The following is a 144,179-nucleotide window of genomic DNA, read 5'->3' as shown; positions in this document are numbered from 1 at the left end:
GTCATTTACAACTAAAGAAGGCATATGGTTCTTGTTGGCACTGTAGAAAAATAGTCATTAAAATGTTCATAAGTGTACAGCACAAAACCTGGGAAAATATATGCTGGTTGAGCAGGTGAAGCATTTGCAACATCTTTGCAATAGCTTCAAAATCTCATTACTCTGAATGAGAAACTTTCTGTATGAAATCCAAGCATTTAAATTAGCATATGCTGTAAGTAGTCTTGGCCACATTGCTGATTAAAGCTCAACATCTCTTTCTTCTGGGTTCTAAATCCAAAATCTATTAAAAAAACCAGCCATGGGCTACCACACATCACATGAGTCTTCAAGCAGCATTGACCTTAGAAGTTCTGGGACCTCAGAAAAATCTCTTCCATACTTTCTTCCCCTCTCTCACTCTCACACACGCTATTGTATATCCTTTTCTATTACATTTTACAGAAGTCTTTTTTTCTAGTTAGAGATACATATTGCCTTTATGCTATGGAGAGGAAATCTCTTCAGTGACAGGAGGTGTTGCTAGGATTTTTTTCCAGTGGTTCCTAAGATGCTGACCTGAATGTTTAAACCTTGAAGGGGCCACTAAAGTGTGCATTTTCAATACGTAAAATAAATTAAATAATTCATTGATACTAACAGATTGTTCTATAATGCTCAGCAGTGAAAGCAGTTTTGTAGCAAGACCCCAGCAGTTCTCCAAGGTGATGGTCTGATTTTCTGCTCTGGTAGCCTAGAAGTTCATAGAGCTCAGGGACAGAATCCAGATATTCAGAATTCAGTTGTCAAATCACAAATCTTTGCTGTAGCACCAAAGAAGATTTTCTGTTACCTGTCCGTGGAGAGCCTTGTTCTCCATGCTGGAGAAGCTTTGTTCTCCATGTAGAGAGGTTAACCAAAAAGCTCTTTACTGTTTATGTCTGTATCACAGCCTGAGGCCCATATTCGAGATGAGTTTGTCTAAGGACTAATTAAGGGCTAAGCTGAGAAAACACTAAAATAACAGAAGGAGAATGAAGCAAGAATGCTAAATAGGAGCCCCAAATTTTCATCCACCTTGTTCCAGCCCAGCAAAAGGATCTGTTCTGTTGGCCACAGCTGCTCTCCTAGTTTTCAACTTTATTGTCACTAATTGACTCTTCAGAGTTACTTTAGGCACAGATGAAATTTTAAAACCAGAAGGTGTAAAATATTCCTTTAACTGTTACTTAGAAAATCAAAACTGAAAGAAGTTTTTGTATCTTGCTTGTTTTATTTTAGAAAATTAAAATAGCTTAACTCCTCAAAATCTATGTACTTAAAAAAAAATCCAATGCATGAGTTGCAAACCCTGCAGGGATTGTTTGTCTTCTTTAACACACTTCTTCCATTTGGAATAAAAAAAAAAAAAATCATTGAAACATTCTGTTAGATTTTGTGATATTAAGTCTTACAAAACCCATAATCCCATAATATTTGTACTTTATTGCAGGAACGTAAATGTGCTGGAAACATTTATAAGAAAAGCTCCTGAGCTTGAAGGCATGTGGAGAGTAATACTACCTGAAATAACAAGTGCTGCATGCTAATGAAAAGTAACAAACAGATACACTATTACACTGCAGAGCTCAAAGCTATTATATCAGACAGGTCCTGCTAGAAAATGCGTAGTTTTAGAAGGAACAGTGAGCTGGATCATTTTTCCATTACTCCAATCTTTTCTTTACGTAAAATTCTGCACAGAGACATCTATGGAGCAGGCCTATGTGAAAGATTCCACAGAAAGATGTTTTTGCCTAGAGGTCCTTGAGTATCATCTCTTTCCAGGTCCCTTTTCAGTCATATCATTTATGATTACAATAACATAACTCTGCATCATGAAGTTCTAAGGCTAGGACTGGGAGAGAGATTTGGGAAGAAGGAATAGGTACAGTCAGGTTGTCCAAGTTTAATTAAGCTAAATTGACAGCACAGGAGAGCCTTAAAAGTGCAGTTCTTCAAACTCTTACTCAAATAGCCTTTAGGATCAGTTCCCTGAGAGAATTGGCTATTCTGCCAGGATTACAAGAAGAGATTGGGAGGGGTAAGCAATACTAAGGGACTTAAACACCAACTGGTACTTCAAGCAAAGGACTTTAAATCTGAGTTAACTCATCCTTAGGGCTGCAGGTAGAGTATTTTTGTAGATTTAAAATACTAGTTTTGAAGAGAAAAAGATGGGAAGGGCTCCTAGTTTAGGTTTTTTTTATTATAAAAACAGGATTTCAAAATTAGGTAGCCTTGGGGGAAGAAACATAAAGTTTTTTTAAGAATTTGGTTCCTAAATGAAAAAGCAGCTGAGATCTTGTGTGTTCCCGGTCCCGCTATTTGTACTCCTGGTCCATTTATTGTCATGTTTCTGAATTGTTCTCTGACTTGAAGTGTAGTCCAGAGAGGTACATAAACTGAAGCTTGAGCTATCTGAACAGTCATACTGACTGCTGTGGGACATGCATAGCTCACCTCAGGTCAGCACTGTTTAGAAGACAGTTGATTCAGTGCCTGGAAAATTTCTAAACTTGGAGCCATAAATATACAATGTTTGTATATCACTCTAAGTATTGGCTAATTTTCCTTTCCTGCTGTCCCCACAATCTTTTTGTTACTAACAAGTAATCCGTCTTGGTGGCACTCTCCTCCATTCAGACTGGTAATGTGACTCAAACTCTTATCTACTGTAAGGCTGACTTTTGGGAAGAACTGTTAAGTGTGACAAAATCATGTCCATATTTATATCTAGTAAATCCTGTACCTTTCTGATTAAGTTTTCCATTCAGCTGAGGGGCTGTTTATATGGGAAAGAACAGACAATAATGTAAGGTCCAGACCCCTTTTATGAATTAATTGGTTTACCATGTGTATCTTTACTTAGCCATAGGTGTCCAGGCTACAGGAAACCTAGCACACACTTCAGGAAAATTGAGTGCTTCAGGTTTAGAAACTGTAAATATATTACAGTTTTCTCCTCCAAATAGACTTAAAAAATAATAAAAAGCAGTTCCTCTCAAACTTGATTAATGCAAAATCAACAATACTTGGAAGGGGCATCTATTCTACTCTATTGTGTTATAAGAGAATTTCAATCTACTTGAACTGTCCAATACTGCACCCAAGGTAAGAGAGCATTGCCAGCTTTCTAACATGAAAGAAACCAAAGCATAATGCTTTGGTGTCTTTTTGGCCTTCAGTGATCATTTTGAGCACCATCTAGGACAATTCTGACCTTTCATAACCACTCTGTGTATTGCCAATGTCTTGGTTTTGCATTTGAGAATTACTGTAAGTAGCGTGCTTTGGCCAGGACAAAGGACTTAGTTGCTGTAAGTGCCACTGCACTGCTAGTGAAACCATCACAGGCTGGTACCCAATGATTAAAAGTGAGAAAGTAGTTGGATGTATCAACAGTTTCTCATTGCAGTACATCCCGAAGATGCATCTTGGCTCTATTTTGACCCTTGCCTGAATACTCAAACAACAAATGGTGGTGGATTTCCAGCTACACCACATGTTTCAAAATCACTTTCCTCCTGTCTCCTCTCCTCATCACATACTCTTTCATGGCCATCAAATTCTGCTGATCTGAACTGAAATCCGAAAGAAACCTGGAGCCTAAAATATAGGTCAGATTCAACTTTGAGTTGGAGCAAGTTTTGTTTGCTATGTGTAGAGAACTGCTAATGCAAAACAACAAATGTCTCAAACAGCCTGGGTGCTAAAACCACAATGCAGAGCAACGGTCACTAGGACCCAGGACTGGACAGTACCTGGAGTGAGGGTGAGAGTCCTGTGGAGACACAGCAGCCTTGCCTCAGCCCCATTCCCCGTGATCTGCAAAGCATCTTATTTCCCTCCCACACCTACTGCCTGGGGGGCAGTCCTGGTATCACTCCTCTATGGTTTGACTGGTTGCTGATGTAATGTTCTAATTAGCAAAACTACTAACCACTTGTGCCTTGGGAAAGGAATTTGGGAGGGAGCTTGTGGGAATAAATGAGATAGTGTTTTACTTTGACGAGATGCAGCTGTGCCCTTGAGGCTTGTTACAAACAGGTTCGCAGGAATGCAGCTGTGGCCTTGAGGCTTGTTACAAACAAGTTTGTGAAACTTAGAGGCAGCAAAATAAGGATGAGATTGGATACATCCCTGAAAGAGGAATTTGCGTGCACCAGCTTGAAGAACCAATAAGTAACGCTGAAGAGACGCGTGGACGCAAGACAGTAACCAATGAAATAAGTTTTGCTTGCTCGTGAACACTAGATCATATTATAAAAGGGATAGATTGTAAAAATAAAGTGTCTTCTTCGCTTGTCTTCACTTGTCTTCGCTTGTCTTTGCCTAAACTCATATGCGGAGTCCGTGTTTAATTGCCACGGGAGCTAAAAGATAACAAACTGTGGAAAACTAACAGCTCTAACCTTGAAGAAGAGCTAACAAGCCGATAAAAGTGAACATCTTGGCACCAAAGACTGGACGGTGGCCAGAGAAGATAAAACTGCAGAAAGTAGGTGAAAGGTAAATGTGGCGAGGGGAGATCGCGACCACCGACTCAATTCAGGACCGAAAAGACTTGCCCCCCCCCACCTGAGAGGAGCATGCGTGCTAATTTACATAGCAAGCGAGGCTAATTTAAATACAGTAAACCAATAGTGTATGAAATGTTAATCACTAACCAATAAGTGTAACTTTAGGTGGGTTTATACTAATCATGTAGCCTGATAAATGTGCTGCAGTTTGTATGATGGTGTGCTTGTGCGTGTGTGATTCGTGGAATTATTATCACCGAGCACCCTGCGCAGAATCAACATCTCTATAAGAACCTTCACTTCGCCTCACTCTTCTCCTTTTTTCCTCACCGAATACCCCTGTTGGCAGGACCAACGCTGGATCCAGGACTGGTGATTCTCTTTTCCTTCTCTCTCTCTTTCACTTTTCCTAAGGTGATTAAGTTGTTAAAGTTGTTAAATTGAAGTCAAGTACTGCATGGCCTACCTTGACTTTCCATAAAACTGCATAGCTGGGGTGGATATAACCGTGAGAGGGTTGGCAGGTATCGAATATTTGTACTCAATATTTGTCTCTATAGAAGCTTTCTATTAAAGCTGTTGTTTGTGTACGGACCTTGAGTGTTGGCCCACCTTAATCCACACCGAGAGGATTTGCGAATCTTAGTCACTCCTCCCCCCGTGGGACGGGACACTGTGCTGGGCTTAGCCTTTCAGTGACAGATGCATTCTCCAGACATTGCACTGCAGACTACTTGCAAGCCTTGCTTGAACATGGGATTAGTGTGTGCAAGCTTTGTGCAAATCTGCTGTAGCCTAGGTAGAGTCTGAGTGTCACGTGTCCCCTCTAGAAGCTGAATGCGCCTGTGCTGCCCCCACAAATGACTGGAATATATGGTATGCACATATTACAACTAATGGCTAAGCAGACCTTCCTGATGGATGTGAATTCAGCTTGCGCAAAAGACAGTTTCAGATCACAGAGTGCAACACACTAAACATAACACAGCAACATGCAAAACACCCACCTCTCAGTGTAACTGAGAGCCCAGTAGGCTCTGGTTTGAGTAGAATTAGCTTCTCTCAGTGACAGGAAAATAAGTGTCATATGAAAACAGTGCTTTAACAAGATAAGTAGAAAAGTAAACATTGGGGAGCAGATCAAGTGGCTGCAGATGTGGATTTCTGTTCCTAAATCTTTGATTCATGGTGTGACCTTGGCTAAATCAGATCCTACACCTTCATTTTCTCAGATGTTTTCCCACCTTTTGGAAAATGCTTTCCATAGATGGAAGATAGCATCTAAAAGCAAAGCATCATCACTGCTGCAATTCTATTGCCTTATGAGCTATTTCTGTTCTGATTCTCTCTGATGAGCATACTTCCACTGCACAAAGCTTGCAGTCATTTTCATTATGTCTGTCTGTCTTTTCATTGACAAGCCATTTTCTAGAAACTCCTGTCTGTCTGTACAAAATAAGCACTTACTATATCTGATGTTTATAAAATGTAGCTGATTTTACCAGGATTTGGGAACCCTGCAAACCTGTGAATGAAATGTGCCTTCCATCCTTGTTGATAACAAACTATTCCCATATCTTATATTGTTCATTTTATGCTGCATCCCCGCAAGTTAGGGTTTCTTAAGTTTCAGAGAAGGATTGCAGCTGGGTCTTTGGTCTCTCTTAATTATATTAGTATAAATGTTGCCATACTGAAACCAGGGAGAGTTTAATTTCTGTAATAGTTTTCATATGTGGGAAAGTAGTCAGTCCCTTTTGGATCTAAACACTCTCAAACTTTGAGGAACTCTAAGTGGAGCTTTTGTTCATAAGCTGGTATCCTTGTGGTTTCAATGCAAGAAGCCTAGAACTTCCTACTGTCATGGGTCTTGAGGTAAAGGTCTTCCCTTCCTCATTTGACTTGGATGATCTTAAATGGACGTCAAGACTGTCTAGATACTTGTTCTGCATAAAATCCTATTTTCTGGATTATGGTAATTCTGTCTTTCTTACAAGCATCCTCTTACAAGCATGCCTCCAAATGGCATTTCTTTGTAACTCAAGTCTGAGTTTTATTTAAAACCTAAAGTGGAAAGTCAATTACTCTGCAAGAAAATGACATGAAATCAAGAGTCCAGTCTCAATTTTGTAAAAATAAACATCATCTCCCAAATTCTCTACTCTTTTTTAGCTGTCAATTTCCCTGTAGTTCTTCCCCCCCCCCCTCCCATTCTGATCAGTAATTTGATCAGTTACATATCAGCTTCCTTAGGTTTAACTGAATAGTCAGCTCTATAATAAACAGTTTCAAGCTTATTCTGCAAGGCAGTATTTGGATATACACAATCTGAAGAGATTCTGTATGTAAGTTTCTTGCCAGTGGTAGTAAAGGCATCACTTGCTGTTATACCTGATTGTTGCAGATCAACAGATGTTCAAAATTAACTGAGGTTTGCCCTTAGTTACAGTTAGTTAAACACCTTTCTCTGCCTGAAAAATGTATTGAAAAATAATAGTTCTTTCTCCTTCTAGATCCCCAGCATTCCACACCACCTCAGAGTACAAATTCAGTGAGTTGGAACAACAGGAATTGTTACTGATGCTCTGTCTTTTTTTGTCGTATTCTCCAGAATGCCTTCTTTCATGTATTCTGGTCACTCCTTGGTATTTTTTCTTTGGTATATTGATGTGTAATCTAGTTTCTTGTTTTCTATGAAAATTAGAATGATAAAAATGTTGAATAAATGAGATAATATATTTTTAGTTTTGTAAAAGGGTTTTTAATATGCAAGAGAGTTTAATTTAGAGCCCACTGTTTCTTCATAATGTACCTTGTAAAAACCCTTAATATATTGCCCTCTGGTTGTATGAATTGGTAGTTTAAAATAGTTTTTATATCGTGAGGAAAACATTGCCTTGAGGAATTAAATAAAGAAAATTCAGTTAATGCAGCAATGATATTACAGTTCAATATCAATGTGAAATTAAACAAAAATTGCTGCTCTGGTTGAATACACCATGATTCAACTGATAGAAATGAGTTTGGTTGGAACAATTGCAAAAATAAGTTTGAAATAAGCTGTAGTCAGTTTCCTGTCCTAGAAACTTCCAATATGATCCTTTGTCCAAAAAGTCTTCCAACATGATGCATTACAAGAGACAATTTCATTTTAAAGACCAAGATAATAAGAATATTCATCCTTTCTGATGAGCACAAACAACATGCTTACAATAAAACATGACTAGATAAAATGAGGTTTCTGCTATTTGTATAAAGGGCTTGAAGCTGTAGTAATCTATCTCTTGCAGACAGATTTCCGTTCTCATGAAGAACTCACTATAGATTATGATTACAAGGTCAGTATTTTAAGTTGCTTTATTTTACCCAGAACCCTTTTTGCCCATGTGTACCTTTCTAGAATGCATAAACAGAAAGAAATAATGAGCAACTAACAATAATGTACCACATTCCTCACCAAATCACAGTTTCTTATTATGCTGTGAAACTCCCCAAATACACTAGGTTCTGCACAAATGTCTAGGAACATGCATCCCTGCCTTAAGCAGATTACTTACATTACTTTCTCTGAGAAAACAAAGTGGAATTTTCTGCTAAAATCTGAAATTATTCAATCAATCATCTGTAAAATTTTATCTCGTAGTTGTCTTCGAATCACTTGGCATGAGTTTACTCTCAGTGGTACTAGTTCTGTCTCTGCATCAGTACACTGCTTTTAGTTAGTTGCCTACTTTATTAAAAAAAAAAAGAAAAAAAATCATTTGTGCCATTTTCTTCTCTGGCATAGCATGCCCACAACCAGTAGCTGAAATAAAAACCTCTGCTGCTCTCTTTCTCTCTCTCCCTAGAAGCAGAGATTTCGTGGCATACAGACAAAGCGTCCAGTGTGGGCCATGCTTTCTCATCATGTTGGGGAAAAGGGTTTTTGCCCAGGAGCTAGCAGGGCTGATTGATAGAGCTTTAAACTAGATTGGAAGAGGGAAAGGGACAATACCAGGCTACTCAGCGATGAGCAACGGGATGGCACGCCAAAGTTCGAGGAGCTGCATGCTAGTGAAATTCCTCAGACTGCTCCATGAGACAACAGGCACAATGAACTGCAACTGAAGTGTTTTTACACAAATGCATGCAGCCTGAGGAACAAGCAAGAGGAGCTAGATGCCTTGGCCCAATCCCAGAGATATGACATCATAGGCATAAGCGAAACCTGGTGGGATGAGTCCTGTGACTGGTGTGCCATGATGGATGGGTACAGGCTCTTCAGGAGGGATAGGCAGGGCAGGCGAGGCAGCGGGGTGGCATTGTATGTAGTGGAGGGGCTGGAATGCATGGAGCTAGCAGTTGGCGATGGCACGGTTGAGAGCCTCTGGGTAAGGATTAAGGGACAGACAAATAAAGCGGATGTCGTTGTGGGAGTCTACTATAGGCCACCCAGCCAGGATGACGACACGGATGAGTTATTCTTTAAGGAACTAAGGGATGCTTCCAAGTCATCTGCCCTTGTCCTTATGGGGGACTTCAACTTGCCAGATGTCAACTGGGAATACCACACAGCTAGTACAAGCAGGTCCAGAAGATTCTTAAAGCATCTGGGTGATAACTTCTTGGTACAAGTACTAAGAGAACCGACCAGGAAAGGTGCCTTCCTCGATTTGCTGCTTTACTGACAGAGAGGGTCTCGTGGGTGAAGTGGCGATTGGTGGCTGCCTTGGCCACAGCGACCACGAAGCAGTCAAGTTTAAAATCTATGGTAACAGGAGGAAAACTGCCAGCAAGACCTCAACTCTGGATATGAGGAGAGCTGACTTGAGGCTGCTCAGGGAACTACTTCGTAAGGTCCCCTGGGAAAAAGCTTTTGAAGGTGCCGGGGTCCATCAGTGCTGGTCACTTTTTAAGTACTGCCTCCTAGGAGCACAGGAGCAGGCAATTCCAAAATGTCAGAAGTCAAGCAGGCGAGGTAGAAGGCCGGCTTGACCGAGTAGGGATCTTATGCTAGAACTAAGGTGAAAAAAGAAAATGTATGGCCAGTGGAAGCAAGGTCAGGCGACATGGGAGGACTGCAGAGATGCTGTTTGCCACTGTAGGGAGGAAATATGCATGGCCAAAGCTCAATTAGAGCTGAAGCTGGCCAGTACTGTGAAGGACAATAAAAAGGGCTTTTTAAAATATGTAAATAGCAAAAGGCAGGCCAGAAATAACATTGTCCCATTACTTGACAAGCATGGTCACCTCACAAACAGGGACATAGACAAAGCAGAGATGTTTAATGCTTTCTTCGCCTTGGTCTTCAACACCGATGATGGGCTCTGGGACCCCCAGAGACCCTGGGCTAGAGAACCACGACTATCAGAATGACAAACTCCCAATGAACCCTGAACTTGTGCGGGATTTGCTGCTCCAGCTGGATCTCTATAAGTCAATGGGGCCCCATGGGATTCATCCGAGGGTACTTAAAGAGCTGGCTAATGTCATAGCCAGACCTCTCTCAATGATTTTTCAATGCTCTTGGAAATCTGGGGAGGTCCCAGTTGACTGGAAGATGGCAAATGTTGTCCCAATCTTCAAGAAGGGCAACAGGGATGACCCTGGTAACTACAGGCCTGTCAGTCTCACCTCTGTGCCTGGCAAAATCATGGAGAAGATTACTCTGGGAGTTATTGAAAAACACCTGAAAGACAACGCAGTCATTGACCCCAGCCAGCACGGATTCACGAGGGGAAAGTCCTGCTTAACAAACTTGATTTCCTTCTATGACAAGGTTACCCACCTAGTTGACCAAGGGAAGCCAGTCGATGTAATCTTTTTGGACTTCAGTAAAGCCTTCGATACTGTCTCTCACAGTATCCTCCTGGACAAAATGTCCAGCATACAGCTGGATAAACACATAATGCAATGGGTGAACAATTGGCTGATGGGTCAGGCGGGTCAGACGGGTCAGGTAAATGGGGTTACATCGGGCTGGTGACCAGTCACTAGCGGGGTTCCGCAGGGATCCATCTTGGGGCCAGTGCTCTTCCATATCTTCATAAATGACTTGGATGCAGGACTTGAAGGTTTGTTATCAAAGTTTGCCGATGACACAAAATTGGGAGGAGCCGTTGACACTCTTGAGGGCAGAGAGGCCCTGCAGAGAGATCTGGACAAATTAGAGAGCTGGGCAATCACCAACCATATGAAGTTTAACAAGGGCAAGTGCCAGATTTTGCACCTGGGACATGTCAACCCTGGATGTACATACAGACTGGGGAACAAGAGGCTGGAGAGCAGCCCTGCGGAGAGGGATCTGGGGGTTCTGGTCGATGGCAAGTTGAACATGAGCCAACAGTGTGCCCTGGCAGCCAAGAGGGCCAAACGTGTCCCGGGGTGCATCAAGCACTGTATTGCTAGCCGGTCGAGGGAGGTGATTGTCCCGCTCTACTCTGCACTGGTGAGGCCTCATCTTGAGTACTGTGTGCAGTTTTGCGCACCGCAGTACAAAAAGGATATAAAGCTACTAGAGAGTGTCCAGAGGAGAGCCACAAAGATGGTGAAGGGTTTAGAGGGGAAGCCGTACGAGGAGCGGCTGAAGTCACTTGGTCTGTTCAGCCTGGAGAAGAGGAGACTGAGGGGAGACCTCATCGCGGTCTACAGCTTCCTTACAAGGGAAGGAGGAGGGGCAGGCGCTGATCTCTTCTCCCTGATGACCAATGATAGGACCTGAAGGAACAGCAGGAAGATATGCCAGGGGAGGTTTAGGTTGGACATTAGGAAAAGGTTCTTCACGCAGAGGGTGGTGGAGCACTGGAACAGGCTCCCCCGGGAGGTAGTCATGGCGCCAAGCCTGACAATATTCAAGAAGCATTTGGACAACGCCCTCAGACATATGTTGTGAATTTTGGGGTTGTCCTATGCAGGGACAGGAGTTGGACTCGATGATCCTTGTGGGTCCCTTCCAACTCAGGACATTCTATGTTTCTATGATTCTATGTGTTAGGGTAACTGCTGCACAGCCTTTCTCCCCCGACCCCACTCCCACACTCAGCCCCCGCATGCAGATCATGTGTGACTGGGGTTCATCTATAATATCTACTTAATCTTTTTTTTTTATGGGTACAGATGCTTAGCAGTAATGAGCCATATTTTGACGCACATTTTTTCTTTCTTGCTTATGCTATGAAAAGAGAAAGTCAGCATTGGCCATTGTGCAGAGATTCTCCCAGGAGAGGCAGATGAGACTGTCAAGCTCCTGCTTTGGATGTAGAGATGCAATTCAGTGGCTCCCACCTCTTCTTCTCCTGCTGTGTTACCTGCCTCTCGCACAGTTGCAGTGCTGCACTGCTCTTCCCTCCCCTCCTGCTTCTGGCAGGGCTATGAGCTGTGGATCTGCTGTGCCTAACACAAGGGTCCTTCACAGGGGACAGGCAGTGTGCAAGATAGTGCTCTTGCTTCCCCCTTTTCCACCACACCCCTTTGCCTGATTCAGATCAGGCAAAGTTGCATCCATCACATGACATCCTGTGACCTGGTTTGTGAGCTTGGGATGCCAGCATAGTGTTTTACAAGATCTCCACGTGTTCTTGCTACAAGCAATGTATGACCATTAGAGAAGGAATGTCACTTGACCACTGGCTATACCTGCTAGGTAAAAGTGGACTTTAGAAGTCAAGTCATAGACAGAAATAACTAAAACTAGCCTTAAGATTATTCTTGGCATGGAACCTTCGGACACGGGGAACTGAAAGTTTGCATATATGCCAATTAAGTCACATCCTCAACTGATGTTGTTTTTTAGAAATGTATTATATTAAACCATCAAGCAATATGTTGCCAGTATTTTTTATTGCTCTTGGCATTTCTAGAGCATTTTAAGATATTAATTTGCTCCAGGCAGTGGTTTAATCTTTTTCTCTGGAAAGAACTGCAAATGGTGGGGTTTAAACATATCTGAGTGTGGGACAGTTTCAAAACATCTAGCTCCTAAAATCATTCCAAAAAAGTCCACCTGGGAATGAAAGTGAAACCATCAAAGCAGCCAAACAAGGCTGACTGATCTTAGCTCTGATCAAAAAGATGCCACTACTGTTCTGTACATACTTCAGATATTGTGTACAGAATTCAGCAAGCTAGTTTGTTTTTCCTAAATATGAAATGAAAGTGTCATCTAGCAGAAATCTCACTGGATTATTTCTCATTTCTCTTAAAAATGGTCAAGTGTGCTGTAACACAAAGCATTGTTTTTGAGGCTTTTTTAGTGATTTTTTTTCTTTCATTGGCATTTATGAAAAGATATTTTCATTTTGACTTTTAAATTAGAGAAAACAGGGTGGAGCTCACAGGATGCTTGCTCCTGTGATCAGATTGGGAGGATGGAGAAGAGTGGATTTAAGTGATTTTTTTGGTTTTTGCCCTCCTCTTGGGTCACTTTAGCCACCAGTTCAGTCACCAAAAATCTTTGCAGTGGGGTTGGTGTCAGGGGAGCCTCATGGCGGGTGGAGGAACCAAATGCTTCCAAGCACTGGCAGAGGACATGAGCACCAGTGCAGGGCTTCTGGCTGGCTCACAGCTCCCCTTTGCAGTGAGCAGCCTCAGGGACTGTAACATGCAGTCAGTAGAGGTCATTGTGCTTTCTAGAGTACTTCCAGTGACGTCTTTAAAGGTCGAAACTCTGAAGATAATGGAAATATAGCCATAAAGTTTCCATACTTTTTTGGGAGAGAGAAAGGCACATCTGTTTGCATTCCTTGTAATTGCTTCAGTCTTGCAAAGTAATTTCTTTCTACCTGTTTCTGTTACATTGATAGATGTAGTTCCAGAGTATATCTGAGGTAGGCAGAGGAACCCAGCAGTGTTGCATCAGATGTAACTGGAAAAAAAATTATCCTGGTATTTGCCATAAAGCTAAGCTTTTTGGAAGACTATCTTAAGATTGTTGGATTAATTTGGACCAAATCTGAAGATCTGTCTTTGACCCTCCAGCACCTTATAAGCAGGAAGCATTTAAAATCTTATTGGAAAAAGCCCAACAACTGAGTAACATCATTACACAAAAAGCGCAAATAAAGATGATTTATTTGAAGTAATAAGTGCAACAAGTAGACCAAAATAAACAATTGTCTCAGTGGCAGCCATTCCTTTTTCTTACCATTTGTCTTTTCCTACCTCTGTCCCCTGTTTCCTCTCCTGAACACTAGGACCATGGCTGCCATTGGGCTTAAAGCCAGCAGGAAATTTCCATTGTACTGTAATCGGCTATGTTCTTCTCACTTGCCCTCTCATCTTTCCCCTCTCCTCCCCCCACTTTTCCTTATTTTTAATGAGCTTTGCTTGGCCTGCTGAATGCTCAAAGCTTCACTAACTGCAGAGCTGACCCAGCTCTAGCCTGAAAGACAGCAGTTCCTAAAAAGCTCCTAATGCCAGCTGACCTCCTTCTAACCCCTGTATCATGAATATATTACCCTGTATCTTGTTTCAACCCAAGTGTCCCAGGATTTACCACAGCATGAGATTAGTCTTGCCTGTGTGCAGAGGGACTGTAGTTATAGTGATCTGTGATAAGTGGCAGGACCTTTTGACTGGAAAGACCAATAAAGCAAGTAGATCTGCATTGCTGATTTTCCTGTACTCTTTTTTTTTGTGGGGCACTTGCATTGGATTTGGGTAAGGAGAGCTTTATCTACTGACATTCAGTCCAACTACCATGGAAGTGTATTTATTTTCTTCAGCAGATGCGCAAGGAAAGAACCATTTAGGCTTTTCCACAAAAGACATCACTGATGCAGTGAATTGCACACACTGGAAGTAATGCTTGCCCATTTCTCCTCCTTACTGTGTATGAACCATGCATGCTCAGTGCTCTGAGCTTCCTCCCGGAAATAAAGAGGACCCCAACCTCAGTGGACCATCTCCTACACAATGCAAGACATACTGGGAAAAGGATCAGCAAAAAGCAGCCTTTACTCTGTGGGGCTAAGGTTCCTGGAGTTGAGTTAGAACAGAATGATACAACAGCAGAAGGAATGAGACATGATATGTATGAATCCTTTTTGTCTGATCTAAAGCACACATGTAGGCTCAATCTGATCGAGTAGTACAAATGGTTATAGCCGAGAACTTGGCTTTTTGATTGTACTGTAACTTGTACACACATCTTTTTTTTCTGGGTATTTTGCATGGCCATTATTTATCCCTAGTGGAGAAGCTAAAACTCCCAGTTATTAATCTGGAACACATTGTGTTAGACAACATTGTGCTCAAACATTTCACAAATATCTGTCCCTGCCCATTGGGAACCAGCCTCTCTGTAGCATTCCTCCTACTTCCACAGACTTGTCTTTGGTGTATTTTTCCTGGGAAGGATATGAGGAGCTGGAAAGAAAGAGCACTTTGTACATCTAAGGGGTTTTACATGCTTTTTTTAGACTGCCAAGCAAAAGTGCTTTTTGTAGTGTCTATTGTTGTGAAATCAATAATGCAGTTCTTGAACCCCTAAAAAGGCTTTGTTTTGGAAGAAACAGTGTACAGTGACCCATACAGAGAGGCTGGAGTTATTCTGGAGTTTGCCAATTTCTATAAAATAAGTTTCAACTTTGCCATTTCTAACTGCTGCCAAACACCTTATTCTCTGCTATATTGAATCAGGATTGCAAGAAGCAGCATCTTCTCTTAGTCACTTCAAGGAGCCGCTACTCTGTTGTGTAATGTGATGAGAGACCAGTTTTTTAAAAACGCTCCTTGGCTTTATGGGTATGTCTTTGTAGTAGCAGGGGTTTAGCAGTCCTCTTTTATGCTAGTTAAGATTGTGTTATTTGTGAACCTCATAAACCTTGCTTTTCCAATATATGAACTTTATAACACCTGTATAAGCTCAGCCTGCAGTGAAAGAAAGTTAGTCTAAGTCATATTGCCTTACAATTGCTGCTCACCCAGAGCACTCAGACAGTCATTTCCTGCAGCTCACCCGGTGTGCAAAAACTTTGTCCACAGGAATGATGTTACTGTGTCCTGATTTTGGCTGGGATAGAGTTAATTTTCTTCCTAGTAGCTGGTATAGTGCTGTGTTTTGGGTTTAGGATGAGAATAATGTTGATAACACATTGATGTTTTAGTTGTTGCTAAGTAGTGCTTACACCAGTCAAGGACTTTTCAGCTTCTCGTGCTCTGCCAGGTGCATAAGAAGCTGGGAGGGAGCACAACCAGGACAGCTGACCCAGACTGGCCAAAGGGCTATTCCATACCATATGGCATCATGCTCAGCATATAAGCTGGGGGGACCCGTTGGCCAGGAAGGGGGGACCGCTGCTCAGGGACGGGCTGGGCATTGGTCGGCAGGTGGTGAGCAATTGCATTGTGCATCACTTGCTTTGTATATTGTTGTTGTTATTATTATTATTACTATTTTACTTTATTTTATTTCAATTATTAAACTGTTCTTATCTCAACCCACGAGTTTTCTCACTTTTACTCTTCCGATTCTCTCCCTCATCCCACCAGGGAGGGAGGAGTGAGCAAGCGGCTGTGTGGTGCTTAGTTGCTGGCTGGGGTTAAACCATGACATACTGTAACATTGATCTAGATGCAAAATATGAACTCCGTTTTCCTGCACAAAGTCTAGGGCAAAGATCTTTCTGGGAGGTCAGACATGTAACTGAAAAGCTAGGCATAGAGCTGCACAGGAATAACTACAGATTCATACTGGGTCCAGCATGGATTTTAGTTTGGGTGTTCATATTCTCTAATAAGAAAGCCAGACCCCCGAGGTGATCGTCCGTGTAGTTTGCATCCCCAAGATTCTCATCCATTTGAAGCAGTCTACAGGATCAATCCTGTACAGAGGTTGACGAGTAGGGTCAGAACAGTGCTTAAATCATTATTTGAACAAAAGAGCTGATTAAAAATCTCTCAGGGCAGAATATATATATACTGTAATCCCACTAAAATCAATAGAGGCTGGAAATGAGCTAGACTCTAGATGAACTTGGTGCTTTATGTTTGCAATATTCTAATCTCTTAATTAACAGGATGCTCGTAGCTCCACCACCTCACTTTCTGGTGATCTCAGCTGATGGTATGTCTTCGGATTCTGTCTTTGTATTGATAGATCATAAATCAAACTTAGTCCTGATCTACCCTCCTTTTATCCACTCATTTCTCTCCTTGCTCTCTTATGAAATTACATGTTCACATGGTCTCACCCAAACCTCTTTATCTTTGTTCCCAAGCTATTGCTGCTCCCCACATTTCCAGCCATTAACATTGCCACCTTCCTGCTGTCTAACCTTCCACTGAACCACATAGATGGGGGTGACGTGCGGAAACAGACTCCACAACCCGTAAGGTTGTAAAGTAGGTATGTTTATTCAGCGCTGGGCAGCACGGGGGGTCATCCCGACAAAGTCGTGCACGCTCACGTGGTAGCTCGTCCTGGATTTATACGACAAAGTGTTACATATACATAAGGTTTCCCAATACGCCTATACATATGCGTGACCTGTCCCCGCTTTGTATTAAAATTAGCCCCAAGAGGTTGTTTCCATAAATTCCTCCCAACTGCGCTTGCGCAGTGCTTCCTGGTGGTGGCCGCGGGGGTCGTGGGGATGAAGGCTGATGACTCCTCTTCGTCACCGCTAGTAACCCCTTGTTCTTGCGCAGACTCAGTTGCTCCTTGGCTCTTGTCCAAATCGCAGGGTCGGTTTCAGCTGGTTCTTGAGACAAGTTTCTGTTCTTATCAGGAACTGTCCTTTGTTGTGAGACTACCAGGCTCCTCGCTTTAATCACCTTGCACAATAGTTAGATAAGCGTAGTTACACTCTCAAGCCCCTTTGCAGTCCCCCCTTTTCTACAAAGTTAGTAAATTCTTTTACTACACCCTATTCTAATATAATGTTTCTCTATCTAACATCTTCTCCAAATATTTGTTAGATTCATGTTTTTGCCAAAGTTGGTTCTTCTTCCATTCGCTGTAGGAATCCCCCGTACTCTGGAAACACCATAAGGCACACCGGACTGCTATACAAAGGACTTAGTCCCCATTCTGCCTCGGCAGTTTAAGTTTCAAAGGTCCCTGGGCTTCAGAAGTCCAGACTTTTCTTGGTCCTTTCTTTACTCTAGAGTGGTGGATCCAGGCCGTCTGTTCCTTGATCTTGATTGCAGTGAAGGAGGTAAGGAGTACCTGGAAAGGTCCTTCCCACTGTGGCTCCAGGGTTCTTTCTTCTGTTGTGCCTTAATGTGCATAATCGCCACTTTTTCAGGGAGTTGGACTGCCTCCAGCAGTTTCAAGATCTCCTCTGCGTGCTTGATATTTTTGCCCTGAGAATTCAATAGTCCTCTCTCCTTCCAGATTGCTCCATGCGCGTGTACAACCCCGAAGGCGTATTTCGAGTCTGTATGGATATTCACAGTTTTGCCTTGGGCCAATTCCAAAGCGCGGGTCAGAGCAATTATTTCTGCCTTCTGCGCAGAGGTATTCATGGGTAGAGGTCCTGACTCTATTACTTCTTGACTGGTGGTAATGGCATATCCCGCATGTCTCTTCCCACCTAAGATATAGCTACTTCCATCCATGAACCAGTTTTCCCCGTTTTCCATAGGACTGTCTCTCAAGTCCGGACGGCTTGCGTATGTTGCTTCAATGGTCTCCAGACAGTCATGGTGCACTGGTTCTCCTGTGTTTCCACTGAGGAAAGAGGCTGGGTTGACAATGTTAGTAACTATGATCTCCACATCATCTTGTTCTACCAGTATAGCCTGATATCTCAAGAATCTTTGTGGAGAAAGCCAGTGTCCCCCCTTTGCTTCCAATACTGCTGATATTGCATGGGACACCAATACAGTCATTTTCTGGCCCAGGGTGAATTTTCGGGCTTCTTGTATGTTTAGTATTACGGCCGCGACCGCTCGCAAGCATCCAGGCCAACCCTTTGCAGTTGCATCCAATTGTTTGGAAAAATAGGCAACTGCTCGTCGATATGGGCCCAGATCTTGTGCTAATATTCCTAGGGCAATCCCCTGCTTCTCGTGGGAGAAAAGAAGAAACGGCTTACTCACATCTGGGAGTCCTAAGGCTGGGGCCGACATTAAGGCCTTTTTTAACAGTTCAAAGGCCTGTGTGGTCTCTCTGTTCCATTCAGTGGTTGCTAGTGCATATAGTGGTTTAACGAGCAGTCCATAATTACAGATCCACAGTCAGCACCACCCAGTCATCCCCAGAAAGGTCCGTAATTCTTTCACTGTTTGCGGTCTCTGAGTTTGGCATATTGCCTCTTTGCGGGCTTGTCCCAAAGTCCTTTGTCCAGCACTGACTTCATAGCCCAGATAAATCACCTGGCGCTGTATTGCTTGGGCCTTCTTCTCAGATACCCGGTACCCTTGGAGCCCCAAGAAATTTAGTAGACTCACCGTCCAGGCCATACAGTCGTCCTCTGTTTTAGTGGCAATCAGGATATCATCCACACATTGTAACAGTTTTCCTTCCTCAGATGGGGCTTCCCAAGATTCCAAGTCTTTTGCAAGTTGACTGCCAAAAATAGTAGGGCTGTTCTTAAATCCTTGTGGCAACACCGTCCAAGTGAGCCGAGTCTTACGTCCCCTTTTAGGATTTTCCCATTCGAATGCAAATATTTTCTGGCTGGCTTCATGGAGAGGGAGGCAAAAGAAGGCATCCTTCAGGTCTAGAACAGTAAACCAGGTTAGTTCAGGTGTCAATACAGTCAACAAGGTATATGGATTCGCCACTACCGGATAAAGGTCTTCAGTTATCTTATTTATAGCTCATAGATCCTGAACCACCCGGTACGATCTGTCAGGTTTGCGGACAGGCAATATAGGGGTGTTAAAATCAGATTCACATTCTTTTAATAATCCTAATTGTAAAACTTTTTCTATCACTGGCCGGATTCCTTCCCTATCCTCCTTCTTCAGGGGATACTGTTTAATTCTTACCAGTTGTCGGCCCTCTTTAAGTTTAACTTCAACAGGTGAAGCATTCTTCGCCCTTCCGGGTACATTAGTGGCCCATACTCCGGGATATACCTGGTTTAGAATCTCCCTGTTAATTTTTCCTTCTGCGGGAAGACTAGTTAGGTATAGACTCAGTATTTGGATGGACTGTTGGTCTTTTACCTCCAGAGTAATTTCTCCCTTTTCAAATGTAATCTTTGCACCCAATTGTTCCAACAAATCTCTTCCCAAAAGTGCCTTTGGGGAATTGGGTATATACAAAAATTTGTGGATGCCCCATTGTTTTCCTAATTTATATCTCAGAGGCTTACAAAAATATGCCTTTTCACTTTGGCCAGTCGCTCCTTTTACCATGACATAATCATCCCCCAGGGGCATCAAGGCTTGATTCAAAACCGAGTACGTCGCCCCTGTGTCAACCAGAAATTCTACTTCCTGTTGTTGTTCCTTCCCTAGCTTCATTATAACCAGTGGATCCGCTCGGGTGGATTCCCCAGGTCCCCGTCAATTTTCCTTCATATGGGCCACTATTCTTCCTGTCTGGTGGGTTCGTCCCTGCTCCTTGTTCCTTGGACATTCCTTTTTCCAATGACCAAATTTCTTGCACAGCGCACATTTGATCCCTGCCTAATCGGGGCAGTTCTTGCTTAGGTCTCCTTCCTTCCTCTTCCCTAACAACTGCCACCATTCTTCTCCGTTCTTGTCTGTATCTTTCCTCTCTATTACTAAACACTCTCCATGCTTCATCCAGTAACACTTCCAAGTTTCTGCTTTCTGTGGGATGCAACTTCTGGAGTTTGCGCCCAATATCCCCTGTGGACTGGCCCAAAAACAGGGAAACTAGTTGTTGTATCCCTACCTCTGACCCAGGATCCAGCGGTGTGCTGCGGCGCATTACATCCCTCAGTCGATCCAGGAATTCAGATGGGGACTTGGAAGGACCTTGTTTAATTGCATATAATGCTGACCAATTTATGGTTTTGGGGATGGCCCTCTCCATCCCCTTCGAAATCCACTCCTGATACGCCTGCAATCTTTCCATAATGCACAGTTCTATTCACATCCCACTTTGGATCTTGGAGAGGGAAATACTCCTTTACATCCCCTCCTGTAGTCTTATAATGATCTTCAGCCAAATTTCCTGCCGTTTTTAAAATCAATTGTTTCTCTGTCTCGGTCATGAATTCTAATAATTGTATATCATTCCAATCGGGGTTGTGTTGTTTTATAATAAACTGAAAATGTTTAGTTACACTTACCGGGTCATTCCTGTAATCCTTTGCAACCCTTTTCCATGCTTCTAAATTGCTAGTGGAAAAAGGTACCTTAATTAGCATCGTCCTGCCATCAGGCCCTACCGCCTCTTGAAGAGGTGCTTGTAAAGCTGTTAGGGTAGATTTCTTTCTGGTACGGGAGGATACAGGACTATCCGAGGGAGTGGAGGTCCCGTCCAAGTCCGCATTCTGCTCCTGTGATCGAGGGGGAGGCTTAAGCAAAACAGTTAGATCTTGTTCCAGTGCTTGATGGACTTCATTCTTGTACACCTTTGTCCAATACTACACGCCGAGCAACACCATCTCAGTTTACCTTTAAGTTCTTTGTTATTTTCCCACTCAAGGGCGAGTACCATAGGGTCCTGTGGCAACACCATTCCACAGTCCCTTTGCACTCCGGATGGTTTTGGAGGGTGAAAAACATATCTGCATATGATACTTCATCCCACTTTCCTTCTCTCCTTAAAAACAACATTAATTGTAGGAGGGTATTATAATCAATTGACCCACTAAGTGGCCACTTAGCCCCATCTTCCAATTTATAGATCGGCCACCATTGATTGCAATATTTAATGAGAGTTTTCTTGCTCTCTGTACCTCCGGTTCCAACAATGTTCTTCCAATGAGCCAATATACAACCCAGGGGACTCTTCTTTAAAATGCCGCCCTGAGTGTTACCCATTTCTCTAACTTTTCTACCTGTCTTTTATATTACTTCTTGTTAACCCTAGTTCTTTGTTTCCGCTTCCACGCAAGTCTTTTCTTGCAGATCTCTATAGTTTTCTCCCAGTCTCCCTCCCACACGTCCCAAATTTCCGGGATTAGATGTTTCTTTCCACACACAAACTTCACTATTTCAGATTTTTTGATGGGCTCTTTCCCAATCATAAAACCGTGGGGTTTAGGGAAGGCACTTGAGGCACTCTGCCCTCTGCCTGCTAGATAAACAATACCACCTTTTCCCACAAGATTTACATTTTAGCAGTACCCAAGTCGGATGCCAATTGCTATGCAGTCTAGTGGTAAGTCCACACGCAAAGCAAGGAATTACCCCTGCTTGCCCGCCGATGTGGGGATCTGAGAAAGCGTCTGGAATAGGCTGTTCCCAATCCAGAGCCACTTTCTGTCCCGCGGGAGTTAAATATGCCCCCTTCAAGTAAAAGCGTTCCTTTCCCCGTCTTATCCAATCTCCTCCCTCGTTTAAATATTCCCAGGGTTCAAGCCCAAACCACCGAAGGAGTGACTCTCTTCCTTCTGCCACTTTGATGATCAGCCAGTTCCCCGATACTTAGGAGAATGGCTAAGCACCATGGCAGCCCAATTTACACACCAAAAGATTTACAAATTTTATAAACGTTCCAGGCACTTTGTCCGTCTCTGGCCGTGCTCCTCGCGGAGTCACGGAACCGCAAATCAGGACTCCCACTCACTTCACAGCGATGCTGTGTCTCAAACACACATGCATACAATACATACAATACATACAATACAAACATATAATATATGCAATACCCGGGTAAATGAAACAGATAATTATCGCTCCAGTTGATATCCCTTCAGCAGCTGCAAAGATTTAAATAATTCTTGTGAGAGGTCCGCTTACCCTTCTCCTGCTTCTTATACAGTCATTAGCAGGTCCGTCCTGGCTCCCGACACCGGGATGCAGCGGTGACCTCAGATTTGCTCGATCTACCCCCAAGATCGCTAGCGGCTGCTCTATCGGCCAGCAAATCTCTTTGGCCGCTCTATCGGCCAGGGGACCCTCCTCCCCTACGGGGACTATGCTGTGCGCCAGACGTCTCTGTGCGGTTTACCAGCAGCCCCGGCCAAGCGTACGACTTACTGGCCCTTCTTGTTAAACATACCGTTTAATCCGCGGCTTCAGGAGGTTGTTGTCTGCTCCCGCGGTGAGCGGCTGGCAGCGGAGGCTCCTCCGAGGAAGGTGCTCGGGGCGCGCCTAGGAGCGTCCGCTCCGCAGTCGATCCCGCAGTCGAGCAGAGACTCTCCTGGCTGGCTCGCCAAACTGACGTGCGGAAACAGACTCCACAATCCGTAAGGTTGTAAAGTAGGTATGTTTATTCAGCGCTGGGCAGCACGGGGGGTCATCCCGACAAAGTCGTGCGCGCTCACGTGGTAGCTCGTCCTGGATTTATACGACAAAGTGTTACATATACATAAGGTTTCCCAATACGCCTATACATATGCGTGACCTGTCCCCGCTTCGTACTAAAATTAGCCCCAAGAGGTCGTTTTCATAAACTCCTCCCAACTGCGCTTGCGCAGTGCTTCCTGGTGGTGGCCGCGGGGGTCGTGGGGATGAAGGCTGATGACTCCTCTTCGTCACCGCTAGTAACCCCTTGTTCTTGCGCAGACTCAGTTGCTCCTTGGCTCTTGTCCAAATCGCAGGGTCGGTTTCAGCTGGTTCTTGAGACAAGTTTCTGTTCTTATCAGGAACTGTCCTTTGTTGTGAGACTACCAGGCTCCTCGCTTTAATCACCTTGCACAATAGTTAGATAAGCGTAGTTACACTCTCAAGCCCCTTTGCAGTGGCTGCTTTTACTCTGCTTCTGGGACTTGTTGTTTCTGGGCCTGAATGACGACAGCTCCACCCAGCTGATAATGATTCCTAAGGGATAGTTTGGATATCACCGTTACAGCACTTTTTTCCTATGGACATCCCTACCCTTTGCCACCGCAATTACTCTGCTGGCTTCAAGTGGAGGTGGTTGTGTCAGTCCACCATTGTCTTGTATTTCCACTTGCCCTAAAAAAACTCTTACTCTGCATCTTGGTGAATTTTAGAGACACCAGCAGAGTTGTATCAGGCTTTGTGCGCAATTTAGACTATAGGAGATCAATAGGATCTCCCAGCTAGAGATCTGTGGGATGCAAAACAGTTGAGTGCTTGGGGTGAGGCTGATTCCCATGGATGTATCATTTATAGTTTTTTAGCATTTAATTCTGAAGCCAGTAATAGGTTTCCAGTCCCCCTAGTGAAAGGGTTAATGCCAAGATAGACAAAGCCATTGCCTCAAAATGCCTCCTGAAAGAATTAAAGCCTAGGGGCAAGGAGGATATTTTAAATATCTTAGTCACTTAACTAAACAAAAGAAAGGCCTTTGTGATTTAGAGAGTAGTTAGAATGGTTGTAAGATAAGGGGGCTCCGGGATAATCCCATCTCAGACAACTGGGCCTTGGGAGAACAAATGCATGGAAGATAGGAGGTCACAGAAGAATGACAACAGCAGCCCTAAAGGACACCGTTTGCGGGATCCTAGGACTGAGTTTGCACAGAAGCAAAGGTCAATCAGCGAACACAGTGAAGAAGACTACGAGCCTTCATCTGAAGACCCCCAAAGACCACCTGAAGACCACCACGGGAGACGAGTGCGCATGCGGATCGGACATTTGCATATGTTAATCAGTTCCAGGAAATCTCATGTTTACGTAAATGATTTCTCGGAAATCCTGTGAATATGTAGGACTTTACAGTATATAATCTCTGAAAGTCTACCAAATCGGTGGAGCACTTATGGTGGAGAATCCCCAGTGCTGCCCAGCGCTGCCCAGCGCTGCAATAAAGAATACCTGCTTAATAGTAACTTCGTTGCTATTGAGTTTCATTTCAGGGACTCTCTGAATACTCCGTTTCTCCCTTGGGGAGATTCGGACTGTGAGGAGAAGCACCCGTGAATTTTTGTATCACTAGGGTGAGAGGAAGTGCTGCTGGAACCATAGACCTCCCCAGGGCTACAAGGAAGTACACCAAAGTTATGTATGTAGCTGCTCCCTTTGCTCAAAAGACCTCCATATATCCTGCTGGCCCTGAATGGGCCAAGGTAACCCCAGAGGCACTTTCTGTGGTGATGAGGAGGCTTACACTGCAGTAACTCCCTGTTTCTGCCTCATGCTTTGGTTTTGTTGCCCTATTTGCGTTTTGCTTTGCCCATTTTCAGAGGTCACAGAGGAAGGGAGCAGAAAGGCCTGAATTAATCCTTAATGTTCAGAAAGCATTTCAAAGATGCCAATGGATGACTGCTACTGCTATTGTAAAAATGCATCTTCCACCTCTGTCATGCATGTCATAATCAGCACCTGCGTGTTCTGAGGGTGCTCCCACCAGCACTCGCTGTCCCAGGTGGCAGTGCAGAGTGCTGCTGCCCTACTGGGCCTGCTTACTGAGCCATTCCTTTTTACATCTGACTCATGCATTTTTATGCTGGCTGAATAATTACTCTCTGAAATTAAAATTGTTCCAGCCTATGTATGGCAGAGATTTCTTACTTCAAATTAACATTAAATGTTGCATGCATGAATCCTGTATAGACTGGAAAGGGAGGGATGGGGTTGCTTTGCGGCATCCAGTTCCCACATCAGATGATATGAAACTAATAAACAGGTTGGTGCCAGGAACTGGATTTTCACAGACTGGCTAGAGATGCAGTGGAAGATCTTCACTGTGGGGGAACTGTGGCTGCAAATATGACTTGGGCACAATAACCTATGAAGACAGTGAGATATTTACTTGAGTGAGCTTGAAAGGCTCAGACTGAGGCAGATTTGCTGTTTCTGGCAGAAATAGATTCCCCAGGAGAATCTAGTCATTTCAAGAAATCTGCTTGCAGATTCAGACAGGGGATATTCTTAGCCTAGAGAATTTTTCTCCACCTGATCTCTCCTGTTATAAATGCCACTTACTTCAAGCAGAAAAACAAAAGAGCTTTGAAATGAGCAAACAACTTGTTCAAATAGCTAGTTACTTACAGCTCAAGAGGACAATAAACACTTCATTGAAAATCCTAAGATCCATGAAGAAAACTAAGCACACTGTGCTAGCTTAAAAAAGGATGCTGGTTCTTGCCTCTGGCACAGGGGCTGTGTCTGGCCACATTCCTTCCCAGTTCGCAGATGTGCTTAGGTAAATGCCTGACGGTGGGCAGTTGACTAGTTCCGGTGGCTTTTGGAGACTTACAGGTAGATCCTGCAGGAACACCTATAATCCTATGCAGGTCGGAGCACAATATCATATTGTCCACCCAGCACTTTGCAGGAGTTACTCTGTTGCTGAATTAAGATGATTTATTTCCCTTATAAAGTTACTCAAATGTGAACTGAGAAGGTCCTTGATCACGTGAGGGGAATTCAACATAGTCCACTGCTGGCACTAACTCCCTGACAGAAGATAAACAAACATATACCTTGTTCTTTCCCACGCTGGAAAATGTCCTGCAAAATATTATTGCATTCCTTTTCTCACTTTCCCAGCCCCCCTCCCTTTTCTTCCTCTCCCTCTGCCTGATACTCAACCCGGTTTTAATGAAGATGCTGCTGCCAGTAAAACGGTGGCTATATTTGTTTAATGAGCCTGTTCCAATGTGTTGTTTAAGTGCTCTGGATAACAAAGTTATTGGTATTTGACTAATTTTTCATGCTTGAATTAAAATATATCAGTAAATACAATGATGTCAGCTGCAAAGAGGAACTACCAGCAAACTATGGGGATTCAGGGATTTTTTTTTTCTCTCTCCCTGAGCAGTAATTACTGAGGTAAATGAAACTTCTGGGAACTGTTATTTCAAATTGAATTTTAACTGCTTGCTTCCTGGAAGGGAAGACATGAAGCTTACTGTCTGAGTGAAGCATAAACAAGAATAAATATAGAAATACTTAGTGAAGGACTCGCAGGGAAGGCAGATAGTGGGATGTTTATGCTAAATGTTATGCCCCTCATATTTAGGTAACAAAAAATGAAGTAACTCATGAACACTACCAATGTAATGTTTTTATCTGGAACGGGGTCATCTTCTTCCCTAAGGAGACATGCTCACAGGGCATTTCAGGTCCATTTTCTTATTCTCCTTTCCAAAGAGGGAGGGGTTTATAGCATGATCACTGGGAAATCAGAGCACAAGGCTCCAAGACGAAAACATGCTGCAGTCCCAATGGTCAGTGCTGTAAGGGAAAGACTAGATCTAGCTCCTATAGTGCGACTTCCTCCCCCACAGGGCACCTTTCTGACCTGCATCCACCTCTCCAGTTCCTCCCAGGAAGGGAAGGGAAGGGAAGGGAAGGGAAAAGGGGAAGAGAGAGAGGAGAGAGGGGAGGGAAAAAGAAAGTCTGATTAAATTCCACACTGAGCTTTTCATTACACCTGAAATGAGTGGTTGTGTAAGTAGGTAAGGGCAGAGTGTAACCCATAGTGATATCAAACCCAGCAATAGTACTCAGAAAATGAGTGGATAAAAGCAGCTGAAAGCTCTGTTGACTTTTTGCAAGAAGATACTTTCAGGTAGGACTGATTCTGAAATCATCTTAAGTAACAAAGACAGAGTTCCCGTAGCCTTTTAAGCTGCACAAGACAGAAGTTTTCCTTCTGTGTTGCTGTGCAAGCCCAGGCTTCTATAACCCCTTGAGACATCCTGTCACTGATTAGCATAGAGCATCAGAAAACCGGAAACTTGGAAAGCTACCTGGGACTGGAACACATCCTCATTATAAAACCTGTGATTGCTGCAGTACAACATCCTTTCCATCTCATTTCATTTAAGCATGGGGCAGCAGAAGGTGAGATGAGAGCAAGTCACTGAAAGTCCTACTGGCAAAGTCAGCATAGTGAGCAGCAGAGGAGCAGAGGAGGCTAGGGTTGGGGATTGCAGCATTCTCTGAGACAGATAAACAGAGGGGTTCATGTTAAGATGTGGTTAATCAGATACAGCTGCCACTTGGGGACTGTGCTCTTGCATCAGATACTTGGGTGCTTTCATCATGGTTGTTCTGACAAGATGACTGGAATTCAAGCCTGTAAACTGATGCAACAGCACTTACAGAGCTGACAGCAAGGGATTAGTTAATACTAATGTGATGGAAAGGAGTGAAAGAAAAAACTCCTAAACATATCATTTAGGCTCTGAAATAGAATACAAAGGAGGACCTCCAAAATAAATCAGTGCTGCAGAAAAAATGTGTGAGAGAGAGATGAAATTATATCTGCTGTCAAAATGATACATTGATTTTTAAAAAAGGATAAAATCTAGAAAGTGCTAGTACTTTACTAAGGCTTCTACATGGGGAAAGACTTCATGGGAAAAGCCTTAGGAGTCCCTTGCAGCACAAGATGGGAGATCTTGGAACATGGCAAGGCTCAGGTTTCCAAGATAACCCGGCCAAGTATCTGTATTCTAATGATTTAGTATGTCTGCGTTTATATGTTCCATCTCCTGAACATCTCTTTTGATTATCACATATGAAATCATGGGATCAAAATGCCTACCTTGTTTTAAATGGAATTTTGATGAATTTGTGGGCAGTTACATGGCTGTTCATCCACTTCAAAGAGAAAATCTCTAGATTCCAGTTCCTGCTTCAAGTTATGTTCATGTGTTTGTATTAATTGACTGTTTGATATAAATATGTAAGTGTGCGTTAGAGTAGAGGCCAGAACACAGCTGCTTATCTAAATCACCAAACAGCAGAATGATATTTTTTTCTCAGAATCTTAAATTGTTTTCCATGTAGCAATACAATTTTAAGCAAAGGAAGAGACCATAGTGTCCCCATATGCCCCCATCCTGAGAGCTTTTTACAGGGCCAACTCTCTCCTCCAGGTCAGGTGCACCCTCTGCAACTGTGTAATGTAAGGTACTTTCCTTCTGCTTTATCCAAGAATTGGTCAAAGGGAGAGCAGCACCCTTTTTCTGGCAAAATGAGTGTGGCAGAGCAGCAGCCATTTACAAAGATCTGTCTCTTCCAGAGAGAATAGGGTACTTTGTGACCAGACAAGCAGTCACCACTGGATTACCCTGTGATGAGTTCTTGCAGGAAGACCGGGAGTGGAAATTTACACATTGACTAAAATTTCATTTGAATATTATTTGAATAGTTTTGAATACTGTAGAAACTGGTAGAAATTTTGTGCTGTTCATAGATGTAATGAATGTATTCAGCTGTCTTAGGTACTCTTTACAAAATGTAGATTTGTATGTGTTAATAATAATTCTTTTGAAGTAGTCATCAAAAACAGTAGACATGAACTCTGTAGAGAGATTAAAGAAGTGACTTAAGTTTCTAAGTCTGTAGGATCAGGGCTTCAGATATGTAGAGGAGAGGGAAAAAAAATACTTTGAATGGGCAGCAGGTGCATCTATGTGACTGGCTACAGTGGCTTACAGTTACCAGGCTCAGGCAGATCTTGTGTATATTTGTTTGTACAGGCACATACATGCCAGGTACATATTGCACAACAAGCACTCACTGTACTGGTTACCAAGTTTCATTCATGTTTGAAACGGGAATTACAGGTTTGCAGGGAAATTATACTGTAAATTATAATGAATAGGTTAGAACATATAATAGTTTAAATATTATTAAATAAACTGGAGAAAGTCCCAGAGAGAACAAGAAGAAATGTAAAAGATTTGTAAAACATGCTATTAAGAGAGACTGAGGGAATATGTTTCTTTAAACTGCAAGAAAGACGACTGTGAAACAACCACAGTCTATCCATATAGCAAGGTTATTATAAAAAAGGAAGGTGATCAATAGTTTTCTGTTCTGTGTGGGAACAGAACTCTCTCTTTTGTTGCAGAGAGGGCTTGAATCAAACAGTAGGAGATACTTCTAACTGGAGTGTAACACTGGATGTGGTTAACTGAAGATTTTCACAGCCATGTTAGTTTTCGAGAGCAGGTTGGACAAACATCTGTCAAAGATAATGTTGGTTGTACTTGATCTTGCCTCTGCACAGGCACTTAGGCTGTACAGATCTCTCTGAAGCCTCTGCTGTGATACCAGTCTAGCCTGAGCTTAGTAGAATGTAAGGACATGGCAAAAATCAGAAGGAAGTGAGATGTGTGGAGTAAATGAAATGGGATAAAATGCAGCATGGATTCACTAGATGTAGATCAAGCCAAACTTGCTGTATCATTTTCTTTCTAAATATAACTAATTTTCTTGACAAAACCAATTTACTAGATCTCATTTACTTGTTATTCAATCTAGTGTTTGGTATGATGTCTTGAAAAAAATTATTAACTGAATTGAAGAAGATGGGTTTGTATAGAACTGCTCAGGAGTTTGAGGCACTGGTTAAAAGAGAAAGAGAAGAGTAACATTGAAGGGGTGTTTACTAGTAAAGTTCCTCACTTGAGACAAGTCTTAATAATTCTATTAATGACTTTGATATAAAAAGAAGTCAGATACTGATTAAATGCAATGAAATTCATTTGTGCGAAGTCATTGCACTTAAGGACTAATAACAAGAATTTTTGCTATAATTAGTTGAAAATGTTTAAAGGATGACTGCATATAGAGGGAATGAGATGGTAGTAAAGGAGATCTTGGGATGTGTCAGTGAGGTATTTGGTAGCTATTAGGAAGAATTAATGTTTTTGTGCATCCCTAACTTCATCTGAAATACCATTAGCAATTCTGGTCACCTATATGCAAGAAAAGTAAGGGCTCAAGTGCAGAAGAGGACTGCAAAAGATTTACTTTTAGTCCATCAGAAAGAAGGCTGAGAGGGAATACTATAACTGAACATGAGAACTAAGAGCTACTTACATGCTAGAAAGTATCTGGAATAAGGAAAAATGGATATAAAATAGTTTTATAGAAGTAGGAAATTAAAAGGAAATTCCTAAGGATAGGTTAATAAACAGCTTCCCAATTATAGCGATAGAGGTAAAAAGCCAGATCCTAATTGCTTTTAAAATGGAGCTTGGTAAATTCATGACAGGAGATGTATGATGTAGTATCAATGATAACAGGGCATCTGCCTCACAGGCTCTTGCTTTCTTGCCTTCCCCTCCTCCAGTAATAAACATATATGTCTTTTGCTTTCACATGCTGCTGTGGTAACTGGGGCCATGAGAACTGCCATCCTGGATCAGACGTCCAGTTCATTTCATTTGATAATTTGATTTTGGCAACAACAGCAAGCCAAAGCTTCAGAGAAAGTGCAAAACTACTAAAAAAGGTGTGTGATCTAGCATGTCCCAGGTGGATTTTCTTCCTACTCGTCACACAGAGACTGGTGGGTGCCCTGAGGCATGAGAATTTCTGTCCCTTTTAAAAGTTTGTATATGAATTTATCATCTGATGTGAGTTTGGATGTTCTCATTGTTTTTATAAACATGGAAACTCTTCTGGACTCTGCTGAAATCTTCACCTCAATGTAATCTGAAATAGCTAACTGTAGTGTGTGAATTTTCAGCTGCTCATTTCATGGACTGCCACTTTGCTCGTTCATTAGAAGAGAGCATAAATGGCACATCGTCTTTCCACTTAATGGAGATCTTGGCCACTTAATGTCTTCTTTAACAGCACTCCAACTAATCCTACTCCTTCTATGCTCCTTTCATCTGGAAAGTTTTCCATGCCTCTCATATAATTTCTCTTACCTTTCTTGGAATAACCTTTTGCTGTTGCGTAATTTTTTGAAATGATGTGGCCAAATATGAACAGCGAGGAGTTGCTATTCACTCCATTGGAAAAAACACAACTATTTTCTGCTTTTATCCATCCTTTCTGGGTATAGACTTTTCTGATACTGTGTTCGATACCAGTAGTTCTTGGGTCTCTTTTGAAAGTTATAGTTGAAAGAGATAATAAATCCTTAAATCAGAATAATGAAAAGTGAAGAGCAAGGTACATAAAATCCAAGATGACTTTCCACATATCACTTGTACTGAGTGCCACATCTAAAGGTAACATTGTTATTCCGGAAAATCTGTAATTTTACTATTTTTAAAAAATAGGGTGATTGTGTAGCATAGTACAGTTATTTCACTTGTCATGTATAAGAGCTGTTCTTCTTTCACAACATGCATGTATACATGGGAAAAACCCATGGCAAGCTGATTCTTTTGAGTATTGATTGACATCCCTATACTTTTAAAGTTTTTTGCTTCACTTGAAAGGTAAGCAGAATTCAGATCAAAATGCTGATTTAAATAATTTTCAGGGAAAAATACTAGAAAAGGCCACATACCCTCAATCTGAAACAGTAAAGTTTCACATGATGTTCAGGCTTAGTGTGTACTATCCAAACGGGAAGTTTGAGGAAAAAGTCCTGAGTTGCTGAAAATGTTTCTATTTAGGACCACTAGATGTCAGACTGAACGAAGAATTCACACTGCCTGATTTGGGGTGAATTTCATCCTTGTGTAAGGGATTACTGCAAAGCCTGTGAATCCACTTTAGGAAAGGAGGAGGAAACAAGGTCACAGTCCTTGGACTGGCTTTCTCTGGAGGACTGTATGTCACATCTATCGCTCATTCTTTCTTTGCTTTTTCTCTGTATGGCGAGCTCTGCCCTTACGAAGGTTGAAATTAGATATTGTAGGGACAGTGCATCTTCTGGACAAAAGCACTCTGCTGAAAAGGCTTTAAACCTCACCAATTTAGCACAGCTTTTAGATGTAAAATTTCCAATGCGTGGGAGCTAACAAATTCTGTGCTGCTTCTTGTCTCAACCAATTTCATGACATGAGGACAGATGGCCACTGCTCAGTCTATGAGAGGGACTTCAAGGAGCCACCTTGCTTAACAGGAAATGTACATCAATGTACAAAAAAAATGCCAATCCTAGCTCCAGAGAGCAATAGGCAGGAAGGAAAACTGAGTAAAGAAGGAAAGAGATGAAAATGAACAGAGCTGCTATCCTTTACAGTTTGCTATAAATATGTAATTTATTCCGTGATGTCAGCTGAAGGAATGTTTAGCAAAAGTAGCTAATCGGGCCAATGAATGATGACCCCATGATTGGGTTATAACTATTTACAACCCTGACCTGTTAAGGGAAGGAAATCACGAGTCTCGTATTGCCTCACACTCAGCACGCTGGCTAGAATAGAGACATCACATTATGTCTGAAGCACCCAGGATTTTACTACTAATGATATTTGTGGCTATCATGAATTCTCCCAAATAAATGCATTAGAGGGGTTCAGAATCAACTCATAAGTCTGATTTGACATATGGTACAAACCTTTTGCATACTTTTTTTTCAGAACTGCTTTTCAACACAATAAAAACTTATAATGCTCAGTGCCTTGCAGGAGAAAGAGAAAAATTAACAACTTCATAGCATGCCATTTCTAAATACCCTTCTGCTGGGTTTTCTAAGTAACTTGCTTTTAATAAAATGCTTTCATAGATTTGCTGACTGTATTGGGTTTGTGTGGCAAGGTTTTGGTAGTGGGGTAGCTTCTGTGAGAAGCTGCTAGAAGCTTCCCCTACGCCCAATCGAGCCCATGCCAGCCAGCTCCAAGACGGACCTGCTGCTGGCCAAGGCTGAGCCAATCAGTGATGGTGGTAGCGCCTCTGTGATTGATAACATATTTAAGGGGGAAAAAAACTGCTGCACAAGAGCAGCCAGAAGAGAGGAGTGAGAATATGTGAGAGAAACAACTCTGCAGACACCAAGGTCAGTGAAGAAGGAGGGGGAAGAGGTGCTCCAGGCGCTGGAGCAGAGATTCCCCTGCAGCCCGTGGTGAAGACCACGGTGAGGCAGGCTGTCCCCCTGCAGATCATGGAGGTCCACGGCGGAGCAGATATCCACCTGCAGCCCATGGAGGGCCCCATGCTGGAGCAGATAGATGCACCCAAAGGAGGCTGTGACCCCGTGGGAAGCCCATGCTGGAGCAGGACCTGTGGACCCATGGAGAGAGGAGCCCATGCTGGAGCAGGTTTGCTTGCAGGACTTGTGACCCCATGGGGGACCCATGCTGGAGCAGTCTCTTCCTGAAGGACTGCACCCCATGGAAGGGACCCATGCTGGAGCAGTTGGTGAAGAACTGTAGCCTGTAGGAAGGACCCACATTGGAGAAGTTTGTGAAGGACTGTCTCCCATGGGAGGGACCCCACGCTGGAGCAGGGGAAGAGTGTGAGGAGGAAGGAGCGGCAGAGTCAACGTGTGATGAACTGCCCGCGACCCCCATTCCCTGTCCCTGCACCGCTCGGGGGAAGGAGGTAGAGAACATCGGGAGTGAAGTGAAGGGAGGGGTGGGGGGAAGGTGTTTTAAGAATTTGGTTTTATTTCTCATTATCCTACTCTGATTTGATTGGCAATAAATTAAATTAATTTCCCCAAATCAAGTCTGTTTTGCCTGCGATGGTAATTGGTGAGTGATCTCTCCCTGTCCTTATCTTGATCCATGAACCTTTTGTTATATTTTTCTGTCTCCCTGTCCAGCTGAGGAGGGGGAGTGATAGAGTGGCTTTGGTGGGCACCTGGCATCTAACCAAGGTCAACCCACCACACTAACCAAAGATGAAAAACCATAAAACATTTGCACAAGAACATTTTTAATAATAATTTGTTAATGAATTAATTTGCTTTGTCTTAAAAATTTTTAAACTGAGCTCTTCAGTGATTGATACTGACAGCAGTTTCATTAACAGATGATGAATTTCTGTACCAAGTTGCTGTCTGTCTTTATCTATTGTTGCTCTCTCCAATCAAAGGTGTGGGATGAATCTGGAAAGCAAGCTGTTTTCTGGAGTTTTTGTTTTCACATTCCCAATAATTCCCCAAGTTCTTTAAGAGAATATTGCATAAAGTGGCAGAAACATCACAATGACAAAAGCAGTATTTCAGGAAAGTACATGTAGATGAGCTGAAGTCTCTGTGCTTCAGACTTTCTGTGCATGAGTGGATTGGCTGGAAAACAGCAGAGTGCAGCTGTACAGCTTTGTATTGATACTTACCAGGCTGCTCTGAAAAGAAGTTGGATTTGCTGAAATTAATTAAGGAATAGAAAAACAGGAGATGAGAAGATGTGACATTTTGTTCACTCTTTCACCTGGCCTTTCTTGCATTGCCCAAACTGCAAAATGGTACTTACTGGGATAGCTAGGAAGCAGGTCTTGCTGCTCCAGGTCTAGAAGAGAGGTCTGTGTCTAGGGAAGCCATGTCAGCTTTGTAAAAGGTTTAACAAGGGAACTTTGTAACATGCTGCAAAGGAAGATAACATATCATACACATGAGCACACACAGCATTACAAGTGTGAAAGCAGAAAATAGCTCTTCCTGAAAGATGTTAACCATCAGTCTCCAGCTCCAGGGTGACTTCTTTATGCAAGATGCAGGACTTCAAGGCATGAGTCAGTGAAGTGGAAAGCCACAGGAGTTACTGGTGCCATAGGATGCTCATCAACAGATAACCGAATTGGCCATGTTGTGTTGGCCAAATGCCTGCTGTTGTGTGACAGGTGGAAAAAAAGTAAACACTTTAGAAATGTCCTACTAGGTCAGGCCAATGTTCTGTTAAGCCCAGTATTCTCTCACTGCCCTGCAGTGGAGACACTATTTAGTGAAAGCATGTGAACTGGGCACTTTTGTTGGTGACTTCCTTAACTTCCAAAGTTGTTGTAGTAAGGATGCTGGAGGGTTTGTTCTTCCTTGTTCCTTTTGCTATCTGCTTTTAAGCCTGTTCATGAATGTATATAAACCTGTATATGAATCTGTTGATACTGTTGCCTCCACTGTGATACTCTCTGCAGTTTATTGATTAGGGCTCTGAAAATAGAAGAGTTGTTTTGGGTTGGCAGTAAACTACCATGCTCCTACCCATACTCCTGGAATTATTTTCACAATTTTATAACTCTCCTCTATATTTTTAGCAGAAGATGTGCTTTTTGATAGTGATGGAGTTTCAGTTGTTGCTAAACTGTGAAAATCCTAGTGCAGTTTGATGAAGACATTAATTGACAGAAAGGTTAATACTTATCAGAGTAGCTTTTGAGGGATGTTATTTTAGTAGAATTCAGTTTTACAGATCACAAATGTTCAAAATCATGAGTTGGGCTCTTTTAAGACTGACAATAATTTGGAGCTCTCTTTCTTTGCTTTCTGGTCCTTTATGTCACATCAGGTTTTTAGAGAGCTATGAGGGCTGGAAATGTATTTTAAGACAGTGTAACCAAAATTCTCCTGATTCTGACTCTAGGAGTTTGCAATACAATATTTAGTACTATGAGTGTTGGCAGCACTGCTGGTTTGCAAAGGAAAAGCTCAGGCCCTGGCCAGATGCCACATAGTGTTTTTTTCATGCCAGCAGAGAGCAGCTGCATAGCTGGTGGGTGTGGCCCTGGAAGATCTCATCTGAATTCTGATGTAGTTCAGAGATTTTTGAGGCAGATCATCAGCCCACCGGGAGGGAACACATGTAAGAAAGGTGCAGCGCTCATCCTTTGTCTGTACTCTGAGGGGCTCTGTAACTTGTTGGCAGGTTAGAGCAGTTAAGTACAGGAACTGGCCTGGGCCAGACTCTGTCTTAGGAGCAAGGAAACTTAAAAGTTTTATATGTTCTTCTCTTCATCAGGTGCTCTTTGGCCACAGCTGACACCCTGGATGATACTTTTCAGTTAGGTGTTAATCAAGGGTTCCTGTAGAAAGACTAACATTTGGCCTGACTCTCAAGTCCCTTCAAAATGCATTATGTCTATGTACTGTCTATATGCATCCCTATCTATGCATCGATAGGGACAAGGTTCAGCAGGTATAGATTCCAAGTGTGGAAATCTAGCATTTTCATAGCACCTTGGGGGACATCAGATTACCAAGAGAAAGCCCCTTCAAATCAGAACAATGAGAGTGGAAGAAAGATTAATAATTGTGTGAAACTCCACTGTGTTAGCAAATTAGCCCATATACCACCATTTCCCCCAGTATCTAAAAGAGTGTTTCAGGAACTGTGACACATGTTCCCAAAGACACCTTCATCTCGCCTGAGAGATGCTTAAAGCACAGACAAATGAACACACACACACACACACACAAAAGAATCAATATAAGAAGAATGAAGGTGTTCACAGCTGAACCTCTTTAAGGCTGTGCTGAACAAGGACAAGATGAATGAGTATGTATGTTCTTTATGTGAATAAATTGGATTATAATAACAATAACATTCTGCAGCTGAAGCAAACATTAAGTGTTGTGCTAAACTGTTCATCAGAGGATTTAACTTAATTTTTTTAATTGGATGGAAAATGTTACTTGCAAAAAACATTTGCCACACGATGGCAGCATAATCCAATGAGACAAAAATTTTGGCTGTCATTGCTGGGAAACAGTTTGCAGTTTTTAGGAGGCTGATTGTTACAGAGCCACGGTACATCTAAAAATGAAGCATTGGCAGCATCTGAATAACTCTTTTGCACTGTGAAGGCTAAGTGGCACAGTGGGTTAGTACTGTAGTCTTTTTCTTCTGGAGACTCAGCCTTACATCCTGGCTTAGCCTGTAAATGAAAGCAAGTTGGGTGCTCTCATCCCAGTCCCCATTTGTGCATATCACAAAACCACCAGGCAATTTGGCATGGCCAGGAGTTGCTGCCTGGGAGAGAAGCGGGATTTGAATAGGAAGGGTACTGCAGGTCATGAATGAGGTGAACCAGCACATCTGTGAAGGGAGATTTGTGTAGCACCTGCTCAGACCAAATGACAGTCACCATCTGTCATCAGTACTAATTTTATTCTGAATATATTTGCACTGTAGTTTATTCCCTGTGCATGAAATCCAAGTCAGATGTTTATTTTATCCTTCTCCCTATTGCTATTCATAGGAGTTTTGCCAGTGAAAGGAGCCAGCAAGCACCACAGGATTTGGCCTGTTTTTATGTACAATTATGATGAAAAAATTCATTTAAGTTTCATTTTGAAGTGAAGGTAGTATAAATTCTCAAATATGCCTCAAGTATCTAGAGCACAGGAGATAATAGTACAAAGGTCCTATGCACTAGGGGCAAATCCTTAGGGTTTGGATGGTGCATAAGACATGATCCAGGTATGTGTGTCATCTCCATTGTACAGACCCTCCACAATCTTGATTTCTCTGGAAACAACCCTGGTGCTAGGGCAATGCTATTGTCCCCATTTTACTGCTGAGGAACCAAAACACAGAAAGACTGAGAGTCTTGTCTAGGGTTATGAAGGAGACCAAGGGTACTATTGATACCTTAATCTGGGTTTATGAAGACCTGCTGCAGTGGAGTTCTTGGAGGAGAAACTGTAAAAATGAAGGTTAGAGCTAAGAGAGGAAGTGGGATAGATGCAGAGAGGAATATGGTACTACAGAAAATGGGAATCTAGTTGAGGCATTGAAAAAAAAAAAGATGCAAGAAATGAACACAAGTTTAGGAGCAAGAGTAATACTAATAATATTGGAAAAATATCAGGAAAGAGTTGCTTTTTTATCATTTTAAGGAGTTTTAAGAAACTATTAAAAAGCCAATGGTACAATGAAGAAAAAATCTGAGCAATCAAGAAAAGCAGAAAAATGTGCAATGTCTAGAGAAAGGAAGTTGTAAAGAGCAAAGAAAAAGAGTTCATATAAAAATATATTGCTGAAAAATGCAGTGTTGAGGCAAGTACTTGTGAAGCTGTGCCAACTTCTGTAAATACAATTGGCTTTAAAGTGAGGAGATATTATAGAAAAGTTGAAATATTTCATTTTGACATTTTCCTAGCAAAATGGTTCAATGCTTTATTTCAGAGTTACAGTTCATTTTACAGATGAGTTTGTTTTAATTTAAAATAGAGTAAAAGTGATCCAGAAATGAGATAGGATGTTTCAAGAACTGGAGAATGAAACATTTCATTATACCTGAAAGAAAGAAAGAAACTGTTCTTTTTTTTTAAGCAATTAAAAAATGTTTCATGATGCCCTGGAAGAATTATTCTCCTCAGTTTTTCAGTTCTCTCACTGAAGTGAAAAATCAATTATTTGTGCAGCCCTAGTTGTGTAATGAGGCATGCTGAAGAAAAACTTTGGTTAGAGATGCAAGTGCTCCTGTACTAAAGTTTTGGAATTTTAGATACCTCTGGGTATCTTAGAGCCATCTAAGGAGCCAGGTGGGGGAAGAGGGGAAAGGAAAGGGCTCACAGTGCAGGATTATATTATCTGATTACAGTTCTCTTTGTTATCAGAAGGAATCTTGCTGTCTCACTGATGTTGCAAGTCTGGGTTTTCAGTTTGGCATGGAGCTGTAGAAGTCTTTCTCCATCTCCCTCTTTCTTTATTACTCCATACTTCCAGTGTAAGCCGACCTCTTAAAAAGATGACACAGAAATCCAGACAGGGAGTGATCTATCAGTTCATCTCAGTTTTTTTATCCTGTTCTGGGAAATAGTTGATCACACTAGAAGCAAGTTGATTACACATTGTTGATCACAACTAGCACAGCTGATCACACTAGAAGCAAGATATACTCTTCTGCACCATTTCCATTGTAACTTTATTAAACCAAGCACGTGTTACAGTGTCAGTTGAAAAAAAAAGTATGCCCTAAATTTCTCATCAGTTGTGCCTGCATTGGAACACAAATGTCACTTGTGCAAATCCAGTCCTTCAGAAAGGAAGACAGAAGTACTTTCCTGTGCCAGTTGTTGATTTTCCACATGCATGATCACTTTGCTTTATATTGGCCACACACTGTTACAGAGACATAAATTCTTGCCTAAGAATGGTGTGGCTGTTTTGTGCCCCAACTTCCAAATGACAACACTGCTGAAAAATTATGGAATACCAGAGATCTTTATTCTGCATGGGGGCACAGAAGAGTGAGTGAGGCCACTGTGCTAGTAATACCCCCAAGTAATACACTAACTCTCTTTCTTTAGCTCTTCCCATCATGACAGTAATTCTAGACACACAAAGACTGAGTGAATGAATGAGTAGATAACTAGAAAAAAATGGGAAGAATTATGCTCATGCACTTCATAACATCATGTCTTTGAAAATTTTTTTACAAAAATGGTTGAACTTATATATTGTTTTCACTCAAAATACCACAGACAAATTAATAGATGTCATTGTCCAGTGGTTTGTTGGTGCATGTTCAGGAAGGCAGGATTTCTCCCTGCTGCCTCCATCTGCTCCAAACAATACAGCTTTCCAGATGCAGGTGATTCAGCTCATGTCTTTTATACCTTCCCGGTCCTTCTGACAAGACATTCACTTCCACTAGATGATAACTCTGCTAGCTGAAGTTGTTGCTGAATGAACCCCAACACCATCACAAACCACTTCTGTGAGAAAAACAGTGGATTGTCTAGGATGACTGTAATCTTACAACACTAATACCCCAGTCAATGGATGTATTTTGCTTCCCATGGCACAATGACTTTTCTGAGTTTTGGACCTAATTACACATCCATAATGAACTGGCAGCTTTGCAGTAGCTGAATCAATGAAAATATAAATGCTTAATTTTTAAATATTTTGCTGATATCAGTATGAATTTCTATACTTGAATTTGAATAAGCTTAAGTTGGAATAACATTGGTTCTTTTAATTTTTAATGGTCCTCCCTCCCTCCTTCCTTGCCTTCTTTTGTCTGTGCAATTTCACTTATTTATTTATTTTTGATCATGAAACTGTAAACAGGTATTTGAAGTGAGGAAGCCCTGCTATATCAAAGCACTGCTGTATAAAATGGCCTGGAATTCCTGAAATCCCATATTATGAGTCTGTTTGCTCTGAGTTTGAGTGAAGCTTCTGTTACAGAGCCTTTGAAAGAAATCCTAAATGACAGAAAAGCAGTAATGTAAAACTATTATTTTTATTGAAAATACATCTACAAAGTAATGTTTCTCAGTCCACTCTGGGTGCATACCAATGCAAAACCAATGAGGGATGGGGAAGGGAATCTTTCTATAATACCCGATTTCCATAAGAAACAAAGTTAGTATAAAAAAAGATCCCATTCTTTGTGACACAATTCATTTTTCTCAGCTGATGTCATAGAAAGACAGCCATTTACATTGTCTTTGCAATGTATTTCCAAACAAAATCTTAACAAAAATTAAATTGTTATGCCATAAATTCTACAGTTAACATTTATACACACATTCTGACTACAGTATCTATATAAAAATATCTCTAATTACATATCAGAAAATATCTGTCTGTATCCTAGATTTGCATTCTGTTAGCAAAAAAACCCCACCCTGTACTTGTTTTCTTTCAGTCAGAGATTCAGTTAGAGCTTTGTAGGTTTGACTGCTCAATACTCTGTATTAAATCCTGCTCACTTAATTCACTGGAGAGCTCCTGCTCGTATTGTCTGGGTTACTCAACTGGAGAAAATGGGCGGGAGTTTTCAGTCCTAAATAAAACAGTCTTGCCTCATTGCTCTAAACATGGGAAAAGGTTTGCCTTCAACCAGCATGCTGACATTTTCACTACAGTTACTTGTACACCATATTTATGTTCTTTTAGTGACAAGAGCAACATATTGCATATTTTTTTGAGTGGTAACTGGGACATTGCAAGAGAATCCTTCATTTCTATCAGAATTCTTTGGCAGAGGGAGGGAGAAAGAAGAGAAATGAACATTTAAATAAAAAAGATCACTCAACACTATTGTGCCTTTTGATTAATATTTTGCCATTCCCCCAACTGTAACTGCATTATAAATCTTTCCAGTTTAACCTCTATAATAACACAAGGCAAAAAGGAAAAAATACATAATTTATATTTCTAAAAAAGGGCTTCATCAGGGAATAACGTTGAAATGAACAAAAAAAGCCACAGGATTACAAGTGCATTATCTCCCTTTTTTCATTCTTTCCTTATCTATCCCCTGAAAGAAACATACAATATTGCGCTTTAAAATCCTTTCTAATTAAAATTTCAACATTTATTATAATATTTACCATTTTGCAATTTATATATTTTTCCTAGTAAAAAGTAAAAAAGTACCCATTACTTTTAGTTTCTAAAAGGTTATTTTTTCTTTTTGAGATGCTGCTGATTGATAAACACACAAGGATTTCGAAATTTCACACTGAGATAGGAAACCTTCTTCTCCAGATGGAAAAATATAAATCCAGCTAATAGCTTTATAATTTATCAGTGGAATGACCAAGCATTTGGGAGGTTTCCAATCAGAAAACCTCCTGTTGGTCTCAGGGATTCAGATTTAGAATCCAGTCCCTTTAGTATCTGAGCATCTCACCCTTCTGTACTTTCTGCAGAGGGTTGGCACTGCCTTCTATTCTTATTATTGCTTATTTAGATAATTGGCGTACCCAGAGCATGCTATCTTTTTTTTCAGAGACATGAAGACACATTTTCTGTCCCAGAGTCAATACAGCCTAGGGCCTTGCTCCTACAAAAACACACATAGATTGTTCAACTAGGTTGTGATGTTGAAATTAAGGGGGCAAATACAGAGTGGAGGTACATACATACATACGTAAATGTTTGCAAGTCAGTGGGAGCTGACTAGGCTAAGTTTTTGCCAAGATTAGGTGAAGCTAATGCAAAAAACTGTGTCCAGATAAAATCACTTTCTCAGAAATATTTCAACTGAGCTGATAAAAGTGCTCATTGTGGGTATCTTTTCTTTATTTATACATCTTCTCTTTTATCCTTTCAATTAATGTCCTTCTTTTTATTGTCCTGCTGGTATTTGAACAAGGATATAACACTAGAGAAAAAAAATCAGATAAAAAGCAAAAACCCAGTTAATTTACTTAGCTGGACGCAGTTATCAAGTTAGAAGTATTGATTGTATGTTTATAGATGTTAGGAATTTTGCAGCAGGTATTTAAAAAATAAAACCATTTTCAGGCTCTGTTATCTGTTTTTACTTTCCAGTTCATAAAAAAAAAAAAAAAAGAAAGAAAAAGAATAAGATCACATTTACAGGACTGAGTAGCATATACACTGATTTTATTTTTTTTTTATTTAATTGACAATCTCTCTTTATTTATCCTCAGTTAGTACATGTCTAGCAGGACCGATGTTGTTGCCTGTTAATTTTTTTTTTTAAGTAAGTGGGAAGCCAACATATACCTTGATCACTGCAAATTTGGAATATATTTTCATTAATTCTTTCCAGTGCTAGCATAAAGGGAGAAAACAAGGAATAAGTGAAATTGGTGAATTCAAGGTATAAATGGCTGGAAAAAGTGTGTGTTTTCCACACTTGTAGTGTTGGACTCATGTCTTCTTTACCCTACATCTTGGTTTCACTATCTAATGGTTTCTCACTCTCATTTTCTTGTGAGATCAGTTGGTATGGTTTCTTCATTTCATTCTCCTCTATCATGGAATTGCCCATCTCAGCATCCCTGTTTTTCAGCTCATGCCGTGATAAATGTTCAACAATTCCTGCTCCAATGGAGTCTCCCAAGACATTGGTAGTGGTACGGAGACGATCCCTAAGGAGAAATAGTAAGTTAGCCTTGACTTGATCGCTTGTTCAGGGAAGCATGCAGACTAGCTGTTAAAATGGCCTTTAAATAGCTACTAGATGATTCAGCAATTTTATGTATATTCATTTATCTGAACTGTTAATGCCATGATTCCTTCTACAGAAATTAACAAATATATTAGGATTTGGAGCCACAGAATGTGTTAATACTCTTGGCAGCTTCACAGCAAGAAACAGCTGTGTGATGAGGATGACAAAGGGAGCATATGGCAGATGCTTCTTGGAGGCATTTCTATACTCTGGTGGTTTGGGTTTATATCCTCTGAGCATGTAAGCCAATGAGAATCTACCTTGTTAGGGTAATTTCCTTCCTGACCCTAAACTACGGTCAGTAATTTAGGGTGGAATTCTGCTAAAACGATTCAAAGTAAACTACAACAATTCAGCCATCTTAGAGGGTTCTGCCCAGAAGATGTAGGAGGCAACTTGACGAGGAGTGACTGGCACTGTTATTTGATAAGCATCCACCTACGTAAGGTTGTGGGCATGTGGTTAGATAATCATAGGATCATACAATGGTTTGGGTTGGAAGAGACCTTTAAAGGTCATCTAGTCCAACCTCCCCTACAATGAGCAGGGACATCTTCAACTAGATCAGGTTGCTCGGAGCCCCATCCAACCTGACCTTGAATGTTTCCAAGGATGGGGCATCTACCACCTCTCTGGGCAACCTGTTCCAATAATCATTCGAAGACATTACATTCTGATAATGACATGGGCAACTTCTTGCAGGGATCACTTGAGAAGACTGAAAGGTAAAAGCCTCTGGAAACTATAACTAATAGAGGTTAGATGAAATAGAGGTTGGAGGAAATCGTCTGCCTTTGATTTAGTTCCTGGACCTAAGGGATTTCCCCATATACCTACAGGTGTCAGTTAGTCTTTTACAGACAGGAATGGAAAAAACTGAAGGGCAATACATTGTGGTGGCTGGATAAGAGAGTTACACAACTGTTTTTCAATTCTGTGTCCATGGGGTAGACATATGAACCTTTCTTGGATTAGATAGTTAGCAGGGCTGCAATGAACTGGGTTGGGTCTGAACCAGCTCTGAGACTAATTGATGGAAAGGTTGTCATTGACAGCCTATGAAAAATAGAAGACTAAAGCAATTCTTTGCTGATTGAATTACAGTGTGTCTGAAAGTTTTCTTAGTACTCTAAGGATCCAGGTTTCTAAGTAAACCTTTTGCATGCAAGACAAACCATCATTAAGTAACACCTCTCATCATCTGCTCTAAGAAAATACATTAATCGCAAGAAATTGTGATTCTTTCTTTTTAACACTTCTTTCCAACTGCCTTCCACAGCAAAAGAAGTACACCACTGATCACAGTGTTGCCAAAATGTCCCTGGCTATTGCACTTCTAAATATGGTCTAAGCCCTTAGTGACTCCATAAAAATACTTACAAGAACCAGTCCACTGCAATGATAAGAGTGATATCATCTGTAGGCAAACCTACTGATGTAAGCACAATGACCATGGTGACCAGTCCAGCTTGAGGAATCCCTGCAGCCCCAATACTGGCAGCTGTAGCTGTGATGCTGTGCAAAGAGATGGCAAGAGCAATTAATTGACTTCCATATTAAACTCTCCTTATCATCTGGCAAACATTAAAAACAGATATGAAGCAAGAAAGCATTTGCTCAGTAGTAAAGAAAAAGATGAGCCTAGTCCCTAATCTGAACGGTACACAGATGCAGGGGAGTGTGGACCTTAATCCAAAATGTTTACACTAAACCTTTATCCAGAACCCTGGAAATGTGATTTTGTTAGGTGTTAAATCCCTTACTAGATGCTAAGGGCCAGACAAAAACATAGCTACATGCCCCCACCCATTGAACAAACTCACTCCACAAACTCAAACATGTTAAAAGAAAAGCTGAGGAGGTAATTTTGTCCTGGCAGATCTAATGCAAGAACTTTTATTCTCTGTCCATCTCACTATAACTTCATGTTAGGTGAAGTATCTTTCCTCCAGCAGTTGGCATTCAGCCATCAGAAAACAGAAAGCTGCCAGAAACCCATAATCATAGAGTCTAGTAATTTGATAGAAATATGCTTGTTCGCACCTAGTTTAGGAAGAATTTGTTTTGTCAGGTGATTTGGCAGGGAGCAGCTCTAGTACTAATGAATGTGGAGCTATTGCCTCAGAGTGTGAAGACAGAGTTTTGCCTTCTGTTGATGAATATTGCATTAAGCTGGTGTTTTTTATGGAGAGAAGCACTTCTGCTTGAAAATCTTCTACATTCCCAGTTCACCATATCTGAACTTTCAGTGTTTCTGAGTGATAAAATACCTGTCTCTTTGTCCTACAGTGTCCCCCTCTCCCTTTGCTGACATTTCTTTCTTCTGCACATGTACCCATCACCCTTTTCTCTTAAACTGTTTGAGTAACATAATAAATTAATGCAGACCAGTTATCATCGAGTGGTACTTAGCAGGTTGTTTGCTCTTCTATTTCAAACATGAAGGCTTGTGTGCTTGAAAACATACCTATCTTCTCCACCTCTATCAGCTGGTGTAATAAAAGGTATTACTGCTCCTTACACAGCTTGCTCTACTTGTATCCTGAGACCATCATGACTAGGAAAACACTACCTATCCTAGCATTAGCACTGTACCATGCCACTGTGATGCTCTTATGCTACTGCTTTGTACATGCATTAGAAACTATCTGGTACTGATTGTAAGTCTACAGCTCCCAAAAGCTGAACAAGTTCTTAAGAAAGAAAATTTAAAAGTCATTAAAAACTGTTCTTGTTGACTCTACTAAGTCCAGTAATAGGTGTGTCATGCTACAGTTTTTTAAAGGTTTACCTAGTGGAGAATATGTGCTGCGGGCCCTCTTCTGTGCAGATGTAAATCATTACAGTTATTCAGCTACTGTAGCAATTCTCATTTTTAGCTCTAGATGCTTTTGTTTAATCCCACATATAATGACAAGAAGGAGTCATCACAAAGGTGCTTTTATTAGATGTAGGTAATAATGGCTTCTGTACCTGATTGTGATAATCTGTCCAAAGTTCAGATCAAAGTTGTTAACCTGTGCAATGAAAATTGCAGCCAAAGCCTCATATAAAGCAGTTCCATCCATATTAATTGTAGCACCAACTGGGAGTACAAATCTTGTAACTCGTTTGTCCACTCCATTTATTTCTTCTAGACACTTAAATGTAATGGGTAGTGTTGCAGAACTGAAACAAAAAGAAAGAAGGTAATACATGATATAAATTCTACAAAGAGGGAATGAAAAGAATGTCATGCTTTGTGATGACAAGATAGATTGTTCTAATTGTCTTAATTTTTATGTGATCTACCAGAATTTTTTTTTAAAAAATGCCAAGGCTGGATTTAAACACTTCTAATGATGGTGGTTCTCCTGATGCTCTTGGAAGGTTTTTCCAAGGTTATTTACTGTCCAAGGTTAATTACTGTCACTCTCTATGTAGTCCCTAGTCTGAATGTGTCCAACTTCAGTATTTTGTCACCAGATTTTGTTATACTTTAGCATGCTAGGCAGAAGAATCTATTTAAAAATTACCGCTTCCTGTTTTTGATGACATTGAGTTATGACTGAATCACCCCTAAGCACTGTTTTCCTGAATTTATACAAATTGAGCTATTCAACCCTTCAGTAAACAGCATGTTTTTGCATCTTTATTTGCTGGCTCCCCTGGAAAGGGCATTCTGATGGACGATTGCATTATTTTACCACTTGTGGGTTAACCCCAGTAGGCAGCTAAGCAGCACACAACCACTGCCTTCCCCACCCTCCTGAGTTTATTTTCTCTTAAACTATGTTGATTGGCATTAGTTATATTATCTTCCTTTTAAAACCATTATTAATCAAATTCCCTTTTAGGCATTCCACAAATTTGCAAGGATTGACATTAAAATGTCAAATGTGAAATGAGTAATTGTCCCTCTCTACCCATTAATATACTGGCATAATTTTTTAAAATCCTAAAGAGCTTTTTCAGTGAGACAAAACTTAATCAGATTCTACATTAATGGTCCCAATAGTGTCTCATCCAGATCTTCAGAATAATCCCAAACACCAGGGTCTTGAATTTGGTTATATGGAATGGCTGACTGAAAACATCTGTCTTTAGGAGATGCTTTTAAAATCTGTTAAAATGGAAGGTGTTTTATGAAAGGTCATATGGTGTAGAAATATATATTTGATTACAATAATGTTTCTTTTCATCATAGATGCAAACAGGTTTTTTATTCATATGAAGTCCCTATGATTTCATCAACAAAGAGCAAAAATGGCATTTCTATTGCATTTCTGATATCCATCACTGGCTATCAGGATTTTGAGCACAGAATGTCACCTGCCAAGAAGGGCTCTCAAGCTCTCTCAGAATCTCCTCTGAACCTTCCTGTTTGCTGCTCCATTTTGCCATGCACAAATGTAAAACTTCCCTTGCCAGCAGCATCCTTTATCAGCAAGCCATTACAAACTACTTAAAAATCTCAAACACCAAAGCTAATCAAAGTCACAAGGGTTCCAGCCATACAGTCTGTATCACCAAACAGACCTATTTCTTCTCTGTTCAAGGGTTCTCATAGAAAATAGACTTCAAGTCAATATAATGATAATAATCATCTCTGTTGGAGAGCAGCGGAACTGAAATAAAGTGCCCAAGTGAATATTTGAATATGGAGTTAACCAACTACATTAGGCAAAATTGTTTCTCAAACCAGTAATATTATAAAAACAATATGGCCTTAAAATATTGTATTATACCTGGAAGATGTTCCCAAAGCTGTGACTAATGCCTGGATTAGGCCTCCAATAAATACCCAAGGGTTCTTACGAGTGATCAGGAAGTAGAGAAGAGGTAGGACAATGACAGCATGAATTAGCAAACCAATGATAACTGTTACAGTATACATGGCAAGCTGACCACCAATCACACCCATATCTTCCATCTCAACAATTTTTCCAGCAATCAAGAAGAGGATTCCGAGTGGAGCATACCTGCAAATAAGAAATCAAATTAGTATTGCACTGAACAAAGTAGAAATCCACCCCCCTATCCATATCTTTTGTGTTTATATGCATGCATGAACATAGGATTTTGCTGGTAGGATGACTGTAATTATTCAGAAGCAGCCCAAGAGTTTAACTCTTTAACTCTTAACCGTTTAACCTGGATGAAACCACAGCAGTGAATGTTTCTGATAGTCTCTGTTGGATTCAGGATCTGGTAAGGATTTCAAGAAGACGTATAGCATGCCTTTCAGACATGTAGCGAGATGAGCTCCCTTTGGAATTCAAATGTCATTTAAAAGATAGTTTAGCCAAATCTGTTATAATTCTGTCTGTATGAATGGAGGCTCAACCAATATATTTGGAGACTATGTCAAGTGCCCAGTTCTATTATCTCTCCACTGTTGTTTCCCATGCTGTTGGGGAAGGAACCCACACAGAAGGCTAACTTCTTCTGATTTCAAGATGCTTCTGGCCATGCCCCATTTTATCCAGTGGGGCACTGGATAAATACTTTAGCATGAAGACATCTGTATGACAGAGGTTAGCTGCATTGTGGGGCAGCAAAAAAGGTGGTATAATATGCTTTTTCCTATCGGCAAGCACAGCTACAGATGAAGAAGGAGCTAATGCTGAGCATAAATCTCTAACATAATCCTGCTGCAGCTGGACTTTTGATACAACATTATTTCCATAAATGTCCCCTTGTCTTTTTATACTAAGTTACCACAGAACAAAATTTATCCAGCATATCTGTCCTGGTTTTGGCTGGGATAGAGTTAATTTTCTTCAGAGTAGCTGGTATAGTGCTGTGTTTTGGATTTAGGATGAGAATAATGTTGATAACACACTGATGTTTTAGTTGTTGCTAAGTAGTGCTTACACAGTCAAGGCCTTTTCAGCTTCTCATGCTCTACCGACTGAGAAGGCTGGAGATACACAAGAAGCTGGGAGGGGGCACAGCCAGGACAGCTGACCCAAACTGGCCAAAGGAATATTCCATACCATATGATGTCATGCTCAGTATATAAACTAGGGGAAAGCTGGCCGGGGGGACTGCTGCTCAGGGACAGATTGGGCATCTGTCTGTTGGTGGTGAGCAATTGTTTTTCATTTGCATCACTTGTCTTTCTTGGGTTTTATTTATCTCTTTGTTATTTTCCTTTTCATTACAATATTTTTATTATTATTAATATTATTATTATATTTTATTTCAATTATTAATCTGTTCTTATCTCAACCCACACGTGTTCTCACTTTTACCCTTCCAATTCTCTCCCCCATCCCACTGGGGGGGGGGGGGTAGAGTGAGCGAGTGGCTGTGTGGTGCTTAGTTGCTGGCTGGGGTTAAACCATGACAGTCCTTTTTGGCATGCAACATGGGGCTCAAAAGGTTGAGATAGCAACAGATCTGACCAGAGCGTGTTAAAACAAATTTGTGATAAGCATTCATTATATTAGCTTAATAGCCGCTGGTCACAGTGTTGATTCATTTGCTCTCAGAGTTGTGCTTGTTCTCAGAGCTGTGTTATGTAACATCTTACTTGCCGTATGCAAGTTTATTGTTGCTGTTTATCACCTCTGGGAGCTGGATTAAAGTTATCGCTTTGCTGTACTGTGTAACACTGGCTTATGGCATGATAAAATTATCGGTCATGAGATGATTGTACTCAGCACTGCCATCATCCCTGTACTTCGGGAGCCATGTCTCAGAAACTATTAATAATTACACTTTTTACCTCTTCTCCTCGGAGAACCAATATCTATGGGGGAGACAGGGGATGACAACTTCCTCTGCTCCTTCACCTTCCCTTTCTGCTTCAGGCTAGTTACAACAGCTCTTGAGAATTCTGAATATCCTTGGGATGTTCAAACCAGCATGTTCCTATTGCTATGTCTCTTGCATGTGGTTCAGGTCTTGTTTAGGGTTAAACAACTATTTAAGAATACCACCCAGAGATCTGCCCCGAGAGTGGATAGTTATGAATGACAGGGTGCGTGGGATAGTATGGGCAAGTGCCTAGGACAGTGATCACCTCCAATATTTTGGAACTTCACCCCTGAACAAGTGCAAAATCATGAAAAACTAATAAAATATTTGGAAAAATTATGCTGTCACCCTGGCGATTCCAGAGACACACAAATCACTGCAATATGCTGGGGCCTGGCCCATGCCTACTGAGCTCTATTCAACACTATTCAGAACCCACAAGGGGAAAAGGTCTCTGGATCTGACGACAAAACAACAGGCGCTGCGGCTATGCCAGCCCCTGTGACAGGCACTGCAGCTGAACCAGAGAACCAACCTGTGCTGGTATCAGTCGCCCCTATACAGAAGAAGAAATCTTGGAAGCGAAAGTCAGCTCATTTAGTAAGGGATGAAGAAGCTCTTCCTAAGAGGGAGCCAGAGGAAGAAGCATACTGCCCCGCCAGCGAGGTGGCAGACTACTCTAAAAACAGGGCCATCAAGAGAACAGGAGGAGGAAAAGGAAGAACTCCCCACTTCCCCCCGAGGAAGATCTCGGTGGGAGGGTTCCTCCTCTTCCTCAGAGGTAGAGGAAGAACTCATAAACAAGACAGTAACCACCCAATCTCTATCCCTGAGTGATCTGCAAGATATGTGAAAAGATTTCAACTGTCGTCCAGGCGAGCACATCATCACCTGGCTGCTCCGATACTGGGATAACGGGGCCAGTAGCCTGGAATTAGAGGGTAGGGAAGCCAAGCAGCTGGGATCCCTTTCTAGGGAAGGGGGCATTGACAAAGTAATTGGAAAAGGGGCACAAGCCCTCAGCCTCTGGAGGCGACTCCTGTCAGGCGTGAAGGAAAGGTATCCCTTCAAGGAAGATGTTATATGTCACCCAGGCAAGTGGACCACCATGGAGAGAGGTATCCAGTACCTGAGGGAATTAGCCATGCTGGAGGTGATTTATGGTGACCTGGACAACGAGCAGTTATCCAAAGATCCAGATGAAGTCCAGTGCACACGACCCATGTGGCGGAAGTTTGTACGGAGTGCACCATCATTGCATGCCAACTCATTGGCAGTAATGACCTGGAAAGATGGAGAAGGACCAACGGTGGATGAAATGGCTGGCCAACTCCAACAATATGAAGACAGTCTCTCTTCCTGTCTCGGCTGTGGAGAAATTGGTCCAGCAACTCAAAGAGGATATGTCCTACTCCCCACCTGTACAGACCAGTATCTCAGCCATTAGGAGTAAGCATTCCTCTGCTCAAGAGAGAGGACATGGTGGCTACACACCATGGGCCACGCTGTGGTTTTACTTGCATGACCACGGAGAGGACATGAGGAAGTGGGATGGAAAATCTGCCTCAACCCTAGAGGCACGGGTACATGAGTTGCAAGGAAAAAAATTACAAAAGGGGGTTCTTCCAGGAAAATTGCTGCTCCAGTTTCCAGCGGGCAGTTCCCCAGACAGGGTAGAAGGGCTGATCTTACTCCTGATTGTAATGAAGGAACTCCTGACTCACATTTACAAGAAGTGAGTAATGGATACTATGACCAGGACTAGAGGGGCCCTGCCTCCAGCCAGGTGGAGGAAAGGGACAACCAGGTGTACTGGACTGTGTGGATTCGATGGCCTGGCACATCAGCCCCACAGGAGTATAAGGCTCTAGTGGACACCGGTGCACAGTGTACCCTAAAGCCATCAAGCTATAAAGGGGCAGAACCCATCTGGATTTCTGGAGTGACAGGGGGATCCCAACAGCTGACTGTACTGGAGGCCAAAGTGAGCCTAACTGTGAATGAGTGGCAGAAGCACCCCATTGTGACTGGCCCAGAGGCCCCGTGCATCCTTGGCATGGACTACCTCAGGAAAGGGTATTTCAAGGACCCAAAAGGGGACCAGTGGGCTTTTGGCATAGCTGCCTTGGAGACGGAGTGAATTAAACAGCTGTCTACCCTGCCCGGTCTCTCAAAGGACCCTTCTATTGTGGGGTTGCTGAGGGTCGAAGAACAACAGGTGCCAATCGCTACCACAAAGGTGCACCGGCGGCAATATCGCACCAACCAACCAAGATTCCCTGATTCCCATCCATAAGCTGATTCGTCAACTGAAGAGCCAAGGCGTGATCAGCAAGACTCACTCACCCTTTAACAGTCCCATATGGCCAGTGCAAAAGTCTAATGGAGAGTGGAGACTAACAGTAGACTATCGGGGACTGAATGAAGTCACGCTGCTGCTGAGTGCTGCCATGCTGGACATGATAGACCTTCAACATGAACTGGAGTCAAAGGCAGCCAAGTGGTATGCCACAATAGATATCGCTAATGCGTGTCTCTCAATCCCTTTGGCAGCAGAGTGCAGGCCACAGTTTGCTTTTACTTGGAGGGGCGTCCAGTACACCTGGAATCGTCTGCCCCAGGGGTGGAAACACAGCCCCACCATTTGCCATGGACTGATCCAGACTGCATTGGAACAGGGTGGGGCTCCAGAACACCTGCAATACATTGATGACATCATCATGTGGGGCAACACAGCAGAAGAGGTTTTTGAGAAAGGGAAGAAAATAGTCCAAATTCTTCTGGAGGCTGGCTTTGCCATAAAACAAAGTAAGGTCAAGGGACCTGCACAGGAGATCCAGATTTTAGGAATAAAATGGCAAGATGGACATCGTCAGATCCCAATGGATGTGATCAACAACATAACAGCCATGTCTCCACCAACCAGCAAAAAGGAAACACAAGCTTTCTTGGGCGTTGTGGGTTTTTGGAGAATACATATTCCAAATTACAGTCTGATTGTAAGCCCTCTCTATCAAGTGACCCGGAAGAAGAATGATTTCAAATGGGGCCCTGAGCAACGACAAGCCTTTGAACAAATTAAGCAGGAGATAGTTCATGCAGTAGCCCTTGGGCCAGTCCGGGCAGGGCAAGATGTAAAAAAATGTGCTCTACACTGCAGCCGGGGAGAACGGCCCTACCTGGAGCCTCTGGCAGAAAGCACCAGGGGAGACTCGAGGTCGACCCCTAGGGTTTTGGAGTTGGGGATACAGAGGATCTGAGGCTGGCTATACTCCAACTGAAAAAGAGATATAGGCAGCATATGAAGGGGTTCGAGCTGCTTCAGAAGTGGTTGGTACTGAAGCACAGCACCTCCTGGCACCCCGACTGCCAGTGCTGGGCTGGATGTTCAAAGGGAGGGTCCCCTGTACACATCATGCAACTGATGCTACGTGGAGTAAGTGAGTCTCACTGATCACACAACAGGCTTGAATAGGAAACCCAAGTCGACCAGGAATCTTGGAAGTGATCACGGACTGGCCAGAAGGCAAAGATTTCAGAATATCACCAGAGGAGGAGGTGACGCGTGCTGAAGAGGCCCCACCGTATAATAAACTGCCAGAAAATGAGAAGCAATATGCCCTGTTCACTGATGGGTCCTGTCGCCTTGTGGGAAAGCATTGGAGGTGGAAGGCTGCTGTATGGAGTCCTGTATGACAAGTCGCAGAAACTGCTGAAGGAGAAGGTGAATCGAGCCAATTTGCAGAAGTGAAGGCCATCCAGCTGGCTTTAGACATTGCTGAACGAGAAAAGTGGCCAGTGCTCTATCTCTATACTGACTCATGGATGGTGGCAAATGCCCTGTGGGGGTGGTTGCAGCAATGGAAGCAGAGCAACTGGCAGTGCAGAGGCAAACCCATCTGGGCTGCTGCATTGTGGCAAGATATTGCTGCCTGGATAGAGAACCTGGTTGTAAAAGTACGTCACGTAGATGCTCACATACCCAAGAGTCAGGCCACTGAAGAACATCAGAACAACCAGCAGGTGGATCAGGCTGCTAAGATTGAAGTGGCTCAGGTGGATCTGGACTGGCAACATGAGGGTGAATTATTTCTAGCTCAGTGGGCCCATGACACCTCAGGCCATCAAGGAAGAGATGCAACATAGAGATGGGCTGGTGATCGAGGGGTGGACTTGACCATGGACACTATTGCACAGGTTATCCATGAACGCGAGACATGCGCTGCCAAGTGGTTCAAGCCTCTCTGGCATGGAGGACGATGGCTGAAATATCAATATGGGGAGGCCTGGCAGATTGATTATATCACACTCCCACAAACCCATCAAGGCAAGCGCCATGTGCTTACAGTGGTGGAAGCAACCACCGGATGGCTGGAAACATGTCCTGTGCCCCATGCCACCACCCGGAACACTCTCCTGGGCCTTGAAAAGCAAGTCCTATGGCGACATGGCACCCCAGAAAGAATTGAGTCAGACAATGGGACTCATTTCCGAAACAGCCTCATAGACACCTGGGCCAAAGAGCATGACATTGAGTGGGTATATCACATCCCCTATCATGTACCAGCCTCCAGGACAATCGAACGATACAGTGGACTGTTAAAGACTACACTGAGAGCAATGGGTGGTGGGACATTCAAACATTGGGATACACATTTAGCAAAGGCCGCCTGGTTAGTCAACACTAGGGGATCTGCCAATCGAGCTGGCCCTGCCCAGTCAAAACTTATACGTACTGTAGAAGGGGATAAAGTCCCTGTAGTGCACATAAAAAATATGACGGGGAAGACAGTCTGGGTTACTCCTGCCTCAGGCGAAGGCAAACTCATTCTTGGGATTGCTTTTGCTTAAGGACCTGGATGCACTTGGTGAGTGATGCAGGAGGATGGGGAAGTCCGATGTGTACCTCAAGGGGATTTGATTTTGGGTGTGAGAATAGCCAATGAATTGAATTGTATGATGTTAATTGCTATATAATACTGTATGTCATCACTTCTATGGTTGCTATATGCCATATCAACAGTATTATAGTAAAAATCACCCAGATTAATGAAGAATAAATTTTGATGAAAACCGAGCAAAGTGCAGCGATGATGGAACTGGACAAGTGCAGAGGCGATGGAACCAGAACTGGCTTCAGCATGCAACAATCCAACACCACACACCATCTCTCCCACCCTGAAAGACTACTATGACAGATGGAGCCCAAAGTCATGGACTAAATTAACTCGACAGACATTTTAGAGTGATGGTCCATAGACTTAGGGAATGATATATGTGTATATATTAAAAGACAGGAAAGGTGGTGGTGATTAATTGGGATGTATTGGAAAGTGTAAGACCTGGGCGTGACGTAGATGGTATAGAATAAGGGGTGGATACTGTCCTGGTTTTGGCTGGGATAGAGTTAATTTTCTTCCTAGTAGCTGGTGTAGTGCTGTGTTTTGGATTGAGGATGAGAATAATGTTGATAACACACTGATGTTTTAGTTGTTGCTAAGTAGTGCTTACACTAGTCAAGGACTTTTCAGCTTCCCATGCTCTGCCAGGTGCACGAGAAGCTGGGAGGGGGCACAGCCAGGACAGCTGACCCAAACTGGCCAAAGGAATATTCCATACCATATGATGTCATGCTCAGTATATAAACTAGGGGAAAGCTGGCCGGGGGGGCCGCTGCTCGGGGACAGACTGGGCATTGGTCAGTTGGTGGTGAGCAATTGTTCTTCATTTGCATCAGTTGTCTTTCTTGGGTTTTATTTCTCTCTCTTTTTGTTATTTTCCTTTTCATTACAATTATTATTATTATTTTTATTATTATTATTACTTCTACTACTACTATTACTACTATTCTATTTTATTTTACTTCAGTTATTAAACTGTTCTTATCTCAGCCCATGAGTTTTCTCACTTTTACCCTTCCATTTCTCTCCCCCGTCCCACTGGGGCAGGGGGGAGTGAGCGAGCAGCTGTGTGGTGCTTAGTTGCTGGCTGGGGTTAAACCACGACAATATCTCAATTGCATTTTCAGCCATCAAATCCATGTAGAAATGTCTCAGAAGTAATAATTCTCATGCACTGCTTTATCATCTTAAGTGAGCTCATAAAGAAGGAGAAAAGATTTTTGCTTTTTATAGATGTTTCCTGGCAGAATAGAATTTTACTTACTGGAAAATTATACTTAGTTTTAGTTTTGTATCTAGTACTACAACATACACCTTCGGCTGGGGCTGCACGGCTAGAAGGTGTGTCCCCTGGGTGGTGGATAGGGGATCCCTCTCTGGAGGGTGCACCGGATAAAATTGAAGAAGGTGCCGCGAACCAACGCAGCCTAAGGGAAGGCCACCCTGACAGAAAAACCACTGGCCCTCCAAGTCATGGGGGTTGGGCAGGAGGCCAACTACCTCCTCCTGGAAAAAAAAAAAAAAAAAAAAAAGTTGCAGAAACGACGAGCATCAACTTTCAAAAAAACCCCGAAATGGCGGAGATGGAGAAAATCAGTAATGAAGTGAGGAGGAGGAGATGGAACTGGATCGGTCATGTCTTGAGGAAAAAACCAACAGAAGACTGCGCTGTGGCCCTTGGGACTCCAGAGCACGCAGCTGCAGACCAATCGAAGTGGAAGAACGATGTTCGCGCCTTGTGTGCCTCCTGGCACTGAGAGAATTCAGATTCAGACTACAACATATGTATGTGTGCTCTTGGGTAGTTTTTTACACTTTTGGATTTGATTTGTTTGTTTGTTTGTTTGTTTGTTTTCTGTAGTAAAGAAGGCAACAAGACATAATTAATTTTCATAATTAACCTTCTACCTGACAAATAATGAATCGTCATTGTTGAAAAGACTTCATACCTAATGTTTGAAGGAAAAGGTATTGTTTTTATTTACCTGTTGAACACAATAAAGTGGCAAAATTACGTGTGTCTGTAAGCAGTGCAGCTACAATGCAAGGACATACATATACACTACACAACTGCAGGAACCAGGTGTGTTGGAAACTAATGATAACAAGGCCTTGCTATGTAGAAATAAGATTACGGGAGAGGTTTGTTGTTTTCCTTTAGTGAAGTCAGAGTAGGTTATAAGGAAACTTTTATAGCATACTGTTGTGATTGCTGTCTTTATGAAGACATAGAATGGCTCTGTATAAGCTTGGCAAATTCTGCCATATACCCTGATTTTTTTGTGTCAAAAGCTAAACACACTGAATGAATAGGTATGTTTGGGCAAATTATTGATATACAGAATTACAGTTCTTGAGTTCATTTATGAAAAAAGCTACAAGGTAGTTAAGATCTTATCATCTGACTTCCTGCCACACAGACTCTTTCTATCCAGTGCATGACTGTGATGAAAAAATATTGTTAGTAACTTAATATGGATTTTATCAAAGAGGCACTTACCACATTATTAGGGCTACCAATCTCATTATAGCCTCATTTAGGCTATCAAAGAAGTCTTTTAATGCCTGACCTTGCTCCTTCATGCTTCCAATTACCAGGCCAAAGCTTATTGAGAAAACCACCAAGCCAAGGGCATTCACTCCATTTACAGAACCTGGAACAGGAACTATTTCCTCTTTCATTCGCGTGAGGGTTTCCATTGCTTCTGACACATTACTTAATATGGAAGCCACTGTGGATGTGTCATTGGATGAAATATCTACTTTAAACATTCTCTTTTCATAGTTAGTTTTGAACTGGTAAGACAAAAAGAAAAGAAATATAGGAATTCTGTGAATTATAGCAAACAGGTAAAAATCACACATTAAATTATTAATTACTATTGTAGGACATTTGAATTCTTTGTGTAATATTTGTTGGTAGAATGTACTGTTATGAAAACCTAGCTTTCCTGAAAGCAACAAAAATCCTTATTAACTTCAAGAGCTAAAGTTTCACCTTTAGCTTCCAGAACTTGCATTCTCATAAATATGTCAAAATCAAAGATGCAGATTTGTCATGCTCATGAGTTTTGTGACAAAACTATTGATTCTTAGTTTGCATTTTTATAAATTGTTATTTTTCCCAACAACTTTTTTCCAGCTGTTAAATAAATAGGCCTTTTTTGGCTAGTTGAAATATTTTCATGTGCTTTGGAGTTTCCTTACTTTTTCATCTTTTTGAATTAGAAAAAGTTAGAGTGAAAGTAGCTGAAATATAACATACCTCTTTTTTCCTTTGCTATGGAAAAGCCATTAGTTTTGTCTGCTTTGCAGTAACAAATCACCACTTTTCTTAATTAAGAACCTTAAATAGTTCCATTATGGAATGGGCAAATCAATTTTGAAATCTCAATATGCTCCTAAATGTCTACTTTGAAAACCAGTCTTTCACCACCTAATACTTTACCAAAGAGAAATATGTATCCTGAATATTTCTCTCTGGGCCCAAAAAGCCCTGCAGTCATGTCCTGATTAAATTCTTTTGAGCAAAGAATACTAAATATCACTAGTAAAATGTTTCTAATGTATCTCAGGATGCTAAATTCCATATTAAAGCAATGGGATGCTGGTGTCAAGGTTATTCACCAATTTTGGATTTTTATTCCTTTGAGCCTGCCAACAAAAAAACCCCAAATATTAAGTCCAGGAGCTGTAGTATTATTAGTAATATTTGGAAACTGTTGCACACTCTTAAAGTATTTGAGCGAAATGGAGTACTTATGACTAAGATGGGAAACCTGAATATCAGCATCTAGCAACACTGACCTAGTTGTCTGTTATTTTCCACACCTGAATAGTTTTGATGCATTCCACATAGTTGCTGTATCCCCTGAAGGCTTCAAGCCTTTCAGAACTTCAAGTAAAACTTGCTTAGAGGAGATTTATGGAAAATGTCTGAATAAGATGTAGCAGAACAAATCTCCATGGAGGTTAGATATTCTTGAGTTTTAAATGAAATTTGCTAAAAAGTTTTAAGACTTGGGCTGTGGTTAGAGTAGACAGCTGAGCTGTTCCAACAGTTGGCTGACATGAAAAAGCACAGTTCCACTTCCTCACCCCCTCCCATCCAACCTGTGATAATTTCTCCTCTGTGTCAGTTCTAGTTTGATCTCTCCGTGAGTCAATCCTACTCTTTAAATTTGCAGAAAACTTGTCAAGCAAAAAAGTAGCCATTTTTTGGTAAAGGCTATGGAGGTGAATCAGCTCATTCAGGAATCAGATGAATGCCAGAGAGGGCAAAACACTGAGACAGGGACTATACAGCCAGGGAAGGAGGGATGGGATTGCCCCTTTAAGTGACAGAGAGGTATTAGAGTGGAAATTATCTAGAAGTTACCACTGAAGGAATTTTATTTCAGTCATGACAGGAGTGTTAAAATACTGCCTAACACTGTACATCAAACAGTTTTTTTTAAAAAAAATGTGTGTGGGTATGATAATTGTGTTATATGTATATTTTTATTACTGTTTTAAAGTAGGAAAAAAAGTTGGGTAAAAAATCCTTAATGCAAATATCTGAAGGGTGTAATTATGCTGGACTTGTGGGCATGCAGATTAGACAAACATAAAAAAGCAAGCTGCTTAATGAGGACTGGAATTAAAGCCTAATTTTCTACCACATTTCCTATTCATTTCCTACTTTCCCTAGACACATCATAACTGTCTTTGTCCTGATTCTTCTCCATTACCCTCAGGTCCTACCTATTTGACTAGGTCAAAAGCAACACGATACAGCTATTAGACAGTGTTAGATGTGTGCTGCCTGGCTGAATGTCTGCTGCCTGTTGGAACAGGTTAAGAGCTAAGTCATAAATTGCTTTTCTTTCAGTGGTAGCACAATTTTGATTTCTCTGAGACTTGTCCTCCCCCTCCCTCCTCTGTCAAATTAGGTTGGAATTGGCCACTGGGCTCAAAAATTACAAGAAGGGACTGAGAAAAAGTTGGGCAGCTACAGGGGAGAAAGCACAATCACAAGAAGTTTCTTACCTTTAAAAACCCAGTTAGAAATCATTTTAGGTTATAATAAGCATATTCATTCTTTTTTGTGCTGATTCTGGAATTCTGTCCCAGCAGGAGGATGCCTTTAATCCTTTATTAGTTAAGTCTCTTTTGGGATATAATATGGATTTTAGGACCTCACTTAGCAAAGTCTGGTTTTGTTTCAGCTACTAGACTGGTACACAGAGATGTAGATCTTATCTGTTGACTCATCCTTTTGGTCAGACTTAAGTATTCAGAAATGTTAGCTTTAGCCTAAGGAGACTAGTCTTTGTAGAACCCTTTCCAGAAACGGTTTATTTAGAGTGAGATTCAAAATGGCAATCTGAGCAACAGGAATCAGAGCAACTTTATTTGCTCTGAGACAGTAATTTGAGCTAGTCTTTCTTTCATTATTGCTAAATGAGGTTAAGGATAACTTTGTGGATGTGTCTCTCTTCTTATGCTCAAAGTTGTCTATCAAAAGTCATGAGAAGGTTCCTGGTGAAGCAAAAGAAATTAGGGAAAACCAAATATGGGAAATGCAAAGGAGATATCTACCAAAGAAAAAGTGTAGGTTGAGGTTTATTCTTGTTAGTGCTTATTCAGGTGACACTTAAGGCAAAATACAAGATTGCTTGACCACCACAAAACAAATGTTCTGTGTGTGGAATGGTAAAAAAGCCAACTGTTTATAGGAAGTGACAGGATGAAAGAGCACCTTCAAGAGGACAGGAAATGTCAAAGGTTTTGAAATAGATGAGGTAATAGCAGAGTTGACTATTACTGCCTGACCAACCTAGTGGCCTTCTATGATGGAGTGGATGAGGGAAGAGCTATGGATGTCATCTATCTGGACTTCTGTAAGGCCTTTGACATGGTCCCCCACAATATCCTTCTCTCTAAATTGGAAGGATATGGATTGGATGGGTGGACTGTTCGGTGGATAGCAAACTGGCTGGATGGTCGCATCCAGAGGGTAGTAGTCAATGGCTCAATGTCCAGATGGAGAACAGTGACGAGTGGTGTCCCTCAGGGGTCTGTTCTGGGGCCAGTGCTGTTCAATATCTTCATCAATGACATAGTGGGATCGAGTGCACCCTCAGCAAGTTTGCAGATGACACCAAGCTGAGTGGTGCAGTTGACACGCCTGAGGGACGGGATGCCATCCAGAGGGACCTGGACAAGCTGGAGAAATGGGCCTGTGTGAACCTCATGAGGTTCAACAAGGCCAAGTGCAAGGTCCTGCACCTGGGTCGGGGCAATCCCCAGTATCAATACAGGCTGGGGGATGAAGGGATTGAGAGCAGCCCTGAGGAGAAGGACTTGGGGGTACTGGTGGAGGAAAAACTGGACATGAGCTGGCAACATGCGCTCGCAGCCCAGAAAGCCAACCGTATCCTGGGCTGCATCAAAAGAAGCGTGGCCAGCAGGTCGAGGGAGGCGATTCTGCCCCTCTCCTCTGCTCTGGTGAGACCCCACCTAGAGTACTGCATCCAGCTCTGGAGGGTCCAGAGGAGGGCCACAAAAACGATGAGAGGGATGGAACACCTCTGCTATGGGGAAAGGCTGAAAGAGCTGGGGTTGTTCAGCCTGGAGAAGAGAAGGCTGCGGGGAGACCTTATTGCAGCCTTTCAATACTTAAAGGGGGCTTATAAGAAAGATGGGGACAGTCTTTTTAGCAGGGCCAATAGCGACAGGACAAGGGGTAATGGTTTTAAACTAAAAGAGGGTAGATTCAGACTAGATATAAGGAAGACATTTTTTACAGTGAGTGTGGTGAAACACTGGAACAGGTTGCCCAGAGAGGTGGTAGATGCCCCATCCCTGGAAACATTCAAGGCCAGGCTGGATGGGGCTCTGAGCAAGCTGATCTAGTTGTGGATGTCCCTGCCAATTGCAGGGGGGTTGGACTAGATGACCTTTAAAGGTCCCTTCCATCCCAAAGCATTCTATGATTCTATGATTCTACTACTTTGCAGAGAAACTGGTGATAGAGATAATTTTGTGAGCTTTTATGAGACCCCTACTTTCAGGCAGATCCCTGCTGTATCTTGGTGGGAATCAGAGCTACCAGCTGTTCATTTAGCTCAAACTGACATTCTAATATCACACTGTGATTCTGCAGATTCTTGTTCTTTTGCAACATTCACTAATGGAAGAAATTAGACAAAGAAAAACTGCTCATATAACACATTGTAGGCTTAGGGGTCTCAGAAGAGCTGGTTATGTTTTACTAGAAGTCCACACACCGACACTGATATTCTGTGATGGGCTAGACAACCTCACTGAAGTCCTGTCATTTCTGAGGATGTTTGGTGCGTTTTGTCTCCAGGCAGAGGTATTTTTGCCTGGTAAGATTTTAGATGCAAAATACTCATAAAGTTTTCCTTAAGTTCATGTATAGAAAAGAAATTAGGAACAGGGTAAATATTATTTGATATATATTAATACTAATAGCTTTCTATTAACAACCTTATCTGCAAGTAAAATATAAAAATAATGGCATTTCTGAACTTTGTTACAAGACAGTGCTAATGAACAACTTCAAAAGGAATTTTAATTATCTCATTATGAAATAGACAATATATTTACTTTCTTGCATAATATAATGAATTAGTTGTTTACACTTTTATTATTCTTTTGTTTTCATTAGTAGTACAACATACCCACAGCCATTTGACTTGAATATATTGCATGATTTTTTAAGAAGCAGAATTATACCATGGCAGTAGCACATTCCAGTTGTTAACTTGCAGAGAAGGTTATTGAATGGGTAACTGCTCTGAAAACTCATGATTTACTGTCAGTACTCTGAGATAGTATAATTAGCAATGTCTGTGCTAAGTCACTATGGTGATATTGGTTTTAGTGAATGATGATTTTAAAAGCAACATGTTTGCTTAAATGCAAGCCTAAAAAAATGAAAATAAATTAAAATAAGGCAGTGATATCCCATCTTCCTGATTAATTTTTTCTTTCCTTTCCATATGGACATGTGTGAAAGCATTCTAAATTGTCTGCAGAACAGCTGATGACACAGGTTAAAATATATCTTGACTAGCCAAAACTATCACAAGGAATAGACAGCATATATTGGTTAGTATTCATGTCTGGATGTGTGATTAACACTTCCATTCCCCTTGATAAGAATGAGTTCAGGAAAGAATATTAATTAAAAATAGCTCAGAAGAAATGCAGTTATCAGATGCACCTTTCTAGTTCTTTAAGCTTCGGCTGGCATCAAATTCCACCTGTTCACAACAGAATGACCCTTCCCAAATTGTTAGACTGATTCTGCTTCTCTTGATGTCCCAAGTTCTTTTGTGTTTCTTTTGGCTTTTGATATATCCCCAGAGCACAGCAGAAAGAACAAGCAGTATCTGCCTAACAAGCAGGCTGCTTACAACTGCTTAGCTGCATGATAGATAGCATCTTTGAATTTAGCAAAGAAAGAGAAATGAAGAAATAATGGTTAGAGTTGAAAGATAAATCCAAGGATTTATTTAGATATCCCCAAATTGTGGGTCAATATAGGAGTATAGAGAAGATTTTGAACAAAGTAATCTAGTTTTAGGTAAGTGTGGAATATTTATCAGCAGTCAGTTACTGATAAAAATCACAAAAGCCCCCAAACGATCAGTGCATAGTGAAGGTAGCAACATATGTCATATGGAAATAACCAGCACCAGAAAGTATGCTGTTTGAATTAACAATCTGCTATTTCCAGTGATCCCTATCTGCCACTAATTTAATTGGAGGAGGTCCTGATAGAGACAGGGTGCCAACAGGACTTTGGTCTTTCACAGGGAGAGAGAGAGTAACTAGTGGAGAACAGAGTGAAGCTAAAGCTCAACATTTTCCAGATTATTCTTTTTAATTTGATCTGCTAGGCAGAGGCGGCTCTTAGTCCCCCTAGACTTTCCTGGGGCATGGGGCTGAATGCCACCAGCTAGACCTGAAATGTTTTTTCTGATTCACAGCTGAAAGGTTTGCATGTAAGGATTTCCTTAGCTTTCCCATGGTAGCAGAGGAGCTACAGGGGTGGCTTCTGTGAGAAGATGCCAGAAGCTTCCCCCATGTCCGATAGAGACAGTGCCAGCTGGCTCCAAGATGGACTCACCGCTGGCCAAGGCTGAGCCAATCAGTGATGGTGGTAGCACCTCTGTGATAACATATTTAAGAAGGGGGAAAAAAACCCGCTGCACAAGAGCAACCAGAAGAGAGGAGTGAGAATATGTGAGAGAAACAACTCTGCAGACACCAAGGTCAGTGAAGAAGGAGGGGGAGGAAGTGCTCCAGGTGCCGGAGCAGAGATTCCCCTGCAGCCCGTGGTGAAGATCATGGTGAAGCAGGTTGTCCCCCTGCAGCCCATGGAGGTCCACGGTGGAGCAGATGTCCACCCTGCAGCCCATGGAGGACCCCACACTTGAGCAGGTGGATGTGCCCTGAAGGAAGCTGTGACCCCATGGAGACCCCACGCTGGAGCAGGCTTTCTGGCAGGACCTGTGGCTCCGCAGGGGACCCACGCTGGAGCAGTCTGTTCCTGAAGGACTGCACCCCACGGAAAGGACCCATGCTGGAGCAGTTCGTGAAGAACTGCAGCCCGTGGGAAGGGCCCACATTGGAGAAGTTTGTGAAGGATTATCTCCCATGGGTGGGACCCCACGCCGCAGAAGGGGAAGAGCATGAGGAGGAAGGAGCAGCAGAGACAACGCATAATGAACTGACCGCAACCCCCATTCCCCATCCCCCTGCGCTGCTCGGGAGGGGAGGAGGTAGAGAATTCAGGAGTGAAGTTGAGCCCAGGAAGAAGGGAGGGGTGGGGGGAAGGTGGTTTTAGTTTTGTTCTTATTTCTCATTATCCTACGTTGTTAATTGGCAATAAATTAAACTAATTTCCCCAAGTTGAGTCTGTTTTGCCTGCGATGGTAATTGCTGAGTGATCTCTCTGTCCTTATCTCGACTCATGAGTCTTTCGGCATATTTTCTCTCCCCCTGTCTAGTTGAGGAGGGGAAGTGATAGAGCAGCTTGGTGGGCACCTGGCAGCTAGCCAAGGTCAACCCAATACACTTTCTCTCCTACAGGGGCTCCTCCTGGCTTCTGGGATCTACAATGAGGGGGGCTTTTTTGGAGGGGAAAGGGCATTTTGTTCCACCATTCTTCCTGTTTCTGGGGAAGAAAATGTGCAAAGAAGAGGAAGAAGAAGCAAGAAGAGGCAGCTTTGTTTGCCTCACAGACTTGCTGGGAAAAAAGAACAGGAAAGGCAATCTAAAGGACCAGAAGACTAAATGAGAAGCAGCAGAAAATTTAGGAAGATCCTTCCTAAATGTGTCCTAAGGTCCCAGTCTTCCTTCCTGACTCTTCTTCTCCCAGCAGTAATCTTATAAAAGGTTTCCTAACACCATCTAGAAGCCCTCCCCACCTTGGTTACCCCTCTCCACACAGCACTTCCATTTCATTTTGCAGGAGAGCAATTCCATGTCCAGAAAACTAATTTTGCTTCACTAAAATGAATTACGCAAAGGAAAGTACAATTTTCCACATGTTAGTGTTACAAATTTGAGTAACAGTTGATCTTTTGAGGTTAAAAAGCTTTGAAATGATAGTTGGTCCTGTGTGTTAGTGGAGCTGCTTTGGGAGGTGCTTGCTACTGATGGAGAAATAACAGGTTCAGAATTTGCTGTGATTTGAATGTGGAGTGTATATGCCAGTGATGGTTTCCAGGTATGCAAATCTGTGGATCAGTATTACGCCTTTGAGTGTGGACTACTATGAGTAGTAGTGTGTTTTGTGTTTGGGTCAGCAAACATGGTGTTACAGAACCAGATTAGTGCCAGATGGATCATCCTTCTTCATAAATCTTCTGAGAAACATATGAGAAACTTGATGTAAACTTTTGAAAAGAAAGTTATGGAGTCAGATGTACAAAGTCATCTGGATACCTATGAATCTTACACATACTTGTTTCTCCTGTAAAATGTTTTTAGTGTAACAAATCTGGTTCAACAAAATAACTTATGCCTAAAAATCTAGGGTTTTGTACCTGATTCAAAAGGTAATAGTATCAGTATGACAGATTTAAAATCCTGGTGTTTCAGTAAGCATATCTGCTGATGAAAGTCAGAAAAAACTTTCATTAAACATTTCCTGGTTTTTGAACCATTTTTAGGAGATCCCTTTAAGCTGTAAAGCACATGAGAAATACAATATACTTAATGTAAACAGAATCTGCAGGACATCTTTAATTAAGAACATAGATTTAGGACTGCTAGTCACTGAGTTGAGTTTCCTGTAGTTGTAGGATACTTTATTGAATGATTTTTTCAAGTCGTATCTCAAAACTGATGAGGTAGTTTGTTCCCACAACTCCTAAATGAAGATTTTTCCGGGACCTCACCTTTTAAGTAATGAAGGTTAAAAACCTTACTAATTCCCACTTTAAATTCAGTCATAGTGTTTTCCATTTCTTCTTGTATAAACATTTTTTGTTATCTTATACAGCTCTGTTCCCACTTTGTTTTTTGTATCTGAATAGTTTCTAAAGCAAGCTTCTTTTTGCTTTATACACTGTGTTCTTTTGAACAGCAACTCCTCTCTCCATTGTGCTTATTTTACATTAATCTTCCTTGAATGTAATGATCAGAATATACCCAGTATTCCAGACAGTCACATTCCTCTTGTTTTATTTCCTCTCTTGGAGTTATGTCACCTAATATATCCTAGAGCTGAATTAGAGGGGTTTTAATTTTTTTTTTCTTTCTGATGATGACTTCCCATCTAAAAGCAGAAATTACAGTTAATTTCTAAATGTTTATTTCACATGTGATGAAAAGCTACCAGGAGATAACTGAACATGCAAGAGCCAATTCACTTTGTTCTTGTGACTTTATAGTGTTACAGTGTGCCAGGGACATACTACCTTCTTTGGTGTTTGTTAGATATCTCGATACAAAGTGCTTTGACTTTCTTGTCATCTGTAAATTTCATTGTGTGCATCCTGTGGCAAAGTCATTCATTAAAATATCAATTGAGATATGCCCAGTCCTTCAGCAACTTCCATTGCTATCTCCACAAATTTTACAATTCTCACAATAATCTTATCCCCTGCTCAACTATTTCATTTCCCTTGTATTAAAAACTCTGTTTTACAGAAGTCTAAAGAGATTAGAGCCATTGCACTTCTGTGGCACCAAAAAAAAAAAAAAAAGAAAAGAAGAAAATGAGCAATCTTGTGGAAGAAAGATGGAAGATTATTTTGGTACAATCTGTTTCAGAAACCCAAGCTGTTCTTTACCTTTTTTTTCATATATTTTTCATTTATTACTAAGTCTTTACTCTTTACTTCAAGGTACTTGTATTCTTCAGTACAACCAAGATCAGACTAATGGGTTATTAACTGCTTAAATCAATTCCCAAATCTTTTTGAAATTGCAATTTGAAAGGCGTTATGTTTGCTTTCACCAGTTATAGATAATAACTTCCCAACTTGACAGATTTATTAAAAATACTTGCTGCTAGAACTGTAACTTTATGCCCTAATTCTTTTATAATTTTGAAATAAAAATGATGTCATTCTCTGACTTTATTACATTAAATTCTTTTAATTTTGTTTCTAGTTTAGATATATAGTTTATAGTTTAGATACTTTTGTATTTCTGTACTGCTCTTCTGCATCACTGTCCTTACTGAAAACAGAGGCATAGCATTTGTTGGTTTTGCACCTGGGACTAGTTTATCTTTAATCTTGACCAAATCTTTAATCTAGAAAGTCACTGCTTTTTGTTGGTCTCTGTTTATGTAACTAAAGAAAATGTTACTGTTTCTTTTCAATTCTTCTGCAAGATGTAACTCAGCTGGAAAGTTTCTACTTTATCCTCTTGCTTCTTGACCTCCATATTCCAGCTTTTTTTAATTGCTACAGCAATAACTGGTAAATAATATCAGTTCAAGATTGTCTGTGGGGTCAATATGAAGCAATTAGATTATGGCAATATACATTATAGGTTTCACTGAAACTATAATGTTCTCTTCTTAAAGGAGGAATGTAACTAGTTACTATTATTTTCTCTGTAGAACAGTTAAGGTTAAGACCAGGCTAATGATAGAGGAAATTGGGAAGCAACATAGAAAGAACATTCCTGTGCACTCCTACCATAGGTGACAGGAAGTCCCCTAGTTTGTTTTTGTTATTGATGTCCGCAAAATTGTTGCCTCAGTTTCTAACCTATGCACATTTCCCACATGACATTCTTGAACATCTTCCAGTCTTTGTACAGATGGTACATATCACAGTATCTCCCAATTTAACATAACACTATTTTTGAAAAGTAAATTCTGTATTGACTTTATTGAAGCTTGCTGTAGACTTTTCAATTTTCAAAATTTGACATTTTGAAAAAACTTATTTTTTGATTTGCTGTGCCAGGTGTGTTTTCTTCACTTCCCATAGCAAATACTGAGACGATATGACTGAAAACAAAGCACAGATTTGGTTGGGGTTTTTTTGGTGACAGCTGGTAGGATACATAAGATTTGTTTCTGCTGTAAGTACAAGTACATGAAATTTCTAAAGAAAATACTATTACATTTCAATCTCTTACTTTATTCTGTGTTTTAGTTGGAAATAAATAATCATTTTTACCTGTTTAAAGCAAGCTTCCACCAGATTTGGAGGGAACATATTTCTGTGAAAAAGAAAGAAAATAACATCAGAAGTAATAAGACTCTAGTAATACTTTAAGTAGTGGCACAGCTAATAAAAGAACAGCTAATTTTCAAAGGAATCCTAACACAAATATGTAATCGTGTATACAGTGAGTAGAGCTTTGCATATAGCATTGGCCTGGTTAGCTTTATCAGCATGAAATGTAGTAGGGTTGGATAGGTCCTGTGAATTGCAATCTCTATATCCAATATTGTATAGCAGGTCTGGTTATGGAGCAGAATATTAGCTAAATTACCAAATGAACAAAGCTCTGTGGGTCAGTGATGACTTTTAATTTTGTATTTATTAATGCTGTCTGAATCCAGATGAATAAAAAGTTATTAATATTTAATGCATTTCTACTTCTCAAACAATTTTTGCACTCATGTAGTTTAGTACATCATGACATTTATCACTTGATTTAGAGTCTTGTCGTGATTAAGAAATAAATATTTCTGAAGTTTAAGTATTCTTTAATAATAACACATACACATATAATTATATATGTGTGTGTATACTTGTTACATATGGGGATTTGCTTGTTTGCTTTCCAGAATGGTGACATTTCTGAGGGAATTAGAAGCACCCTAACTGAATAAATCTTGAGGAATCTGAGCGCAAACCTCTTCATGGGTCTTTCTGAAGTCCCCCTTCCTGGCAGCATGACTCTTGGAGGCCTTTCTCCATGTCTCTGGCTTCTCCAAATGGGTTAGTGGAACACAAAATTTTGGTGGCTTACCTGTGGAAAAGCTCCCGAGTTCAAAACCTCAGTTTCCCTACACCCTGGAATACATCTGTGACATATTAGCTCTATAAAAGAATCATAGAATCATAAAATAATTTAGGCTGGAAAAGACCTTTAAGATCATTGAGTCCAACCGTTAACCTAGCACTGCCAAGTCCACCACTAAACCATGTCCCTAAGCATCTCATCTACCTGTCTTTTAAATACCTCCAGGGATGAGGACTCAACTACTTCCCTGGGCAGCCTGTTCCAATGCCTGACTACCCTTTCGGTGAAGAAGTTTTTCCTAATATCCAACCTAAACCTCCCCTGGTGCAACTTGAGGCCATTTCCTCTCGTCCTATCGCTTGTCACTTGGGAGAAGAGACCAACACCCACTTTGCTACAACCTCCTTTCAGGTAGTTGCAGAGGCACTGCAGAGTCTCTGAGCAAGGAGAAAACAAGCTTTTATATTTGTGCCCCTCTATTTCAAGCATTTTACTTGCCTGTTCCTGGAATTTATTTCCCATCCATACAATTTAACAAGGTTGAGTAGATGCACCCAGACTGGCGGCTGCAATTTAAAATTAAGATTAATAACTAAATCAGGGATTCAAGTGAAGTGATAAAACTGTCAAAAGTTGGAAGTAAGGGAAAACAGAGGAATTTGGTAATAAAGATTGTGCTATGGAAGGAGGGGGAAAGACCCATGCAGATAGCAGAACAGAAGTCTTTCTTCTGTGCGTGAAAGAAATAATCTTTCTTTCTTTGAATACTAAAAGCAGTTTCTTCCCTTGCAACAGCCTGATTTGAAAATAAATCCATGTATTCTTTTGTAGCATTGTAGGGGTTAGTGATATTGGTAAGAAATTTGGCTAATTTAAGCAGTCACTGTCTAAAATTCTCTACTTTCCTTCTCATGTGAATCTAAATATTAGTGTCATCGTTATTGGTACAGAAAATGTGCAATATCATAGCCATACCTGATTAAATCAAGAAAGGCATCTGCTGCTGTCACTTGAACAATTTTGCCTTCTCTGTGCATGTTTTCTTTAGTACCTTTCCCAGGGTGGATGATGACCACAATGATTATACCAATCAATACAGCAATGATCGTAGTACTCATGTAGTAGACTACTGCTCGGACTCCCATCTTCCCTGATGCTTTACTATCCAGGGCAGAAATTCCTAGTAAATTTAAGCACAAGGACATTCACCTCATACAGTTGTGAGTAAAGACTATAAACTCAGCATGATGAAAATGGCTTTCTGGGAAGAGTTTTGATGACCAGTATATTTAAAGCTACCCAAGGTAAGTTGGCCCTCTTTTGCAGCTTGTACTGCCACTGTCTTCCCATCCCACCCCTAATGCTTGTTATGACATAATTTTCTATTACAAGAGTCGCAGCTTTCTGTGCTTTGTTAGCACTTGTTAAAAGCAAAGATTATTGGTCTAATGCAGTGTGGCACTCCCTATATTCCAGTGAGCCAATTCATGGTTTTTGATTAGCATAGTTACCATAGTCTGAAAAATGTACCTTAGAAATGTGCTGCACTGAATTTGTAATGCTAAGAAAGAAAACAGAGTACTCTCAAGTAATGTTGATAATGTTTGCTACAATTAATGTGTATGAAGAGTTTTCTTCAATCCCTAATGGAACAACCTAAGTTTACCTCTGTCCTAAGCCATGGGAGTTTAAAATAGATTAAATGCTGTTAGCTTGTTTCAGAAAATCCTTACTATTGTATGAATAAGCATTTAGAGTCTTTTATAAGCTTTGCAAAACTTGTGACATTACTCCTAATTCTTGGCTTTTCTTAATGCATCTGATCTAATATGAATACTAGGGTGCTCGGTATTGCATCTGCTAAAGTTCACGAGATTGCACCAACAGGGCTGCACTGTGTTTTTTAAATGAAGGTGAAGTTCTGCCAGGAAGAGAGTTCTGAATTTCTGAGAAGGAGTGTCTCATGAGGACCGTCGGAAATGCTCTTTCTCTTTCCAAACAGGTGCAGTTAGTGTTCCTCTCCTTAAAATGCCCCTTTGCTCCCTCTCCTTAAAATTTCAAGTAGTTAATAACTTTCCCATACTTCATCTGGAGGGCTACACCATCTGTCTCAAAACAGTGCTGGTGTTTCTTGTTGGAATCATGCTTTCAAAGTGCAGAATGAAGAAAGAGGTCAGGAAAAGATCTCTTTGCTTTATCTCCTCCTATGTACCTCTATATGGCACTGTCTAATCCAAACTTTTGCGGACTGCCCAGATATTTATCTAGATGCCATCTTTGAATATATAGAAGATAATGAAAGTTGCCTACTGTCAGCTCTGGATACTTATCTCAGAGGAGAAAGTATTTAAAATAAGGCAAAAGGACTGTGTGAATATAAATAGTATGGAAACATAAAACTAGAATCATGGCCTGGCAAAACTAAATATTTTCTCAAAATGCTTATCATTGTAGATATATCATACTTCTGTCTATCTTCTAAAGGAGGAAATATGTGCTACTGGAGTTACAGTGAAACTACTCTAGATAGACACTGATGTAACTGAGATCAAGGCTGTGTTCCAGGCTCTGATCAAATCTTCAAAGTATAAAACCAATTACATGCTTCATACTTACCCTTTCATTTCAGCTAGGGCTTGCCTGTCCTTTCGGCAGAAGCAATTAGAGCCAGTAAGATCTGCACCCACAAAATGAATTGCAAAGGGTGATTACTAGATTTGCACCCTGAATTGCTTGATTTATATGTGCCATTGTAGTGGAAGAACAAAGTGTTACAGGCACAGGAAGAAACTGAAAATGGAAAACCAACATTTGAAGCATTTGATCCTTCATTTCTTTGCTCAGCTTTTCCATCAGTAAAACTGGATGATAATGCTTGTGGTAAGTTTACATTTATGTTTTGAAATTCTGTATGGGAAATGGTAAATGCTACCAAGTAATAAACAGTTATTTTTACAAACAGGAAGTAAATCCTATAGCCAATCTTGTCAGTGGATGGAGTTTTGGTTTTTTAGAGTCCTCAAAATAATGCAAATGCAAAATAATGCAGATATAATTAACCAATGCATAAAAATAAAGTTAAGAATTGTTGGAGTCTTTCAGAGCTGCTACTGAGTTGTACAATGTTTATATCAGACAACATTTGTTGTAAATTTTATTTTTAAAGTATCAGTATATAACTTAAAAGAAAGGGTAATTTAAAAAGTGAAAAACGAATGCATGCATACTAGTCCTGTCAACTTTGTCTTTATATATTTTAATTGCTGTTTTATGTTCTTACTTGCTATTTCTAAAGTAGTAGCAATGGGCTGTGTAGTTTTTTCATTTTAGCTAAGATCAACTTTAAACTTGGTTTACATCCTGAGCATGAAAAGGTAAATTTAACCTATATAGTTTGGTGAGATTTGGAAATGCACAGATGTTAAATCAGTCAGTTCCCAGTATCCTGCCCTTATCAGGTAATAGATTCAGGACCAGATGCTGAGCACTGTCAGTCTAGAGGGTTTGTAGGCATATGTGCTTACTGCTTTAACCAAGCCTAATTTTCTTTGTACTCCACACTTGATACTGGGTTGAGTCTCTTACACTCCAAAAATCACTAGGAGTCAGTGTAGGGCATGTCTTACCACTAAAGATTGCTGTATTGAAGGATTAGAGCTTGTGATCCTATTTCTTTCTTGGACTGATTTTGGGATTGAGTGGTGAACTGTGTGCAAGTGGTATGTCAGGGAGCAAGAGTCGTGCTCTTTTCTTTATAAGCTGCTTTCCAGCTTGGTTTCCTATTATGCACTCCGGCTGTGACTACACAACCCCTTATTTTAGGTTGCTCAGTCTCATTTCTGCTCTTGCTTATCATATAAATTACTTCTCAGCCTGAAAATAGGGGACAGCAATTCCTCTCTTCTTGAGCTCTAACCGCTCATGGCATGTATAGCAGTAAGCATTCAAAGCAGAGGGATGACAGGCATAAGTAAAAACAAAAGCTATATGAGGAAGAAGCAAGTTCTCACCTCAGAGAGCCCTTACTGGGGAGCTGCCGGGCAGCCTTCCCTCCCACTAACGTTAATGGGAACTCAGGGAACTCACAAGAGGGACACTCAGTATCCTCCAGGGCTGAAAATGCAAAGGCTTCCAGCATACCAACAAGAATTATCCAAAAAATATTTAAAATCTGTTTGTAAAACATGAGAAAATGAAGGGGTTTGTTTTCTTTACATTTTAAGATGTTGACAAGATTTCTTAGAGCTGAATGGGTCTCTGGAAGGGTTTCATGTCAGGGTCTGGAAGCTTTCATGTATCACAGACCATTGTATCCTCAGTGTGTCCTTTCACAGCCAGCCAGCAAAACTCCCATTGTCACACGGGAGATGTATGTGCCCCTTTCATCCTGTTCGCTGCTCTCTCCTCCACAGGGTTTTTGGCTCCAGCACCTCTGCCTCCTCTCTTCCCCTCCCCTCCCTTTCCCCAGGGGGCCTGGGAAACTTTGCTGTGCCACCTGTCCCCATGCACATGGAAGCCTTGAAGTTGTCAAGGCAACCCCGAGCAGAGCACCTGTAATTTCTCCCAGCATGTGCATGCACACAACATGAATGGGAATGATTTTTTATGTATTGCTGGGGAGGGAGGGAAGGGAAGAAAGAAGGGGGCAGGCATAAGTCTAAAACTGCAAATAAACCCAAGCCCTTACCCCGTCCTCTCCTTTCACCTACTCTTTCTCTCTCTTGAGAAATAAGTGAGGAATCAGTCACACTGTGGGTGAAATAAAGACATGACAAGGAGTTCTCCAGAGTGTCAGGACAAAAAGCAAAGCACTATGTTATTCTTTAACAAAGGCATTACAGAAGAAATTAAAATATTTTAGGATGTAGGAAAGGCAGCAAGCAAGTAAGTAGGGTATTGTAAGAGAAGGAGAAAGAGAGAGAAAGGATGCAGGGAAAAGGAGAAAAAATCTAGTTAGGACAATTTGTTAAAAATGTTGAATTGTTAATCTGATAGTTCTGACTGTTCACCTGACTTGATCATGGTTCTGCAAATTAGCATGAACTAAACATGGAATCATAGAATCATAGAATTGTTAAGGTTGGAAAAGACCCTTAAGATCATCAAGTCCAACCACTAACCTATCACTGCCAAGTCTTCACTAAACCATGTCCTCGAGCACCACGTCTACCCTTCTTTTAAATACCTCCAGGGATGGAGACTCAACCACTTCCCTGGGCAACCTGTTCCAATGCTTGACCACCCTTTCGGTGAAGAAGTTTTTCCTAATATCCAACGTAAACTTCCCCTGGCACAGCTTCAGGCCATTTCCTCTCGTCCTATTGCTTGTTACTTGGGAGAAGAGACCGACCCCCACCTTGCTACAACCTCCTTTCAGGTAGTTGTAGAGAGCAATAAGGTCTCCCCTCAGCCTCCTCTTCTCCGGAGTAAACAACCCCAGCTCCCTCAGCCGCTCCTCATAAGACTTGTTCTCTAGACCCTTCACCAACTTCGTTGCCCTTCTCTGGACATGCTCCAGCACCTCAATGTCCTTCTTGTAGTGAGGGGCCCAAAAATGAACACAATACTCGAGGTGCGGCCTCACCAGTGCCGAGTACAGGGGCACTATCACCTCCCTGGTCCTGCTGGCCCCACTATTCTTGATACAGGCCAGGATGCCATTGGCCTTCTTGGCCACCTGGGCACACTGCTGGCTCATGTTCAGGCAGCTGTCAACCAACACCCCCAGGTCCTTTTCTGCCAGACAGCTCTCCAGCCATTCCTCCCCAAGCCTGTAGCATTGCATGGGGTTGTTGTGACCCAAGTGCAGGACCCGGCACTTAGCCTTGTTGAATCTCATGCAGTTGGTCCCGGCCCAACGATCCAGCCTGTCCAGGTCCCTCTGTAGGGCCTTCCTGCCCTCCAGCAGATCGACACTTCCACCCAGCTTGGTGTCATCTGCAAACTTACTGAGGGTGCACTCGATCCCCTCATCCAGATCATCAGTGAAGATATTGAACAGGACTGGCCCTAACACTGAGCCCCGGGGAACACCACTCGTGACCAGTTGCCAACTGGATTTGACTCCATTCACCACCACTCTCTGGGCTCGGCCATCCAGCCAGTTTTTAACCCAGCGCAGAGTGCACTTATCCAAGCCATGAGCAGCCAGTTTCTCCAGGAGAATGCTGTGGGAGACAGTGTCAAAGGCCTTACTGAAGTCCAAGCAGACAACATCCACAGCCTTCCCCTCATCCACTAAGCGGGTCACCTTGTCATAGAAGGAGACCAGGTTAGTGAAGCAGGACCTCCCTTTCATAAACCCATGCTGGCTGAGCCTGATCCCCCGGTTATCCCGCACGTGCCGCGTAATGGCACTCAAGATGATCTGCTCCATGACCTTCCCCGGCACTGAGGTCAGGCTGACAGGCCTGTAGTTCCCTGGATCCTCCTTCCGGCCCTTCTTGTAGAGGGGCATCACATTTGCTAGCTTCCAGTCATCTGGGACCTCCCCGGTTGACCAGGACTGCTGAAAATTGATGGAGAGTGTCTTGGCAAGCTCCTCTGCCAGCTCCCTCAGTATCCTCGGGTGGATCCCATCTGGCCCCATGGACTTGTGAGCATCCAGGTGGAGGAGCAGGTTGGTGATTGTCACCTCTTTGACAACCGGGGCTTCATTCTGCATCCTATCTCCATCTCCCAGCTCAGGGGCCTGAAAACCCCCAGGATGACCAGTCTGACTATTAAAGACTGAGGCAAAGAAGGCATTAAGTACCTCAGCCTTCTACTCATCCTTCGTGGCAAGGTTACCTTCTGCATCCAACAAAGGAGGGAGATTCTCCCTGGCCCTCCTTTTGTCACTGATATATTTGTAAAAACATTTTTTGTTATCTTTAACAGCGGTGGCCAGTTTAAGTTCCAGCTGGGCCTTCGCCTTTCTGATCTTCTCCCTGCATATCCTCACAACATCCTTGTAGTCCCCCTGAGTCACCTGCCCCTTCTTCCAAAGGCGGTAAGCTCTCCTTTTTTTCTTGAGTTCTGGCCAAAATGCAGCAACTTTCTTGAAGAGCTACTATACTATTACTGGTTTTGTGACAATTATATATATATATATACACACAGATGGTACAAGCAGGTCCAGAAGATTCTTAAAGCATCTGGGTGATAACTTCTTGGTACAAGTACTAAGAGAACCAACCAGGAAAGGTGCCTTCCTCGATTTGCTGCTTACTAACAGAGAGGGTCTCGTGGGTGAAGTGGCGATTGGTGGCTGCCTTGGCCACAGCGACCACGAAGCAGTCAAGTTTAAAATCTGTGGTAACAGGAGGAAAACTGCCAGCAAGACCTCAACTCTGGATATGAGAAGAGCTGACTTGAGGCTGCTCAGGGAACTATTTAGTAAGGTCCCCTGGGAAAAAGCTTTTGAAGGTGCTGGGGTCCATCAGTGCTGGTCACTTTTTAAGTACCGCCTCCTAGGAGCACAGGAGCAGGCAATTCCAAAATGTCAGAAGTCAAGCAGGCGAGGTAGAAGGCTGGCTTGGCTGAGTAGGGATCTTATGCTAGAACTAAGATGAAAAAAGAAAATGTATGGCCAGTGGAAGCAAGGTCAGGCGACATGGGAGGACTGCAGAGATGCCATTCGCCACTGTAGGGAGGAAATATGCATGGCCAAAGCTCAATTAGAGCTGAAGCTGGCCAGTACTGTGAAGGACAATAAAAAGGGCTTTTTAAAATATGTAAATAGCAAAAGGCAGGCCAGAAATAACATTGTCCCATTACTTGACAAGCATGGTCACCTCACAAACAGGGACATAGACAAAGCAGAGATGTTTAGGTCTGGGAAGCCTGCCATATGAGGATAGGCTGAGAGAGCTGGGTTTGTTCAGCCTTGAGAAAAGGAGGCTTAGAGGTGATCTCATCACCATGTACCAATACTTAAAGGGTGGCTACAAAGAAGATGGAGACTCCCTTTTTACAAGGAGTCACATGGTCAGGACAAGGGGTAATGGGTACAAGTTACTCCTGGGGAGATACCGATTGGACATGAGAGGAAAATTTTTCACAATGAGAACAGTCAACCATTGGAATAATCTCCCCAGGGAAGTGGTCGACTCTGCTACACTGGACATGTTTAAGACTCAGCTGGACAGGGTGCTGGGCCATCTCGTCTAGATTGTGCTCTTGCCTAGAAAGGTTGGACTAGATGATCCTTGAGGTCCCTTCCAACCTGGTATTCTATGATTCTATGATTCTATGAATATTTATGAGGACCAGAATGGACAGTTTGTTCTACGCACTTATTCAGAACTGGTTCATCATTTTATATATTTAAAATCTTCATCATTATGTATCAAAAGTAATTTTAAATAAACCAGAAGTTAAAAATATTGCGGGCAAAATGTTAGATTCTCTTACACAAAACACAAGAATTTTAGTATAGGAAAGCAAACGCATAAACTTCTTATTTTTTCCAGAAGTTTTTAAAGAGCAGCAAAAAGCTTGTATGAACAGGGACTTCTCACATGAAAAGCAGTAGCTGAGCATTTTACTTTTTTCAAACTGAAATTACACACATGCATATATGTATATATACGCACACCCCCTCTTCCCAGTGACAGAACCTTGCTGGTTGGCCCTCTTGGCTGCCAGGGCACACTGTTGTTCAATTTGCCGATCAGAACATACGGTTTAAGTTTAACAAGGGGAAGGGCCAGATTTTGCACCTGGGACATAGCAACCCTGGATGTACATACAGACTGGGGAACAAGAGGCTGGAGAGCAGCCCCGTGGAGAGGGATCTGGGGGTTCTGGTTGACGGCAAGTTGAACATGAGCCAACAGTGTGCCCTGGCAGCCAGGAGGGCCAAACGTGTCCTAGGGTGCATCAAGCACTGTATTGCTAGCCGGTCAAGGGAGGTGATTGTCCCGCTCTACTCTGCACTGGTGAGGCCTCACCTTGAGTACTGTGTGCAGTTTTGGGCCCCACAGTACAAAAAGGATACAAAGCTACTAGAGAGTGTCTAGAGGAGGGCCACAAAGATGGTGAAGGGTTTAGAGGGGAAGCCGTACGAGGAGCGGCTGAAGTCACTTGGTCTGTTCAGCCTGGAGAAGAGGAGACTGAGGGGAGACCTCATCGCGGTCTACAGCTTCCTTACAAGGGAAGGAGGAGGGGCAGGTGCTGATCTCTTCTCCCTGATGACCAATGATAGGACCCAAGGGAATGGCAGGAAGATATGCCAGGGGAGGTTTAGGTTGGACATTAGGAAAAGGTTCTTCATGCAGAGGGTGGTGGAGCACTGGAACAAGCTCCCCTGGGAGGTAGTCATGGCGCCAAGCCTGACAATATTCAAGAAGCATTTGGACAACGCCCTCAGACATATGGTGTGAATTTTGGTGTTGTCCTATGCAGGGACAGGAGTTGGACTCGATGATCCTTGTGAGTCCCTTCCAACTCAGGACATTCTATGATTCTATGATTCCATGATTCTGTGATATATTTACTGTACTTATGATTCTAGATTATACAGAATTCTAGAATTTATAAATCCAGAGTTGCTTCTATTGTTTTTAATTTTCTCAACATTGTAAGCGTGCTGTATATAGTGTATGTGTAATCTTGGATTATCCTAGGGCACACTAATGCAGAAGGATGATACTCCTCCTGATCCTAAGATCAAAGATAAAATACACTGAGCATATTCTCTTTAGATAACGTTTAAGCCAATAATAGCTTGGATCTGCTTGTTCAAAAATAAATTCCAAGGAATTATTTTAAAAGCCAAAGAACAGAGCCTATGCTAAAAAGTCCTACAACTTCAGAACACTTTCTCCCTTTAATTAGTGCAACTGCATCAACTGATTTCTTGCAGAACAGCCCAATGTCCTCAAGACATAAGTTATGAGCAATTTAAGTCTGAGATGTGAGTTTAAGCATATACTTACTTTTCCTGTTACAGTACCTAAGAGTTTCTGCCTGTGGTTTTTTTTTTAGAAAGAAGGGATATACATATTTACATAATTAGAAGGAATATGCATATTTACGACAATGATAACTGGTCAGCAGCTGGTATGACTGAGGCCCTCTTTCTGTATGTAAACCCCTAGTCAGCAAAGCATTCTTGGACTTAAATTTGTCCTTAATGTTAATCACTAACTAATGTGGTTTGCCAAATCAGGGCCCACAACTAGCAGTTTTTAAATGGAATGTTTTTCTTTACACTCACTGACGTCAAATAGTCCAAACAGTAAGTAGTATGCCACTGAAGAATTGGGCAAGTAGCAAGATTCTTTTTATTATGCTTTTCTTAAAAAAAAACCAGTCACTACATAGGACTGATCCTAGTACCTTCAGTGATTTTATCATTTGTCAGAGCAAGCAGCCTGTGCTGCACTCCTGGATTATGTTTTCCCAGGTGCAAGACCTTACACTTGTCCTTGTTAAACTTCATAAGGTTCCTGTTAGCCCACTCTTCCAGCCTATCCAGATCTTCCTGTAGGGTGGCTCTCCCTTCCAGAGTGTCTATTGACTACTGGAAATAATAAAAAAGAGAGGCTTTCTATGATCATTATGAATTCTTTCCTTATTCAACATATTAGAACTGAATTGATAGCACTTCCTTGCTAATGTAGATTTTTTTATAAATTTCCTTTAGATGTTTCAGATTCAGTCTTTAAAAACAAAACATTATGAACATAACATTTTTTTATTGCTAATTATTTTCCTGTTTATTTTTACAGTCTCTTCATTAGGAAATTGCAGTCACTTGTTAAAGACTCTTATGGTGGAACAGCAATAATGGCAACTGTTGATTCAGGAGTGTTGCCCTAATTTTGTTTCTTTAAGGTTGTCTTTCACTCTCCTAATGAAGCAGTCTTAAATGGGCTACTCCTGACCCCTTACATCCACTAAGCACTGTGTGATGAGTAAACTCTCAGTATGAGATCATGAGAACAATCCCTTTTGTGTATGTTGATGAGGATTTGTGGAAACAAATAACACTGTGCAAGGTCACAGTAAAATATGCTGACAGAAAAATTCCAAGGAAAAGCAATAGTTAGTTAGGTAAAGACAATTGAAGTATTGCCTGAGTTTAATTAACATGATTAAGCTCTAGAGCTTTATTCTGATAGCTGCTGAGCAGGTCCTGAGTGGTGCTGAGCATTCCCAGAAAACAAAAGTTAAATAATATTTAAAGCTTTGACAATTGAGGCCTTCACAGGATCAGGTCCAAAATTAGTCCAAACTCTAGATTATTATTTTTAATAGCAGTAGCAGTAAAAGAATAAAATTGCAAAGAAAAAAGCTAAGTAACATTTTCAAAGAAAGAACTATATGCATTGGTGAAGTTAATTAATATTAAAGTAATACAGCTAATGACTTCCTGAAGCCACATAAAATACATGTCTGAAATATAGCTCTGTATGCCTTTTTGCATGAACTGATGGGACAAGCTGTCTCTAAATCTCAGTTTAACTTATACTTATTTGAATATGGAAATTTAAATAATGAAATTAGATATTTTAATAATTTTCCAGGCCTATTAAGAACATTGGACAAATATATCACAGAAAAGTTAGTAATTAGTAATTGTATTTGATCCAAAATTACGTGACCATGATTAAGCCAAGCTGACTAATGAAACCAATGGCTGGGACACAGTAATGCAATTTAATGAGCTAATTAAATGGCTAAGAGTGGCTCCTAAAGGACTAGACCTGCCCCATAGCTTTGTAGTCCTACCCCATCCCTTGCCACCAGAAAACTATTAACTTTGGCTTTTGTAGGGTTAGTTTTTCTGTCAGTTTGTCATTCTGAATCATCTCAGAATGGTGTCATGTGAACACCAGAACTTGTACAAGGGAAGCAGAAGGAGAGCATGTCCAGGAGCAGAAAACTAGCCTTTTTGGCAGCAATTTGCCATTACTTCAGGTTGACCATATTGTTAAACTGCATCCTTTGCTCTTTGATGGCAGCTAAAGCAAGTTAAGCATTCCTTACTTTCCCCTGCTTATCTTTAACTGGCTCTGTTCTCGCCATGTAGCTGAGCAAACAGCATCCACCATTTGATGACAAGGAGAGAACAAAGGTGTGTGAAAGAGCACCTGGGCTCAGGAGAGCTCCGGAGTGCCATGGCTACTCAAACCAGCACTGCCTTCAAAAAAAATCAGCATAAAAATATACCCTTATGAAGTACACAGATGTTCCTGTTTCATTTAAGAAAAAATCTCACTGCATTAGTGAATCAGAGAAATCACAGACCTTAACAGAAAGGTGGGACTTAACAACATGTAGAAGAGTCCACATAAGCACTTAAATAAAGTGGTGTGCCTTTGTGGATTCTTTACCACCACAGTGAGGACAAAGGTTGTATATGGTGAAAAAAGCCCCTTTTACAGAGGATGCTAACCTAACCTTGCCATACATACTTATTTCTGGTATTCATAGAGTGCTTGGTTTGAATTATACCTGAATGTGGACACTGGATAACTCTCAGTGATTCCGAAAGCTTTTGCACGTGCAAAAGTGATGCAAACTGAACATCGTACTTTCTGTTGGTCCCATACTTCTTGATGGAAACAGTGTAAAAATATGCTAGCAAATAGGTGCAATGTGTGCTAGCTGCAAATTTTTTCCTCCATCCCTTTCTAACTCTTGTTGAGGGAAAATATTTAGTAACTGACCATGTTTTTTCATCCTTCCTCCTCCTAGCTGCAAACACATGTTCTTCTAACCACATAAGGAATATGTTTCTGAAACATTCCATAAAGAATATGTTTCTGAAACCATGGTAAGATACTGTCAGAACATCACTGACTGGTGTGAATGGTAGAGGCCCAAATAATCTCTAGTGGCTTTATAGTGATTTTTACCTTTCAGTTAACCACGAATGAAAGACCATTTTGATGTCATTCATCACTGATAATGCTCTTTCAGTGGAATAACATTACTTTAACTTTATGAAACTCAGTTTGGTTTCAGTGCACCAAGTTTAGTTGTTATCTTATAAAAAAAAAATGACAGAAACCTATGGTGGAAAGTATTTCTTGGGCCATCAAGTATAGTATTCTTATACAGCAGGCAAATATAATATACAGTCTTTGTTATAAATGTATTGAGTTTGAGGTTCAAATTAATTGCTGTTTTTACCCTAACTATTTTCATGGTAGGATATTCCACAGCCTTGCTCACTTCATACTTTTCTTGCTTCCATGGTGCTTTTTTACGCATGCACAAATAACTTGATTTTCTTCCTTTAAAATTCTTCTCTGTATCAGGGCAGTGTCAATCAGTGAAGGCAGGGAAAAATTCAATAAAAATCCCCAGACTGTGCTTGTTGTTGCTAAATAATTTATAGACACCAAAGTATTACAGCTCCAAGTAAATTGAAATATGTAAATGCGGTACACTTAGATGCTGCATTTATTGAGTGTCAGTGATATTTATGTTACTGCAGGAAACCTCTTGCAGGAATATGCTGTACTGTTCTGAAAAGTGTAGTTGGTTTACTTTTCGGGGTTGCAAGATAAAAGAATACATTTGGAGAACCGTTAAGAAAGTACATTTCCTGAAACTCACATCTGCCTGAGAAGGACCCTGCTGTCGGGTTGTTTAGATACCCATTTAACTCCTCGCATTATTCCATCTTTTGCTCACAGTATTGGAATGTGCCAAACTATGCTTTTTGAAGGGAAGCTAGGGAGCAATTTATCTTCTTTATGTGTGCTAAGCAGAGCAGGAAGGAGAAGCAAGCAGGGACTCACAGCAAGCCATGGAGCAGTGATTAGTAACAGCTGACAGTCTCAAACCAAGACTCTCTTTCTTTGATTACCTCATTGTAATAACAGCGTACAAAGGACTGACTGTCCTCAAGCCAAGAATCAGAGACCCAGGAACACAGAAAATAGCAGCTCAGAGTTTGTTTTTTTTTTTTTGTAACAAAACACTGCTGCTACCTGCACAGTGCAATTTTAAAAAGACATCTTTTTATGTCCAGACATTTGGACTAACCTTTCCTGGAAATGGGATTCTTCTGTTGGGCATAAAGCTGCTTATTTTCTGTATCAGGAGTGAAACAATGAGCACAGAACATTTGCTTAAGAAAAAGCATAACTTAACATGGTAAATTATTTCAGTTTAATTAGAAAAAAGTTCATTGTGGTAGCTGATAAGCCAAAGCACATTAAGATAGCTTGAATCCTACAGGACATGTTGTTACAAGACTGAAATAAATATGCTAGTAGTTGTAACAGACTTCTACCCTGTTCCCCAAGGATGAAAATACTACTTTTCACTCATTCTTAACAAATTGCCAAAAATATCTACTTTAACCGTGCATCCTAGCAAGATACCACTGCTAAAGATACCTTTCCCTTCTGAATGGTGTTAAGCACATTACTTAGTGCTCCATAAAATACATAATGCAATTTCTTAAAATCTGCTAAAACAATGGTCTGAGTTTTGGCAGACTGTGCCTGAAGTCCTTCAAAGACATGTTTTTGTATGTGCAGCACTTACTTATTAAACAACATTCCACAAATGTACAGTGCTTCTGTTATCTGACTGACTGTATGTTATGAAGCTGTAAACTATTTACTATGCTAAATCACTCCTGATCTACTTTAGCTGCTACTGAAAAAATAATATGACATACTTTAGAATACAGATATGAGATTAAAGGTATCTCTAAAGGCACAGTAGCTAGTAATGCAGTCTAATGTAAAAATGCATTTGCTTTTACATCTTCAGTATGTAACAGATGTCTGAAGAGACACTTCTGTTGAATTGCTAGAAAAATGAAGTGAATATAATTCTAATCAGAGAGGTGCAAGATTTAAAGAATGGAAAATTAAGGTCAGCTGTCTAAAAAAAGATAGACATATCTCTATCTATGTGCAAAATGACATGGGATTTGGGGTATGGGATTGTACTGATCTGTAATTTGTCACAGCTCTATGCTGGAGGTATCACCTTCTCACTCAAAATGTGATCCAGTATTGTTGACCAGCCAGTTCTTGGCTTCTTCACTAAAACTTCCAATAATAGAGTCTAATGCAGTGATAGCGTCTTTTATTTGGATGATTGTCCACTAGGATCTGGCACTAGTTAAGTTAATTTTATAGAGTTCATGCAGAAGCCATCATTTGGAAAGAAGTTTTGCCCAGTTGGATGTGACTCAACTAAGACTTGAACTAATGGTAGTGTGTAACTACTGCATCTGGTAACAACCTGGCCATTAGATTTCTGCTTGGAATTTTAATTTTAGCACAATTTTTAAACCCTGAGATCATCTTTCTTTGCTAATTCAGCAATGTTAAGATAATTTGGAAAAGAATGGTGTGACAATACCTTTAGATATGTTTAGCAAGACTTGATTACTTGATTTTTTTGAGTAATCTGAAGTTACTCTAGTAACTGCCCACTCACTAAAGAATCCTGCGTATTTTTTTGTTGTTGCAGTAGCTACTATCTATCCTTGTACCAGGTTTATTAATAATCGAAGTTGCTCTGGCTTCTTTTTTTTTTTTTTTTTAGAAATCTTGTCAGTGACACAACACTGATTGGTGCATCTGTGTTCAACTTAAAAGTGATAAATTTTCAGTTTGCTTTCAAGCTAGCAGTTCATTCATCTGCTGCTGTTTTATCCATTGATCTTCCAAAGAATTTATCTGAGCTGCTTATGGAGCTGTTGCTTTCCTTTTTGTCTGTGCTACACAGACCCTGCTGGTGTTTACATGTTCTTGTAATCCTTTTAGTTTATTACATTCCTCCCATGTGTCAGGCATTTTTTTTAGTTTATACTTTTTTGCAACGGTATGTATGCTTCCATGGGCTGTTTTTGGTAGATTCACACTTTGTTCTCTGACTTTTCTTCTCTCACACCTCAAGTATAATTTTAATTTCTGCCAAGTTGTAGTGCTATCTGCATTCACATGAAGCAACATAAATCACTTTGAATGGAGCTCCATGGTGCTGTTGCTATCCTGCTCCCCATATTGATATAAAATTAGCTCAGTTATCTATCTACAACAGTGAAGTCAGCAATGTAGACATAGCATCTTCTCAGTCTGGGGAAGTTTGTCCTGAAAGACATCACACCCAATACCATAGTGATTTTGGTGTAGGACCTAGTGTAGTGGGGCCTCAGTCTCTCTGATAGTCCAGGTACAAATAAGATGCACCACTACATAGTATTATCTATCTGTGTCAAAAGGAAATGCATGGAGCCCTTTCATGTCTCTAAGTCAATAGTTGCATTAGAAATTGCAGAACAGTAGCTAATTTGACAATACAAAGTATTTTTAGATTCTCATTTTTTAAAGAATCACATTAACTTGGATTTGATAAGAAAAATTCTGCATATAAAATTTTACATTACATCAAAAACTGAATCTTGTATTAATAAAGAATCTAGAAACAATCTGAGACTTCCTTTATCAAATATAGTGAAGTCTGATTAAAAAGCATGGGATCTGATGCAGACATCATTTGAAAAAAATTGTATAGGCATTTTTAAATTTATGAACTAGCAGTCTTTTAAAACACCACTTATAATCCATAAGTTAATACCTTAATAATAAATAAGAACATCGTAATGCATAACATCATGAGCATTTTTACATTTTTTTCATGGACCATAAATCATAATTTAATCACACCCTAAATACCCCTCAAGAATTCAATGGGTAACAATCAAATCAACTTTAGGAAAAAATTACTTTCTATTTGTAAATTTAAGGTCCTCTGGTAATATGCCATATGAACACTAAGGAGTCATTACTTTAGCTGCAATTAGTCTATTACATTTTAAATTGCCATTATAATTTGGATTTTTTTCATAATCCAGTAATTATGTTAAGACTGTTCTGAGAACTCGTTATGAAAGTGTGGAACTGGAGTTTCATGTGAACAGGCTTTTGTTTTCCTTCTTTTCTCTCATTTGTTTTAATGACCTCTTGAACTTTGAATCACTGATTCAGTTACAGCCTTGCAGCATCAAAGCCGTACATTTTTTGCTTTGTCTTTCTCCACCTTACAGACTTGTAGGAGGCAATGGAAAGAAGTTAAGACTTCCTCTGGAATGACTGACAGTAGCAATCAGTGCTTTTTAATAATATTATTCAGCTCTTTTCCAGGATGTTACAGTGCTAAGGACAGCTGAAAAATAGGTTTTGGCTTCCACGATTCAAGTGTTATACAGTTACCATCTGGCCATCATCTGCTTGCAGGCAGGATTGAGGATATGAATTTCTATGAGAGGTCTGAGGTACCAAAGAAAATATCAGCTGATTTTAAAATAAACAGATGAAAAAGGTGGTGGGTTTTTTAAATCGCTGTTATTATTGGACTGTGATGTTCTGCAGAACAGAAAAGAAACCTACTTGTTTTTTAACGAACTATTAAACATCCTATCTTGAATTTGAAAGCTTTATTCTCTTTATGGATGCAGGCCCTTTGCACAGCTTCATTAGCCTTGAGACAGGTATTAGCCAGGCTTAGTAAGCTAATATTCTCTAACTTTGTTTTCAGGGTTTTGGGAACTAAGACATACTGCAATTGTAAATATTGAACAAAGCTGATTTTCAGTGCAAGAATATATTCATTAATGAAATAGCCATTCATTAGATGAACTCTTGACCAAAATCTATTTTTTCTCTAACTTTGAAAAAGAACTATATTCACTGGAGAATCTCTGATATTATCTAAGTATTCAGATCTAAGTTAGAAGTGGGTGGTGAAATGTCAGAATAAAGTAAGTATTTAGCTTTGCATACGAGTAGAGAGAAAATAAGAGCTGTTTACAGAGGAAGGAATCAGCATCAGCATGTTAATTCGAGTGCAAATAGTGTACTTCTAGTACTATGCTGTACTTTTTCTTATCTACCACCAGTAAAGAGCTAGCGGTATAGTTGCCTGAGGATGAAAAGGTGAGAGGATGAAAAAAACATGATTTCTGCTTAAGTATATAATTATTACAAACCAGAGCCTGATCCTGAAAACATGCTTAACTGAGGCATCTAAGTAAATGTTTGTGTTAATGTACTTAGTCTAAAAAACTCTTCACAACTTCTGAGGCACGAGGCCCTTCAAACTCTTCAGTGAAGTAGCAAAGATGAATATTGCTTAAAGAATAATACCAGAACTGACAACTCTAACTACTCAGGAATTGCAAGTCATGCTCTCCAAATATTGGAATAACTTAGAAAACAGCATTTTTAAAAATAAGTACTCTGTTGTGTGACTCTTGAGTTTTCAGAATATAGTCAGGAACTATTTTTGAGCTTTTCTTCACAACCAGAGGGCCAGGGACTTAATTTGCTTTAATACTTTACTTCCAGAGATGATGGGTCTTTAAGAATAACATTAAGATCCAAAAGCTTCTGATGGCATGAGAGTTGAGCACTTTACTGTTTTCTTTATTCCCATGTTCCTTAGTCAGTATTAGAACCGAATTGCAATTCAGTTGTGTCAAATAGTGAAGAATTTGATCTTTTCACTTCCCATGTGATATGGCCCCATAAATAATAAGACAATTTCTTTTTGCACAAGTCTTTCTATGTCCTAGTAGTTTTTACTTCTCTTTGTAGATCAGCGTTGTTATAGCTGATTTTGATAGACTCCTGCAGAGAAAAAGGTCCCCTCAAGAAACTATCTATAGGAGGAGTACATGGAACTTTTATATCTGGTGAGCTGAGGAACCACAATTTAAGAGCTTGCCATCCCAGTTGCTTTTCTTGCCATTTTGCTAGATACAACTGTCTTCACAGCAGCAGGAACTGAAAGTTTGTGGCGTACAAAACTGCCCTGTTTTGCTAAGTGTGCAAACCTCTGAGGAACCTGTGTTTGCACTGATTGCATGTGTCCCTCTTTCAGATGGCAATGCAATGCTTCACAATGATGAACTCTTGGCCAAGATCAGGTAAGCAAAATATATAACCTCTGTTGACCTAGGAAAAACTGAGACAGGCCACTCAAGAAAGGCCAGCCTTGAGAACAGGCAGGGGCTGTAGGATTTTTTTTCCCCATTTCTAGAATTCAGATGGCACTTTCTACCTTCCAGAGACAGATAGATGAGGCTTTTAGGTGAATTGAATTAACTTTACTGTGGTACGTATCAATAACATCTCTGTATTCAGTCAAACCTGGGAAGATTAAGTCCTAGAGAGAATCAAAGGAAAAAGGCCTTGTGTAAATGGGGAAGAGTGTCGTCAGGGTGGCCCAAGTAAAATATCTGAGGCAGTGCATAGAAGTGGCAGAGTATGCCCAGACCTAGCCAAAACTGATGCTTTCTAGAATAAAAAAAAACACCACCACAATTATTTCTGGGACTAGTGGGATAAGAGTTTTGCATCAAACTTCAGCAGTATAACAGCATCCTGGACTGACTTGCATGAAGAAAATGAGATCAGACTGTGTGAGCATGAAAGGACATTCTAGGTTTCAGCAAACATTTTGCTGTGTTCATGGCTGCCTCAGGCGCTTGTCTGGATACAACACTGCAACAAAGGAATAAGGAAAAGGTATTTCACCCTGTGCCATATCTCTGCAAAAAGTTATCAGCCATGAAAAGGAACTATGACATAACTGGAAAGCAATTACTACGAACCAGGCAAGCTCTTAAATATTTGCAGGGATATCTTCTGAAAGACTCTTCATGCCATATACAACAGCATTGTTTATATTTTGCTGCATTCATTTCCCAAGGTCTGAAGGGGTGGATATAGAATATCTTCAGAAACAGCTTGGAAGAGAAAATAAAGAAAAAATATGCACTAACAGGAGTGCCTGGATGAAAGGAATTGTAGCTGATGCAGGATCTGCTTTGTGACTCTCTAACATGCAGCTCAAATCCCAGATGTTGCTGATCCTTAGTAATATCTGTAGTCTCAACAAATCTTTCCCAGTTAGAGCTTTCTGCCCTGAGTGTCTCTGTTTTCTCCTCCTTATCTTCCATCACCAGTGAGAGCTGTGTCATGCGGCTGGATACCAGGATGAACAACTAGCTGGGCAGCCTTCCTCGTCTTCCAGACAACCCAATATCTTATTGGAACCCAGACCCAAGGCTTGAGTCTTGTAGCTCCTGTGGTGCACAGTGACTTTCCTCATTCTCCACTGCTCAGAACTCAGGTGGGGCATTCAGCAGTGCCATCAAGAGACAAGTATTCAATATTGGATTGGTAGCCCTTGTCCTTATGGGAGATTTCAACTTCCCAGACATCAACTGGGAATATCATCCTGCTGTGACAAGCAAGTCTGGGAAATTCCTGGAGTTTGTTGAAGATAATTACTTGTCACAAGTACCCAGGGAGCCAACTAGGAAAGATGCCCTCCTAGACATGTTGTTTGTGAATAGAGAAGGACTCATGGGAGATGTGATGGTAGGCAGCTGTCTTGGCCACAGTAATCATGAAATGGCTGAGTTTAAAATTTTCAATGTAATGAGAAAAAAATTCATCAGAGTTGCTACCCTGGATTTCCAGAGAGCAAACTTTAAGCTACTCAGGGAGCTACTTAGCAGTGTCCCCTCGGAATCTGCTTTTGAGGACTCAGGGGTCCATGAGTGCTGGTCAGTTTTTAAGAACCACCTTTTAAAAGCACAGGAGCAGGCAATCCCATTATGTTGAAAGTCAAGCAAGCAGGGCAGAAGACCAGCTTGGATAAACAGGGAACTCAGGAGGAAAAAGAAATGGTATGATCTCTGGAAGCAAGGTCAGGCTTCGCAGGAAGATTACAGAGCCGTGGTTTGCATATGCAGGGAGAAGACATGAAAGACCAAAGCTCAATTAGAGTTGAAACTGGCCAGTGTTGTGTCAGGAAACCTGTTAGCCTAACCTCAGTACCTGGAAAAATTATGGAGAAGATTATACTGGGCGCTATTGAAAGGCATTTAAAGGACAATGCAGTCATCAGGAACAGTCAACATGGATTCATGAAGGGAAAGTCCTGCCTAACTAATTTGATATGCTTCTACAATAAGGTCACCTGCCTAGTGGATGAAGGGAAGGCCGTGGATGTAGTCTTTCTGGATTTTAGTAAGGCTTTTGATACTGCCCCTCACAGCATCCTTCTGGATAAGTTGTCCAACTGTGGGATGAGCAGGTACATGGTGTGCTGGGTGAAGAACTGGCTGAATGGCAGAGCTCAAAGGGTTGTAGAGAATGGGGTTACATCTGGCTGGCGACCGGTCACCAGCGGTGTTCCTCAGGGCTCAATCCTAGGGCCGGTTCTGTTCAATATTTTTATCAATGATCTGGAGGCAGGAGTTGAATGCACCATTAGCAAGTTTGCTGATGATACCAAACTAGGAGGTGCTGTTGACTCTTGTGAGGGACAAGAGGCCTTGCAGAGGGATCTAGATAGATTGGAGCATTGGGCAATCAATTAATGGCATGAAATTTAATAAGACCAAATGATGGATTCTGCACCTGGGGCGGAGTAACGCCAGCCACAAGTATAAATTGGGAGAGGAGTGGCTGGAGAGCAGCCCTGCAGAAAGGGATCTGGGGATGGTGGTTGCCAGTAAGCTCAACACGAGTCAGCAGTGTGCCCTGGCAGCCAAGAGGGAAAACCACATCCTGGGGTGCATCAAACACAGCAGAACCAGCCAGTCAAAAGAGGCCATTATCCCACTGTATTCAGCATTGGTGCAGCCTCACCTAGAGTACTGTGTGCAGTTCTGGGCCCCACAATTTAAGAAGGATGTTAAGGTCCTTGAATGCATCTGGTCTTCATAAGTGGTTATGGCAAAGACAAACTGACAAGAAAGCAAGTATGATAAGGTAAAGAGGTGAAAGGAGTAGGAAAGTGAAAGCTGTTAAAGCCTGAACAGAGTCTGTGTGTATCTACGTATCTCTGGGTGTAACTCTTCTCTTCACAAGTTTTCAGGCCGTTTTTTGTCATACTCTGATATGGCTCTTTCTTACACTGTTGTTATTTGTCACCTTCCCAAGAGTGGCGTAATTAAGAGCTGTTGATATTTCTGTGCATAGTTCTTTCCTTCTTTCTTGACATATGGTTTGCTTTATCCATTTTATTTTTAAGTCTAATTTCATATTAATGGAGTGAATTTATATTTGCTGAGGGTGAGATGATTCCCAGATCCTGGAAGAGCTTTTCCTTGGTTTTGAACTGGCTCTCAAAACTCTACCTGGCAACAGATTCTTACTGAAAGACTATCAGAAACAGAAAAAGATAGTGTTCACTGCCCTTGCTTGCCCTCCCTGCATCTAGCCACCAGTGGGGACTAAATTGCTAGTTCCCCAAGTGTAATAGTCAACGATGGCTGTATCTGTGAACTCTCTAGTTTCATTTTGAAATGATTAACTTCTGGCTTGTGGCAATCTACAACACAATTTAATTGTGTTCTGTGTGAAAAAGTACTTCCTTTTCCTTATCATAAATGTGCTCCCTAATTACTTCATTGGACACCCCATATTTTCTTTATTATGAAAAATCATTACAAGATATAATAATAAATAGTTACTCCATCTAAGGCTCTACAAATTATTAATGATTTCTGTGGATTTTTATGGAGATCTTCCACAGCTGTATGCTTTTGAAGCCAAAAAGTTGTAGTCTGTTTAATCCCTCCTTGCATTTCACTGGAACTCCATACCACTAATAAGCCTTGTCACCTTCTCCGGCCTGTTCATAGTGAGTCTGAGAACTCTTGCCTGTGTACTAATGGCCAACTGAGAGCTCGTGATTAGGTGTTAGTATAGGTATAGCATGTTTGCCTTTCCCAGGTGTATTACTTCACATTTGGCACCATTTTTCACTTTATCACAGTCATTCATTATTGAAAACATCATTCTTTACAGTTTCAATTTTCAATATCCTGAATAAAATGCTTGCTCTCAGTTTCCTAATTCCCAGACTGCTGAGGAGACTTGTTTTTGCATTTTGGACATTTTGCAGTATAAAATATAAACCCAGGTCTTTTCCATTTACAGTCTGATGTAGCTAATTTTGCATTTCATAGTATTTTTGTGGGTTTTAATTTTCAGGTATGTTCTTTTCCTGTAACCAGTTCATATTTCTTTGTATTAAACTAAAAGAAAAATATTATTAATTGTCCCTAAGATATTTTTAGTCCTTCTGCCTTTGACCGAAATAGAAATCTTAATAAAGAGACAGTGTGGATTTACAATGGTCCATCAATGCTCAGACAAGATGCTTTAACTCTTGCATGTTCTTCCAAATAGTTTTTGTATTTTGTTTTGCCAGTGACTTGCCTGTCAGCAATGTTATGCATTTGAACTAAGATAAAAAATCAAAACTAAGCTTTTATGGATGAGAGGTTGTTACCTATTGTCAACTCAACTGGAATCCCATGGAGAATGCAAACTGAATAACAGCGTGTAACAACCTGTTATTCGTTACTTAGTGAAACAAGTAAAAGTAGTGGTCCACTAAGAAAAGCTATATTTTACAATGAAATCTAAATCAGCCTTTAATTAAGGACCACTAGCAAACTCGAATGATTTTAGAGGGTTTTTTTAGTTTTGCTGTCTTTAATTATTGCAGACTTTCTTCTTGAACACTCTTGCTGTTTGTGCATTAGTACACTACCGCTTCAAAAACTACACTACTACGTTCCACCATTGGTTGCTGTATATCATGTTTAGGTTTTCTTTTTTTAAGGTATAATAAAATTTTATTTTATACAGAATGTCATTATATGCAGGAATTTCATCTCTTCTCTCACTGCGTTTTAATTTTTAGTGACATTGAACTGTTCTCTCAGGCTCTTGTGAAGATAGATTGCTGTATATTTCCTATTGCAAAATTGTTTCAGAAATGGTTCAGAAGTGAGTTATATTTTCATTTTATGATCCTTTTTGTAGCTCCTTGCTTTTAGTATTTCCATAGATTAAGATATATAGCACTTTCTGAGTAAGAGGCTCCACCCAAAGCTGAATTTATTGCTCAAATATGTATGACATTTCATTATGATTTCCTAACATCCATGCCATGCACAATGCTTTCTAACTTCTAACTGGGTATAGTTTGTTTCTTCCTGGAGCAGTGGAACAGTATAAGAAGGTTCCAATTTTTTCATCTTTGAGTGCCTGTCTAAACAATGATTATTAGAGGCTATATGCCAGACTTGATAGACATTTATTTTAAACAGTAATACAGGTACTGAAGAGCCAGTGTTTAAAGTAATTATGTGTATAAAGTTTCATGTTTGTATATTTTTAGCTGCTGTTGGCCCTAATCTACCATGCAGATGCTAGCTTGAAATGAAATTGTTACAGAACATGGATCAACACTAGTAATATTTCTTCAATTGTTTCTTTATTCCTACAGGAAATGCCATTTACAAGATGACTGGATCTTTACAAACTTAGTAATTTGCTTTGACTTCTAAAATAATTTCTTTAGGACATGCAAAAAATGAGACAATTTTGGGAAAGTTGAAAAAGTTCCAATTTTTAGAATTTGGAAAATAGATTCATTGTTCTGGTGACCAGCTAAATTGAGCAAACACTGCCTAATTGTTTCTCACTTTTCACATATGAACTATATGAACTGAATCAGGAATGCTATATTTCTTAAACTGAAACACAGAAGAGCAAGACTGACTTCTGTTAATATTTTTGACTTCCAACAACCCCAGATGTTGCACAGGCAATATAGATGGTTATAGGTCTGTTCTGCCAGAATGAATTAAAGGGAATTACTGCTATGCCCCTCCTTTTTCTTCATGAGAGAAGGATAATGCTGGCTCCACAGCATTTGTTCCCCTCTCTGGAATCCTGTTGAATGAGAGTTTTTCCATCTGTTGAAATTATCATAAACATTTGTGGCTGATATGAGACAGCACCTGGGACCTTGTAGTAAGCGATAGCATTTTTTCCACCATAGACTTGTCAGCAAGTAGACAGGAGAAGACTTGGAACTACATAGAGACCTCATGCAGCATGGCTCCTGCTTCCACAAAGCTAGACACAGGATGGATTCCCAGCCTCTTTTTTGAAGAGGTGATGCACAGGTCTCTTTACAAGACCTTCCGATTGTTTTCTGTGTTCCGATGTGAGCAGTTAGGAGGAGCAAATTCAAAATTCTGTCCCTTTATGTTTACTGCTATTAATTTAATATGTTAATAAAGGACATTATGATTGTCAAAATGAAAAATGGTAATAATTTACTAGAGGATAGATGGTTTGATAAGATTTAATGGCATTTGCATCCAGTTACACTTGATGGGCCATTTACTGCCTCATTCCAAATATTGGAAAGGCAAATATAAACCCTAATTTCTTAAATTTAATAACATGGGACTGTAGTATTTTCTAGAACAATGTCTTTACAGAGGACTGGATACAGTTGCTATCTGGATGTGGGAGACTGTGCCATTGTATCACAGTTCCCTGTCATGCAACCTAGTTTAGGTCCATGACACCAAATGCTTACTTCAGCAGAATATTTTTTTTTTTCACTTCATGGCTAACACATTCCTGTTAAACACCTGTATCTAGTAAAAAAAAAACGGTCTATTTATGCATATCTGATTATTGGTGATATCATCATAGCTAGCTGCAAGCAGTCACTAGGTAACTTTGGGTGTAGTATTTCTACAGTAACTCAGTGTTGGACCCATACCATTCTTGCTGCAATTATTTGCTTAAGTTTGTTTCCATGTCTACAGCGATATAACTAAGATAGCTACATACTTTGTGTCTGCTGAGCTGTGACAACCTAATCTACATGTCGCCATTAAAATTTCCATCAAATATAGTCATCTTCTTTTCTGCCTACTAGCGATAAAAAAAAAAACTTTGCCAGCACTACATCTGAAAACAGAAAGAAAGCAGAGATACAAAAGGGAAACACAGAATCATAGAATACCTCAATATTTTTGTGGCCCTCCTCTGGACCCTCTCCAACAGGTCCATGTCTGTCATGTACTGAGGACTCCAGAGCTAGATGCAGTACTCCAGGTGGGGTCTCACCAGAGCAGAGTAGAGGGGCAGAATCACCTCCCTTGACCAGCATGCTGGCCACGCTTCTTTTGATGCAGCCCGGGATACAGTTGGCTTTCTGGGCTGCGAGAGCACATTGCTGGCTCATGTCCAGCTTTTCCTCCACCAGTACCCCCAAGTCCTTCTCCTCAGGGCTGCTCTCAATCCCTTCATCCCCCAGCCTGTATTGATACTGGGGGTTGCCCCGACCCAGGTGCAGGACCTTGCACTTGGCCTTGTTGAACCTCATGAGGTTCACACAGGCCCACCTCTCCAGCTTCTCCAGGTCCCTCTGGATGGCATTCCTGTCCCTCAGGCATGTCAACCGCACCACTCAGCTTGGTGTCATCTGCAAACTTGCTGAGGGTGCACTCGATCCCTCTGTCTATGTCATTGATGAAGATATTGAGCAGCACTGGTCCCAGTACGGACCCCTGAGGGACACCACTCGTCACTGTTCTCCATCTGGACATTGAGCCATTGACCACTACCCTCTGGATGCGACCATCCAGCCAATTCCTTATCTACCAAACAGTCCACCCATCCAATCCATATCCTTCCAATTTAGAGAGAAGGATATTGTGGGGGACCATGTCAAAGGCCTTACAGAAGTCCAGATAGATGACATCCATAGCTCTTCCCTCGTCCACTGATGCAGTTACTCCATCACAGAAGGCCACTAGGTTGGTCAGGCAGGACTTGCCCTTGGTGAAGCCATGCCGGCTGTCTCGAATCCCCTCCCTGTCCTCCATGTGCCTTAGCATAGCTTCTAGGAGCAAAATCACGAATCGAGTTCTAATAACTATTATTTTTCACTGTGCACTGGTACATTACAAACAGGCCTGAACAGTAATTCCAGAAAAACGCAATAGCAGAAAGTGTGATTTTTTTTTTTTGTACAACGATTGCAGTCTTGAGCATACTGCATTGAAGTGAGACCCATCACTTGTAACTGAATCCCATTACTCACAACGCCCCAGGAAACCTCTATTCATTTTTATGTGCCACTTAAGGATGGTGAGCACTCATTTTTTTAAAAAAAGCTTCCTTCACTCTCCAGTAGTGACAGGAACTGCCCACAGGGCTACTGTTCATGTGTTCTACCATGTCCAACTTTTGGTCACATAATTCATTTGTTTACAATTACTATGACAACGATGACTTCTATTGCAACTATTAATAAACTGTCACAAGAAAAGAGAAAAAGAAAAGAAAAGAAAAGAAAAGAAAAGAGAAAGAAAAGAAAAGAAAAGAAAAGAAAAGAGAAAGAAATCAAAACACATCTTGCACTAAACTGCAGGAAGATAAAACATTTTAATATCTTCAGCTCACTTCCTGCAGGACCAGATTCCATTCCCCTTTCTCACTCAGTGAGTTAAGGCACAGGACTGGTTATGGAGAAAAAAGCTAGCAGAAGGAATCAGACTATCAGAATTTACCCCATAAGCTTAAGTTACCCACTTCTGAAGAGCTCTTTTCAACTCTCACTATACCGTTGACTGAAAAAACTTCTTTTAATAGACCTTAGTTTTAAATTAGCCATTATCACTGTTTTTACAAGCTACATGGATCATACAAGTACATAAGTACCAGACATTTCTTAGTGTATTTAGTTTCACAAAACTCCTGTACAAACACTCCAGTGAGCTGAGCAAGCATTTTGCAGAGGGGAGACTGAGATATAGAAAAAGTATCAGACTCATGGCTGAGTGCATACAGTGTGAACTGCAGTCAATAGCAAAGGCACGATACCACTTTATGCATGCTCCTAGCCATGGCAAACATGAATTAAATGCATTACCTTATACTTCAGAAATGTTATATGAGAAATATCATGGTATCTTAAAGCCTAAGTTAAAAGTCATGGAAGCCAAATCTATTACAGGAATACTTCATCACTACCGTGTTCAGTCTCAGGAGACTTAAAACAAACTGTATATGTTATTTTCCTCATGAAAAAAATTGATAGCACTTAGCAGGTTGTGTCTGCTGCTTGGATAGAAGACTTTTCAACCTAAATAGACCCCGCTGGCTTTATTTTTTTAATAAATTATGTAGAAGTGGTAAACCCTCCCAAAAAGGGTCAATATCCTTATTAAGTTATGTTCACAGAAATCCTAATTGAAGAAGAGAAGGGTGCAGATTAAGTCTGAGTAAGAAGGCAGTTTGAGGACAGGGCACCACATTCTTATGAGCTTTGAAAACTGCAAGGCAGGACCCTTCTGAGGGCACCCGATATCTCCATGAAAATCTTAAGGGTGTCCAAGCGGTAACAGGATACTTCAACTCCCAGCATGGGCAAGTCTGGAGGCTGTGATACATGAAAGGGAGATCTTTAGGTGAGTAGACTAGAGGTTCTTTGACATCAGCATGACAGCAGGGAAAGTACCTAAACTCCAAAAGTCTCCCAGAGAGTTTGCAATGTATCATCTTTCTTGGATACAAATCCAGGTTGTTTTTTTGTTTTTTTTTTTTTAATCTGCCAAACAGAAAAGCTAGAAATGGCAAATTTTTTTCTTCTCATAACCATTTTCAAGAAATCTTTATCTGGCTCGCAGAATAACCAGCACAGGCGTATCACACAAAGCTATTTCTAGAAGTATCATTTGCAACTACTGAGAATACCTGTTTTGTTATTATATATTATAGTTAGTATATATTATTTAGTAGGCTTCTGTCACAAATGAGTGGTTAGGTCACTTAAAGAATCACCGTCAAAGATATTTGCAAATTGATTTTAATAGAAATTTATAAAAGTGTGATTTAACAAAGTTCGATGGCAAGGTTCACTCTATTACTTATTAAATGAATGGAATATATCTACAGAGAGAGAGAAAGAGAGAGAGAGAGAGAAAAGGGAACATTGAGATAGAAGAAAATACAAGGGGGGTAAAGGAGGCCCTCCCATTGAGTCACGAGGTTCAGAATGGACCCCCTTGCTTTCTAAACTCCTTCTCAGAGGGGAGCCTAGGTGTGGCTGGATCCAATCCTAGTCTCAGACTTGGTCAACGGTTTATGTCTAAGGATTATATATGTTTAGCAGCGGTTTAAGGTTTGTTCACAGTAAGGAGAGAATCACAGGAATTTAACAGTAATTAATCATTGGTTAATCTAGCATCTACAAAGTGATTAAATGGGGTTTACTACAATATTTGTATCGATACACACACACACACACGGCCTAATAAAGGTACCTAGTAATTTATCGTGAATTTAGTGAAATACACACAACATGCGCAGAAAAAAATTCCCCTCGAGTTCAGTGAAATACTCACTTCAAATGATTGTCGCAATGGGCGAAAGTCGAGCTCAAGGAGTGAAAGGTGCCAGAGATCAGCCCAGGTCCTGTTGCCAGGCCCCCGTATGCAAACTTAAGAGTTCGCAACTCTGAGAGGCGTCCCACTCAGAGGGAGATTCTGGCGCAGCCCGCTGCGATCCAGGAGAGCTCAACGGGTCTCCCTTGGTACCACTGTTTATAGGGTTGTGAGATGATTGACTTTAGGCATCAGTGAATTTCCATTCTGGCCACAGTTCTGGTCGGTAATTGCTGACTCATAGAATGGTTTGGGTTGGAAGGGACCTTCAAAGGTCATCTAGTCCAACAACTTGCTGAGTCCTCATCAATCTCAGCAAGGCAGGTACGATCCTTAACCGCCAGACTCATTGCTCAAAGGCCAAGCCTTGACAGGAGTCCCTGTGATCATAAAGTGGTCTAGAGGAAAGGGGGGGGGGGGGGGGGGGAGGGATGCACCACCACAGTCTCAGTCATCAGTCTCGGAAAGAAGATACAATTATAAACTAAAGAAAAAATCCAATTTTACTGCTCACTACAACCATGAACAATAGTTAGCAATGGAATTATAAAATAAAGAGAGTCACAGAATTGCTTGTGAATGCAGTTTGATCCCTCTTTGATTTCCCCAGTATTTCTCCAGGATGTCAAATCGCACTGCCCAAACAGACGTTTTCGTCATGATTTATTTCATGTAGACGAGCTAATGTTGCAAGAACAAGATGCCATACAGAAGTCTAGAATCCCAGAATCATAGAATCATAGAATATCTCAAGTTGGAAGGGACCCATAAGGATCACTGAGTCCAACTCCCTGCTCCTCGCAGGACTACCTAAAACTAAACCATAGGACTAAGAGCGTTGTCCAGACGCTCCTTGAACTCTGACAGGCTTGGTACCGTGACGACTTCCCTGGGGAGCCTGTTCCAGTGACCGACCACCCTCTCAGTGAAGAACCTTTTCCTAATGTCCAATCTGAACTTCCCCTGACACAGCTTCATTCCATTTCCTCGTGTCCTATCGCTGGTCACCAGAGAGAGGAGATCAGCACCTCCCCCTCCGCTGCCCCCCTTGAGGAAGTTGTAGACTGCGATGAGGTCACCCCTCGGCCTTCTCTTCTCCAAGCTGAACAAACCAAGTGACCTCAGCTGCTCCTGGAAAGTCTTGCCCTCGAGGCATTTCACCATCTTGGTTGCCCTGCTCTGGACACACTCTAATAGTCTGATGTCCTTCTTATATTGAGGCGCCCAAAACTGTACACAGTACTCGAGGTGGGGCCGCACCAGTGTAGAGCGGGACAATCGCCTCCTTCGACCGGCTAGCGATGCTGTGCTGTGCCAGGACACGGTTGGCCCTTTTGGCTGCTAAGGCACACTGCTGACTCATATTCAACTTGCCATCAACCCAAACCCCCAGACCTCTTTCCGCAGGGCTGGTCTCCAGCTCGTCCCCCAATTTGTATGTATAACCAGGATTTCCCCATCCCAGGTGGAGAATCCGTTACTTGCTCTTGTTAAATTTCATACGGTTGGTGATTGCCCAGCTCTCTAGTCTATCCAGATCTCTCTGTAAGGCCTCTCTACCCTCGAGGGAGTCCACAGCTCCTCCTAGTTTAGTATCACTGGCAAACTTAATGTACGTTCGATTCATGTACATTCCACTCCTGCGTCCAGATCATTTATAAAAACATTGAAGAGCACTGGCCCCATAAAAGGAAATTAAGTTGGTTAAGCAGGACTTTCCCCTCATGAACCTGTGCTGGCTATGACCAATGGCTGCATTGTCTCTCAAGTGTTTTTCAGTAACTCCCAGAATAACCTTCTCCATAATTTTACCAGGCACCGAAGTGAGACTGACAGGCCTGTAATTACCAGGGTCTTCCTTCTTACCCTTCTTGAAAATTGGACAACATTTGCCAGCTTCCAGTCGACTGGGACCTCTCCAGACTCCCAAGACTGTTGAAAAATAATGGAGAGAGGTCCCGCAATGACATCTGCCAGCTCTTTCAGTACCCTGGGATGAATCCCATAGGGGCCCCATAGATTTATGTGCATTGAACGTCTCCGTTTTGTCTACGTCCCTATTTGTGAGGTGACTGAACTCATCAAGCAAGGGCCCAATGTTATCTCTGATCCTCCTTTTGCTATTAACATATTTTAAAAAGCCCTTTTTGTTGTCCTTCACAGTGCTGGCCAGCTTGAACTCTAATCGAGCTTTGGCCGCATGAATTTTCTCGCTACAGTGGCAAAGAGCATCTCTGTAGTCCTCCCGTGTCGCCTGTGCTTGCTTCCAAAGTCCGTATACTTTCCTTTTCTGCCTAAGCTCTAGAAGAAGATCCCTGCTCAGCCAAGCCGTCCTTCTGCCCCGCTTGCTTGACTTCTGACACCTCGGAATTGCCTGCTCCTGTGCTCTTAAGAGATGGCTCTTAAAAAGTGACCAGCATTCCTGGACCCCAGTACCTTCAAAAGCAGATTCCCAGGGGACCTCACTAACTAGCTCCTTCAGCAGCCCAAAGTCTGCTCTCCCCGTATCCAGGGTCGAAGTTTTGCTGGCAGTTTTTCTCCTATATCACCAACGATTTGAAACTCAACTACTTCATGGTCACTGTGACCAAGACAGCCACCGATCACCACTTTGCCCACGAGTCCCTCTCTGTTTACAAACAACAAATCTAGGAGGGCACCTTTCCTAGTCGGCTCCCTTAGTACCTGCACCAAGAAGTTATCTTCAACATGCTTCAGAAATTTCCTGGACCTGTTTGTGTCCGCTGTATGATATTCCCAGTTGATGTCTGGGAAATTAAAATCACCCATAAGGACAAGGGCAGCTGATCTAGAGTTATCCCTTAATTCCTTGTAGAATAATTCATTGGTGTCGTCGTCCTGGCTGAGTGGTCAATAGTAAACTCCCACAACATCATCTGCTTTATTTGCTTTCCCCTTCATCCTTACCCAGAGGCTCTCAACCATGTTGTCACCAACTGCAAGCGCCATACAATCCAACCCCTCCCTTACATACAGCGCCACTCCCCCGCCTCGCCTGCCCTGCCTATCCCTCCTGAAGAGCCTATAACCGTCCATCATGGCACCCCAGCCACAGGACTCATCCCACCAGGTTTCGCTTATGCCAATGATGTCGTAGCTCTGGGACTGGGCCAAAGCTTCTAGCTCCTCTTGTTTATTCCTCATGCTGCGCGCATTAGCGTAGAGACATTTCAAATGTGCTGCAGTGTACTCAGCACATCGTGGAGCAGACTGAAGGACCTCGCTAGCACACTGTCCCTCAAACGTTGGCGTGCCACCCCCAGGCTTATCTCTAGCGAGCCTGGTTTTATCCCTTTCCCCCTTCAAATCTAGTTTAAAAGCTCTTTCAATATGAGAAAGCAGTAAAAGGGCAGAATAAAGAAAGAGCAATAAATTAAATCCACATCATCTCTTTCCATCTTGTAGAGAATTTCTAAAGCTGTAAAAATGGGGGTCCACTGTGAAGCAGACCTATTAGCCAGAATGACTCCTGTGCCTGTTGTGCTCTCTGGAATTCAACCGGAGGTGTGGGGGGCACAGAGCCATGCAATCTCCACTGAGACTTTTGTCTGTCCTTGGATATCTGCCGTGTTTGGGGAACAGACACTGTTCCCAGTTTTTTCTACTAGGGAGTATCCCTCCCCTGCAGCCCCAAAAGAAGGATGGTTCACCTATGCATATCCTTGCACAGGCTCCTTGTGCCACCTTCTTTTGTAAAGGGATCATTTAGACAAAAAGTCTCTCTCATGCAATCTTATCTTTTAGAGTTATTTCTAGCTGTTCTCCCCAGCTTGCTGTGCCTCATTCATAGCTGGCTCCTATAAAATTCTTTAAATGCTTTATGTTCATCACTTTCTTAAACAAAAACATACTAATTGCATATATCCTAGCTGCATTAGTTAGGATAGCCACCACCACTAAACACACACACACACACTCCAACATTCTTGAAGAAAAGCTTGTGTCTTTCCAGCATAATGCCAGGTACTTTCTGCCTTTCAGAAGCTCTCATAACATAAAAGAACATGTTGTAAGGTAATCCTTGACATTTACCCCAGGAAGACAACACATCAGAGGGCAAAACAATAACTGAAATTGGGAAAGTACCTGTGGCAGAATTGATTCCAAGACAGTGTAAGAGGCAGACAGAGAAGACAGCTGTTTCTCTGCGCCTTCTGCCTCTGAACAGCTGTTATGCCTATATCATTTCATATCAATAACTATCAGTGACAAATACAGTAACAAATCTTTCATCTTCACATCAAAAAGAGATCTTTCCAAGGGGTACTGATATGAGAGGGAAAATCCAGCTTTTTATACCCAGGTTTTCAGAATGTTTAATTTACATACAATGCAGGTGCAAGTTAATTAATTACATAAAATTAAAAACATTTTTTTCAAAGCATTGTGACCAAGAGGGTAACTTTTATATTAGTATCTTTGTAAACAGAAGTCTAAACTCAGGATTTATGTGTAAGACTTAGGGAAGCTATTTATTCCACATACATTTATAATATGCTGTTAGCAAAAAATAAAAAAAACAAACAAAATTATTCGAGAAAGTAATATATTCAGTAAGGAAAATCCGATGATGCTATAGTTTTTATATCTTTTATATATAATCTGCTATATTATATCAGATGATGCCACATACTGGTATCAGTTAGCATTGTTCCAAATCATAGGCTTATTTCAGGACCTATTTTCTAAAAAACATCTTGTAAGTTATTTCAGATCTGAGCTGGCATGACACAAATTACCTGAACTTCGTTACAGACAAAAGTAATAACACAGAAATATTCCATTCCTTCCCCCACCCCCCCAATAAATTCATAGAATCATAGAACCATTTAGGTTGGAAAAGACCCTTAAGATTGTCAAGTGCAACCGTTAACCTAACATTACCAAGTCCAACACTAAGCCATGTCCCTCGGCGCCATGTCTACACATCTTTTAAATACCTCCAGTGATGGTGACTCAACCACTTCCCTGGGCAGCCTGTTCCAATGCTTGACAACCCTTTCGGAGAAGAAATTTTTCCTAACATCCAGGTGAAGAAATTTTTCCTAATATCCAATCTAAACTTCCCCTGGCACAACTTGAGGCCAACCCCCACCTCGCTGCAACCTCCTTTCAAGTAGTTGTAGAGAGCGATAAGGTCTTCTCTCAGCCTCCTTTTCTCCAGGCTAAACAACCCCAGCTCCCTCAGCCGCTCCTCATAGGACTTGTGCTCTAGACCCTTCACCAGCCTCGTTGCCCTTCTTTGGACATGCTCCAGCACCTCAATATCCTTCTTGTAGTGAGGGGCCCAAAACTGAACACAGTACTCGAGGTGTACCAGTGCCAAGTACAAAGGGACAATCACTTCCCTACTCCTGCTGGCCACGCTATTCCTGATACAAGCCAGGATGCCATTGGCCTTCTTGGCCACCTGGGCACACTGCTGGCTCGTATTCAGCCGGCTGTTGACCAGCACCCCCAGGTCCTTTTCTGCCAAGCAGCTTTGCAGCTAATCTTCCCCCAGCCTGTAGCATTGCATGGGGTTGTTGTGACCCAAGTGCAGGACCCGGCACTTAGCCTTGTTGAACCTCACACAGTTGGCCCCGGCCCATCGATCCAGCCTGTCCAGGTCCCTCTGTAGAGCGTTCCTACCCTCCAGCAGATCAACACTCCCACCCAGCTTGGTGTCGTCTGCAAACTTCCTGAGGGTACACTCAATCCTCTTGTCCAGATCGTTGATAGAGAGATTAACCAGAACTGGCCCCAATACTGAGCCCTGGGGAACACCACTTGTGACTGGCCGCCAACTGGATTTAACTCCATTCACCACCACTCTTTGAACCCGACCCAGTTTTTTTAACCCAGCGAAGAGTACACTTGTCCAAGCCATGAGCAGCCAGTTTCTCCAGGAGAATGCTGTGGGAAACAGTGTAAAAGGCTTTACTGAAGTCCAGGTAAACAACATCCACAGCCTTTCCCTCATCCACTAAGCAGGTCACCTTGTCATAGAAGGAGATCAGGTTAGTCAGGCAGGACCTGCCTTTCATAAACCCATGCTGAGTGGGACTCATCCCCTGGGTGCCCTGTACATGCCATGTGATGGTACTCAGGATAATCTGCTCCATGACCTTCCCTGGCATCGAGGTCAGGCTGACAGGCCTGTAGTTCCCTGGATCCTCCTTCCGGCCCTTCTTGTAGATGGGCATCACATTTGCTAACCTCCAGTCGACTGGGACGTCCCTGGTTAGCCAGGACTGCTGATAGATGATGGAAAGTGGTTTGGTGAGCACTTCCGCCAGCTCCCTCAGTACCCTTGGGTGGATCCCATCCCATTTCCTCTTGGGTTATGGGGGCTTCATTCTGCTCCCTGTCTTCTAGCTCAGGGGGCTGGGTACCCCAAGAACAATTGATCTTACTGTTAAAGACTGAGGCAAAGAAGGCATTAAGTACCTCAGCCTTTTCCTCAGCCTTTGTCACTATGTTTCCCCCCACGTCCAATAAAGCATGGAGATTCTCCTTAGCCCTCCTTTTGTTGCTAATGTATTTATAGAAACATTTTTTATTGTCTTTTATGGCAGTAGCTAAATTAAGTTCCAGTTGGGCTTTGGCGCTTCTAATTTTCTCCCTGCGTAACCTCACAACATCTCTGTAGTCCTCCTGAGTTTCCTGCCCCTTCTATGATGATATTGTGCTTTGGGAAACCTTCCTCTTAAAATACCAATAACTAATTGGAAGATACTTTATCTTCCACCAAATCCCTCCATAAGACCTCAAGCTCCTGGCAAATTTCCAGCTATAAAGATTTTGTGGCTGTTTCCCATCCCTGTATTCCTTTCAATGCTCCTTCCTTCCCAATCTCCAGACTCAGAAGAAAACCAAAAGAAGCAAGTACATTCCATACAACTCTGACAGCAGGGCCACTTCCCCAACAAATTGATTTATTTGGTACCAGCTACTCTTATTCTGTGTCTTCAGACAGAAAGCCTTTCAGGGCACAGTCTATCTCTTTTCTGTGCTTAAAGGACACAAAAGGCCCAACCCTCGCTGGGAACGCTGGACCATATTTGGATTCTAACAGATGCTTTGATCTCCCTCCATTATCAGGCCATCCATACAAGACATCAGGCTCAGACTGCTGAGGATCTTCTACATTTGTCATCAGACATTAAATCCATATACAAATGAATGTACATTTCTTCTTCTTTTAAAAAGACTCCTTGTCCTCCTTCGCTCTGTATGTCGGCTTAAGCACAATGAATCCATCCCTTACAATCTCTGAATCTGTGCTCACAATTTACCGCACACAGGACCCTGTAGTTGCATGCAGCCTAATATGAGCTGGCCTGATGACAGTCATAAACCAAACCTCTCAATACACCCATTCAAATATGGATTTTTTTGAACGTGCAAAAATTGCAGATACAATAGTCATAGCGGTAAGTACACAGAACACAAATCCCCGTCCATATAGAGTTACGAAATCACCATGCAAACACAAAAAGTGTTTTCTAAACTGCTCATCACCCTAGGCCCAAACCAAACAAGCGCAGAGACTGAATTACCTCTTGCCCGTGGAGAAAATATTGCTTTTGATCACAGGGTTGAGGTTTTTGGCAGGGTACCAGGGAGCTCCCTGTGTGGCTGCCTGTATCACACAGAACTGTATATAGCTAGAGGGCAAACATAAGATTCCCACTGTGCCAACATATCAACCTTTGTAAACACAAATATGGAATGAAAAATAAGAAGTGGCAAGACTATATCATGCCAGCGGTACATGCCGTATTTATTATTCTAGTGCATATGCTCTGAATCAAAAGATCTTTGTGGGGGTTCCACTGCCATTCTCCTTCAAAATTAGGCATTTCTAAATGCACAACAGCTGATGAGAATACTTTTCAAGTTGAAAAAGATCCTATGCGGAGAAATCCAGTTTAAGAATGTCTATTTTCTTCTTACTGCCTTTTCAGTTTTTATTTTCTCACTATAGTGTATCTTGAATCACTGTCAGTCATTGAATTGTATCCAAAGGGTATCCTTGCAATGCAGTGTTTAAGGACAACAGCTCTCCCAGCCTCTTCAGTCACCAACTCCCTGCCATTGAGCGGGTTACAGAGAAGGTGCATACCGTAGGAACAGAATTTCGCATAAACCATCTGTGACAAAAGGAATTTTAATAATTTGAATTGTATCTTTTCACAGTTATTATTTAATTAGAACTTTAATTTGAAACAGATTTGAGGAAAAAAAATAGTTTTCTAAAGTTGTTTTGATTGTTCTATTTTCAAATTTTGATAGAAGATATCATAATGATGGGAAATAATGGGATAACCAGTTTGATCTAGTTTCACTCTTTCAGTTGACTTACACCTACGTTTTATATGAAATTTCTTCACAGTAGCCCTGGGAAGGAATTCATAGCTGTTACTGTAAGCTATGTGAAATGTTGTCATTTTTTCTCTGAGTTGAGTTTGCCAGAGACTGCACATTTTTCTGAAAACAAACCAGCAAATTTCTATGCTTCATCTGAATCACAACTCTCACATTCTCATATGCTTGGAGACTTTACTTTTTACTCTTCGTTCACAAAGAATCCACAGGCGCCACCGGAACAAGAGCAGCTTCAAGATCAAAGCGCAGATTTATCAAGAAAACAATAAAGAATAGGAAAACAAAACCACTTTAACTATACAAAGACACTGTACATTCATACCAAGAAGATTTCACTCATTACCACATTTGTGAACAAAAGGGAGAGGCAGGCATAAAGAGGAAAGGCAGACTGACGTTAATGAGGTTGCAAAAATGTAGCCGAGAGATTTGTCCCTCAAATTTCATATGTGTGTAATATAATCGGTGATGGATTAATATGCTGGAAGTGAGAGGTTTGGAAGCTTTTCTGAACCTGGAAGAATGTCTGGTTTAAAAGTGATGATGTTGCTATTCAGAACAGCCTCCCCCAAAATTTCCTGAGAGTTACTATGGCAAAAATATTGCAATACTAAACTTTTCTAATAACATTCTTGTTTTAATCTTGGTAGAATTTACAATGAGAAAATGCAGGAGGGAGAAGGAAGTTAATGTTTTCCTGTCTACAAGACCCTTATTCAAATATACTGCAAAATGTTATATTGATGGCCCCAAAATACCGTAAAAAATATTTTCCAAATGACATGATCTAGTCAGTTTAACAGAATAAGCTATAGTGGCAGTAAAACTAGATAAACAGTATATAAAGGTGGTCCTAATGCATTTATTCTTTGAGGAACCCTTTTAAGACTTTTCTGTCCCAACTCCTTCAATCCAAAACTTTTCTATTTGCATATTTGCTAATCAGTTGTGCTGTTTGTACTGAACTACTGTGATTTAAAAGTCAGTGCATGTACCGACTTTCACATGTATGAGTACAGAAAAAAGCCGGGGAATTATTATCTTACATATTATATTGTTAGAAAAAGGAGAAAGCGTAATTTGTAAGGGGAAGGCTCATTTTCCTTGTTTGTTTAGGAAAGGCCAGGCTGTTTGTGATCAAATTCAGGAAGAGAAGGATATCTTTTTAAAACCCAAAATCTATGACATTAAAACTTTCTATTATTATCATAGCAAACACAGACATTATCTTGTCTATGACCAAAAAAAAAATCAGCACTTGGCATTTACAGACATTGTAGTTTCAGCCCAAATGATAAAAAACTGTACTAGCTAAGGATATTAAATAATGAATGAATGGACTTATACATATAATCAACTGTTTACAGCTTTCTGAAAGATATATTGAATTTGCTTTATGCATGATACCAAAGTTGTTTTTGAAATGAAGTTCATCCGAAAGGCATTTAAAAAATTACATGAATGACATTTGAGAACTGTTAAGACTGTCTTTGACATGAAAGCAGTTAGTATTGTAGTCAAGGACTGATGCACAAATAAACAATGAATAAACAATGGAAAAACAGTTCTGTGTGTGTCAGTAAACACAACATATGCTTAAACATGCTCCTTTGCTTCCCTGGCAATATTTGCATATCCTATGGCAGTTAATTTCATATGATGGGTGAGACCATCAAAGACCTCAGCTCTTCCAAAAGGTCGTCTTCCCTCAACTCTGCCCACCTTTCTACTCCCAGCTGCACTCTCCTGTCTTTTATTCTTACTTGGCTCTGATGCTTGTTGGATCCTTTTGTGAGTTGGTTCAAGTTACAAAGCAACAAGGAGTTTTGAAACAGGAAAGTTCCTAAACAATTCATAGATAATTGTGTAGCCAGATTATATTCCAGTAATCTCACTTGTTGGTCAAGGATTCATTCAAAAGCCACATATAGCTCTTAATAGAAAATTGCAAACTTTCCTGGGTCATAAAAGGCAAATACAGATGTCAGAAAAGTCTTCTGTGGACTGTTCCTAGCAAGTAATGTGATCAAATGGCCACCTACAGAATATTCATGACGGTAATGGTCTTTTTAAAGATCTTTTCTTAAGAAATATCCAAAGCAATTGGTGGATACCTTAACACGTTATCTCAGATTGAAGAGTATCTTCTGAACAAGATAAAAATCAGCTACTGTACACAAGTTTCACAGGATCCTCCACAGTGACACCTTTTGAAAATATCTAGCTTTCAACACAAAGATACTGATTTATGCTAATGCAAACTAAAATCATAAGCTTGTATCTACAAGAGATCTTAACATTACAGTGTAGGAAGATGTTGATTCATCTATACTAGCAAGGATGGACAGTTTCTGCTACTTTTATGATGATTAAAAATTACCTCAAAACCTTCTAACTCTCACAGTTAATTTAGCATCTGGTAAAAGTCACTAGAATAATTTCTCTCATTTTACATTTAAAAAGGAAAAGTTCATACCATGTAAGGGTTGAATAATATACATTCAAATAGTTTAAATAGTTTCAATAGTTAGCCCCCTGGTTGGATATGTCTCGTCTTCTTGTTCAGAAACTTGTCAACATAGTGGCATATATGAATAACTTTTAGTTTGAATTTTCAGACTGAGCATGATTATTCAGACAGCATTACACCTGTGTGGCTGGTTCATACAACATTTTCCATGTAAAGAACAAAAGTTGCATCGTATATAGAATATTATTGCCAATATTCCACAGTAAATTGAGATTTCATCTTACTATTTGATTTTAATCAGCTTATGCAGAAATTTTATACTAGTTTTCTTTTTCAGTAGTTACTCTAAAAGTCATTATTTTATTAAACTCAAACTGCTTCAGCCTGCTACAGGTTTAAGGTTCAAATCTGAAAAAACAAAACATCAAGAAACACACAGTTCACTATGATTTTAATAGCACTTTCACAGTTCTATTTCACAAAATATCAACCAAAACAAAACCCATTTTCCCATGTTGGGGTCCTTTAGAGGCAATAATATTTACTTACATATGTTATGTAGCTTCTATAAATATGTCAGTGACAAAAGGAAGACTAAGGAAAACGTGGGCCCTCTCCAGAAGGAAACGGGAGACCTGGTTACCTGGGATATGGAGATGGCTGAGGTACTCAATGACTTTTTTGCCTCAGTCTTCACCGGCAAGCGCTCTAGCCACACCACCGAAGTCGCAGAATGTAAAGGCAGGGACTGGGAGACTGAAGAACCACCCACTGTAGGAGAAGATCAGGTTCGAGACCATCTAAAGAACCTGAAGGTGCACAAGAGTCCATGGGACCTGATGAGATGCATCCGAGGGTCCTGAGGGAACTGGCGGATGAAGTTGCTAAGCCATTATCCATCATATTTGAGAAGTCGTGGCAGTCCGGTGAAGTTCCCAGTGACTGGAAAAGGGGAAATGTAACCACCATTTTTAAAAAGGGAAAAAAGGAAGACCCGGGGAACTACAGGCGAGTCAGCCTCACCTCTGTGCCCGGCAAGATCATGGAGCAGATTCTTCTGGAAACTAAGCTAAGGCACATGCAAAATAAGGAGGTGATTGGTGACAGCAACATGGCTTCACTAAGGGAAAATAGTGCCTGACAAATTTGGTGGCCTTCTACGACGGGGCTACAGCATTGGTGGATAAGGGAAGAGCAACTGATGTCATCTACCTGGACTTGTGCAAAGCATTTGATACTGTCCCGCAGCACATCCTTGTCTCTACGTTGGAGAGACATGGATCCGATGGATGGACCACTCGGTGGACAAGGAATTGGCTGGATGGTCACACTCAAAGAGTTGCGGTCAACAGCTCAATGTCCAAGTGGAGATCAGTGACAAGTGGCATTCCTCAGGGGTCGGTATTCAGACCAGCACAGTTTAACATCTTTGATGGCGACATGGACAGTGGGATTGAGTGCACCCTCAGCAAGTTTGCCGACTGCTGTGTGGTGCAGTCAACACGCTGGAGGGAAGGGATGCCATCCAGAGGGACCTTGACAGGCTGGAGAGGTGGGCCCGTGTGAATCTCATGAAGTTCAGCAAGGCCAAGTGCAAGGTCCTGCACATGGGTTGGGGCAATCCCAAGCACAAATACAGGCTGGGCGGAGAGCAGCCTTGAGGAGAAGGACTTGGGGGTGTTGGTTGATGAGAAACTCAACATGACCCGGCAATGTGCGCTTGCAGCCCAGAAAGCCAACCGTATCCTGGGCTGCATCAAAAGAAGCGTGGCCAGCAGGTCGAGGGAGGTGATTCTCCCCCTCTACTCCGCTCTCGTGAGATCCCACCTGGAGTACTGCGTTCAGCTCTGGGGCCCCCAACATAAGAAGGACATGGACCTGTTGGAGCGAGTCCAGAGGAGGGCCACGAAGATGATCAGAGGGCTGGAGCACCTCTCCTATGAGGACAGGCTGAGAGTGTTGGGGTTGTTCAGCCTGGAGAAGAGAAGGCTCCGGGGAGACCTTATTGCAGCCTTTCAGTACCTGAAGGGGGCCTACAAGAAAGCTGGAGAGGGACTTTTTACAAGGGCACATAGTGATAGGACAAGGGGTAATGGCTTTAAACTGAAAGAGGGTAGACTTAGATTAGATATAAGGAAGAAGTTCTTTACTATGAGGGTGGTGAGGCACTGGAACAGGTTGCCCAGAGAAGTTGTGGATGCCCCCTCCCTGGAAGTGTTCAATGCCAGGCTGGATGGGGCTTTGAGCAACCTGGTCTAGTGGAAGGCGTCTCTGCCCATGGCAGGGGGGTTGGAACCAGATGATCTTTAAGGTGCCTTCCAACCCAAACCATTCTATGATTCTATGATTCTATGTGAAGGCTACATGCTGTTTTGCTAAGAATGAAAAATTCCAAAGTGTCATGAATGGCAATTTCATCTTTTAAAATTTAGAAATAACTTAGTAAAATATTATTGCAATTGCTTATAATGTCTTTAGCAAATAAAAATAAAAAGTCATGAAAAAATAACTGAAAATTTATGTTCATTTTGCTATACTCTGATGTGCCATAATATACAATAACATTTGTAGTCTGTTACAAACTGTATTTTCAAAATGACTTCTGTGGTTCTACTTTACACATATACTATACACATTCATACTCTTACTTGCACACAAGTTTTACATATGTCTGCATGTTTATTTTCAGAGAGCATGTCAAGGAAACCAAACAAATATAACATGCTCTGAAAACAGTTTTCTTCATAGAGATGTTCTGCTGAATAAGAACTGAAGTGTGCAATTTAATAAAAAGAAGAAAAAAAGAAAAAAAGGGAGTGTCGTGGTTTAACTCCAGCCAGCAACTAAGCACCACACAGCCACTCGCTCACTCCCCCCTCCCAAGCGGGATGGGGGAGAGAATCGGAAGGGTGAAAGTGAGAAAACTCGTGGGTTGAGATAAGAACAGTTTAATAATTGAAGTAAAATGAAATAGAACAGTTAAATAGGTAAATCAAAAGCTACGCAAGCAAAGCAAAGCAAGGAATTCATTCACTACTTCCCATCGGCAGGCAGGTGTTCAGCCATCTCCAGGAAAGCAGGGCTCCATCACGCGTAATGTTTACTTGGGAAGACAAACGCCATAACTCCGAACGTCCCCCCCCTTCCTTCTTCTTCCCCCAGCTTTATATTCTGAGCGGGATGTCATATGGTATGGAATGGCCCTTTGGCCAGTCTGGGTCAGCTGTCCTGGCTGTGCTCCCTCCCAGCTTCTTGTGCACCTGGCAGAGCATGGGAAGCTGAGAAGTCCTTGACTAGTGTAAGCACTACTTGGCAACAACTAAAACATCAGTGTGTTATCAACATTATTCTCATCCTAAATCCGAAACACAGCACTATACCAGCTACCAAGAAGAAAACTCACTCTATCCCAGCTGAAGCCAGGACAGAGACACAGACAGATTGTAATAGAAATTATATTGCTACTTGAAGATTGCTGTGCATCCTGGGTGAGAGCTCAGCTGGAAGTGATGTATGAGGACTCTGACAATTGTGTTGTGTTGTACTGTGTTAAAAGTACCAGAATGAAGAGAAAAATTCTGAGATCTTGAGACTGGGAGAGGCTATTATCATGTACTGATGCCCTACTGTGGGAATTGAATATGTCTCTTCTCCAGGACTCTTATCTGAAGCACTCAGAAAATGAATAGAACTGTAAATTGTTCTAACCGTGCTTAGAAGTTCAGAGCTGAAACCTTCCTCTGGAAAGCAGTTTAGTAATAAATTTTTTAAAAAAATTAGTAATCCAGAGGAAGCTAAAAGATCTTTTGTAAGCCTCTTCAAACAGCTTTCTCATTGTAATCTACATAATTGCAATAAAAAAAGAAAAAAATGTAAACATTTGAACACACTGTTTACTTATGAAAAGAGATGTGATAGATTCTTTTACATTCATCAATGTGAGGAAAACAGTTCAGGAAACAGTCTGACAGAAAAAATAATAATTTTGAAGTTATATTTACCTTTCAAGACTGTATGGAAATTTGGGCTTTTATGGAGATTAGTTTGTGTTGTTTACTGGAAGAATCATGAGGAACCCAGTATTTGGGATGGGAAGAAGGCCTGTGATTACCCTGCATCAACCACAATAGCCAACATTATAAGCAACAGGAAAAATCTGGTAGGAAAAGGTTACCTCAAAAAAAAAAACAAAACAAAACAGCACCTCAATAAGTTATTAAAAGCAAGTAAAAAACCTACAAGGAAAAGATCCATCAGCAGAGAGCTTTCTCTTGAAGGAGGAAAAGTGTTGGGATATTCTATATGAATACTATGTCTAAAAATGATCTTATACAAGAGGATGATAGGATACCTAATGGGGAAAAGGAAAGAACCAGAATCCCAGTGAAAGCAAAACTTTGATTGATTACTGGCAATGGAAATCTGATACCTAGCTAATCTCCATCCCAGAATACCGGACAAAATGCCTGTCCAGGATTATCTAAAGATTTCTATTTAATAAATTCCCCACTAATACATTTGATGTCGGTAAAGATTAACCTTGCTCATTTTACCCTAATTTTACCCTAACAACACTGGCATCGTGAAACAGGATATCTGTCTCAGAACAAAGAACCCCAATGAATGATAGTCTGCTTTGTTAACAGCCCGTGAAGGACTGCTTAATGTTGCCAAAGTTAAGTGAATTTAGGGGAAAGGTAATTCCGGCAGGGGGAGATCACGACCACTGACTCAAGGACCACCCACTCAAGAAACCCACCGACCTAAAAGAAAGATTAAGGAAGTAAAGGTCTCGAAAATCATAGTCAGCATGCGTAGCAATCTACATGGCAGGCGAAGAATTTTAGCCAATCGTTTAACAAAGTGACAATGAATATGTATTAGATGTTAAAATCTTGTGTATAAATAACTGTTAGTTTACACCAATGGTGTGCTGGTTTGTACCACGCACCCATATCTGCGCATTTACGTAATAAAGGAAAATACCTCGACTCTGTGTGTAAATTGGGCGACACACACCAGGTAACGGACCCAAGTTTTTGGGAAAACACATTCATCTGATTCACATACAATGTGCTTCATGTCTTCTACACTATGCTGTCATTTTTGAGGCTTTGAGGGGCTTGTACTAAAGATCTACATTTTTAATGTAATCCAAGGGAAGTTCTGTGGTATGCAGAGAGCTATACTTTTTGGATCATTGCTCCCACATCTTACAGAGCAGTGAGTTATCTGCGGAAGATAGGACTCATTGTTCTGGATGGTTCCTACAGTTTCTGGTAATGCATATAAAATATATTAAGGGTTATGGTTCATATCTATTTAGAGTATAATTTTGTAGTACATTGTAAATGTGTAAAAAACAGCCTCTTATCAAAATGTTTAGAGAATAAACATTAAATATACACAACCTACACAAACATTCACATCAGTGGGATTAGTGGGAAGTGAAATTAGTAGCATTTTTACACTTCTTTTGCACTACATATAAAGAATCTGTAGGTATCAGAGGAAAAAAAGAAATTAAGTTTTTCACACATCACTAATAAAATACAGAATAAAAAAATTTAATCTGAGGCAAAGCATATATTATTTTCATGGTATTCACATAGGTCCATCACAGTAAAATATTATTCCTACAGTTCAAACAAGATTTCAACTGTTCTAACTACATTTTCTGTGCAAACAGGAATTCTGAGTTTCATTTGTTCCTGAATCATTGTAGACTTTAATAGCTTGTGATTATACAAAGTTCACATATCTTGTTTTAAGCTGTTTGAATACAGCATGACAAAAGCAGCTGAATGTGATCGTCTCATTTCATTCACCTCTTATTTTATTCTCCTATTTTGAGTCACTGAATCACTGGAATTCTGTCTTTAATAACTTTTCAGAAACCTGATCATAGAATTAAATGCTTTCAAATTCCTGGGCTTAGCAGGAAGTCGAGAGTAACAAATACTTTTCAAGAAGTATTCAGATCTCAGAGAAAATACTGCTTTAGGGATACTTTTCCCAAGATGACGCATTCTCATAGGTGATGTGCTTTTAATGTTTAGGCTAAACCAAAATTGCTGGATAATTGTACAAAGAATTCAATAATGATTTTACAGAATTAATGAATCATCAGGAAATTAATATCAAAGCACAGCTGACTGGGTTCCTATTCAGCACTTCTGAATCACTGCTCATTGAGCAAAGCAGTCACTGGACAATGGAGGTTTTGCCTAAGCAAAAATGTGAGTCAGGAGACCTAGACTCTCATTGTCTTCACTGGGAGTTTTGCCTGCATATGGAGTGAGCTGGGACTTCTCGTGAATAGGACCCATTCATAGAGCAGTTAAGTAAAGCACCCAATACATCACTATTTTGAAGTTAACACTAGGTGGTAGACATAACTGGAAGAAATACAGACATTTTTGGAGCTATGTGAAAGACTTGTATAAAGCAGCATTTCAAATGTATTGTCTCTTATTTCCCCCTATTTTGGCCTAAACATTTTTGGTTTAACAAATTAATTAAAATCATTTCCTTTTTGCATGCAGTCTGTAGGCAGAAGAGACATCCCTGTTTGGAGGGGAAGAGCTGATATCCTTGCAGCTGAAAATGGAATTCTGTTCCGCTGTCCATACCCTCTATTATCGTTTAGTTGGAGGAGGGAAAGATTTATACCTAACCAATTCTCAGCATGCTGCTATGTAAGTGCATATTCACTGATCTATAAACGCTTCCAGCTATACACTTATGATACAAACTCCTCCATGAACACAAGTCAGTATGAGTGAGACCTTCAATCCCATTTCCCAGCACAGCTGAGAGTCGGTATAAGCAGAACACAGAGAAAAGCTCAAGGTGAAAAAGGAGATAGAGTCAAGTAAAGAAAAGGAACAAAATAGCAGGACAAGAAAGCCTATAGGGAAAAGACAACACGAGAGAACAAAGAGCAAAGGAGTATTACAGACCACACAGAAGGAGCATAAAATAAGGGATGATTTGGAATAGGTGTCTAAGAACCAGATAGGGCCAAGATCCCTCAAAACTTGGATTCACTGATTCAAATGAAAACAAGGGCTGTCCTTAATCATTTTTCTCTGACTCAAAGGAAAGTAGTGGTGGACTAAGGAGTAAAAGGGGAGCTAGACTTAATGGAAGTAGAAGGGAGAAGGAGAGCAATGAACCTGCAAAAACATGGGGAGTAGTTGCTCTACCAAGGAAAAGAGGGGGGAAGGTAGCATTCTCTTGGGGTAGAAGTTCAGAAGGGAGCAGAAGGGATGGAGTGACTGACTGCATGGAAAAGCAAACCTGATATGTATTATATAGTGAACCTGTAAATGAAGGATAGGATACTATGCTATGTCTGAAATATTTGATTTACATCTTTCTTTTAACAGATTCTAATGAAGTGAGGAGGAGGAGATGGAACTGGATCGGTCATGTCTTGAGGAAAAAACCAACAGAAGACTGCGCTGTGGCCCTTGGGACTCCAGAGCACGCAGCCGCAGACCGATCGAAGTGGAAGATCGATGTTCGCGCCTTGTGTGCCTCCTGGCACTGAGAGAATTCAGATTCAGATTTAACAGATTCTGGTCTGAATGAAAAGGCTACTGTTTGTGTTCTTTCTACAGATGCATTTATAATATATGGCAGAAGAACTTTCACTGTATACCAAATAAATCTAAATAAAAACAATGTACAGTGTATCAATCCCTTATGTTGATACAGAAAAGAAAGACAGTTTTAAAATATGAACTCAATACATTTTTCTTTCTTGATTTTTCTTAAATTTGAATTACAATTTTCTGGATTTCTTTTGTACAACAGTAATATTCATATCCTCTCAGACACTGAGTGAAGAACCTAGTCCTTCTGAACAGAACAAATTCAGCTAATATATAACACCAGTGATATGTCATCTCTCCTTTGAAACATACTTTTTCACCCTGCTATCTAATGCCTTCATAGGCTTAATTTTTCTATAGATCTGATGACAGGCATTTGATCACATTTCAAGAACAACGAGTAATAAATATTAAATGACTGTTCCTATTTTCTTTTAAGTAAATTGCAGATTACCAATGAATACTGTGGGCCCTGGATCCCAACAGAGAATGGAATTTCAGAATGAAAATCACAGCAAAATAAATGCTGACTACCACACAGCCTGAATGTCTGGATGCCAGGGATACTATGAAACAGAGATATTTTGAGATCTTCCATAATATATGAACCTAATGACTTTAAATCATCTCAGCCTATGTGGACTGGAAAGATAGATGCAAAGAAGATTTTCTGCCATTCTGTTTTCCAAACCTGATGCTGCTTTTTCCCTTGCTAAAAGACTGCATGTTTTCTCAGAGCCTGTTTCTTTCTCACAATAAACAATGCAAAGCCCTCCTGCCAAAAAAGCATCCAAATGCTAAACAGTTGCTATTATATTCATTATTATAACAGCAACTTCGAGCTGTGTGCTTTTAAATAATAATTATTTTTACAAAAGATTTTTATGTGTCTTGATTGCAGTAATTATGATGCTATAGTAGTAAATGTGTATTTAAAAGGTCACGTTAGCTTACTGCTCCAAATAAATGAGTTTCCTTAACTGAACTTCATACAAATGAGCGGTTTTCTTTGTATTTATCTTACTTGCTATTATAACAACACACTAGGATGCATTAAACAGCTGATAAACCATTGTTTCATTACAAAAATAACTATAGACAAAGATGTCACAATGTGCTCTCGCAGCCCAGAATGCCAACCGTATCCTGGGCTGCATCAAAAGAAGCGTGGCCAGCAGGTCGAGGGAGGTGATTCTGCCCCTCTACCCTGCTCTGGTGAGACCCCACCTACAGTACTGCGTCCAGCTCTGGGGTCCTCAGTACAAGAAGGACATAGACCTGTTGGAGAGGGTCCAGAGGAGGGCCACAAAAATGATCGGAGGGCTGGAACACCTCTGCTATGGGGAAAGGCTGAAAGAGCTGGGGTTGTTCAGCCTGGAGAAGAGAAGGCTGCGGGGAGACCTTCTTGCGGCCTTTCAATACTTAAAGGGGGCTTATAAGAAAGATGGGGACAGACTTTTTAGCAGGGCCAATAGCGATAGGACAAGGGGTAATGGCTTTAAACTAAAAGAGGGTAGATTCAGACTAGAGATAAGGAAGACATTTTTTTACAATGAGGGTGGTGAAACACTGGAACAGGTTGCCCAGAGAGGTGGTAGATGCCCCATCCCTGGAAACATTCAAGGCCAGGCTGGATGGGGCTCTGAGCAAGCTGATCTAGTTGTGGATGTCCCTGCCAATTGCAGGGGGGTTGGACTAGATGACCTTTAAAGGTCCCTTCCATCCCAAAGCATTCTATGATTCTATGATTCTATGTCAAATGAAAAGCAATGTTTTATATGAAATGTGTTTCAGGCAGATAATATCAGATTCTAATTTAGAAATGAGCATTTCTCTTTAGTCTTGTTTCTCACCTATCTGCCCTTGCTTTGTTTAAGGAGATCATGTCAAGAAAATAAAGCAAGGAAAAGGGAAAAAGGAATCTGAGACCATGTCCGTTGTACAGGCTAGCACGTGTACTAGCAATAAGCCTGTACACTGTGTAAAGAACATCCAGTATAAAGAGCGTCACAGGATCCAAGAAATGGGCTTCTTTGACAACCAGTCTGGTAGGGAATAAAGACAGAAAACAGTTCAGCCAGTAGGACACCCACCAACAGTGATTATCCCAAAATAGGACCAATGTGGGATCATCGTTTTGTTGCTACCGTGACCAGCAGGAATCAGAGGTAGTAGAGTACTTGTGATGACATATACTTCCAGCCAGAGCTTCCCCAGGGGACTTTCAGTAGCTCAGTCGATTCACAAGTTACTGAAGTTTACAGCTGATGAGAGAAAATGTTTAAAAAAAAAAAGAATTCAGGAAGAGGAAACAGAGAGGGACCTGAGAGAAAGGGGGTAGCAAGTTTCTGGCTTCAATGCCATGCTTTTTTGTAACTAGCCACAATGTTGTATTAACTTTTCAAATAAACCTGTCTGTCCCTCTGAGCCCATTTAAGTGGTTGCCACCAGCTGTGGGAAAGCCAGTGAAGCCATACTATACAGCAGTTTGGATCTGAAACTCTATCTTCTATCGATGCAATGCCATTAGATTTCTTACAATGACACAATTCCATCCTATCTCCCATCCTTCCTAGACAACCTTGCCTGTTCTTTGGTGAGAATTGCTCCATTATACATATAAACATCCACATTCTTGATAAGACATTCAGGGGAAAAGTTCATGAGCCACATCCTCTGCTGGTATAACTTCATTTCCCTTCCCCCTTCTCCCAAGAGTGAGTGGGTGATCTGACTCCCTGTGTTGAAAGGAAACAAGGTTGTCTATTCAGCTGCAGTCAGACATATAGTATGTGTTAAGGGTCAGACAGCCCATGATGCTGAATGGAGATACTAGAGGTTCATGTTTCTCTGCTAGGAATTTTCACAGAGCAGAAAGGAATGCCGCGTTTTTGTTGTATAACTTCCGACTGAAAACTGACAGAGCTCCAAAGCATAAAATCAGTTATTCTCATGGCACAAGACCTCAAAATGTAGGAATAAAAATGACCAAGAGGATTCATTGGCTGGCTTGAGTGAGCAATGTTAAGCCTGTAATGGGACAATAAATAGAAACGTAGAAACAGATCACTGAAAATCTGAGTCCTGCTGATTAGATTGATCATTACTGCTAATCATTCTGCTTAATCTCAGGCAAAACACTTTGCCTTTGAAATGTTCTTTTGATGGAATAGTAGCATTTAATATTAATAATAATATTAATAATATTAATATTAATATCAATATCAATAATTTAATTTTTACCATCAACAGAACATTTCACAGCATAATTTTTATTGATAATTGAGTTTAAACAATGAATTGCAATGTATTGAAGATAAACTCAAGTTCAGAGTAATCAGTAGAGGAAATTTTCTACTAAAAGTGACCAATAGCAACATGCTTCATGTTCATATCATGGAGTGGTCTTAGAAGGTGTGAATTGGATTCTTTTAGGAGAAAACAAAACCACATCATATAGTCCAAGCACTAACAGTTGTTTGGGCCACAAAACAAGGTTAGAACTAATTCAAAGTAACCCTCCCGCAGTGCATGCAGTGCAAATGTCAGGTCCTCAATAGCAACTATGGATCTACGGATCTTTTCCTGCACATCTTCAGATTTGCTAACAGAACATAGCCTATGCCTTTTTTGATGTGTGCAGAGCACATACAAGTATATAAATTACAGCACACTATCATCTCTTCCCACTGTCTTCAATAAAGCAATGTGTTAACCTTCATTGCACCAGATGTTAATAAAAAATAAAGTATATTTTTCACAATTAATTGTGGCTTAGAGACTATTTCAAGTTCAGTTGTTTCTTTGAATATTATCCTTCTTTCCTTATATGTAATTTCAAGCAACTGCATCTGTAACTTGCCTGTTAATTGTGACCTCTACTTGTGTATTGTTTTATTATTTGAGTCACTTTGTGTGCCTTTGTTTTTATCTCAGTGAGGAGATAGACCATGTTCTTTACTACTTGTTTTTAACATTGTCACCATTCATTGCAGTCCATTGGTAGAAATCAAGAGCATCATATGTACATCTGAGGTTAGCTAAGAGGCATCCACACATGGAAATTCCAGCTCTCTGCATTTTGTCAACTCTTTCTATAGTTTGTGTAGTGGTAAATACTATGAACATGTTGAAAAAGTCTGGGGACAAAACCTTGTGTCTCTGAGTCTGCCCAAAGGAAAGTCGCTTGTGTCTCCTGCAGTTGTTGATGATGTAGTCTGTTATTGAAAGGCTGCATCAGAGGCAGGGAAGTTTCTCTGTCTTCCAGAATCCATGAAAGACAGTCATGTCATGATTGGAATTAGAAAAGGGAGTGAATATAAACAAAGACATACTACAAACTGCATACTAAGATGTTTTTCTTCTTTGAGGTAATCCTTCCATACTCATCCTTCTAAATTTTTTTACTATACAGCCTTCTTTTGTGTAAGAGAATTCAGTCTTTTTCTTTGTGTTTTTACAGGATCTTGCACTCAAAATCCTGGTCTGTGATTAAGATTAATTTGTACCATATCAGTTACTCCCATTAACAGTTTGAACAAGCATTATCATCTAATGCACAGTGCATTGTACTGATATTCACGAATGGGATCTTTGCTTGATTCTATTATTGCTGATCTGCTGTATAATCTTTGGAAGCCAGCAGGCCTCTCTGTTTCACTGTTTCTACATTCCCTTTCTCTTTCCCTAACTTGATTTATCTTAGTAAATTTTTCAGGGCAGGATGCTTTCTTACTGTTTGTGCAATGTACAGCAAAAATTGGTCTCAGATCTTGACTGGGTTTTTTATGCTCTGCTATACTTTACCAGACAAAGATATTTGAAAGAAATGCACAGAATTTAATCCTAGTTTACTTGCATTTAAAAGTAGTAGTCCCTATACAAATAAATTCCAACCTTCCTATCTTTTGGGGGAAATTTTGGGAAAGGAGATGCAGCACATCTGTTAAACTGAGCTATAAGCAGAATTGTGCAAAATATTTGCAAATAACCCTTAGAAAAATTCTCTAGCTTTAATATTTGTCACAAATGTTATGTTCCAACTATGCTTTTTATAAAGACTGGTCATGAATCATTTTTGTGAATTTGATTTCAGGAAATATATCGTTTAGTTAAGAAAAGGTACCTCATTCTCATGCCCTTATATTCAGTGAATAACTGTCTTCCTAACTGAAATATGCAGATTAAACTTGTGGGCCAGTTTTAAGGTCTGGAATTTCAATTTCATTATGATCTTGATGTAACAGCTCAAAAAATGTTAATGCATAGTGCTCTTAATGTTGGTACAAATCCTTCAGTCTTTGCCTATTTCATGACGGATTGAATTGTTAGCATATGCATATATATTTATTTTATACACTTTTTAGGGACAATGCATATTTTAAAATAATTATGTCAAGCAAATTGTTTACGTCAAATGCTTCAAGGTATAATGAAATAAGAAGGTATAAAATATTTTGAACTCCTATAACTGCAGCAAATTCAAAACAGAAATGGAGCAAAATTGTCAGCCTTATGTTTGTATAAGAATTCAGGCTAGATTTGGTCATAAAATAATCCAAATGGGAATTTCATCTATTTCTTTGGTTATTTATGCTGCCTCCCATATAGTATACCTTAATTTTGCCTTTGACTTTGTAAGAGATACTGATTGGGATTGCTGACTTAGGAGTTCTCCCATTTGAAAGACTGTAGAGAATAAAGACCAGCATAGAGTATGCAGTTGGATTTGCGTCTAAACCACAAAAAGATTAAGAAAACAGATATTCGTATAATCATATTTTCCTATAATCAGTAAAAGATGAAAGGAATGTAAATAACCTCTTTTTTCTCCCAAGGAGATGTTAGCACATGCCTGGTATCATACATATCAGAAGATAGAATCTCATGGAGAAAACTGCATACCTGCTTGAGCCATGTGCAATAATCGTAAGTCATAAGGTAAATGAGAGTAAAAACCTTTGAATGTGATTCTGCATTGTTGCTTTCATGAAAGTACAAAAACAGGCTATAGAGAAATGTGACTGGTTGACTTCACCTTTTATAATTTTTTTTCCCAAGAGTCTGTGAATAACTGTCAGAACTGTTTACCTGTATAGCAAAACTCTTTACTTTCTCAATTTATCTGTCACATAACAGCTCATAGCTTCTATAATTATTACTTCATTTTTATTGTTTTAATTTCTTTGATATTCAAAAAATTTGTGAAGGAATGTAATCATGCCTAGCCTATTTCTAACACCTCAGAGACCATATGTTCCAATATTGTCATAATCAGTTATATTGAGCACACTTACATAAATACAAATGGAAACCCAGAACATCGTATCTGGGAGACATTGTCATGTCTGCAAACAGCAAAAATATTTATTCAGATCATTTACAGTCAGAAGAAGTAATATTACCAGCATGCAAGACCCTGGAGGAATCTTAGGGTTACAACTTTGCCAAACAAAATACAGGAAATAAGAGATTTGGGTCATGTCAAGAGTGCTCTTAAGACTGACTTGAGAAGCATAAGACTTTTATCCAATGAATTATCCTATAATGTGTAAAAAAAAACCAAACCCAAAATAGTAGTGCCTATAAAATTGCACAGTAGTATACCTGTAAAGGTTATAGTTTATTATTTAGATATTGAATAATACCTGTATATTTACTTGAGTATGAGTTCTGTAGCAAATATGTAAGAGCATCTTTTTTTTTAAAACCATTTGTGAGCTAAATGAGGTATTGTTCAGTGTAGAAAACAGTTTTTCCAGTTTTTAGCAATAAACTGGGAAAGTAATCTGGTCTTGTAATCCCATGAAAAAAGTCCTGGTTTATTTAAAGATTTTTTAAAAAGAATTAAATCTGCCATTTTTGAATTGCACTGAGTTTTCTGTGATTGTTCCCTGCCTGACTAAGGAAGTTTAAAATGTTGTTATTCACCTTGAAAATAAATGTCTCTACTTCAAAGGGAAGCTTTAAGAATAATCCACTTAACATTGTAAGGCACATTTATGATAATAAGACAAAGCTCATAGATAGATAGCATTTCTCTTTGCCAAAAACCTTTATATAATAATGTAAATGATTGTTATGAAAAAAGGGGCATTAAAAAGGATAAAGTGCTCCAAAGAATTTAAAAGAAAAAAAAATATCAAAAAGAAGGGTATTATTTGAATACAGAAACTGGGAAAAGCATCTTTTAGCTTCTGTGTATATTAATTCAAACCTTTTGTTATAATGTCTCTTAAAACAGAAATAGCAGCGGTATCTCTTTCTGCAGATTATAAAATTTCCGTTCTAGCACATGAAATGTTAATTTTTTTATGTTTTGGTGTGTGCATCTTTATCAAATTATTTAAAAGAAAACTTCAGAACAAAGAAACTATTTCTTTTTTTACCTGTGACTAAACTGGATACAATTAGTGGCAGGACCAGCATTTGCAGCATTCTCATGAGTAGTTCTCCTGGAAATGAAAAGTACTTGACTTCCCGATAGCTCATCTTATATGATCGGAGAGAAAATCCAAGGATTATACCTGAAGAGAGGGAAAAGATATCATGACTTACTCTTTTACAGTAGTAGTAACATCTGAACATGAATATCTGTATAAGTACTTACTTGACGTATCTGATTGTAACATGCGGTTTTTACTATGCCCCAGATTGCACTCAAATATCAACTACCTATATGAGTAGTCCTACTGAAGCCAGTAAATTACTTTTTACTGTAACAGATTCAGAAGGTTATTTCTGTTGCTATTTTTTAAAATCTGGATTAATGTAAAAGGTACATCTTAAGCATTAATGAAAAGGAAACAGTCCCTGCTACTGCAGCTGAGTGCTTTGACTTCTGGGATTTTGAGTGTAATCATATATGCAATGCATATACATACTAGCCACCAACCTTCAGAAGTCTTGTCCATGCCTGTTTTCTCTGTGGGGCCTGATCCTGTAGATGTAGATGAAGAAGAGGAGGAGGAGTCGCACTCTATGTTAAGGAGAACCTTGAATGTATAAAGTCAACTACGGCGATTGTGGAAGCCCTATTGAATGCCTCTGGGTCAAGATCAGAGGGGTCGTATCCAAGGGGGATCTTACAGTAGGCATCTGCTACTGACCTCCAAACCGAGACGATAAGGCCAGCGAAGCAATATTTGGGTCACTTAAGCAAGCTTTGGGTCAATAGAACCTGGTTCTTATGGGTGACTTCAACTACCCAGACATTTGTTGGAAGAATAATACAGCAGCTCACATGTCATCCATCAAGTTCCTGGAATGTGTAGAGGACTGTTTCCTCATACAAACATTAGATGAGCCAACCAGGAAGGAGGCGCTGCTGGACTTGCTGCTCACAAACCAAGAAAACCTGTTTTGTAATACCTCGGTTAGTGATAGCCTTGGCTGCAGTGATCACAATATTGTGGAGTTTGGGATCCTGCTGAGCACGCTGAAGGTTAGTACTAAGACAAAGGTTTTAGATTTTAGAAGAGCAAACTTCAGCTCACTCAGAGCTCATTTGGGAGGGATTCCATGGGAAGCTTCCATGGAGGATAAAGGAGCTAGCGAGCGCTGGGAGTTTTTCAAGAATGCTCTCCTGGAAGCACAAAAACAGTTCATGCCCTTTAAAGGCAAGGGAAGTAAGCAGAGCAAGAGGCCCCCTTGGCTCAACCACGAGCTCCCGGGTCTGCTCAAAACCAAAAGAGATGCGTACCAGAGATGGAGGAGTGGAAGATTATCCATTGAGAACTACAAGGGCATTGCAAGGGCAACCTGATTGCCTTCTACGACAAAGTAACCTGCTTGGTTGACATGGGGTGAGTGGTGGACGTTGTCTACCTGGACTTCTCCAAGGCTTTCGATAGGGTTTCCTACAGCCTCCTCCTAGAGAAACTGATGTGTTACAGTCTAGACAAGTGGTCTGCGTGGTGGGTGGGGAACTGGCTGACAGGCTGCACCCAAAGGGTGGTGGTAAATAGCTCTTTTTCAAACTGGCAGCCCATCACAATTGGGGTCCCCTAGGGATCGATACTGGACCCAACGCTGTTTAATATCTTCATAAGTGATCTGGATGATGGGATCAAGTGTAGCCTGATGAGGTTTGCCGATGATACCAAACTGAGTGGGGAAGTAAGACACTCTGGAAGGGAGAGCCACCCTGCAGGAAGACCTGGATAGGCTGGAAGAGTGGGCTAACAGGAATCTTATGAAGTTTAACAAGGACAAGTGTAAGGTCTTGCACCTGGGAAAACATAATCCAGGAGTGCAGCTCAGACTGGGATCTACCCGGCTGGGGAGCAGCTCTGTGGAAAGGGACCTGGGGGTCCTGGTGGACAGGAAGCTCAACATGAGTGAGCAGTGTGCTGCTGCGGCCAAGGCGGCCAATAGGATGCTGGGTTGCATCAAAAAGGGCATCACCAGCAGAGATAAAGAAGTCATTATCCCACTCAGCGCTTGTCAGGCCACACCTGGAATACTGTGTACAGTTCTGGTCCCTGTTATACAAAAAAAGATGTGGACAGGCTGGAGGGGGTCCAGAGAAGGGCCACCAAGATGATCAAAGGTCTGGGAAGCCTGCCGTATGAGGATAGGCTGAAAGAGCTGGGCTTGTTCAGCCTTGAGAAAAGGAGGCTTAGAGGTGATCTCATTGCCATGTACCAGTACTTAAAGGGGAGCTACAAAAAGATGGAGACTCCCTTTTTACAAAGAGTCACATGGAAAAGATGAGGGGTAATGGGAACAAGTTACTCCTGGGGAGATACCGATTGGACATGAGAGGAAAATTTTTTACAGTGAGAACAATCGGCCATTGGAATAATCTCCTCAGGGAAGTGGTGGATTCCCCAACATTGGACACTTGTCTAGACCATGTGTTTGCCAAGATAGGTTGAACCAGATGATCCTTGAGGTCCCTTCCAACCTGTTATTCTATGATTCTATGATCTGGACCCTTTGTTTCTGCACTTAATAAGCACTACATTTTGACAACTGAATAACAAGCAAATAGAGCTAGACCGGTTTCTTAGGCCACAATCCTGCAATTAGTTCCACATGGATTAATCTCTGCACTAGTACAAAGCCTCACTGATGTTAATAAGGGTTTCTGAGGCTGCTATAAGAACTAGTCCTTATGCTATGCTATAAGGGCTTGATTATCTGGTCGACTACTGTCCAAGCAGTACAAAGTGGCCTAAGAGAGAATCAGGGCCTGAGTAGATGGCTGTTTGAATGAATATTATTGGTAGTGAGAGTAAGTTTCTGAAGCTCTATGTAAACATGTTGAGTCAAAAATTATTCCTTTTTTTTGTCCTAATGTGCTCTGCGCAGAATTACAGGGTTGCCCAGCACTGCAGTTTACAAAAAGAATTTCTGTGATGTGGAAAAAATGTGCCCTGGTAGTCTATTATGGTGAACTGGGTCGACGCTTGATAGTTACTAATTCTTCAGCCTTAATCTTAGCACTGCTATTAATTTATATGCAGTTTTTATATGCAGTTCATGATCAAGACTGAGAAGATAAAATACTGGAGCTGGCCTTTCTCAGTAAAAGTTTCAAGTTTCTGATTAATTCTGAAAATTGTAATGAAACAAAGCCTTGTGTGAAACGTGCTCCCACAACCTGTTGTGCAGGTTTCTGTCTACCCTTTGTAACAGAAAAGAACAAGTAATCTACATTATCAGAGCCTGACTTCTCAAATGATAAATGGTGTACCATTTCTGCATGGCAGGAAAGAGTAGATTCCTCAACAGAATCTGTTAGACTTCTTCTGGACGAAAATCAGTAGTGCTTGTTTAAGTTAAGGAGATGAATTCTGTACATGTGTATAGTCATATAACAGAACCACATTGCTGAACAATTAATACAGTTGATAACGAAGAAGCAAATCAGGCTAGACTTATAAAAAGATTTTTGAGCTGTACTTGTCACTGATATAGTCAAATTTATGGAAAACGTGGTTTTGCAGATAATCCTGATGACAATCGGAACAATCCTTGAACTAAATTATTTTACTGAATTTTTATACCAATGTAGATGTTCAAAATAAAACTCAATTTATATGAATACAGTGAAGAGAGGATTTAAAACTTGAAAGGAACAGAAGGCGAAAATAATTGACAGTGATAGGAATGGGATGGAAATGGCAAAAATGGCAGACATGATTTGGGATTGCTTATTCCTAAAACAGGAAGACACTGATGAATTGGCCTAGGGTTTTCATTTCTAGATGCTGCAGTACCAGAAAGGAAACAATAAAGTCTTCATATCAGGCTTTAAAAACTATGGGTACATCTGTAATTGCTAAGAAACATATAATCTTCTATATCAAATTTCTTAAATGGATTAACATCAAAGTGTGATGAAATGAGTATTAAAATCAAGGTCTGAAGCAGCAAGACAAAAAATAATTGAATCATAAAATAGTTTCGGTTGGTAGTCCTTCTCCACAGGGCTACTCTCAATCCCTTCATCCCCCAGCCTGTATTGATACTGGGGGTTGCCCTGACCCAGGTGCAGGACCTTGCACTTGGCCTTGTTGAACCTCATGAGGTTCACGTGGGCCCATTTCTCAAGCTTGTCCAGGTCCCTCTGGATGGTATCCCGTCCCTCAGGCGTGTCAACTGCACCACTCAGCTTGGTGTCATCTGCAAACTTGCTGAGGGTGCACTCGATCCCTCTGTCTATGTCATTGATGAAGATATTGAACAGTACTGGTCCCAATACAGCCCCCTGAGGGACACCACTCGTCACTGTTCTCCATCTGGACATTGAGCCATTGACCACTACCCTCTGGATGCGACCATCCAGCCAATTCCTTATCTACCAAACAGTCCACCCATCCAATCCATATCCTTCCAATTCAGAGAGAAGGATATTGTGGGGGACCATGTCAAAGGCCTTACAGAAGTCCAGATAGATGACATCCATAGCTCTTCCCTCATCCACTGATGTAGTTACTCCATCACAGAAGGCCACTAGGTTGGTCAGGCAGGACTTGCCCTTGGTGAAGCCATGCTGGCTGTCTCGAATCCCCTCCCTGTCCTCCATGTGCCTTAGCATAGCTTCTAGGAGGATCTGTTCCATGATCTTCCCAGGCACAGAGGTGAGGCTGACAGGTCGGTAGTTCCCAGGGTCCTCCTTTCTATCCTTTTTAAAAATGGGTGCAATGTTTCCCTTTTTCCAGTCCCCAGGGACTTCACCTGACTGCCATGACTTTTCAAATATCATGGAGAGTGCCTTGGCAACTACATCAGCCAATTCCCTCAGGAATAATACTTTTATGCTATTCAGTTTTTTAGGAATAGATTAGTTATGGAGCTGTTTATTCTTTTTTGTTTGGTTGTTTTTTTACAAAAAAAATTTGTAAAAAAAATTCTAGTGATCTACCAGGGTATCATCAACTTATATATCATTTCCTAAACTGAATTTGAAAATTAATTTTAAAATCTTCCATGGAGAAAATGAAGAAGTTCTTAACTGTATTACAAAATGCCTTAGTTTCACAATGATATAAAACTGTTTCACGATTCTTTGTGTTGCATAGATGAAATAAGTTGCACACCTACACATGGGTTTAAAACACCATATCAGTGTAAAAAAAAAAGAACCATAACTCTTAGAAGATGAGAGATGGGGCTTTACCCCCATCTAAGTGCTCATTCAAGAACTTTAGGGAAGTTTAAGTCTATCCTCGTCCTTGGCCTACTTAGAAGAATTAGATAAAAAAATTCAATAGAGAAGGATTGTTTTTTTCACTACTTCAAATAATTGATAATTTAAAGAGAATAAAGAAGCTCCTAAAATTGGCATGATGTTTTTAAGTGAACAATAGCAGCAGTTTTGTTAAACAAGTGAAGTCTCAATTTTTAAAATGAATCCTTATGAGCTTCTGTTCTCTGTTTTATTTCAGAAACACACAGGAATTAAGACCACACCATAATTTGGAGTTAATATTTTTTAAAATGTCCATGCCCTCTACTGTATTGTCATGCAGAAAGTAGAAAATGTAGCAGTTTTACTTTTTACTTGATCAAAAATAACTCAAGGACATTTCAAGAGAAAATTACTAGGTGGTATATTAATGACAGTGCAAGAGCTGCCTTTTCCATATTAGTGCTCGCCAGTTCAAACAGAACACACCAATAAGAGTTAAAACACTTCTGCTTTTTACCAGTAAATCTCAAAACACTGTTAAATGAGGTCCATATCAAAATCCTTTTCTTTAATAGATGAGGTAGAGACTTACTTTTTCTTTTCCAGCAGGAAATAGAGAGCTTCATAATAATTGGAAAAGATAATCTTAAACAAGGTAGAATGATGCACTAAAGTATCAGTTAGTAGTGCTGTTAATAGTGCTCTTTCAGGAAACCTTGTAACCAGCAAGCAAATAACATTTTGTTCTATAACAGAAATTGGGCTAGAGCCAGTAAAAGAATCGGGCTCCTACCAGTTTAATGGAACATTGTATATTTTTATTAGCTGCACAGTCATTTCATTCTTATGTTCCTGCAGAGCTCTGTAATGAATGCTTTTGTTCTTTGGGTCATTTGTTTCTGCTTGATTCGCTATTTTGTTCTGACACCTTTTCTTCTAACAATCAGTTTCAGATAAGGCCGCAACTATATTTAATTGAGACAAACAGGTAAATAACTTCTCTAGTGATAATAAATACTTCAAGTTGCCAACAAAATCACAATTGTTCTTAATCTCTTTCTTTGCTCACCACAAGAACCAGACTCACCAATTCACTTGCATGCTTTTGATTTTGATCTTAATTTTTTTTTTCATAATTTTATCTTGGATCTTCCCCCACCCTCACCCCCCCTTATACATCACCTGCTCTTTCCTTGCTTTCTGGTTTTCCTTATATTCTCTTTGAACCATTTTGATGAACCTAAATATGCCTATGCCAGAACTGTTTGTGTCATGGAACGTAACTCATGTGGCAGACTGTTAAAAGATTTTAAAGATTCTTTTTCATCCAGTGTTTTGCTGACACATGCAAGCAACCTGGACAGACTGAGAGGAAGGATTTCCCATTGTAGAAATCAAGACTGTGGCCATATCAGTTGTAAGTATTACTGGAATCCTTTATGTTTGATTTATCGTTCAGTGAATTCATTTGATAAGGAATTCAGGTTCATGACTAAAATTCATGGAATCGTGTTACCATCTTTTTAAAAAGATAGTGAGGATGCTTTCAGTCCCTAGCTGTTTGATTTTGTTAGTTGAGCCACTTCATCCCTAAAAATCTCAATATGACTAAATAGATGGAATCTTCCATCTATTTAGTTTAGATGGAATCTTCCATCTATTTAGTTTACTGGTCAACAGTCTCTTTTAACACATGAATTGCAAAAAGTGTTTTCAGTTGATTAAAAAGAGGTCTGATGTAAGCCTTTTCATTGCCTAGCTTTTTGTGCATTAAGCCATTTGAAAGATATAGTGGGTGGTCTGTGATTCTGAAAATGTTGTAGCATAGAGGATTAATTTAGGTGTAGCCTCCATATAGGTTATGATAACTCTCTTCTCACTGTTAGGCATTATTCAGAATGGCAGAATTTCCCTATCTTAAAGGACACAAAAATGGCAAAGGGAAACTGGCACCTGAAACAATACTTAATTACATAGTAAGTACCTGAGTCCAAATTGTGACCTTCAAAGTACCTCTAGATAAAAAAGCTTACTTGTGGAAAATCTATGAAGTTAATGGGCACTTCTCCATTTGTTTTGGAAGACCCCTCACTTCTCACTGTTCTGCTTGTCTTTTTCTCAGAATTGCCATGACTTAAACATCTATTTGCCTAATTCCATGCTAAGTCCTGGGGATTTAGAAACTGAGCACCTTTGACACACCCATGCAGAGAATCAACTGGATTTTGGATGCCCTGTGTTCCTGTTCTTGCTCCAAGGATTACTTCACAACCTGGTGCTCCCTGTTATAGATGAGTGTTTTAGCCATTAGGTAAAACATCATGCCATCTTTTGCTCTCTTGGCATATGTATTTGCCTTTAGAAGTCTTGCATTTCCTTCTGCCTGAGGATACAACTTTGAAAGGAATGGCAGAATTGCATCCTCCTGTAACTTGCCTTTTGAAAGGAAAAGTGAGCCAATTCCTCAAGCACTGCTGACACCATTCCTAAGGTGAGGGCTCTTGTGCTTCTGGATCTTCACTGGGTGAAAGTATCTGGCATGGTCCTGACTCACTCAGAAAGGAGTGGGAGTAGGCATGTAATCCTGTTTATTTTTTTTCTCCTGGCAAGTTTTAGGCAGTTACATGCTTAGTTCGTGGACTTCTGGGGTTACCCAGAACTGGGCTGTATTATGCTGAGAAGCAAATATATGACAAAATATGCTAAATCCCAAAGATGCTGATTTCTAATCTGAAGCTGAATGAAATACAAAATCTGAATGGAATGCACAGTAAATGAAAGTAATTGGGAGGATGGACAGAGGATATACACAACTAAAGTGACTGCATGGATTATTTTACACAGTTGCTGGTTCCAGAACATGGGATTTTTTTAACAAGGCATGAAAAAATAAAAAAGTCAATAATTATCTCTCAGCTGCTATTTATCCTGATTTAAAAGTCAATGCCACAGTACAAAGTATCAGAATGTCTGCATTTATATCTTACTTTTTTAGCAGTCTTATTAAAGTCTAGAAGATCTAATTTCTTTATTTACCTCTCTTTAATATTGGATTTCTTTCTATAGTTTTTTAAATGCACTTTATCTTGATTCACCTAAATATTTTATAAAACTATTTTTTCTTTGATATCTTAAAATCTTTGGAAACTTTTAGATGCCTGTTTTTTTTTAAGAAATTATGTGAGAAATTTAAGCCAGATGAATGAAAGTTTCAGGAATTCATAAACAACTGAACATGCTGTCTTCAGCTACACCTTCATTTTGGCCAACTTGAAGGCATTCCAGTGCAGATGCCAACTCATTCTAGCTTTACAGTAGCTAAGGTGCTAGTAAGAATCTAACAATGTTAAACATTTACTCAGCATACAAGTCATTGGCACCTTGCTTATGATTTTGTACTGCTTTGCAGTTACCATAGTGACTACAGTACATGCCTACTGAAAAGTGGAAAGGACTGGCAAGCCCCAATACTAGTTCATTTGCTACTGAAATGTCTTTTTAGTCCCCTTTGATGCTCATGCAAACACAAATTGTTTCTTGACAGGCTTTAAGATGACCACTTTTTCTGTTGTAACATATCTTTTGATTGCATGACTGATTTCATTTGCATTTTTGATTGCATATTCTACTAGCATTCAGGGAAATTTCTTGTAAAATCTCTTAGGAACCACGTAAACATCCTAAATATCTCATGTTGTTACTGTACTGCATTCCACCCATGATAGCCTTGAAATCTGCTTTATAAGAAGTGGTATTACATAAATAAATTTAAATTGAATTTCTAGAGAGAGTTTTGAAAAGCTCACCAGTGCCTACATTTTCACAAGCTGTATGAAGAGTGCAATTAATGTATGTTTCTCTGAATTGTTTTATGACCTCTCAGAAATGTTACTTTTCAGCACTACTTTGCAAGTCCACTGATTTTACAATTTAGAGCAAATAAGAAGGTAGTAAGGTTGTATTTAGCATATTTTGTACCTTTACTGTGTATATATGCACAGCTACTGTCTCCAGAATGCACAATTGTGATTCACAAAGTAGCCAACTGTATTGTTGTTACTCTATGCCATGTATGGCAGTTCAACATCCACTGCTGTTTCATTTCAGTAACATCAGAGTGTATGATAAGAAATTAAGACTGTGATAATTTTATTTTGAAAGTAACTGCTAAACTAGCATACTGTTTATATTTCACAGTCTGATTTTTATTACTGACTACTTAATAGCAGAATTAAAGTTCTTTGTATTTCCATACTTTTTCTTCTTTTGGGAAAGGATCATCTCCTTTCAATTTTTAATGCTACTCTGGACCTTATGGCGTCTATTTAAATTTTTTTCCCAAAATTATAAATATTTCTTAACTTCAAATAGAATTAAGGTTTTGCTTAGCAATGTTTTCAAGATATTACTTAGGAAGGTTTTGCCACTTAACTGTGGGTATTATCCAGGGTTCTGTCTACCTGTGTATCACAGACGTGTACCTCTTCAGAGTCATTTTAACTTATTGTTCAGACCAGCAGTGTGTTGGAATAGGAGAATCTGCTACTCTGCACAGCTTTTCACTGTTCAGATATTTTAGGTTGCGGAGGGTTTTTTTTTGTTTGGGTTTGGGCTTTTTTTTGCCTTCTGTATTATGAAGGAGCATTTGCAGGCTTTATTTAACTCTCTGCTTTTTCAGGGACATAGGGACATTGGTAATGACTTCATCTCTCCTGTCTTATAGAATCATAGAATCATAGAATCATTAAGGTTGGAAAAGACCCTTAAGATCATCGAGTCCAACTGTTAACCTAGCACTGCCAAGTCCACCACTAAACCATGTCCCTAAGCATCTCATCTACCCTTCTTTTAAATACCTCCAGGGATGGAGACTCAACCGCTTCCCTGGGCAGCCTGTTCCAATGCCTGACTACCCTTTCGGTGAAGAAGTTTTTCCTAATATCCAACCTAAACTTCCCCTGGCGCAGCTTGAGGCCGTTTCCTCTCATCCTATCGCTTGTTACTAGGGAGAAGAGACCGACCCCCACCTCACTACAACCTCCTTTCAGGTAGTTGTAGAGAGCAATAAGGTCTCCCCTCAGCCTCCTCTTCTCCAGGCTAAACAACCCCAGTTCCCTCAGCCGCTCCTCATAAGACTTGTTCTCTAGACCCTTCACCAACTTCGTTGCCCTTCTTTGGACACTCTCCAGCACCTCAATGTCCTTCTTGTAGTGAGGGGCCCAAAACTGAACACAGTACTCGAGGTGTGGCCTCACCAGTGCTGAGTACAGGGGCATTATCACCTCCCTGGTCCTGCTGGCCACACTATTCCTGATACAAGCCAGGATGCCATTGGCCTTGGCCACCTGGGCTGGCTCATGTTCAGGTGGCTGTCAACCAACACCCCCAGGTCCTTTTCTGCCAGGCAGCTCTCCAGCCACTCCTCCCCAAGCCTGTAGCGTTGCATGGGGTTGTTGTGACCCAAGTGCAGGACCCGGCACTTAGCCTTGTTGAATCTCATGCAGTTGGTCCCGGCCCAACGATCCAGCCTGTCCAGGTCCCTCTGTAGGGCCTTCCTGCCCTCCAGCAGATCGACACTTCCACCCAACTTGGTGTCATCTGCAAACTTCCTGAGGGTGCACTCAATCCCTTAATCCAAAACATCAATGAAGATATTAAACAGAACTGGCCCCAACACTGAGCCCTGGGGAACACCACTCGTGACCGGTCGCCAACTGGATTTGACCCCGTTAACCACCACTCTCTGGGCTCGGCCGTCCAGCCAGTTTTTAACCCAGCACAGAGTGCACTTATCCAAGCCATGAGCAGCCAGCTTCTCCAGGAGAATGCTGTGGGAGACAGTGTCAAAGGCCTTACTAAAGTCCAAGCAGACAACATCCACAGCCTTCCCCTCATCCACTAAGCGGGTCACCTTGTCATAGAAGGAGACCAGGTTAGTGAAGCAGGATCTCCCTTCCATAAACCCATGCTGGCTGAGCCTGATCCCCCGATTGTCCCGCACGTGCCGCGTAATGGCACTCAAGATGATTTGTTCCATGACCTTCCCCGGCACCGAGGTCAAGCTGACAGGCCTGTAGTTCCCTGGATCCTCCTTCTGGCCCTTCTTGTAGAGGGGCGCCACATTTGCTAGCTTCCAGTCATCTGGGACCTCCCCGGTTCACCAGGACTGCTGATAAATGATGGAGAGTGGCTTGGCAAGCTCCTCTGCCAGCTCCCTCAGTATCCTCGGGTGGATCCCATCTGGCCCCATGGACTTGTGAGCATCCAGGTGGAGGAGCAGGTCGGTGACTGCCACCTCTTTGACAACCGGGGCTTCATTCTGCATCCTATCTCCATCTCCCAGCTCAGGGGCCTGAAAACCCCCAGGATGACCAGTCTGACTATTAAAGACTGAGGCAAAGAAGGCATTAAGTACCTCAGCCTTCTCCTCATTCTTCGTGGCAAAGTTTCCCTCCGCATCCAACAAAGGAGGGAGATTCTCCCTGGCCCTTCTTTTGTCGCTGATATATTTGTAAAAACATTTTTTGTTATCTTTAACAGCGGTGGCCAGTTTAAGTTCTAGCTGGGCCTTCGCCTTTCTAATCTTCTCCCTGCATAACCTCACAACATCCTTGTAGTCCTCCTGAGTCACCTGCCCCTTCTTCCAAAGGCGGTAGGCTCTCCTTTTTTTCCTGAGTTCCAGCCAAAGCTCTCTGTTCAGCCAGGCCAGTCTTCTCCCCCGCCTGCTCGACTTGCGGCACATGGGGACAGCCTGCTCCTGTGCCTTTGAGACTTCCTCCTTGAATAACATCCAGCCTTCCTGGACTCCTTTGCCCTTCAGGACTGCCTCCCAAGGGACTCTGTTAACCAGGCTCCTAAACAATCCAAAGTCTGCCCTTCTGAAGTTCAGGGTAGTGGTTTTGCTGACCCCCCTCCTTACTTCTCCAAGAATCGAAAACTCTATCATTTCATGTCTTCTTCCTGTACTTTTAACTAGGGGTTTTTTTTATAAGGATGTTGGAAAGTTTTGGGATCCTATATACAGTGCATGTTGTTGTTGTAGAACAGAAGTTGTATGGGCCTATCTACATTTTACATCTATTGTGAGATTGCCTGCAAGTACAGAGGGCTGGGTTCCATGACACAGCCAGTCCTGCACTCCCTTCAGTGGACAGGTAGCCAGAAACCAGAACTGGATCCATCTCTGTCCCCCTTGAATGTCCCAGTGGACAACTGTGGCATATAACTTCAGCAGTGTAAAGAGGATTTTAGCTAACAATTTGGAGCTATGATGGCTTCTTAACTATGCAGAAATTGCTTTTTATAGTACTTGCTCCACAACCTCTCTCTACTTCACTGAGCCCATCAGTTAAAACAGTATTTCTCTGTGAACAGCTTCTCAGGATCTCTGCTCAGAAGCTCTGTGTGTCTCAGTCTTTCCTTCAGTACAAGTTCAGAATCCACAGGAGATTCTTTGGCATTTAGGAGTCCTGCCAGAGTAGTCTGGACTCCTGTGGCATTTTTGGAAAATGGGAGGTAAGTAGCAGAGAATGAAGACAGTCTGCTGAAGGAAGGGTATCTGAAAGGAAGGCATTTTGAGGACAGGATGATGAAGCTAAGTAGCGTGGGAGAGACGGCAGTGCCTGAGATTTTGCCAGTAATTTGGCTAGCACTTCAAAGTTTGTAAGACTTCCTGCAGATTTTCCATGACCCACCAGAACCCCTAGCCTACCTTAAATTGCTCCTGGTCATTGTGACACTCTGAATTCACCAATGGTCAGCTTCCCAAATTTGCCTCACATAATTGTTCTCATCTATTGGCTCTTGCCAAGATCCACTGCAAAAAAACTAATTTAATGTTTCTAGGCATGCCAGCAGAATCTGAAACACTTCATTGTAACTCACTTACTGACCATGCTTTTCTCAGTTTCTCAAAAGGCTTGAAAGCAGTTTAAATTTCACTAAAAATAGCAATAATGATGATAAGAATGATGTGTAGACAGATCCTAACTATGCAAAATGTGAAGTCAGAAGGACCTTTCTTGAGGTTTTTGGGAAATAGAGAATAGCGCGTAAGCAATTCTCAACATGAGTTATAACTTCTGGCATCTTTATAGTTAGGTTTTTAAAGATTAATTGCTTTTGTATTGCAGCAGCTAGTGAATTCAGTTTAGAATTCAGTTCAGAATCAGAGTAACAGCAGAAGTTAGGGTAAACAGCTATATTTCTCCTTATCATGTGAATGCCAGAAAATCTCTGCTCTGCCTGCAAAATATCAGTATGCAAAACAAACAAATGCATGTTGCAGCTACCCACTTCATAACAAAGTGCATGTTTCCACAGACACAAACTCATCTGACAAACTCAAGTGCCTGTTATAAACTACAGTCCTGAAACTGGGCTAAGACATATGATCCTATCCACTTAACCTCTGCCAGCATCAATCCTGATCAACAAAGAAGTTGGAAATTCTCTATTAAATAGGCTTTTTCATGTCAGTCCCTTGACAAGAGAGGCCTGAAATAAATGTTTCTGAAGAAATGTTGTACTCTTTAAAGCTAAAATTTTGCTTTTCCTGAGTTTAGTCTTTATGAAAATTGCTGGACCAACAACCCTAAAAACTGATGTCATCTGTCTGTTTAGATTACAGAGAGTATTAAGCATGGTTTCTTGTAAATGATTTAATCCTGACCCGAGTATAGTTTGGTTTCCACCTACATTCACATCCAAGCATCTCTGATGAGACAGCCAGCGGTGCTAACTGATGGGTTAATTTCGCAATGTTGATTACTGTCTGCTAGGAAAGGGATCAAGCCCACCATCTGATTTTCCACAGATCACCAAAAATCTGAGAGATGATAACAATTTAGTCCTTGCCAAACTAGACAGATGCAGTTCAACCACTGAGTGTTTTCCAAACTCTTTAGCCAACTCTTCCCTACTTCTTCCCTATTTCCACAACAGAAAAAAACTGTCAAAAACCAAGTTTTACCTTTTTATGAGCTACCAAGTGTGAACTTGTTGTTCTAATCATATATATAACATAAAATTGCAACACAAATAACAAATGTGAGAAAATTTTGAATATTCCATCATAGTAACGAGAAGACTTTTTTCCAGATATTATACCAGATATGTCTATAGGTTCACGAGCAGAATTTGAGCAGCTGGCTGATCCTAGGCTGTACATTTTCATCAGTTCTCCAACTTGTGTTCCAGCCTTACTGGCACTCTGCCATTGCTGTAGGTGGTAGTGGAGCTGTGGTCAGACGTTTGTCACTAGTCATCTAAAGCTAATTGAAACATGCAATAACAGTAAAAACACTTGTCCAGACTACATTTCTGTTCTCACATTGCCACATTTATGAGAGTCACATGAGGTAGATGACAGTGAAAAAATTGCAAGAGTGCTTTGGTCTTGTGCAGTATAGACAGGTGACAATCTAATAATTGCATTCCTTTGAGATTGGACAATGTTTCAAAACCTGCTTAGCTTGTTCTGCCTTCCCTGACCATTGTAGATGAAATGAATATTTACCCCTAATATTAACGTTTTTTTTGCATTGAACAAATTCTTATATAGTAATTAAAAGCACTTGTAATCAAATACTGTTGATATATATGAAAGAATGACATTTCTGTTATAGAAACAAAGTACTTTTTTTTACCCATATGAAAATTAATATAATTGTCTCCCAGAAAAAGACCATCAAACCTAAAATTAATTTAAAATAACCCTGCAGATGTGGTATCAAGCAACAATAATGGTAAAGCCCTAAAATTTTAATTCCCAAAAAAGTTGTAGAAACATAGTAAGTAGATTTATGCGGAACAGCATCATCAAGGACATTAGGGCCTACGTAGGTGTAGGATATATACTCCGATCTTTAAGTGCTAACATTTGGGTTTTGATTAGCAGATTCACAGTTTTATATTTTAAACTAATTAGAAAATAAAAATGAAAATAGTACATTAAAACCATAATGTTCTTGCTCACACTATAAGGAATGGTATTTCATGAAACATCTGGTGTCATTTAGAAAATTAATCTTAATTTAAAGGAAAATTACAAAAAGTGATCACATAATTATATAAAGGAAATTTTATTCAAAAAATTGTATGTTTTTCTCAGAAGATTCTCTTTCCAATGTAAATTCAAAATGTGTAGCTATATTTTAAATTAACATTTTGGTGCATTCCAAATCTAAATGCTGTTTGATGTTCTGGATTCCTCTCCATACACTCTAAAAAGGCATTTAATCAGGTGCTATCTTGCAGTCCTTTGAACATGTAGCATTTTCATTGTTGCCCCAATTGCATCTGAAAGATGCATGTGTAAGATTGTGAGCAACTGAGAGAACATAAGCTTGTACTTAGGTTTGATTGTTATGCATTTATCAAGGGAAAACTGAAAAGATTGAGGCTCTTTATATATACCTTTGCTTAGAAATGTCACCCTTTAATTTTAATTTCATTCACTGAGGACTTCTGTTTGTCATTGCAAGGTGTTAATTTTGGGTAGATTAGGTAAATAAAAGTTATATCCTGATCATTTTGCTGCAGCTGGTTTTGGTAGAAAAAGAGTTAATTGAGAACATTCAATTCAGTTATTGTACCTGATTCTTTAAGAGAAGAATCCATAAGACAGCTGATTTCTTTCACCAAAATTCTCCTTAGGAATACTAGAATAATTAAAATGGCTCTTCCCAAAACTTCAACATCCAGCTGTCAAAGCCAAAACTCTCGAAGTCAGAACATTCTTATCAGTGCAGAAGAATTTGGGATCTCATTTGTAATGCAAATCGCCCTGGCAAACTGTCATTGTCAAATGCAGTGGAGAACAGAATATTCCTATTGAACAAATTACTCACCAAGAATCACAGCAACAATGGTGAAGAGCACAAAGGCATTCCTCAATAAATAACTTTTAACATCATCCTTTGTTATGCTCTGCACTTTTTTTTTTGCCAAAAGTGTACGTTTCCGAACTCCTTGTTGAAAGCGTTCCATCCTACTACCAGTTTTTGGATCTTCTCTGTTACCTTTAGTCATCTATCTTGCAGAAAGTTTTCTCTTACAATTAACTTCGGTCAATATCCCTTCAGAAAAGTGGAAGACCCTTTTCCGTGGGAAGTACTGGAGAAACCTGTATGACAAGAAATATCAAATATTGCAATAAGATTTTAGAGGAATGATTAGCCATATGTTTACATGGAAGCAAATATTCTTCATGTTTCAGTACAATTTATATTATTTGTAATATCTAAGAAGTTGTTGATTGCAGTTTTTGATAAATAGCCTCAATGACCGTTAGAAGAACTCTATGAAAGAAGGATTATATGGACTGATCAGACATATGTCCTGTGTATTCAGAAATTAATCTGAATTTGATGTCATGCTGTAAAACCCAGGAGGATTTTTTTTTGCAGTTGCTAGAGATATACTAATGTAAAATTGGTACAATTCATAGAAGCATAAGGTGCTATAATATTTAAAAATATGTCAGGCTTGCTTTTCATCTGTTTAGCAGGCCCATGTTATCTGAAAAAAATTCTAGCTCACCTTTGCATTAACCATTGGAGAGAAATATTTTGCTTGAACTGGAAAGTTTAAAATGTTCTGCATTTCAGATGTTTTTAAATGGTTGAATGCATTGGCTGAATTCCTCCTTTTCACATGGCAAAACACAGCAGGAATAGTTTATTTATCCCTCAACCACTATTCAGAAGATTTCTCTTTGACAATTTTATGTTGATAACGTTCATCTTTGAAGTCTAAATTATTCAGAGCACATCTGTAAAACATCAGAAGTTATATCCCACTTAACTTGTCACTTCAAACTGTAATACAAGTTCACATTGCAAAGTAATGCTTAGCTTGGTCTGACAGCAATTATGAGGATATAATCTGATTTTAAGAAATCACGCACTGAATCAACCTTAAAATGTTTTAATATTAAAAATCCTTCATTAGGACATTATTTTTCATTTTAAAATGAATTTTTTGTGGCTGCTTGGTATGAATTTATTTAATAATAGAATCTGTACAAAGGTGTTTTCCAGACTGAGAATCCTGTTTTCTGAAGTGTTATTTAATACACCAGCATGTTTTTATGAAGAAATTAGAAATTCATAAATGGATAGAGTTAGTTGCTTCCACTGAAATCACTCTCCGTTTATATACAGTCCAACTCTAACATCTTACTTTTAATAAATCTAGTGCCTAAATACCTTTTTTTAGGAAGGGCTTAAAATATAAATACATAAGGTTTTCAAACAGCATGTTTTAGAGGAAATATCATGTTGTAAGAAATTTATTTTGATGGGATTTGATCACTGCTTTTACCATATGTTTGAAGATTGGCACTTTAGTGCAATATTCTCTCTGAATTTTAACAGAATGATATGTGCTTTGCTTCTTTAGAGAGTGAAAGCATTCTTAGACTAGCATTCTTAGCTAGATATTTAAATTAGTAAGTATTCTAGCTTGGACACAACTACTATGTGCAAGAAGAATTTTTTTCAGAACAATTAATTTTCAGTATTTTGTAAAAAACCAGATTCATTCACAGTGCTTTTTCTTTCCAAGATCATTAATGCAGCTAATCTGTCCTTTATAACTTGCATTAAGATCAAGAAAGAACATGGGTACAGTCAAAAAGATCATTACATTAAGTAACATACAAAGGAAGAGAGTGAAAAATTAAGACTCTCCACTCAAAACACCAAGTGAAATGATCGGCTCACCTTTTCAGATCTTCAGTACTCTAAGAACACGGTGGTGGCAGTTAAGGTAGGGATTTCCCAGCAAATACAACAGAGCTGCAAAGTTGAGCGAGCGGGAGACAGAGAAAACTAACAATCTGCATATGCTCTGGAATACAGCAATTTACTATCACAGTAACTTAAGGAAAGGGGAGGAGACACATCAGAAGAGAGGGGAAAGCTGAGCTTCTGGAATATTGATTAGTCTTGACACAGTGAAAGCAAGGTCACTTTCTTTGTTTTTCCTTTTAGACCACTTTCACGCTTTGTCAGTTCAGCTTCATTAGAAATGCAAAATCAGAACCCAGGAAGAATTGAAGGATGGTGCACACACACACAGAACAGGGGAGACTGGAACACTTCTTCATTAGATATTCCAGACTGTAAATCTGAAAAGGCTAAACATAATTATATAACACTATTCCTGTGCTTTTTAAAATAAATGGTAAAATATGTGAGCATGCTAGGTTGTTCTAAAGAGACATGATGTGAGTCTATCAAGTACTTCCTAATTCTTAAAGACAGTTATTCATGAACTACTCTTCCCAGGGTGGGGAACCAGACATATCTTTCAGAAGCAACTGGAGCATTATCAAGAAGAGAGAAAAACATAATCAGTTGTAATTCTTCGTATGTTTCTTGTAGATATTCAAAACACATGATGAGACTTGCCTCTTGTTTAGCAATTTAAACTCACTGGTACTAAGCCCCATTCAGCCTGTTTCAATAGCATGGAATGAATGATGAAGGGAAAAGCATAAAACATCCACTTTTGAGAAATAAGTGGCCTTCAGTTTTTTTAGCATTTAAAAGTTTGCACTATTTGAAAAGATATTTGCAGAGAGAGTCAGGGGAATTCCCAAAGACCTTCTTTCACTTTTTAGAGGAACATTTTTGTTTTAAATTTTGGTAAAGTTAGTTTAAAATATTCAATAATTATATTTCAGTGCATCTTTCATGAGATTTTTAAGTGCATTTTCTTATAAGATGAAGAAATATTGTAAATGGAAATTTATATAAATGTATGCTAAGCATATAATTAAGAAGTTTTTTTATAGATGATGTGGCTTTTAATGTTTTTTCCTGCAAAACCTTTTTAAGTATACAAAAATAATCTTACATACTAGACACACAAAAAGTAGTTAGGTACTAAATAAAATTAAGAGCAGTGTTACTTCCATGCAGTCACAGTAATGGTTTTGCTAAAGTGTTTTCTAATTTAAATGTGTTTCAAATAACATTGTATAATGTAGAGAAAAATAATCTTACAGTATAATGCAAACTTGCTCATGATTAAGGTAGGTTTGCATTTGGACTGAGAACCACAGAATCTTGATCTTGGGTATCTAACTCAAGAAAGTAAGTAAACATCTGAATTAACTTATTTATTATTCATTTACTTAAAAAAGCAAGAAAAATTGTTGACCGCTTGTGTTGCAATGTCTATCTCATTCTTATTTTTCATGGTGCAGTTTTTAAATACTTTCATCATTTTGCCTGGAGATGGGAATTGACCTTTTAACTGACCTTTGGCCTTTAGTGATCTGCTTGTTTGATGTTTCTTTTTGGAGTATGGCATTCTTTCTGTGAAACCTCCCAGATAAGGACTTCATTCTGCCCTCTGTTCATATGAATAGTAATGTTCCAGTTGCCTTAATGGGACAGGGGTCAGGCCCCAAATGAGGTGATCCAAAACTGTGTCATCATTTAATGCTTTCATTAATAATGGAGTCTATGAGAAACGAGGATAATCCTGTGAGAGAACTAGCTATTCAGTGAGACAAAATGAAAATAGACAATAAGCAGTCATACAGCTTAGCTTAACTTCAGCAGTGATACTTTTATTATTAGCTCTCAGTGAGCAACAGACATTATTACACAGTGCTTAGAAAAACAGAATATTAAGTGCTTTTTGGTAACATATTCTTTTTAAAAATTTTCTTTCTGACTTTT

General features: G+C 40.6%; 1 protein-coding gene across 4 annotated transcripts; it reads right to left on the bottom strand.

Annotated features, from left to right (window-relative positions):
• Positions 1–42,713: 42,713 nt before the first annotated feature.
• LOC309602043 (excitatory amino acid transporter 1-like) lies at positions 42,714–140,514 on the bottom strand (the record flags this gene model as incomplete). 4 transcript variants are annotated; one of them, XM_082335332.1, is made up of 9 exons in its annotated part: positions 42,714–42,918; positions 44,382–44,516; positions 45,975–46,169; positions 47,729–47,962; positions 57,147–57,442; positions 68,311–68,353; positions 70,082–70,286; positions 124,232–124,369; positions 140,334–140,514. In XM_082335332.1, 9 exons carry the CDS (start codon positions 140,512–140,514, stop codon positions 42,714–42,716), a joined length of 1,632 nt encoding a protein of 543 aa, XP_082191458.1. The 4 variants fall into 4 exon arrangements, with proteins under 4 accessions (XP_082191458.1, XP_082191459.1, XP_082191460.1 ...); XM_082335333.1 differs by lacking the exon at positions 44,382–44,516; XM_082335334.1 differs by lacking the exon at positions 124,232–124,369.
• Between the last annotated feature and the right edge of the window lie 3,665 nt (positions 140,515–144,179).

Source organism: Platalea leucorodia (assembly GCF_965183815.1).
Source record: "Platalea leucorodia genome assembly, chromosome: W".
In the NCBI taxonomy this organism is placed as follows: domain Eukaryota; kingdom Metazoa; phylum Chordata; class Aves; order Pelecaniformes; family Threskiornithidae; genus Platalea; species Platalea leucorodia.
Note: the sequence above shows the minus strand (reverse complement) of the source record. Positions and strands in the feature narration are given on the sequence as shown.